The following is a 125,418-nucleotide window of genomic DNA, read 5'->3' as shown; positions in this document are numbered from 1 at the left end:
AAACAAGTGTTTAAAATTAGATCAAAGAGACAACCAGCACTAGTATTAGCTCCTCATCAGCAAGTAGCTGTGAAGTCCAAGCTGTTGATGAACTTGGAAAGAAGGAAGACTGGCTGTTTCTGAAAGGTTTGGCTGCAAACCTGAGAGGATCCCCAGCACAGCAACTGCAAAGGCAAGTGGTGGGTCAGTAGTACTGTGTAGTTTGGGAGCAGAACATATAAAATGTTGCTTTAATGCTTTAAACTTCTTATGATACAAAGCTTTTTCTCCAGCCTTTCAGAACAAAGTATTAGATGTCTTCAGTCTTTGAAAAACTTCACCTGCAGTAAACACACTGGATGTAGTACACACAGTTACTTTGCTTTAGTTGTTTACTGGGAAGATTTTATAATTAAGTAGTGCCATGATGGATGCTGACCATCAATCTTCTATTTATCCACATATCCACACAAGTGGAACAACAGTGGCAAAAAAAGGATAATTCTGTATGGAATGACAGGTTTCTGTTGGGATCTCAAGGTCTGAAGAGCAGAGAGAAATAACTCCAGAGGCTCCAGGCTGAGGTTGCTAACCCAGCATCCATCAGACTGATGAGCTGCTCCCAAAGGAAGAAGTCTCTACTTGCCTCCTGTGATTCACACTTCCTATTGGTAAAGGACCAAGCATTCCACCTGAAGTCTTCTTGACCAGGGTTTAACCCTGCACATTTTTTTCATGCACGGAGGTGGATGACATATAAGCAGTTATTTTGGGAGCACAAGTCTAACAGGACAAACATAAAACCTGCACAATAACAGCTTTTTATCGGTTTTGTGCAGCTTAGTTTTGAAAACATAGATGTTCCTGGTTTTGTTTTCCAATCAGAAGAACGTTGCTTGCTGGTAAGCAATGAAGGAAATACTGGTTTCATGCTGCTCTGCCTGGTGCACTTGTTATCCAGTATGGGCAGCACACCCATCTCTTACCCCTTCAGATCTTCAGTGGGTCAGCTCTGCCTGGTTTCAAGCAATTCTGCTCTCATGAGACCTCACCTGCAGTGCTATGTCCAGTTCTGGAACCCTCAATGCAGGATGGACATAGAGCTCTTGGAGAAAGTCCAGAGAGGGCCACAAAGATGATCTGAGGGCTGGAGCAGCTCTGCTCTGAAGAGAGTTGGGGTTGTTCATCCTGGAGAGGAGAGGGCTCTGGGTAGACCTTATAACACCTTCCAGTACCTGAAGGAGTTACAGGGAAGCTGGGAAGGGGCTTTTTATAAGGACATGGAGTGATAGGATGAGGGGAAAGGTTTCAAACTGAAAGAGGGGAAATTTAAATGAGACATGAGGAAGAAATTCTTTACTGTGAGGCTGATGAGACACTGGAACAGGTTGTGCAGGGAAGTTGTGGCTGCCCCATCCCTGGAGGTGTTCAAGGCCAGGTTGGATGGGGCTCTGAGCAACCTTGTCTAGTGGGAGGTGTCCCTGCCCATGCAGGGAGTTTGGAACTAGATGATCTTCAAGGTCCCTTCCAACCCAAACCATTCTATGATGATGATGATTCTAATGTGATCTGATTTTTTATCTGTCCAGGTGAGGTCTCTGCTTCTTCCAGATCACCCAAAGCTCAAAACAGATATTGTAGCTATGATTACTTTGCTTTTAAGAGTAGCACTCCGATAAACAATGTTCATAACTCCAGTCCTGCACTGCTGAACCACATTTTCATCTCCCTCATTCAAGTTACATAATTCAAGTACCACAGAACAGGACTGCCTAGTTCCCCAGGATGTAATTGAAATTCTTCTCACCCATAGTTCGACTTGACCTGTATATTCAGTCCCACTTATTTCAGTTTTCTCAAAACTATTTTTAAACTTCAGTGTTAACCATATTTAGATATCTTACAATAGTTTGAAAGTCCTTAAACAAGAACTGCCCATGTCAGTGTTTTCCATACAACAGAAGGACCTTGCAGTTCCTGTGTAAAACATTAACACAACTAAACAAGAGGGGGAAATGCAGAAGGTAAAGAGCCAAACCCATCTCCCTTCTCATCCGTGGCAATGCCATGGAAAAGCTTTTAAAGGCCGGAATCATAGAAAGAAGTAACATGTTTCATTAGATCTACTTGCAGGACTAGTAAAACAGAAAAGGGTTTAGATTCAGAAAACCTTCTTCAAATGTATTTGCAAAAGTGTCAAGTAAAAGTGTTCTAGATATTTATGGCTAGCTGGTTGGAACAATAACCTGGAATCTTGTGTTAAAGAGCATTAAATCTGATGTTGCTGGCAGAGGATCAACATTCCAGTAACAAAAGCTGATTAAGTCTGGTCTGTTGACACTGCTACCAAAGATCCAGGCAGACCTGGGTTGGTCTTCAAGTGCTGAGTCACAGGTCAGAGTAAACTGTTATCAAAGGATCTGCAGCGTTCAGGAATTTTCAGCTCTCACCTGGGAGAGGTGAAAGGTCTGGTTACACTTCAGCTAACTTCAGCTGTCTACAAGTTAAGCATCTAGTTTAAGGCCTACAACTATGAAGAGAGGGAGGGGGGGACACCTCCAGGGAAGGCTGGATCCCGCCCAGTTTGGAGATGTTTTTAATTCACGAAAGATCTGCCCTCTGGAGCTCTGTCTCTGGGTTGCCTCTCTGCTGTCAGAAGCACCTGGACAGCTACCTTCCAGCTGCCTGAAGTGAGATGGATCAGGCCTAACTGGTAGCTATAACCTAATGATGGAAATCATGTGGCAGCATTCCAGGAGGTATTAGCAATTCACATAGTTCCCAGATTCTTTTTTTTAAATCATTTTGTATGACTTATGGAGGTCAATTATGAAAAGCCCATCAGAACACAAGAAATGCTTGAAAATGCTGCATTAGAGATGTATTAATATTAGTCCCTTTGATGCGGTAATGGCCGTGGCCTTCCCGGCCTGCTGCTTAATGCATCCAGTTTTTCTATTTACAGATTTACAGATTCTATTTTTGGTATTAGCAAAGAATATGAGCATATGTATCAAAGACTGTTCTCACATCATTTAATTATGGTACTACTGGCAAAGTAATTCTGGAAAGTGCCACTTAATTAAATGTAAGCATTAACTTTTTGCTGATAGCTTATCAGAAACAATTAGACTTGAAATATGGGCAATACACCTAATGTTTAAAACTTTAAGTAGAAGCATTAAAAGCACAAAATAACCAATTTTCATTAGCATTCTCCAGAGTTTTTCTGCTGAGCGCAACCTCAGTTTTCATTGTTACGGAGCTTCTTAGGTAAGTCCTAGACTGGAGAGCAACTATTCTGGCAATGAAATGTAGCAATAATTTAACCATCACAGAAGAAAAGTTCATCCCTTGACAGCGTGAAATCAAGCCTCCAGGACAGCTGTCCACGCCTTTATGTACAAGTGGTCTCACTGGTGCCAGCCAGAATTCCCATGTTTCTCCTGTTTGACTGTCTGACATGCTTTGCTGATTGCACCTGGCACCAGGCTGCCCAACCTCCGTAGAAGACAGCAAAATTACAGGAGCTTGCCCAGAAAGTTGCACTTCTAGATGTTTGATGCTGTTGGTGGCGGAAGAACTGAGTACACATTTAGGTGATTTAACATTCAGCACTAGTCCTATGGTTTTTGCATCAATGTTTACTATCATACCTATAAGGTTATGAAAATAATTGACCGCAATTTTTAATGAGTCTGTTATTTTGCAGTTGACAAGATTTGCAAAAACCTTGAAAAGACAAAGCAGCACAGCAAGTTTAAACAGCATCTTAAATCCAACTTTACCTGGTGAGTGCCGTTTATTCACAACTACAGACATTTACAGGCACCTGACAAGGAAGAGAATTGGTGCATCCAAGTCACATCAAAGTCCACAAAAGGTATTTTGAAGATGCCACTATGTCCACTAACAAGCAAGACAGATTAAGGTTTTGGAGCACGTGTCATATGAGAGGAGGCTGAGAGAGATGGGATTGTTCAGCCTGGAGAAGGCTGATTTCTCTTAGACTGCCCAGAATGCAATAAATTGCATTTAAACCTTTTGTTTTACTGTAACACTGTAACACTTGAACAGGCTGCCCAGAGTTCTCCATCCAGGGAGACACTGAAAACTCCATGGGGCAAGGTCCTGAGCAACGTGCTGGAGGCGACCCTTTGAGCAGAGGGGATGGACTTAAGTGATCTCCAGACATTCCTGCTGACCTCAACCATGCTGGGGTCTTTAAAATGAAATCAACTTCATAATTTTTTGTCTTTCTACACACATCAGAAATGTTATGAGCTCTCCAGACTATCAGATACACACTGAAAAACAGGAAAGATAATCTGGGCATTTGTATTCTCTTCATGCTATGAATTATGAAGTGCCCTACAAGAAGAGTTTTCTGTAATTTTTCTGTTTACTACAGTTTTAGTGGCAGGTGAGCTGAAGAATATATGGTGCTATTCTTAAGTATTCCAAAATAAACATGCACACTACTAATTTTATAAATGCTATCGTGGACCAAAAACTGTATTTAGCAATGAAAATAATTGAAAAGTGAAGGGAAGCAGATAATTGTAATTATCAAAAGGGATAAAAAAATTAAGTTATCCCTTCAGAGGGGCCCACATATGTGCTAAAATTCTAGAAGAAACTGAATGAGACATTTCTGTAGGTGTTTGCTGACAGCACAGCATTCTTCACTTGGAATTACAGCTTCTCATATTTTTATCCAAGGAGGGAGTTCTGTTCTTTCCAAAGACTCTGAAGTAGTTTTTCCAAAGCGCATCAGTGATCTTAGCTACACTGTTTGAAAGACACACTGAAACAAACCTTAAAGCTGCAGTTTGGCTGACAGAGTGGGAACTTCACAGCTCAAAAACTGAAGTTACAAATCATCCTCAAGCACCAGAATCAGAATCATTTAAGTTGGAAAAGACCTTTAAGATCATTAAGTCCAACTTTTAACTGCCAAATCCACCACTAAACCACATCCCTCAGCATCACATCTACAAGTCTTTTAAATACCTCCATGGACTGTGACTCAATCACTTCCCTGGGCAGCCTGCTCCAACAGTAGTAACTTCCCATAAACAGTTAACATTAGCTTCCTTTTTAGAACCTGTTCTGTACTATCAGTCTTTACCAAGAGAATGCCAGATTTACTGGGGGGAAAAAAAAGGGGAAAAAAAAGAGTGTTTCTGCAAAGTTTCAAGAAAACTCAAATTATTTTATTCACAAAAGCAGAAGTCAATAAAAATATAGATATCCTGACCAGTTTTACAGACCATGTTCATTTCTTCTCTCCTTCACTGACAGGCAAAGCATCATGAAAATAAAATAGTAACAACCATTTACATCACAAACCATTATTAACACAGATTCATGTATATGAGCAAATGTTTTCAAGTTTTTGCATATCATTATAAATACAAAAAAAATTACAGCTCCAACAAAACATTCCAGGACATCCTCATTTTTCCCTTTTTGTTTCTGTGCTGTACCATTTTTCAGTGGTGAAGAGTATGTGCTGTCCCACTGGCATTTAATAAATAGTTTTTGGTTCAAACTGAAAATTAGCATGAGCTCACCGCACTCCTTAAAGTGTTTTCTTTGCATTCCAAACCCCTTTGTAGACCAAATTAGGATGTTTGTGCTAGATTACTAAAGTGATGCCAAAAAAAAGTCTACATTGCTATTAATAGCACCAGGAAGCTCTTTTTTTGTTTTTTTAATAGGGAGCACCTCACACAAAAATAACTGAAGATATCCTTGTTCAAATCAAACTTCTGTTAGCTCAGTGTTTGGGCACGAAACTGGAGCCAAATCTTTCCTCTTTTGAAGACAAATTCTCCCTAGAAATCATGAGTGAGTTTTGTGAGATTTATTCAAGTCTGGCTTTTGGGATCACGATGGAAGACAACTGAGATGAAGGAACAAGGCAAATCTTTTCTGGCTTGCTTTGGTTTGAGTTTTTCTTAATCCAACTAGTAGGGCTAAATGCATCTCTGGAAAAATTCTCATCAAGATACACAGGCCAAGCACTAATTTTATTTTTTTTATTCCACTTTTATGCCTTTTAACTTTGGAGAGATGAAGCATGCGACCTTTTTCCATCAGAAAGATAAACCTTGACAAATTTTTTTTTTTTAAACAGGTTACAAAATTATAGAACAAAAATTATTTGAAAACAAAAACCAAACAGAAAATGCTGCCATTTTTCCAAAAGCAAGTACTGAACCAGGAAGACAAAACATTGAAGTACAGAAACTGACTTTAAGATAGGTGGTCTTGCACAGAAAACAACTCCAAACCCGTAATTATTACTGCCATAATTCTGATGATCAAAACCCACAATAGTATTTCAGGTTACTTGCATACAAAGTGCTTCCTGTCTCTGCCTACCTAAACTCTGGGAGCATCACAACTGGGAGAGAGATTGCTCTTCTTTCAAAAAAGCAGAAAATCCATTTTCATACATGAACAATTGTTGCTATGCAAGAGCTAAAAGAGATCATTTAGATCACCCAGCTCCTCAGGACATGACTAACTATACTTATATTGTTTCTCATACTGCTATCTCCTGTTCCTTAAACTATCCAGCAATAGATCATTGAAAAGCAGGGACTCACGCTTCACCCTGACTATAGGAAAACAGTTGGCAGTCAGATTGGAGCAAACCCCTTGCCAAAGGAGAGCCCTACCCTCCTCTTATTGCAGTCTGGATGCTGAAGGTGGTGTAAGCTGCTGCAGCACAGCTTTTCAGCTGACTCCCTGCAGAGTGACATCTAGGTTACAATCCCACTGACAGGGTATGTCAGAATTTCATACCTAACCTACAGAATACACAAAACAAGATGACCGAGTACTACAGACTGAAGAAATCAAGTCAGAGAATGTTCAGCAAACTCACATTCCCTACTGCCCTTTTCTGCAACTGTGTGATTCTTGCAATTACATGGCTACACCCACCTGCAGCTCACACGTGCCCCCAGCCTGCCCTCTCTGTTAAACTTGCACTCATGGTAACAGACAAGAGTGAGCCCTGTCTCCTTTTACAGCAGCAGAAAGTGTACATTACCAGTCATGATTACTTGGCATGACTCCCACACCAATCTTCAAAATACAAATATTTAATAGAAAAATTTAAATCTGATTTTACAAAATACAGCTAGAGCACTACCCAATGTAGCAAAATAATGGAACTGAAAAATTATTTCAAAATATTTAAAGCATTAGGTCCTAAAATAAATAAGGCTACCTAAAAGAAGTCTTCAGGTTTTGCAATTAGGAGGAGGCAGTTCCACTATTACTGATCTCTTTTTCAACTTCTTTACAAGTTCCATAATTTATGTAGAAAAATATACAAGAAAAGAATCTTGGGATAAAGAATAGGTTGGCTATCTAACATTTAACATAAATAAAAAGCCTAAAGCAAAACCAAAAAGAAAAGGAATTGTTTTATTTCTGTACATCAAGACTACAAATAGTATTTTAACACTTCATTTATTACCCAAATTAAGAAATTATACATTTTTATATGGTTACTAGTAAACATCTTAAAATCACTGTTTCCCCATAGTTAAGAGGATATTGCTGTTTACTGCTTATTAAATATGAAATCCAACAGTTTCCAGTAACAGCACAATATTTTTTTTGCATAAGAGATGAATACAAATTTGTTTTTAAATTCTGATGATTTAAAATAGAAAACTAAAGTTCAGAGGGATGCACTTATGAAGCTTATAGTTTGAACTATAATTCCTTTCTTAAATTGACTGCAGTTTGCATATGAATACCCAACAATGTGCCTACTGCTAGAGGATTGGTTCCTTCCACATAAAAGCCATTTTTTTCCCCCAGATATTAAATTGTATTAAGCAGCATATTCCCACCTACTTTTCTTAGCAGAAATACTGCAGGCAGATGGATATAAAAGCTGTTTAGTCACAAAAAAGAATGAACTTGGCTAATGTCTATGGCATAGATGTGGTATTTAAGATGGAAAGAAATTATAGGGAAAAGGAATGTGAACACCACAGGCTTCAAATATAAAAGATAAAGCCTGATAACTTTGGTTCAAATATTTTTAATAGTTGTCACATGTTTATTTTTTCCAAAGTGATGACTTGTATGTACTGTGTATGCAATAGGAGTCTGATACATTAAAAAAAAAAATCTGTACAGGCACAAAAGACAAACAGAACAGATAAAACATGAATAATCACATCCATTCACAACAGCATTCAAGTGATCATAACACAACCAAAGGCTGAACTTAAAATAATGCGATTTCTCCAAGGTATTTCAGAAAGCACAAATGGAATATTATAAACGTTTTCTCTCAGTGCCTACCACCTTGAGGGAAGGTAGTATAAAACCAAAATCAGTTCTGCAACAACTATGATTTGTAAACAATTCTACAATGTAAGTAAAGATGTTAGGTTATCAGTAATGGGCATTTTCATCCTCTCAGTTCTGGGATATCTGCAAACATCTGCTCCACTTCCATCTAAAAGATTAATTACAGGATGTTAGCCCTGTCTCATCCCAGTGTGCTGCATGGTACACAACTTTATTGCCAGTTTCTGGAATTATTTATGTTTGAACAGCACAAAGCCAAAGCTTCATCTTTGGTTAATTTCACTGAGATGTCTCTGTTCTTTAAATGTGCTCTTTCTTTGCATAAACACAGAAAACAGCCACACTTCACACGGCATTCATTGTTTTGAATCATAAAGCAGTGTCAATGTAATATTAATTAATGAAATCTAACTAAGAAATTGTGTTCAAAAATGACACCTATTTGAGGGCATTTGATAAGACACAAGAGCTGCAGAAACCTAGACAGAATTCCCTTAAAACTGCTCAGGTAAGAGTGCTGCTTATAGAGTAGGCACTGGTTAGTTCCTCTGCAGATCATCCAAATAAGCATCCATTCGACTCAGCTTAATTCAAATCCAGCAGCACATTCAATGGCATAAAGGAGCTTGCTTCGCATAAGATTTTCATCATAAAACTCAGGAAGCTTCAGTAAGTTCATGCAGGTACTGGCAGTAGGCAGCCTGTCTAAATCAGATCCTCCATTGTGAATGCAAAATGCAGGATATAACTCCTGAAAAATGCAACAGAAAAAAAAAACTTTTAAAAAAAGACATACAAACCAAAACCCCAAACAGCTGGCACCGAGTTCTAGAAAATAAATCATTAGATTAAAACCTCTCATAATAACACACTCAAATGGCATTTTCTTTCACTCACAGTGGCCCCAAAAGCACTCTTGACTTGTGTAGTGCTTCCCCTCCCTGTACCCACCAAGATCCATTAATTTGCAAAACAAAAAGCAATTTATTTGGTTCTAAGGAAAAGAATACTCATTTGTTATTGCTCATATGCTCCATTCTGCAAATTCATGCTGCTACAACAACACTGAAACATGAAATGGAAAAAAATAAAAGAGCAGCATGCAAGAAATGTGTTGTTGTCTTTGGGAGAAACAACTGGAATTCACAACTTCAGGAGCTCCTTAAAAAGCCTCTTAAATGCCCGTGGACACTGTTTCTTCTGCAGGAACAGGAAAAGGATGGGTTCCTTCTACACTGAAGCTTTCTGACAGTGAAATACATGCTGAACACCAGCAGTGACAGAGGTAAACAGAAAGGGATGTTCTGTTGTGTTTGAATGACATACACCATTTGTTGCTGTATAATAACACGGCTTCTCCCGACAATTCTACTTTCTAGGTTTGTATTTCCAGGCAGGGAAGGCTTTTTTTTCTGTATACATAAAAATCCCAATAAAGGCAACTGCACTCAAGCTAATGACATGCTATGCTGCTTAAAACATCCCTCTGCTAAGAGTTTAAAAGTATTCCAATTTTATGAAAAAATTTTACACAAGCATTTACTTGTCATGTCATGTTCTGAGGAGAAAGAAGATGAATGAGTGACCCAATCTAATAATAAATTTGATAAAGTTATAGTACTAAATGAATTTCTGTGACAAAGGCAAAAAAATCCCATACAAATAAATGGACAATGATCAAATGTTTACTTTCAGTGTTTTCCTTCTAGAGCTTTAGTTTCTTAGCATACCCTAGATATATAATATATTTTCTGTATCAAGCCATCATTTTCCTTCTCACCACAATATACAATGATGTTTTCCTTGATAAAATCAGTTGTCTAGTACAATGTTAAAAGCATTTCTTGCCCTAAGGGTTTTCTGTCTAAACTGATCTTTCAAGAAGCCTACAATTTATGAATTTCAAGACAAACAGTACTAATTAGTTCAGGGGAACTGTTCATGTGTAAGATTAACCAAGTACTTATGCTACCGTGGCCTAGAACTCTGAATCAAGAGCTACTTTATATTGCCCAAATAAAGATCTAACTTCACTTAAAGATCTTTCTTCACTGAGTGATTATAAAGTCCCTCAGCTGTTACTGGGAGGATACTGATGTGCACAGTGAGTCTTGTAATGATTTGTCAAACCCTGAGTAGTCTTTTGATGTGGTAACTATTGATGAGGAACAGACTTTCAAGACATTTGGTACGTAATATATAATTGTTTTAATAATATCTGATATTTTTTTTCTTCTGAGAAAGAGTGTAGTAAAAAATACATTTATTTGTTACTTCTTAAGCACTGCTTTCGCTGGCAAGGAAGTGTTCATTTTATCAAATGCTTGCCTGAGGTAAAACAGTTCTGATTTTAGAAACTGGAGAAAAAATCCCAGCCCCAAAGGCAAAAGGTCAATGAGATTCTAAGCTAAATTATTGTTCAAATGGAAGCCTTAAAAATATTTCATGGCTAAAACGCTGCATTTTTTAATGTTCCTTTCAAAATGCTAATTGAATTCCCCTACTTTAGCTTTACAAATGGAAAAATGAAGTTCTAAATTGAAATGTCACGCCAAGGGCACCATTTGTTGCATAATTAAATACTGTACAGCGGGAAACTGCAATAGTTTGGAAGTGAAAAGTACCATCAATTTATTATGTGACCTGATTGGAACTTAACAATTTTCAACCACATTTTAATGATTCTTTTTGTCCGTAACAATCACATTTATTAAACTTATTAAAATTTAATTAGCTTTAGTAAATGTTATTCTGAGTCTGAATCTGGCAGTAGGAGTTCCAATTTGTAGATGATGCAAAGTCAGGCTGTGCTTTCTATAAGATATGAATGTCAAGACATTTCTTTATCTTAAATTAGCATACACTAACTTTAAGAAAACATGAAGGTTCCACATCATAAAGTCTACAGGAGGTTTCAGTGAGAACCAGAAATTGTGTTCCCCTCAGGAAAACACACATATTAAAACTGTAAACAAATTCTGAAGACAGCTTGTGTTCATGTCTACCATCAATATAAATAGAGTCAGAGTTATTTGGCTGCAGCTTCACACTCTTCACCTCCACAGCTCTGAACCCCACACTGTCACACACTACCAAGTCATTCCTGCTGATGACAATAACAGTTACCCACTTTTTTTTCTGGCAAACCCCTGGTTTGTCAGTAAATCCGTGTCAATAAGATACTACTGCACCATGGAAGTATTGATCTAACTCCTGCTCAGTGCTGCCCAGCAAAGCAGCAGTAATGCCTTTTAACTCTGCTTTCTGTTGCCAAGACTGTTGCCTGTGGCTGAGCACACAAGTCCACTGTGCAGTGAATTCATCTTTTAACTTACTGCTATCATGCTGAAAATCTGATGACTGTTTTACTTCCATTTTTTCCTAGCCAAGTATGTTAAAGTCAGGTTGTGGCCTATCTCCCAAGCACACAAACTTCAGCCTTCTACATTTGGCTTTTTCTAATGTGTCACTGACAGCCTCAGTATTTTTAGACTTTTGATTCACTTCCTCCATCTCCTCAAATGTCACACTGGCCACCATAAAGCTGTGCAGCTACATCTGCATTTCCTCCTCTCCCCTTTTAATTAAAAAGGATGACAACAAATGGAAACTTTTGTTTACTTTGTTTCCACACAACCCTTTCCTAATTCTCCTTTTCATTACATGAGTGATGTGCCCTGTTCTATCTTGGTCTCATCCCACAGTTTTCTGTTTGTTCTTCCCACTGTCCTAGAAAATCCTTTTAGTTGCTAGAGTTCTGTGCGCTGATGGACTTGGAGAGTTAAAGAGAAATGCTTAAAGGCTTTTAAACAATAAAACATGCAAATAAATCAGTGAATACTCCAGATACAATTCATGCGATTAAATGACTGTTGTCTCCAATTCTGAATCAGATCACCCCAGACACTCTCTACTGTTAAAGGGGATCTGGTGAGTATGTTTTGTGGAGTGTGAGACATAATTAATTTCATCCTGAAGTAGGCATGTGGAACAGTTGGACAAATTAGCGACTGAAAATACCAATTCCTCTCCTAGGTGTCTTTAAAAGAAGTGTAGCTGAGCTGTGGATTCTTGAGAGCGAAGATGAAGAATACGATGCCTATCCACGTGCTAACAGCCTCACACAGCACTTGCTTCAGCAGCTGAAGGGATTATGAAGGGGTGAGGGCTGCACAGGGGGTTACAAAGGGATTGTACCAAAGGAGGTTTAAATGATCACATGCTGCAATGGCAGTGCTGCATACCCAGATCAGCTTACAAGAGGAAAACAGACAAAATGACTGAAGGTGGAAGAGAACGTGAAGTTGCAGCATAAGGGGATAGATGGAAATAAAGGGCCATGCTTCCTTGCAGAATATGGCACTAGAAATAATTCTTCCACTTCAAAATCACTCTGCAGCCAGAAAAAAATAGAAGCTGTTTAAGCTACTGGGAGTATTCTTTCATCACCCCTAGCAACTGATCCCCATCCTACTGTACGACAACCCACATCTGCTTTTATATACTTTAAATCATTCAAGTATCAAAAGCCTGTGTCCGACACCACTGGAGTGTCTTGTTCGTTTTCCAACTCTACCTTTGAAAAAAGTAAATTGTCAAAAGCTTGAATGTTCTAGAATGAATTTTAATTCAATAAAAGAAAACCAGTGATAAGTACTACTAGTATCTAAGTTGTATGTGTGGAAGAGGAATACAGGGATTTTTGTTTCATCTTTTTACTTCTGACATCTTTATCATGTGTCACCCCCAAGACACGTCAAAGGAAAGGGCCCAGTTCCTAAAGCTGAAAAGAAATTCTTCTAGCAGTTGCCTTTCAAGTATTTTTTTTAAATGCTGATAAAAAACCCAACCAAAACCCTCAAAAAAACTGCAACAGAATGAACTTTCACAGTATGATTCAAGAAAAAATTGTGCAGAATTCCAAGCCTGTTGTTTCCACCTCCATGCTATTATGTGTTATCTGAATTCCTTGTTCCTGTATAAAAAGTTAGTATTTGTCCCCGAAATATTTCTATAAATGGGAAAATGTTCATTCAATACCACTTACTTTACAAAACAGCTAATGAACCTTCAGGACTTGCACAATACCTGCATTCATTTCTTATGGGCTCATCTATCTATTTTAACTAAAAAATGTAGGAAATTAGTTACTATCCACTGCTAATTAAATATTGTACCATAGTACCTTATAATACTATGCACATGCACTCAGTTTTGTTTAGCAACAAATCTTATTCTTACTTGTAAGAAAGTGGATGATCCAATGCCTGTATTTGTTCTACATAAGCTCACCTTTGCATTGATTTTACTAAATAGTACAACAGTAAACATGCTGTTGACCACACTACTGAAGGTGACAGTGCTGCTATGAAGCAAATTTTAATGTGTTTTCTTACAGAAAAGCACTGAATATTCCCAAATTTTAGAGGAAATTAAGTCCATGGTCAGTTCTTAGCCAGAATTTTGCAGTCCAGCTGCAACTCATGGGTAGAATATCCCAAGAATTCAACTTCAAAATGTCTTCAACTTGTCTTGGCCTCTCTTTATAGTTTTAAAAGCAGCAGACAAAAGGTTTTCTTCATACTTAAACTTCACTGTAAATAGCTGTCTGAAGATAGTGGGAAAGAATTTAGATATAAAGGGTAAAATGAGCTGTGACTCTATGAGCAGATAATGGTAATTAGAAGGCGACACAATACATCTCCCACCTCAAGCAGTTAATTTAAGAGGTTCAAACTCAACAGCTGCTTTTATATCCTAAATCCTCTTTTGCCCGACTTAAAAGACATTATCCTTAATTCAACTTGTTCCTTGAAACTGGTGGCAATACTGCTTCTGCAGTGAAATGGCAGCAGGAACCTTCCAGGACAAACATTCAGTTCTCTAACCAATGTGTTTTAGGCTTATCAAATTTTGCCGTTAAAATAGAAAACAACAGAACATTTAATAAAATATTTTAAAACTATACTCATTACACATGCAAATACAAACATTGAAGCTGTTTCTGCACAGACTAACACTATTCTCAAATTGTAAATTCCTACAGACAAGAGACGCTTGTCTCATAACCAGTAGTATTTACCTTAAACCCCAGAAGAGGTGGTCGAGAGCAGCTTGTTACAAATTTTAGTAGTTTGCGTTTCTCTTCATCAGTGAAGCTTTCCACAACTCTCCAAAATATTTTAATTACAGGATGGTCTGCTGTGTAGCCACCTATAATGAGATTTAAATTAATTATAGGTAAAGCTTGTCAAGCTGAATCTTAACAGTGTTGGGGAACACTCTCCCTGGGGAGATTATTCCCATGTCTGACTGTTCTCATTGTGTAAAAGTTTCTTCTCATGTCCAGTTGGGATCTGCCCAGGTGTAACTTGCACCCATCCTCATCTTTTCCATGTGACTCGTTGTAAAAAGGGAGTCTCCATCTTCTTGGTAGCCACCCTTTAAGTACTGGAACAAGCATGTAAATAAAACAGCTGTATTTTCCAGCATTTATAAAGTTATGTTGTAATTTTCCCCATCCTTCTGAAATTCAGGCCCTTCTACAGAGTTTGGCCAAAGTTAATGACCCTACAACTATTTTTTAAAAGCTAGGATAAAAAGCAAGTCAGTTTGTTCCTGAAACAGTCATCATACTTTTTTTTTATATAAGTAAAACATACTTACCTGAATAGTTTGTGAAAGATTTAAGGTCATCCAAGCTAATAGGAACCTGGGCACCAGAAATCAGAACCTGACAGTGAAGGAAATTAGACAGTTACAACAGAGGCAAAAATTAGCATTTATTTCTGTTTAAAGCAATTGTTTTCCGCAGTTTTAAGCACAAGTACCTGTATCTCCTGTTGATCAAACATTCGAAGCCATTCAAGATTCACGACATTGGCCAGTCCCTGACGGAAAGCAAGGCAATGCTGCCGAATTTGCTTGTTTAGCCTGTAGTCTGCCACCAGGTGGATGTACGCGATTCGGTTAGCGCTGGTAACAGGGATGTCTTTTCCACCTGGCTTCAGCTCAACCACCTATAAACAACAATGTTCATCATCTCGGTCAACTTTCTGTGTGCTGTAGTTGTAAAATTGAACCGCAAAACATTCTAGTAAGTGATGTATGTATTCCAAGTTTACTAGAATATGCTCAAGAACATTCACCTCAAAATGAGATTATGACAAGTTACAAAGGTAGGGGGGTTTCTGTTTACTCATAAAACAACACTCCATGGCACTCGGTTTTTAGGCCACAGACCTCCAATTGCTAATGCAGCTGAGTGCACAGCCTTGTGGTTTATCACCAGAAAGCAGATTCAGCAAAAATCAGAGTTCTTTTATGCGAAATGGTGTGTAATACTGAATTTGTCATTGTAAATCAGACAGAAACTGAGGTGAAAAACTGCCCCTTCACAAACTGGCTTCCATCTTCACTGATGCTAATAAGTGCCCTGGGGGAGGGAGTAGCCTGTATAAGCACAGAGCTCACACACAGCACTCTCCTTCCACTTGGATTAGGAAAGCTGTGCTCAACTGACTAGGCTCTTCTGTAACTGGTGATTGTGAATTCTGCAGGAACCCATTACAGTAAAGGCAGTGTCCCCTCAAATGTAATTCAGATTCTGATACAAGCCTAATTATAGAATGATAAGCATTCACAATTCCTACAGTTGAAAAGTGAAAATATACACATTCAGCTCTTTCCAGAAAAATAAAAACACAAACAAACAAGCCTAAACCTTGTCTTTTCTACAGAGAAGTTTAACTTCTGTCCTTCAAGAACACCAAGATACCTCAGCATGGAAGAACCTTTAATGAAAAACAAAACAAACTCTAAACAAATACACTGTATTAGCATTAAGATATAATCCAGGATCAACTGTAGTTGCTATTAAAATGCTAAAGACCTTTACACTGTCTACTTGCTACTAAATGAGGTTAATTTAGCTGAGTAGCAACCCAATCAGAAGGCATTATTAAGACCACTAAGAGGAGGATTTAAAAAAACCTGAAAAGCTGAAATACTGTCACCTTGTGAACCCTTCAGAAAGAAGTTTATTTTTCTACACTCTTAGGGAAGGAAATTTTATTATTATTTTTAAGTTGTGTATTTCAGTTTGTGGCAACAATTACAACTTTAGAGGTCAGAGGCTAAAACACAAGAACAGCTTATTCTGTAACATGCTACCTAATAATGTGAGCTGTTCCTGTGCTAAGCAAAATGCAAAGAGGTAAGATTAAAAATTCACAGTGCTTTTGAGCATTCAGATTTTTACTTGATTCATAGCTTTTTAAGGCCAAAAAAGAACATTAATTTGTGTGAATCTGACCTCCCAGATAACACAGCTTAGAGTTTCCTGTATTTAACTCAATAAATCCAGAGATGAGTTAGAGCACATTTTTTAGAGAGACAAGCAATCCTGTTGTAAAGACTCCATGTGATGGAGTATTTACCATTTTCCTTTATAAGGCAGGACAACCTGAATTAAAATAAGTGTTTAAAATATGTCCTACTTCCCACTTTAATCCTCCAGCTGCGAGCTTCTGGATTTTGTTACACCTACCAGAAAAAGCCTTATCAATACACCACCACCTCTGAGTGTAGGTAGTAGTGACTATGCTTAAGTCCTACCCCCTGAACAATTAAGTAAAACGAAGGTGTCAGTTTAGCTGACTCTTCCATTCCCTAAGTACATGAGCTTGCTCCTTTCTCAGTGAGTCCTCTTCAACAAGGACTGTAGACCCAAGACGCAAGACAGATTCCTCTGGGGAGAGAGTCTTCCTCGCAGAGCCTGGCATGCAATGCAGCTGATCAGTCCAGAAGGTACAAGCTCAGTACCTGGTGCCACTGGCTGGTCGGAGAGTGAGGATATTTCTCCTGGTTATAGTAGAACTGTAATAGTTTTTAATATTGTCACTGGAAAGTTAGTCGATAATTGGATTAACCTTATTTCCACTTCAAGTTCAATGGATAAAGTTTGTTCATACCTACTGTTCTTATCTCAGTATTGTCCTATAGCTTAACCAGCACTTTCCTTCCTCAGTTCTACCCATGATGTATTACTTTGGGACAGCAACTTCATTCATCTTGCCAGAGTCTTTTCCACTGAACTAAAATAATACAAGTTCCTTTAACTTCCTCCTATAAAATATCCTTTTACAAAACCTAGCAATATCAGAAAGCTCTCTCTTCAGTAATTAAATTCCTGCCCTCTTTAGTATTACAGGACCAGAGCTACCAGTGATGATCTACATGAACAGAGACTGTTCAGACCTCAACGACTAATACTTTGTTACCTGCCCACTTACAATCGACTCTGTTTTTCAGAACTGCGTAATTACCAGTTCTTTTGCCACTACGTCACAAAATACAGTTCCTCTCTTTGAGGTACAGACACACTGAATTTGGCCATATTAAAGCGTATTTGTATCACCTAACTCACCAAGCTTCCCTTAAGAATATAGACACCAACAAGAAACTCATAGTTATTATTCAATATATGCACAGTCAGTTCTGTGAGCTCTGTATTTACACCAAAGGATGCCTGAACTGATTTCCTCCCAAACACAGCAAAAGGGAACTACTGGCAGGGTGTTCTACAAAACTGCTGTGTTCTGGGATTCATCCCAGCACTAGGTAAAGTAGAACACCTAACCTTCCCTGCAGGTCAGCAAATAGAGATCAGGGCACAGATTAATTTATGCTTATGTTTGCATTATAGAGGTATTGTCTCCACAGTGGTCTAAGGATACTGAGAAAGCTGTATTCTTCATGCAATAAAAGCTATTCTCTCTCCCTATAATGTTATTGCTGCAAATTAGAAAAATAAAGCATTGTACTCTTTCTGACCACTACTTTTAGAAAATGGGGGGGGGGGAATCCTACTTTTCCTATAATTTTTATTAACAAACCTTGATTTCTGATCCAGCAACACTTACATAGCTCCCTCAAATCCTGCAATGCCACAAGAGTACAGCATTCAGTTAACTGAATTCCCTGGGGTTTTCCTGTGACCTAACTACCCATTTTCAGAGTTTGTCAATGTGAGATTAATTCTACCACCATTTTATCAAAGTACTACCACATTCTGAAACACAGGGGCTAATGTAGCAGAAATAATAAATACATTATGCCATAAAGGCCAAGAAGCCTGTAAACCAGAAGACACAAAATGGTAACACTCGTGCTGGCAGTAAAACTATAGTAAATGTAGATGCAGTTCATTTTTTACTCCTTCATTGTTTTTATGGCATTTTGAAGGGACTACTGCAGAATTCCCACTTAATACTAAGTGTCAGGAATGACTGCTGAAGAGTTACTTTTCAAAGAGGCCACAACACAACTTAATGTATCTTAAAAAATTTATCATCTTGCATTTTTATTTTATCCATCCAATTTTTGCCACTAGAGGGTGCAAGATAACAACACAGGTTACACAGCAAGGGCGAGAACAGAAAATTTGCCAAAACGTGCAGATTTGTGTCATCACCTTATTTTCTACTTTGTAGATCTAAGTTTAAAAAAAAAAACAACCTACTACATTTGAACTTGGTTCATTATCAAAGTCACATATTTAGAAGAGAATAAAGGACCTGCCGCCTAGGTATTGTTTTTGTGTCTGAAGGCGTAAGACATATAACCAGTGCAATTTCAAAAAAATACTCCTATAAAGTCAAGAACTCTAACAAACCTGTTTTTAAAACAGATTAAAATATTTTATCTTTTGCACTCTGATCACTTTTATTCACATAGCCTATAAAGTTTTTGTCTATTCTAAAAAAAAGTAGATAACTGTTTTCTTTCTTTCTTTCCCTGTCATCTGCTTTCCAGATGTTCAGGAAGGAGTTCCAGGTAGCAGATTGCATTTGAATGCCTAAGAATGCATTTACCATAAGTGTTATAAATCTGCCTGAGAAGGAACAGCCCCAAATATTTTGCTTTGAAAAATATCCAAAATCATTCATCTAAGCCACTGTATCCTAGTAAAGAAGTTGCCAAAACAGAAACTTTCAGAATTATTTTTAATGCTTCAAAAATTTCTATCAAGTAAATCTAAAAAGGCAAAAACTTTCCTTTAGTGAGTCAACGTATTTTCAGTAGCAGGAAATGCATTCATATCTGTTTAAAAAACCCAAGGTTTTCTCTCATCAAATTCTATACTACATGGAATTCACAGAAACTCCTGCCTTGTATATTAAAGTGCTGTTGTGTGGATTTGTGATTCTAGCCCTTGTTTATGGAATCTTCTGATCATATTCAACTGTTCTGATCCATTTAATCTCAAGAATCTATGTCTGAGTTTGACCATGGACCACCAGAGACTCTCTGAAGTACAGAATCTAACATTTCTGAAAAAGAATGTCTGTATGAATCTTCCTCTATTCCCTTAGGCAGCCACAAAACTCAATTCCCTCATTAAAAAAAAAAAAAAAAGACAGAAATAGATCTGAGGAGTTATTTTCTTGAATTTGTTAACCTTACACTTATTTTAAGGAGCTCATAACCATTTTATTACTTACAATCTAATCTCCAAGATAAAAGGGAAAATCAAATCAATATACACAGCTACTTGAAGACACCTGTAGCTATACACTGACTTTCTTCTGTGACTCTTACTGGCCACCCTTTAATGCAGCAGATCCAAGAGCTGAAATCTAGGCTGGTATCACTGCATTAGACAATTCTTTATCAAAAGCTAAAGCTATTTGGGGTTGGAAGATAAGGTTGATGGCATAGCTACCCTAATTAGTGGGTCTAATGTGCAAATTATTAAGTACCTTTTGCAACTTCTGGTGAATGCACTTTGACAATAGTTTAATGAGACCTAAAAGTACATTACAGGATTGGAATCAATACGCTGATAATAGAATTTCTACCTTCCACTACTACTGAGAGAGGCAATACAGCCCCTTCTGAATGTGCCTTTCATTGCAGATAATGCTTTTGTGCCACAGTTGCTGGATGGACACTGTCATGAGGACAGCTATTTACAATGATAGATTTATGATGCATTTATTGGGCACTAATTTATTAGATGCTAAAGTGGTTGTTTAGCTGAAAACTAGAGATAATGCACATTCAACATATAAAGTGCAAATTAAGCTCTTTTCCCAAAGTGAATTAGCCTTACCTTGACACAATTCATTAGCATGCAATGGTTACACAAGTCAAATACCAACAAAATGTATCTATCCATATGAGGTTTCTTAAGGTAATGAAATAAAGTATAAAAAGTAGCTTCTGGCACTAAAACACAGAAGACAAGTCATGAGAACCAATCAGTTCTGTTGAACTGCGCTGATATGCAGTCTCATTAAAAGGTGGTGAATACTTCACAGGTAGAGTGTTCTCTCTCCAAGTATAAACATAGCAAAACAACATTGGAGTATTTAAATTCTATTTTATTTAGTTACTCAGAAACTATTATATTTAATCTCCCTTTTAAAGTTATGCCAAACAATTAAAATTCAAAAGTCTTGATAATGAGCCACAGCTCTCAGAGAATTTTAAAAAACAAATTAGGCCTCTTGGCAAGAATGCAATTTTACAAGTTTTTGTTGCAGTAGGGGGAGCTGGCAAAATCCATAGCTTGGATCTCCTGTCTTATTTCTAACCTATTTCTCTTTTCTCTGCCCTTCTACTTTACTTGTTGAGGTAAATTTTAACTTGTGTCGCTAATTTTTGAGGACATACAGAGTAGATGTATAAAGTATGGAAACCACAAGCTCTCCAGAAAATATTAGCTTCTTTTCCTTTTTAATTATGAGACTGATCTGGCTTTGTATTAGCTGTGATCAGCAAAACTATGAATTTAAGTGCATTTAAATGAATAGCTTTAGAATACAAACCACAGATTTACACACACACCACCCCTTCAAAAATCCCAGGTTATATTGGAAACTGACATCTTGTGTGTTTTGCAGTGTAGTAACCAAATACATGGATAGCACAGAACTCAATTCTGGATCAGTCACCTATGGCACATACTACAACAGAGCAGGTGCTCTACAGTACAACACTGGACAACAGAGTAGGTGCTCTAAAAACCTGCTTTCTGATACATGCCTTTATTTCAAGCGTATGAGTGTTTTTCTAAAGACGGTGCATGTCAAGTTTTCGTACATGGAGCATAATCCATGGGAAAAAATGACATGTTTAATATGAAACATTACTTATATAGACAACTGTTGACTATCCCCCTCAGCATGATTCAGAAACCCCAAATCTGAAGACACCATTTTAAAATTGTGATGCAATCCAAGTTTTAGCATCTTCCAAAATTACAGGAAATGGATGACACGAGAGTAAAGACAACGTCCAGGCCTGATGCTGTTAAAGAAGAAGTCTTGGACATCAAGCTTGTTCCGATTTAAGCAGCAGTAGAGAACCCAACCTAACACCGTCCAGAACTAGCTACTGCATCACAGGGGGACTGCTGCTTCTGGGAGATTCAATGAGTCCCAGGCTTCCCTGCCCACCAGGCAAACTAAGAGCACTGCTTACTCCCTTTTATATCCCTAGTTCTTCCACAAGAAACAAGGCTGAATTCAGATGCTGCCGCATGTCAGTCTGGCCAGGTTTATTTTTCTGATCCAATTATTAACTAAGCACTATCACCAAGAGTAAACAAACCGTAAGTAATATACAGTATCCTCAAAAATGAAAGAGGAAGCATGACAAAATACTTTAACTAAGGAGGTTAATTTATTAGCACATAAAGGCACACTTTTCAAGGTCTAGTGACATTTATTTTCTACTATGAGCATAAGTGATCTCAGTACTCACAAAAGAGCAAATAAAAGCCATAATCAAATTATATAGTACAACTGCGTTAAAAACTCATACATAAGAACATAACTGGCCCTAACTAACTGCTTTTTAGTAGCACTGAACACCCATTTCTCCTGACTCACCTGATGTCTTACCCCTGTCTAACTTCAGGCTCTCTACTTTGAAAATGATGGCTGCAGGAGACAATGTATCTCACAATAACGGGTCATCACTATTGAAAACCATTTTGATTTCTAACTCTGATTACAAAGCCAGGCAGTACATGTATAGTTTACATACCATCTAACTTTTGCAATATGAAAAAACATAAAATATTTTGTTCAAGAAATTACCACAGGCAATAGAACTTTTAATGTATAATCACTGTAGTTTAGTACTTAAAATACCAGACCTTTAAGTCACCATCAAAAGTTGTTATTTTAAGTACTACATTAGTTACTGTCTACTCCAAATATCAAATCGGAATCCCTATTATGCCTTACAATACACAGCATATTTATCAGTTATTTCATATCACTTTTAAATAAAAAAAATCATTAGTAGGTGTAGCAATGATTCATCAGTCAGACAAGAAACAAACAACAAAAAAACCAAAAGCCATTCTTACCTGTGCTTCCCCAAGGTCATTATTTACCACAGTGAAGTTTAGTCCAAGTTCTTCCACATCCCCTTCATAGCTCTTGAGAAAAAGCAAATTTTTATACATTTCTGGATCTAACGAAGCTAAATGATGAATGTCAACATCAGCACTTGTTCCGAGCAATTTTGAGAGGAAAAAACTAGCAAATGGCAGCTCCACCAGCATATTTTCATAAAGAGCCTGAAAAAGCAATTAAAAGCACATTAGATTTTGCTGTTGCACATGCAGGCATTCTGAAGGCTACTGTCTATTTCTCAACTTCTTGGTAATTCTTGATTTGGTGCCTGAATAAGATCATCTGTTATGACAACAGCCCAGATTATTGCATTGATTTAAAGACATTAATTCTAAGTTTGAAATTTTAATATTCTTGTGAAAATACCAAGCTCCCAAATTTTACAAATAAATTATGTGGTGATTTAAAAAGTAAGGTCACTGCCTATCAGTGACTAAACTTCTTGTCTGAGGTATGATAGCAATCAAGAAGTGTATCAATTGCGTAGATTTACTTGCGTAGGTAAGTAAAGCAAAGTTTGCTAAACAACAATGCAACTGTAGGAAGAACATCTTCCAAAACAGTTAGCATCTCCACCGCCACTAGCACTGCCACAAACAATACTCTTCTGTTTATATCAGCTGCTACATGTAGCCCCTTTAAAATAACAGTAACATCAGTGCATTTTATCTAATCCAAATAAACTCCTTCTCTTGCATGTTACATAGATTCCTTGCTGCATACTTTTGGTGAATTATACTGCTTAATGGCATCATCAAACCTTCCTGATTTCCAAGCTGACAGCTTACTAGTTATGACTATTTTATGTCCAATCCCTCCTACATCTGACACTCTTACACCTCTCAAAGGGTGAACCAAGACTGAGCCTGACCTAGATACGCAGCACTCATGAAAAATGTAGTTTTTCTGTAAACCGAAGAGTCCTCAAGAATTTTCCAAAATGCACAGAACTCCAGCAACACCACCTTGCTAGAAAGAGCCAGGATGATACTACAGAAAGCCTACATGAATAAAGGAAATATAAAAGACCACAGCCTTTAAAAAAACATGCCTGAAAGGTGCCGTCTGTGCACAGCCTTTCCCACTGCCCAGTCTGTTTGCCACACTGGCACCCTGAACAATGAGAATCAAATCTTCACAGTATCATTAATATTACTACCAGGCTGACAAGAAAAGGCATCATCAACATCACTGTTTATTCTCTTTTAACTCTTCAAGAGGAGTGTTTTGGCATTACTTAATTCCTTCATAATCTGCTGTAAACTTAGAAGAAGAAGCACAATGAGCAAAAAAGTAAAAAGAAGAATAAATGTAGCTGTAATCATTCAATGATGTTCCAAGAAAGATATTACGAAAAACACACAATTCCTTAAACTTCTGAAAGAACATTTCTATGAGGTGAGTTAAACCTTGCAGAAAGAATTGAGAATAACGAGTTCAAAGCCAAAGGGTGCATTATATTTAGAGCTGTATGATTTATTCAAGGTGTAGAAGTCGAAATCCTCATTTGTATAGTTGACTTTAAAAGCAAACTAGAGGGATAAATCATTAATTTGCAATGTATAAGGTCAGTGTTTGCTGTTCCTGCATTAGTAACAATAAAGCCATTGTAATTCCTTAAATATATCAAAGCTACCCGAATTTAAAATGGAATTCCATCTATGACTCATAAAATGTAAATGCAGAGGTGTAATTTTTTATACAAGGCAGGTTTAAGCCTTTAGAGCATTTAATATACAAGGACTAATAAATGATAGCACTAAAAACTATGATCACATCAGCTAAATGGATTATAAATTAAATTTCCATAATGTATGCAACTGAAATACAAATGTAGACATAAATCAAGGTATTTTCTAAACACAGGTTAATTACACAAATTCAAAACCTGTCTATTTTTTATGCAAAGTAATCCACTTAGCATTTTTCAAATTGGTCTTAAGACTTAGCCACTTGCAACACTTGATCCTAGAAGCCTATCAATAATTCCTTGTCAGGAAAAAACAGCAATAGGTATATTGAAGAAACTTGTATGTTATTTTTCAAGTGTCTGTCTTTTATGAGTGTTTATTGCTAGAAATTGTGCCAAAATGATTTGAAATAGAAAGGATTAATTATAGTAGAAGCTTTTTAATATAAGTGAGTGCAGCTGCAATGCAATTAATGCAAATTGTGACGCTATCAGGAAAATAAATGTGAACAACATCACTGGCTATTTCTGTTTGCTGCCAAATAACTTCAGTAATTTACTACATTAAGAATCAATAAAAAAATAATGCATTTCAAATGCATCACTATTAATCTTCAGGTAGTTCCAAAGTGAACATTTATAACTTCATCTAAAAACTATATAAAGCATTTTTAAATAAACTAAATTGTCCAACTTGAGAATAACTTTAATTACTCATTCTTCTCTTAGCTAAGTGATTGCAATATCAAAAACAAAGTATTTTTGGAAACAAGACAAAGAGTAGTGTTTTAATTAGTTTGAAAGTCAGGCTATTCTAATAAAGTTTAATAAAAATTCACTAAAACTCTGGCAAATAAATAATTATAGACTTGGTCTTTGTTTTATTTCTCAGAGCTGCTGCGAAGTGCTGTGTGCAACTGAATAGGACTAAATAAACGGAAACTTTGTTTTTCAGTTTCTATCTAACTTCCCATTTTCTCAGTCAGCATAAACTGATCAAACTACCTGCTGCTGACCAAAGATGATTCCACGCATTCCTGTCAGAGCAGTGAAACAAATTAGCTTCCTGATTCAACTGGGTTTGTTTGCAAATAGAGTAAGTTGCATAGCAGAGGCTACATGGGCATTACAACTTGCTGAATAAGGTTCAAATTTGGTAGATTATTTATGTTGTGCATTGTCTGGGGTGTTGGGTTTTGGGATTGGGGGATGGGGTGGGTGTTGGTGGACTCGGCACAGAACCTGTTTGAAGTTGAGCTTTCTTTCAAATCAGAATCAGATTTAGCTCACAGCTATGGCTGAAACTGGGTAGGCACAGCAAGACCATTTGTGTAAATGGGAGCATAACTTTAGAGCAGGCAGCTGCCTGCGGAACCCCACCATGATAGGTATTTCTCTTACTGCATATCATCTAATGGCCAGAAGGGGAGATGATTAACTCCTTCCCTCTTTTCCATTAGTGAATTGTCTTGGGGAACTGTAAGCTACCTGATTTTAAGCTTAGTTTTCTGCCCACTGAACTCTCTGAACTGGTCTGCAACATCAACATGAAGGAAGCCAGAGCCCAGCGGCAGTGACAGGAAAGGGAATGGTGATCACTTCTTTCAGAGGTCACCAGCTGTCAGATTAATTAGCTGCAATATGAAGCTGCACCATTAGAATATATTTACAGATACTTTAATACACCTCGGTCTGCCTCCTCCAAAAGCTGGGAGTATTAGCATGTCACTGTCACAAAAGTTCTATTTGCATATGCAAGACTGTGACAAGAGGCTAGTCTGAAGCAGAGACAGGGATGTCTACATCAAGGACAATCACACAAGCACTGTAATGCTTGTAGGGTGACGCAGTAGCTTAAAGGTTTTGCCTGCTGAAAGGGCCAACGTGGATTTCCCAGCACTATTTCAAACTCATGTAGATTAGGGATGCTCATGTTAGGCAAAGTTTAGACATCTCTGGATAACCATTAAAGTAACTTAAAAGCCCCAGAAACAACTAAACAAAACAAAGCAAACAAATCTAGTTTTTGGTAACATTATTTCTGGTACTCTTCACCTCACTGATTTGCCAAGTATCTCACAATGCCTTGCTAGTCCTTTCGTTTCTTAATAAATAAATTATTAAAATAAGTTTTACTTGGTTAAAAGGCCGAGAGCAATTATTTCACTCTTCATAATTCATAGTTATTTCACTATTCATAAATGTCCCCCTTCCCGTGTGTGTGATGCCTGTAGGACACACCAGAAGAGAAAGAGAAGGCCTAGTGTGGTTAATAGCTTTGACTTTGCTCACAAAGCATGTGAGTGTGAAGTTCTGTTCTCTCTCTTTTAAAAAATATTACCTACTTGTGATTACAATATAGTTCAACTATGAACTAGCATCATGAACTAGCTACAAAAGCCTTTACTCAATTCAGCAACAAGGATCACAACTTGGTCATCTAAAGTGAAAAATGTAATGTTTGGATACTTATGAATATACTAAGCACCTGTGATGTGGAGGGACAAGTTCTTCACAGCCAGCAACTTGCAAAAAACAGGTATGCAAGTAGTAGCTTTAATATATTACAGAAGAAATAACTCATCTGGAAGGACAGTTGTTTACAGTACATAGTAAGAAACGGAGAAAGATAACAGTTCTCTAGGCAAGGAGAGCTTCTATCTTGTTTTCAACACAATGAGAATATCTGACTAGGACTATACATAGTAACTACCATACTATCATTAAGCTCAACATGGTCACACAAGGTACTCTTCAGGTACTGAGATTTGACCTCAAGATTTAGGAAACAGCTCTTCAGAAAAGACTTCCTGACATCTTTTAAAACTGGACAAAATTTAAGCTAGTCTAGTGATTTCAGACAAACTAGCTATATACAATAGAGGTTACATGAGCATTACAACATGCAAATAAAGTCCAAATTGTGTAAACAAGCTCACAGATGAAACAACTAAGCCTCCCTGACTGTGGGGCAGCTTTAGTGCCTTTACTTAACACTTTCAGGTCTACAACTAATTATCGACTTTATTATTTCTATTAAAATATTTATTAACAAAAATAATTCATCAGTCATTGCTCCTACTTTCCATTAATCCTTTGTAAACCAGAATTGTATTTTAAAACCTAAACAATGCTGAAGTCACAGCCGTAGAAAGACACATGGCTTATGGGCTGATGCAGTAAATCACTGGGCTTAAATTCAGCTATTTCCCTAATTAGCCCCCAAGACCATAACCCTTTCTATTTCAGTCATTTTAAGCAGTTACTATTAAATAATACTTAGCACTTACAGACTGTAATAGATCTTCAAAGCTGTACAGAATCATTAATAAAAATGATAGAAAAATAGCAAAACCATTAGAACTTCCTTCTACCTTATTATTTATATCCTAGAAATACCTCATCACACTTATAAAGCCGTTGGGGCCAGCAAAGCCTTTTCTACCCTAATAAAAAAGACAAAACAAAAAATATAAGTTACATTAAAATTAGCACGTAATTTTGAAGCATTTTTAAAGCTACCATTTATAAATTTTAAGATAATTTCTTACATATATACTTATTAATGTGCTTTAAAGTGAGCAAAAGCAATTTGATATTGTTTCTAATGCCACTACAGTAAAATAAAACTAGTTCTATCAGGTGTGTGCTACAATGCGACATGTCTGCTACTTGGCAGTTTTAAGTCACTATTTCTCAGTTCTCTGAGCAATACAATAGCTGAGACCTCTGGATGCATTCGTATCCCAGAATAGTCATGGTTGGAAAGGACCTCTGAGATCACAGAGTCTAACCATAAAAAAAAACACAAAACAAAACAACAATAAACCCAAGCAAAAACAAAACTACCACTGAAGAAAAACACACAGAGAACCTTGGCCACTAGAGCATGCCTTTCAGCCACTAGAGCATGCCCTGAAGTTCCTCTTCTACACATCTCTTGAATACATCAAGGATGGTGACTCCATCACTTCCCTGGGCAGACTGTTCCAGTGCCTAACCACTCTTTCAGTAAATAAATTCTTCCCAATATCCAATCTAGACCTCCCCTGCTACAGCTTGAGGTCATTTCCTCTGGTCCTGTCACTTGGAAGAAGAGGACAACATCCATCTCCCTACAACTCCTTTCAGGTAGTTGTAGAGGGCAATGAGGTCTCCCCTCAGCCTCCTCTTCTCCAAACTAAACATCCTCAGTTCCCTCAGCCGCTCCTCGTATGACTTGTTCTCTAGATCCTTCACCAGCTTGGTGGCTCTTCTCCGGACACACTCCACACAGTGTCCTTCCTGTAGTGAAAATCTGGTCAATTGTCTTCACTATATGACTGCAAAAATCTGAGCAGATACCAGATGCCTTTTCTGTCTTTTAAAAAAGGAAGAGTCCAACATTTCACCGCTACATGCCTGTTATTAGGCTTCTGAAAATGCTTTATTAACAGCACTTGCAACAGTGCTAGTATCCTCAGATTTTAATTTTTTTTTTTCAGGAAAAATAAACCCTTTTGTAAATTGGTTTCACTTCTGATTTCTCACTCCTTGGGAACTTAAAATGTCAGTAAGTTTAAGTTCATAGAAGTTCCAGAGATCTAGCGTAGCAACGACTCAGATGTGAGGGGCCTGCCTGTCACATTTGCTGCAGTCAGTAAAACACCTGGAACAGGTTGCAGGTCTGTTTTAAGCACAAAATGATCTCACGACTGACTCAGGAACACATCACCATAAAAATGTAGGGATCCATTTCCAAAGACTCCATTGGATTATATCAAGTGACCTTGAGTTAATTTTTAATTTAAAAATGCAAAGTTGTGCTAGAATTTTTCTTCTAAGAATTCAGGATGTATTTTATTACAAGAGTCTTTTTTATCAAAATAGAGTGCTTCAGAAATGTTGGTACTTGCAGAAAAGCACCATTTCATCAGCTCAGTACTTACTTCCCCTTTTGATAGGAAGTTACCTCTGTAACTTGCACCACATAGGATATAAATTTCTATCAATGTCATTTGGCTGGGACAGCAGAGGAAACGACTAGAGATACCTTTGGAGGCACTGCATAACTGATAGTTATCATTCACTTCTTAAGTTCCAGTCAAAGCTTAATAGATTTTTCTTGTGTCTAAATTTAAACATAATTTAGTAAGAACTGAAGATAAAAAGACATTTTCCTTATTTCAGTGCTAATCTTATGAAAAATTGAAACATTTACTACTATATAACTAACCTCTGGATATGCTTCTAAGAGAAATCTGTATTTTAATAGCAGTGAAACTAGCCATTTTTTAAGACAGTTAAAATACATTAAAGAATTTTAGTAAATATTCCAAACCTAATTGATTGAAATGGACATAGGTGTTACCAACTGTGAAAAAAGATCAGGATACCATTACCAAACACTCTTACTGTTTATTTATTCCCTGTCTAGGAACCTGATTTAGAGGCAATAAAATGCAATCAGTACACAAACCAGAATCAGGAATCATCTGCTAATGGAACTTTTAATTGAGGAGTGACCACTGACATGAGGTAATTCTTTCCATGCAGAACTCCTTGCAGAGACCTCTATGCACTTTATCACAGTAAACAATCACTAACATATGCATTAAAGAAAATTTCAATACATTATGACCCAATAAATATCACAATACATCAATACACACTTTTCCTTCCTAAAGATTTAGAGTAGAAAAACCATATTTCAGTAGTCTTTTAGTGCTAGACATATATTTACAAGGTTAGTACTACCGTAGCTATTTGCAATCAAAAGATAATTGGTTATGTTAAATGAACACAAAGGAATTGTCAAGCTGAATAACTGTGTCAGAAAATAGATTCAGATTCATTCTACATTCATAAATCATGAGATTGACTTCCAAAAGGTACCAATTTCACTCTCTTTTGAAGGTGCTTCTGCACTGTAAATGTATAATAAGAGCATGCCACTTTACATGGTAAATTCCTGTTTTGATTCCATTTCAGGTGATTTAGGATTTTCTGAGGCAAATGATCAACTAACTGGCTTTTAAGCAAAATGCTGAGTCTACAAAATCATGTGCAGTGTAACTGAAATTAATAAAATTTAAACAATTACCTCCTCTATGTATCAATATCACTAACCCCATACCTGCCCTTCTAGGTACTAGTAGTATCAATTGTGGTTGCATCTCAAATCAATTAAGAGTGTACTGATTTAAGCCAAGCCAAAGTGGATCTTAATTAAATGGACAACAAGAAAATGAAAGTGTAGCCAAAAAAATCAGAAGAAAAAACAAACACCAAAAACCCTTTAACAGAGAAACAGAGGAAGAGTAGAAGAGCAATGCTTGATGCACCATCCTATCAAATATTCAAATACAGGAAATCCAATTTTCCTCATTGTAGAATTGTCTTGATTTGCTCCCTCCCTACAAGCTTTTCACGTGAAAAGGGCACACAAACATTATAAGAACAATTGCTTGAAGGTTTTAACTCCGTATATGCAGCTTATTCATGTTTTAAGGGTTTAGGATCTGATCCAGATCTTCCTGTGAAAAGACTCCCACTGATTCAATCCATTTTAGATAAGGCCCCCAGGATGATAATTACTTTAGCTTTTCTGCAAAATGGAGACTGTTAACACAAGTTAGAATTGTACCTTCCATACAGGAACAGAATCTCACATAACAAATGATCTGTCACAACTTTATTCAAAGCTACAGAAAAAAAAAATATCATAAATAATTTATGGTCCCATATTTACTACTAGGGTAATAAAATTTGCATTTGATTAACACTATTGCCCTTCTAATGTTTTAAGTTTACCAAAAAAGACATATTTTATAACTTTTTCAATTATCTAAATGTTATTAAACATATATATGTGCACAGAACAGCACATTATATCTTAAATCAGCGCAATAACCCATTAAAAAGTATTGTTATGAAAATAAACAACAAACTGTCATCCACCAGGCCATGCAAATTACTGACTTCCTATATAACATTAAATATCAAAGACTAAACCTAGACTGCCTCATCTATTAATCATAAAAAATAATGCTAAAATTTAAAATAAACACATTGGTTTTGCTCAGTCCTTTCTGCTTCCCCTATCAAAGCTTTTTACTTGGATCCACAAAGGAAAGAAGCACCACATTTTGTTGGTTTTATTGTCTTCCCAACCATTTAAGATAAAAGTCTGGGCAAAACAAATCTAAATCTTCTCAGAAAATTCCAGTGTCTTCCAAGGACTGCAGATTCTACTACTTAGAAAAAGATATTTAATTTTTTTATTTCAAAGATAGTGTATATGTTCTTAGCTACATGAGTGCATGATCCACTAGTGCTCTTCAATATGCTAGAAAAGGAGAACTGATATGGAGCTGGTGGAATTCAGTATAACCAAAGATGCTGCATGTATTAGACAAAAATCTCTAGTGTCAGAGAGAGTCACTTGTTAAAGGTGCAAAGACAAGTACTGCAAAACACAATATATTCAAGAACTAGCAGGTTTATGTCAAAAAGGAGGAAGAGGAAACGATAAAAAGTTATAATTCTAATCCTTCAACGGACTTTGGCCACACTCTTAAACCAATGCTGATACTTATTAAATATAAGTAAATTATCTTATGAATTATGTACTTGCTGTCAAATAATTCCAAATGCAAATCATGTCCTTTTCCTCAACATCTGCCACATTAACATCTTTTAATAAATGTAAATCTAAGCTGAAAATTGAGAAAGATTATGTGATACATTAGGCTGAGTGTAGGTAAGAACACGGTAAAGTTCTGATCTTAATTCTGTGCCTGTCACTTTTCTACTGATCACTGCTTCTGTTGAAATGGTTAACACCAGTGTTTGCCTCTTGTCAGCTTTGCATCAGACCATCCAAGAATCCGCAGAGAGAAAAATCCTCATTTAAGATTCATAGGTCTTGCTTCCAAACTTCCCTCATCTGGCTATGCTGCTTAAAGTTTTGGCAGCCTGTCAAACTAGCAACTTTTATGTTCTCCTGAGTGAAGCCCACTATATTGCCAAAGCTGCAGCAGGGAAGTCTGCACATGGAAGATTTTTAGTGGTGCAAGAACAGCTATTGCATGCAGAAAGGAAGTTAAACTAAATCAGGTGGCTCCCCACTATCCAGTCCTACCTACCGTGAAAGCAAAAGGATTACAATGATCCGTCCATACCCCTGGGACATCACATGGGACAACAAGACTTTACTTTCCAGAGAGGACAAAAAAGAGAATCGGGGACTAGAACACCTCTGCCTGAACATCCCTGACAGCCCAGGACAACCTCAGCTCTCAAGCAAAGCCTAGGACTCAGTCACTGTGGGTGAAACTAAGAAGTTCAAGCTTCAAACCTCACTGGTGGGGGGAGACTGCTGACCTGAGGTGTGTGTGGTAAGCTCAGCTTTTACTTGTAAGGAAAAGAAAGGAAAATGCTTAAAAGGCACCAATGTTAAAATAATATTTACATTACAGTCTAAAGTCACTGAAAGGAGAGAAATGTAAACTTAGGAAGTGTTTGAGTAGCTGTTGTTTAAGCAAACTCATTTTTTTTCTTTTTTTTTAAGAATGATTTCAGACAACATATGCAATTACATGGTCACATGGTATTATTTCTACAAGACCTTTTGCTCATTCAGTGATTAGTAAAAGTTGCATGGATAGCTATGCAGAGTGTATAGTATCCAGACTACAATTTCTTCACTAACCACAAAAGTACACCTAAATAATAAAAAATTTATCTAGCAGTAAAAGAAATTTTTAGATACACCATTTTTCAAGGCAAGTTTAAATTTTCAGATGTTTGTACTTCTGAACTGACCAACTAACACTGATTATGTCAAGCTGTTAGAAACTTCCTGAGGAGAAGAAAAACTGAATTATGTGTAAACCTATGGTACTGAAAGTCAAATGCATTTGGATTTTAGTATGAAATGGTTACCAGGAGACAGAGAATTTCTATAAATTATTATATTTTAATGTATTTGTTTTCTGATAACACTGAAACTTCTTACATAAGAGTTTTTGGTAGCAGAGCTCTTTACATACTGGTTTCCACAAATAAGAAATTGCTGTGGATGCCTGATTGCTTCCTTTGCATTATATCTATTTTGTTTACAAAGGAGCTTTTAATAATCCACTATTGCTCTCAAATAGCCCTGTGCAAAGCATAAAGTGGACAGATTTTTGAAAACGGGTGAGTGAATATTCAGTAACTTAACCAAGACCACAATACTGGCAGGTTTTGAATAGTATGGTCGTGCCTTATCTTTCTGTTTAATTCATCAGCTCTTTAAACACACTACTAAAAAGGTGTCTGTGCACCTGGGTAGGGGTAATTATTAAATAACACTGTCAATTCTTACCTTATGTAAACATACTGCAAATACAAAAACAATTTATGCTTTCAAAATGTTAAATAATAGATCCTATTATTCTAAAAAATCAAAAGTAAGACTAAACTTGTAGCACTCTATGGGAGATAAAACCTATTTTGCAACTTCTGTCTTTATGCTAATACTTGAAATCCAATTACAGAAGGCAATGTGTGTTTTGACAGAAGAAATTGAAGATTCAAAATTACAATCTTATTTTGAAAAACTTCCACTTGAAAACTGAGCCCTGCCCCATTCCAAGATAAACACCAAACATTTTCAGAGTGAAGTAATTTCCTCGTAATACCACAAAAGTATTTGCTTCCCCATTCCAAAAATCTATACATGTAGAAAGAAAATGAAGCCTTGGATATGTAACATAGGTTATAATTACAAACTTTATTGTATTAGCACTGAATCCATCTCCCATTCAGAGCAGAAACATCCTTCAAAGATTATTTCATTGAAACAGCTGATTTGAAATGTTCATTCCTTAACAAGTTTGGATATTGCAATAACTAGGATGCATTAGCAGAGAATTTGCCTACAAAGTGGTAGTTTAATCTGGCAACTCTAAAGAACAGCACTCTTGTTTCAACACAAGTTGGCCAACAACATCCTCTTAAACCACTGCCAGCTACATTAAAAACACATCCAAGTGTATGTTAAGTCTCACTGCAAGTCAGCAGGATTTTAGCCTCCAAAATAATTCAGGCAGTTAAGCAAGGCTTTTACATCTTAAACACATCCAGCTTTAGATAGCTGAGTAGCAATCAATATATTTTTTTTCTGAAATGGAATCCATATTCCAAACTTGGTTTCACAATTATTAGCTTTACAGAAGTTATTTCAAGGACTCAGAAGCCAACAGCCTCAGTACTAAACCTGCCCATAAAAAAACCTCAGTGTAATAAATGTTTGCAATGGTCTATCTTTTTTCTTGTTTTTCCTTCCCCTTCATTTTATTATCTAGCTCCACAGGTGTGCGTTAGTCTTTGAATGTTCACAACACCAAAATACCAAGCACGAAAACTAAAGAAAGATGCAAAACATGAAAACCCAAGCAGAATAAGGGAAAATTAATTTGCATATGGCTCATAAGTACAGTAAACACTCATGGCAAATTTTAAATGCTAGCAAGAATTGTATCTCGTACAACTGAAAACTACTTGTTTCTGAAAATATTAATTTCATATATTCCAAATGACAAAAATGCCATTGCAGTCAAATTCCAGAAAGCCTCAGGTTAAAAACCACCATAAGTAGAGTAGTTCTGTTGGCTTCAATCAACTTCACTTAAAGCACATGCATAAATACAGAAGCAAACATATGCACACTTTGCTCAACTGGCAGTCTCAGTATCTCAAACCCTCTGTATCCCTCAAGTATGTAACCTATTAAAATTAATCAGAAATTTGGGATTATTTATGGAATTAATGTTCAGACCCAACATCTGAAAGTCACTTCTCTCAACTATGCAAAAATCATCATTTTTCCCATCTACCCCTATCTAAAAAGCAAAAAAAAAAAATCACATTACTGAATAATCTCAGTATTGCCATAGCTTTATGTTATACAACACTGGTTTTACCTTTCCAAGCATTCTTCCAAGAAAGTAGTAATGTCGGGCATAAGAATCTCCAACAAGCATCTGTGCAGCAGGGTTAGGGTAAAGAAGTCCCTCATTGGTGGTCTTAAAAAATCCCTGGTTAGGGTTAAATCCTGATTTAAGTAGTTCATTCAGAAATTCTCTGAAGATTCCACCACCATCAATACCAGCTTCATCAAGACCATGTGCATTAAGTAAGTGAACACGAATGCGCTTTTTTAGGTCAGGTTCTGTAGAGAAAGGGGAAAGAGAAACTCAAATGCAACTATCTGCTTGAAATTTGTTTGGATGAAAACACACCTGGCTGCACATACAAACATATCTACACTAACTTTGTATAAAGCAATTGAACAAGTAAATAGTACTGTAGCAAACATCTACTACTGATTTGAATTTTGGAACATTCAGTATGTGAAACTCACTTCGTACAAAGGGTCTTGCTTTAAGAGTCATCAAAAGATGGAGTGGAAAGACACTGGGCGGGGAAGAAAAAAATCCTACAAAATATTCTGAAGAGGCCCAGGATAATTTGAAAATTCTGTTTATATAAAATACTGTGAATGCAAGGTTTGACTTTCTCCCGTCTGATGGAAACATCAATAAGCACTGAGTTCCCTTAAAGGGGCTGACTGTTAAGCTATTGCACTAAACATACTCTTTGAAACTGAACTAAATATTTTTTAGAATTTGGATTCATTGCCATGTCACATAATTCCAACAAGCAAGGCATGGTAAAGACAGACAAGTTCTGAAGGCAGGTGTTCTGCTTGTTTCAGAGAATGATGCTACTTGAGAAAGCAAGAAATATTTAATCCTTGAATTATGCCTACCTAACAGGGAAGGAAGACCTTTTTACTCAGTTCACTGAAGGCTTCCTAAGATCTAACCAAATACACAGATTTTATCTGAACCCTGGTATTGACTACACTCGCATCCCAACAAATTAACCAGTAATAAACCAGTAACAATAAAATGTACTGCTTACAAGGGCTATAAATGCACACATTTAGGACAGACAGCTGATGTTCATGAAAGAATCTTAAGCATCTTTTAGCAAAAAAATTATTCCTGAACAACCAAGTGCCTGTCTCACACTAGCAAATCACAGAATTGTCAGAATTGGAAGGGACCTCTAGAAATCACCTAGTCAAACTCCCCTGCTAAAGCAGGGTTCTCCTAGAGCACATTACTCAGGACTGCATCCAGAAGGGTCTTGAACATCTTCAGAGAAGAGGACTCCACAACCCCCCTGGGCAGCCTGTCCCAGTGCTCTGTCACCCTCACCTTAAATTTTTTTTCCTCATAGTTAAATGGAACTTCCCATGCTTCCACTTGTGCCCATTGCCCCTCGTCCTGTCACTGGGAACTCCTGAAAAGAGCCTGGCTCCATCTCCCTTGCACCCACCCTTTAGATACTTATAGGCATTAATAAGGTCTCCCCTCAGCCTTGCCTTCTCCAGGATAAAGAGGCCCAGCTCTCCCAGCCCTTTCCTCATAAGGGAGATGCTCCAATCTCCCAATCATCTTCGTTGCCCTCTGCTGGACTCTCTCTAGTAGTTCCTTGTCTATCTTGAACTGGGGAGCCCAAAATCGGATGCAGTATTCCAGATGTGGCCCCACTGGGGCAGACAGAGACAAGGATTACCTCCTTTGACCTACTGGCCATGCTCGTCCTAATGCACTCCAGGATTTCACTGGCCTTCTTGGCAACGAGGGCACATTGCTGGCTCATGGGTAATTTACTATCTACTAGGACTCCCATATCCTTCTCCTTGGAACTGCTTTCCAGCAGGTCCACTGATGTCGCAAGCCAGTACTGGGGGGCTAACCTATATTGGTGCATACAGTTCTTCCTCCCCAGCTGTAGGATCTTTCATTTGCCCTTGTTGAACCTCATTAGTCTGCTCTCAGCCCAGCTCTCTAGCCTGTCCAGGTCATGCTGGATGGCAGCACAGCACTCTGATGCCAGCTACTCCTCCCAGTTTGGTATCATCAACAAACTTGCTGAGCATACACTCATGTCCCCTTGCAAGACTTTGAGTTCTATGACCACAGGCTGCTTTACAAGACACCAGGACTGCTGGCAACAGATGGGGTACATGCATCACAAATGGGGGAAAGGATTCTGGGTCAGGAGCTAGCAGCACTCATTGAAAGGTCTTTAAATTAGACTTAAAAGAGGCAGGGGTAAAGCTGGACCTTACTAGAGAGGAGCCTGGAAGTGGCATGCCAGTACCAGGGGGACAGTGTAGTAGTAAGGTCCAACAGTCAGCTGTCCTAGTGGAGATGAGGGATGCTAGGCTAGCAGCTATGGAAGCATCTTCAAACTGGTGGGAATTAGGGCTTCTTCCTTCAAAAAGGTGGCAGGACCATTAATCCAGCTGAAGTGCATTTATACCAATGTGTGCAGTATGGGGAACAAACAGGATGACCTGGAGGTCTGCATGGGGTCACAGGGCCATGATCCCATTGCAATTACTGAGACTTGGTGGGATAGCTCAGATTATTGGAATGCTGTCATGGATGGCAAAATACTGTTTAGGAAAGACAGGTCATCAAAGCAGGGTAGTGGAGTGGCTCTTTCTGTGAAAAACCATCTGGGATGCATTGAGCTCTGTCTTGGAGAGAAGGAGGAAGGTGTTGAGAGCTTATGGGTGAGAATTAAGGGGCAGACTAACGTGGAGAACACTATTGTGGGCGTTTACCACAGGCCACCAGGTCAGGATGAGGCCTTTTACAGGCAGCTGAAAGTAGCCTCATGATCACAAGCCCTTGTTCTCATGGGGGAATTCAACCACTCAGTTATTTGCTGGAAGGGCAACACAGTCAGGCACGCATGGTCCAGGAGGTTCCTGCACAGCACTGATGAAAACTTTCTGACACAGCTGGCTGAGGAACCTACAAGAAGGGGTGTGCTGCTTAACCTGGCATTAACAAACAAAGAAGGTCTTGTTGTGGGTATGAAGGTTGGAGGCAACCTTGGCTGTAGCGACTATGAAATAAATGGTGGAGTTTACTATTTTGTGTGGAAGAAGTAGTAGTTACAGCACTGGACTTGAGGAATGCGAAGTTTAGCCTCTTCAAAGACCTACTCAGTGAAATACCATGGGCCAGGGCTCTGGAAGGTATCAATGTCCATCAGAGCTGGGCAACTTTCAAACACTACTTGCTCCAAGCTCAAGACTGGTGCCTCCCTGTGAGGAAGAAATCAAGCAGATGAGGCAGGAGAACTGCATGGATGGGTCTTCTAGAAAAAAATTAATGGAAGGGTCTTCTGGAAAAAATTAAATGGAAGCAGGAAATTTACAGAATGTGGAAAACAGGGCTGGCCACTTGGGAAGAATATAGGAACATGGTCAGAGAATACAGGGATGCAACAAAAAAAGCTAAGGTCCACCTGGAATTAAATCTGGTGAGGGGTATCAAGGACAACAAGAAGAGTTTCTTCCAGTACACCAATAGAAAAAGGAAGACAAGGGAAAATGTAATGCCTGCTGATGAATGAGGTGGGCACCCTTAGTGGCAGAAGACAGAATGTGGAGCTATTGATTGTCTTCTTTGATTCAGTCTTCCCTGCAAAAGCAGACCCTCTTGAATCCCAGACCCTGGAGGTAAGAGATAAGGTCTGGAAAGACGAAGACTTGCCCTCAGTAGAGGAAGACCAGGTTAGCGGCCACCTAGCCAATCTGGATATCCATAAATCCATGGGCCATGATGGAATGCACCCACAAGTTCTGAGAAAGCTGGCAGATGTTATTGCTAAGGCCACTGAGGACTGGAAGAGAGCTAATGTCACTTCAGTCTTCAAGAAGGAGAATCCAGGGAACTACAGGCCAGTGAGTCTCACCTCCATCCTGAGTAAGGTGTTGGAAAAAATCATTCTGGACGTGATCACAAAACAAGTGAAAGCACAGAATGTCACTGGGAGAAGTCAGCATGGATTCACCAAACTGACATCATACTTGACCAATCTGATTGCATTCTACAACATTCTGTCTGCCTAGACGACGGGAGAGCTGTGGATGTTGTCTACCTTGACTTCAGGAAGGCTTTTGACACTGTCTCCCATAACACCCTTGCTAGGAAACTGAGGGAGTGTGGGCTAGATTTGTGGACAGTGAGGTGGACTGAGTCCCCTGTATCATCATGGTGGCCTTCTGCAGGACACATTTTTGTGTGTTAATGTACTGGGATGCCCAGAGCATCCCAGTACATTGGTACTGCATCTGTGAGCTGTGCTCTTGCTAATTCAGCTAATGCATTAGCTTTCCTTGCACCAGGGGGAAGATGTCCACTACGAGCCCCAGCGTTCTTTACTGAAAAGAGCTTCCTAGAGAGTCAGTGCTCAGTCTGTACTGCCACACGAGGTTATTACAGCACAGGTACAGGATCTTCCTTTACTCTTTCCTAAACTCCATGAGTACTCCAGTACCGCCTTTTCTTCAATCTGTCCAGGGCCCTCTGAGTGGCCACCTGGCCTTCCAGTACACTGACCATTCACCTCAACTTCATATTGCCTGTGACATCAGTCAGATTGTCAGACTGCAGACTAAGTTTAAGAAAAATGCATTCTAAAACTGCTTTTGTAGTTTTATTACACTGTACTAAGTAAAGTCTTCACAGAAAATAATTCTCATGTAAAGCTATCTCCTTATTAAACAAATAAATTGACTTGCCTGTTACTTGACATTGCACTAGTGCTTATACTGCAGTTTCTGAACTGTATTTTCAAACATTAGGTCCAGAGGGAGGAGGAACACAACAGAGTCAACTTTTCCCCTTTTCCAATTCCATTTTGTTTTTCTCTTTTTAAGAAACCAGTTAATAACTCACACTAAACTTAGTGCAATGGAATTACTGACACCCACTAGCAAAGAGGCTAACCAGCCAACTGCACATATAATTTCCAGATGATTATGCAGTGACATCTCCTGATCAGTCTTTAAAACTTTCCAAAATTAGGATAACTTATTTTGTAAATAATTAAAAAAAAATTTAGTCTAAATGTATTTCTTTTAGGTGATTATAGTTTTAAACACAGGTATAAATCCTATTTATAAATAGAACAGTATATTTAATACAGTCAGAGTAAAGGAAATCAAGAAAAGGTATGAACTCTAGTAATTTTATACAAACCAAGAATACCAACATCTCTTCTTCCTCTCTAAACCTAACAGCTGTCCAAGAGGTAACATGCATGCTACAGAAGGTGAGATTCACATGGCAAATTTTTAAGTATTTGGTAAATCCTCTTTTTATATGCAAAAATACCATATAACTAATAAGGACCCTTTTTCGCAAGCCTGATCTACTTTGGCATTTTGGCTTCTACAGCAGATGCTCTCACACAAATTCACACCAAGGTCTGATTTAAATCAAGGTGGTAAAATATGTACTAGTACATACTGTCACTACGAAGTGCAGTGCATTATCCCTATCAGCCACAAAGTACACAGCAAATACTGTGCAGTCTAGGTTTTCTTTTTTTACACAGGTTACCAAAGCAGATAATATCTAATGAACTACTTATATAAATATACCAAGTAGAGTTATTTGAACGACTAAAGTGTCAAGAAAAGCCTCCCAAAAGTAGGTTTGAATTAAGGAATGTTATATAAAAGAGAATGAGACTGCAGAAATTACAGTGTGGATGCGAGTGATTTTTACATAAAAACGAGGAAATTTCGCTGTATAAGGACTTTCACATCTTATACTTTTAACATCCTACTTCAGTAAGCAAATATGTAACTACATTGTAAGAACAGTTAAATGTTATAAACAAAGTGATTATAACTTATTTGTAAACCTACCATTTTCAGGAGAAAGTTTATCATAAGCATCTTCATAAATATAATTTCTTCTGATAGTGACATTAATTCCATCCAAAAATGGTCCATCTCCTTGAACTTCTTGTTTATCAGCATAGATCAATCTCTGAAAAATCTGTTAAAATGAGTTAAAAGAGAAATCATGTTGTGCAGATCTAAATATTCAATGAGAGATGGTTAATCACTATTATTACTGTCCTTTGCTCCTGGAAGTTGCTTTTAGGCACTCACTTTCAAGTGATTTGTCCTCTCCTTCATCAAGCTGCAGAAATATAATACAGAGCCACTTCCCAAGGGAGGGAAGGAGAGGGGACAGACATGCAAAAAACTTCTTCATGGTAAGATACCATCCTCAAGTCTTTCTACACATAAAGGCACATCTACAGACACTGTGCCAGTCATTCCAGTTTCCTCTCCCTAACTTTCAGAGTTCTGAAATGCAAAGTATTCAAAAACAAAGATAAAAAGTCACAAATATTTTGCACACATATTTTGTTATTTTTTGTAATGCTTAGAAACATTCTCAGTAACAAGAAACCAGGTCTCAGCTCTTCTCTCAGGAGCAGTGAGCAAATAATTGCAAATTTAATACTGGCTAGCACTGCCATATTAAACAAATGCCAGCTGAAATACAAACTGATCTTTCACACTGTGCCTTTGCAAGTCTTCACAACAAGAATCTGTTACAGTTCACCTGAAGAGTAACTGTAGCTGTGTTTCTACGTGAATATGAAGCATAGGAGGAGGCTGCCCTATGTGTAAAGTCCAATATAACCTCAGTTCAGGGAGTGCCTGTTTACTACATCATCTCCTGCATCTTTCCCATATTCAACAGTGTAGTACACTTTCTAAGAGGTGTACTCTCCCAGTAACCATAGAATCACAGAATGGTTTGGGTTGGAAGGGACCATAAAAGTCATCTTGTTCCAATAACATCACAGGTTGCTTTCTTAACTAACAATATTAAGACTCTCCATGGATGTTTAAAAACAACAAATTTACCATGAAAGAGGACAACCTGACAACATCAGACAAAGCTAGAGTAAGGTCTCACATCTACTGTTTCTATGGACAACTGAAGCTAGTGGAGAAGATGCTCTCCAACAAGGATTATAGTGTAGACAAAGCCAGATTCCTCCCTAAAGTACATAGCAGGAAAACAAGACAGTCACAAGCTGCAGAAGGAAGAAAGCTGAATGGGCAGAAGGAAAAAAAATAATCATGACAGTGATTAACTATTGGAAAAGGTTACACAAAGAGTTTGTGAAATCTACATTTGTTGAGATAGTCAAAACTCATCTGGACAAGTCCTTGCGTGTCCTGATCCAACTCTGAGGTTATTCCTGTAGGATGGGGAATTTGGAAGGATGTAGACTAGAGTACCTCTAGAGGTCCTTTACCTGAATTTGACTACAGCTCTATAGTATCATGATGTACAGCCACAGAAACCTTCTTTTTATGTACAGGACATGAGAATATGCACACCACCATATGGTCTACCTAAGCTGTCACTGTCTCTTTTGACAAATAACAATTTACTTTCCCTATGGCAATATTCTTCACTGCCTTGAAGGTGCCTGGCAACTTAATGTCTACAGACAATTCAGTTTCCAAGCAATTGATACTTTTCACAACAAAAGCAGTTCTGAGAAAAAAATCACAGGTAACAGAATAATAGCTTCTTAAAAAATTATTATTGAAGCTGAAATAGGTAATAGAACTAAAAATTATATCTTTAAAATCTAGAAAAATTCAAAAGCAAATCAAACAGTACTAGGATCTTGGAAGTTTTAAAATACATACTCTATTAAAGTTCATCAACTCAGCTATGAATACAGAAATTAATCTCTATGTCTTATTTTCCCAAAATGGACATCCACCATTTCATTCTCATTAAATCCATCCACTGCACAAGTCACCAGTCCTGACCTTGCAATCTGTTCATTACAGACACACAGCTAGTTAGTGCTCTGCTTACCACAAGAGGGTGCAATCATGTAGATCAATCACTGAATCACAACTGCAGTTAATTATAAACATATAATTGCTCTCATGTATCTTGGAATACATGTTTCTATATTTAATGCAAGTATTATAAAGGATAATATAACCAGTAAAAAAAAAAGTAATTAAATTCAAATATTCAGTTGCCACCTGATGACTTAAGAAAATCAGTATGGTCTGTCATATCTTTCTGCAGGGAAATGATCCAGTTTCTACTTAGCTAAGTGTTTAAGATTTATTGTAAACAAAAAACTACAAAAACATTTGCATATTGAATTATAAATCAGGTACCTTTACTCTTTCTTCAAATGGAACTACAAAAGGCAGCTCTGTCAGAATTGCAAGTTGTCGTTCTTCAGATACAGAAAGAGGTGCTGGTTCCAAACCCACTTAAACAGAAATAATAATTTCAAAATTTTTGGAAATAACATTTTTTAGTAGTTTATTTTGTATCAAGAGACTCAGTTTATTTGTATAAAAATACAGACATGAACAGTTTATTTACTAAACAGTCACACCAAGCTTTACCTTTCTTTAAACATTAGTTTCTCCAGAAAAATTGTAATATATGCAGTAAAAACACACTGAAAACAGAATGTGTATAAAAATTACTCCTGCATTTTTTATTGTATTCAGAAGACATTCTTTTCTTACTATTGACATTTTTTCATTAAGAAAACATACATGACAGAATACAATTTAGAAGTTATAAGTAATTACAATTTTCATCACAGGAATACACAATACTCCCATCCCAATGACAAAATAATTTAGAGCTATTGTGATTTCAGCTACAACATCTATTTTTAATTAAATAATTTTAGGCATAAAACCTGGGAGTTAAACTAAATCTAATGAAGCCACCAGAAGATAACATTTATTTCAATGCGTTTTCTCTCCCAGCAAGGTCACAGTGACCACATTAAATCCTACACCCTGCAGAGAAAGAACGTCAAGAAATTGTACAATATGCTCAAGAAAAAAACAACAAAAAGATCAGAAAAGATTTCAAGAAGCCACAGCAAGACTCAACCACATGCAGTTCCCAAGCTACCATGCAGCTCCTTTGAACCTTCTTATACCCACAGTAGGTGTTTTTAGGAAACAAATCCACTTTGGATGGTGCACAGCAGAAGTGACACTGCTGCCCTAATTTCATGGCAAGAAACTCAGTTGCTGAGCACATATCTGATAGCAAATTGATTAACTGCAGAAAAACTGCATTGTTCATTGACCAGATGCTGTGGCTAAAGGTCCACCTAGCTTCAGTCTACAGAGAAAACAAACCCCACAACTCCTTAGTTTTTTCATTTTCATATTTAATAACCACCTTATTGAAAAAAAGACTCCAGAGCCCAGACCAGTAACAGACCGTATTACCAAACTGAAGTAAATGCTTTACATTACTACCCAGTCTGGAAGTTTAGGATGATGTTTATGATACCTGTGGTGACTATCATCTTGCTGCCCTTCTGCAACTGAACATCACCTTCAATGTTCCTTTTTTTTTGTTTTAACTCCTCAAAGCACTTTCAGTAGGGACATACTAAACACTAATCTAAAGGACATGACCCAAACCATCACTATACTTGATGTATATTCATTTGGGGCAGGTTTCAAAATCGCAAGCCTCTGGAATTTCTAATAAAATGCTTATCTGTGATTACCTTTAGTTTACTTAGTAAACATTTTTAATTAAAGTCAATGTATGCAGCCTATTAAGCTAAGGGTTAAAAGCATTTTAAATAAAAAGTGCATGTACAGCAAAGGTAAATGACTACATGACTTCGACAGTTCAATTATTCCAGTCAATTAGTCAATTTTATCTGCATTTCTCCATCACAGCTTCTTTCTTTAAAGAGAAATATGGGATAGAGTCATCAATACAGAACTCACCAGTCTGGCATTTAAGTAAATGAAAAAGCACAAATAAACACGACCATATGTGATCCAGCAGTACTTTCATGCTAATTGGCTTTAACCCATATGGAGTCAGGAGGGATTAAACAAGTAATATGCACATTGTTACCTACTTGTTTTCACACGTTCATGTTGACTGCATTTTTTTTAGCCTAATTTTGTATAAAAATGAGGTTTACATGAACACACTGTATCACCTTTCCTCACAATCTTGCCTCCAGTGTGACTCTGAGCTAACCAGCCAAATTTTAGCAGAGAACAGGAGATTTAAAAATACTACGTTTTATGAAAATTTTCAACTGGATAGAGAAGAGGAATTCCTTTAGCGACCTGATTACAGAAATTGCAAGGAGAGCTCAGCTTTCTGCTCTGTTCAGTGTGTCATCTTGTCTGACAGCCACCCAGTAAAATGAGGGCATGTAGCTGCCCTGCACTAGCCACAGCACGTGCACTCCTTGTCCACCAACTGCCTGGACCAAGGCATCTACTGACATGGAGGAAACTTGTGCTATTATGGGAAGGAACACCAGGGAGAGAACTCCAGACAGAATATACAGCAGGGGAAGACTAGCACACTAGGAGCACGAGGGAGAATCTCAGTGTAATAAATGTGGAACAGGTCTGACAATGGAGAACACCAAGACAGCAGAACTCTCAAGAGCCATGAAGGTCAATGGAAGAAACAGGGATGGCTGATGTAGAGTCTACAAGGCATACAGGACACAGGCTTGCTAAAGTCTGGCTCTTTTTGCTAAAACGCCTGCTTTTAAGATTTCACCTTAGCAATCACTTAGAATAGGTCAAATCAAATAAATTAAACAAAAAAAAAATTTGATTCAAAATTCTGAGGAGTACTTACACTGGACAAATTAGGTGTTATCTGGCAACTAGACTAATAAGACAATCAAACCTATACTATCATAGCTACTCAAGTAAAAAATATCATTATACAAAATCCTTAAATTTCAAACTTGGACAAAGCCCTCAATTCTGTACAACTCTATGGCAGCATTCAAAGGCTATGGTCTTCTTTAAATTATCTACTCTATCTGGCTAAGATACTCAAGCAGATTACATCATCTTGAAAGAGAGTACAGACTCTCATAGCTTAATAATTTTTGCTGCTTAAAGGCTCAATTTTAAATTCATTACTAAATCTTCACAAGTATTAGTGACCTGAGCATAGCGAGGTAAAATTCTAGAACAGTGACACTACAAAGGTATGAAAAGCTGAAAGAAACAGACTGTTTACATGAAAAAGCACATTGGCACAACTAAACTAGTGTAAATTTACCCTGGTTGCTAAGTTGGTCCAATTTTCTCCTCTTTTGGAGTCCATATATTTTGAGTAATTCAAAGACTTAAGTTTCTGCCTCATCTGATTAGAGACACTATTTATAAGCAGTAATTAATACTTCTCATGGTACCTAAAATGTGTTTGTTACAGTTCAATATGTCATAAAGAAGTTTCTTTGTAGTATACAGTAAAAGCAAAACCTCAGTGTTTTACATCTTCTGCAACTTTATTCATTTTGTACCATATATAACTGTCTTTTGTACATATTAATACATGTATTTTTAACATATATAATTTGTCAACCTCAACGTTTCCCCTCACTAATGCCAGCAGAAGCTTGGGGAAACATCTTATACATGAAACATTCTAAAGACACATACACGTGTATACAAATATGCATTTTTTTTCAATACATGAAACAAAATTATCAGAGATTACCTCGCTTTTGGCTACCATAAAGTCTTTTATACAAAACATGCAACAGAGCTCTACAAAAGGTAGATTTTCTTTGCCTAAGACAAACTGTTATTTTGACTTAGTAAAGCAAAGATGGCACAGACAGTATCTTACCATCCAAAGTAGACTGTAGTGGTCCTATTCTTCCCATTCTTCTGACTCTCCAGACATGTCTAGCAGATGGCACATACAGCTGAGTAACCTAATAAAGTAACAGCATTTTACAGTTAAGTGTTTTTTAATTACACATTACAATTTACTATTACACAGTAAATGCATAAAATTTCCACATCCAAGAACGTGTCTGAATGCCTCAGTATCTTCGCATCTACTCACGCCTCTTTATATTTGTGCTTTAAAGCTGATCTGCAAAATTAACAATATTGTAATATACAAGTCATGTATCATTAAAAACACCATGCAATGTTACATTAAATGCTGGTATTTAAGATACTGGAGAGGCTGAGCTTGAATTTTGAGATGCCAATTAAAACTTTGTTTACTTTGTATTGAGAAGATGGTTAGCATCACAGTTTAAAACTATTAATACTTTTTCTAAGTTGTGTAGGCACTATTTCCTAAGAATTATAAAGAACGGTTGCACAGAAAAATGGAAATCTTGAACACAGAGCAAGCAAATGAACAATTGTAACAAATAATTACTTTATTGTTAACTATTCTGTGCAAAACTTTTAACTATTAAGGCATCTAATAATGCAAGGTACTCTGAGGTTTAACTAGTTTCTAAAGATCTAACTCTTCAATAACTCGAAGGATGCACTTGCACATTCATATTAGAGTTTTCTTTTGCACAAACACATACACTTTTTAATCTCAAACATCTTTTTTTCAAAAGCTCTTAGAAAAAACTGTAATTCCTAGGTAAGTACAAAAAATGCTACTGAACTTTCTTTTATTTTGGATGAGAATTTTGAGGGGATTTTCCCACTTTAGAGCAATTATTTTATTTAGCTTTTTTATTATGAGAAGCACTTTAAATAAGTAGAAAATAAATTGCAACAAAATGTTACTAGGTTTTCAATATTCTCTGCTATAAATGCAGATTACACTGCCACACTATAGAGTGTGTTCTACTTCATGGATTGGAAACGTAACAGAACATGAAAGTTTCTTAACAGATGCAAGACTTTTACATTACAGAAGAGCAGCATTACTCCAGGTTTTAATCCACACTAAATCTGTGCAACATCAACATCACTGATGCAGTCAGGAATCAAACACTTTACCATTGAAACTCTGGCACTTTTAAGGCTATGTGGAAAAAGGGTATTACTCTTACCTTATCTGCTTTAATGTTCTCTTGTTCTGAGAGCCAATGATTTGGTGGGCAGAAATTTCTCCTTGTATCTCTAGATTTCAACATTTTCACTAAGTTTGTGATGACCTAGGTGTCAGAAACACAGACATTCAATGTACATTTAGCACCGAGAATGGAACTGTATAATCCACAAGCAAAAAACTTAAAAAAAACCTTCCGGTAATGTATGAAATTGTTACTTATTTTTAACTTACAAAAACTTCCTCTTATACTTAAATGTCTTAGAATGCTTATTAATACAAATACTTAGAATGCTTATTAATACAAAAGTAATTGTGGTTCACTTTTAAGACATAAAAAAAATTGGCCTATTGAAGTCTCATTCCAAAACCTAAGAACTAGGACTAATTATGGCTAAGTAATCCAAGGACTACCCTGCACACCTAAAAAGTTGTATGCCAGTTCAGGGAAGCCTAAACAAATCGTTACCAGCATTAAATTATTTATTTAAAGAAAGTAACACATAAACAAGTAATTTATACACTGGTCTTTCATGAAGATTTTTTTTTTTTTTTTGCTTATACATGTTTTCAGAAATCAAACTTATGAATACATGTATGTTTTAGGAGAGAGAACTATATAGCTATTCTTTATGATGTCATTCCAAAACCAAGATTCTGAAAAATATGACTGATGTGTAAGTTCTCCTTGTCCACAAGGAGACAGGTTCTTAAATTTCTATACATTGCTTTTCAAGGAAAATGCTCCACAGAAGAATGGAACTTTTGCTTGACGTCTCAAGATAAAGACTACCCATGTGAAACAGCAAGTGCTGATATTTTTAAGGGTGAAGGTCTAAATCTGAAAGGACACTCCTTCTCAATTACTATCTTGTTAGCATTTTCAAAGCAAGCTAGAGGAAAAAAACTGATCATCTCCTCCAGAAGTAGCTAACAATTTATCAAATTAACTGTACCCTCAAAGTTCTTGTCACTATTAAAATCATCTGATTAGCTCAGCTGTTCATACTATACAGTAAAGTCTACTGTACAGCTGTTAGAGGATCCAACATACTAGATTTAGAAAGCAAAATGACTCCTGAGAAGGGTCTGGCCCAAACATGACTGAAAGGAGGTTACAAGAAGAACATTTCCAGAAAAAGGATGGTTGCCAAATATTCTTCGGGTGATCAACATAAGAAGCACAAAAAGCACAGAGTCCTAAAAACCTATGTGTGGCTGGGTGGTTGTAATTTTCATTTAATATCCACATAAATACTGTATTTATAATGTTATTTACTAACTAAAATGTCTTTAGTAGACAATCTTAAGTGTGTTAAGTTAGTAAGTCCTTTCCCAAGAGAAGGTGTAAGCATTGATTCTTGCCCCTTTCCTTGGTTCTCATGACACCCCACCTGGAGTACTGTGTCCAGTTCTGGAGCCCCCAACGTAAGAAGGACATGGAGCTCATGGAGAAAGTCCAGAAAAGGGCCATAAATATGATGAGAGAGCTGGAGCTCCAGTTCAGCCTAGAGAAGAGAAGGCTCCAGAGGGATCTTATAGTAGCATTCCAATACCCGAATGGGCTACAGGAAAGCTGGGGAGGGACTTTTTACAAGGGCTTGTAGTGAAAGCACAAGATGTAATAGATTAAAACTGGGAGAGGGGAGATTCAGGTTAGACATTAGGAGAAAATTCTTTAGTGTGAGGGTGGTGAGACACTGGAACTGGTTGCCCAGGGAAGTTGTGGCATTATTTAGGGAGACTGTGGATGTCCCCACCCTGGAGGTGTTTAAGGCCAGGCTGGATGAGGTTTTGTGCAACCTGGTCTAGTGGGGAGTGCCTCTGCTCACAGCAGGGAAGTTGGAACCTGATGATCTTTAAGGTCCCTCCCAATGTTAGCCATTCTGTAATTCTATTCTATGATGCATACACCCACACTTCACACAAGCACGTAAGCTTAAACTGTTATGTTTCATTCAATTTTATTCACAAGGAATTCAAATGATGAAGGGTAACTGTCATTATTGTAACACAGAAAATAGAAAACTGCATAGATAACTAGTTTCTGCACATCTTCATAATCAAACTGGAAGCCTGAAAAAAATTGTTACCATGGTCACTAGGGTGTTTTTGCAATTTTATTATTCTTTTTTGCAGTTTCCTTCAACACAGGGGAAAAAAAAAAAAGTGTCAAGATACGCTAAAAACTGCTCCATCTCAAGCACAACTGTCAGTCTTGATTGCATGCATGCTCTCCAGAGCAGAAACAACTTAGCCCAACACTACATAAAACATAAATAAGTAGAATCTAATAGCATATTAAATTACTAGCCTAAAAAGACGTTATCACTGCTACAATTAACAGCCATCTGGTTTTGCAACTCAAAACTACAGCACTTTAAAAATGAATAGAAAAAACACTGTACTAAGCTTTTCTGAAGTAATCTTGCTAAAAGACAGCCTTAATGGGCAGGTGTCAAGAGTAACAAAGAGTTTAATGGGCCTCCTAAAGGATTCTGTGTCTAGATACTATACAAAAGACCTTTTAAGATCCAGTTTGTAAAGTAGGGTCTTGAATAAAGACAGAACAAAGAATGCTATTAAGGGAACTGTCTGATTACACAGGAATTTTCATCACCCTGCCCTTATAAAACTCAGTGCAGGTTAGATGAGTCACTGAAGCTCTGTGGTCCCATTACCACTACGTGCAAGAGAAAAATTTTTTAAAAGGGGGGGGCGGAAATCAGAAAAAATTATCAAAGTGAAGACTGTGCTAATGAAATATTTTACAAGCATTTAAAGAATTCTTAAAGGAAACTGAATCTTGTTAAGTGAGACGGGAGTTTCTTCTACAGAACAAGTGGGTATTGAGAGCATTAGCAATCTAAACTCAGGACTCCTTTGTAACATTTTTTAACACACAGTTTACTGAAAGACTCACTTTAATAAGTAATAATAAAATTGCTATTTCTCTCCAATAAAGTGTCAAGTGCAAGTAACATTCAAAACTAAAAATCAGTAAAATTGGCAACTTCATTTCATAGGTTTAATTCAGGATAGCAAATAATTATTTTGTTTTACAAAATCCATTTTCATGTACTCATAACTTAAGTCCTTCTATGGAATCCCTAACAGTTGACTACACTATTCAATACTGTATCAAGCCAAAAGAGGGGGAATTTGCTCTGTAAGGACGTTTTCACATGTAAATCTTACCAAAGATCTCCAATCTGGTAGCAAATAAGTACATTCTGGTCGGCAATCTCATTGTTTTCAGATTTACCATTACCTTGCAGAAGTAAAGACTGTATTTGTGTGTGTGTATATATACAGGAATGCAATTAATTAGACATCAGTGGCATAGAAAATATGCAAAACAAGTGAGAAATTAAAAGAAAAATAAGAAATTACAAGCACAGATAGCAGGGGAGAAACGTGCCTTCTCTGCATGCTGCTTGCAAATTTGACGTAGAAGAAAAGTATGTACTACTTAAACTTACAATGCCAACTAGTAGTGTTCTAATGACTTGGAAGAAGACACTGCTGCCTGCTTACTAGCAAGAAACTATTTTGAAGCTGCCTGCAGGAAAGACTCAGTGTTCTGTACTTGACGACATAAAATTTTAGCTCTGTTAAATTCTCATCTTTAACAATATGTTTCTGAAGGAGTAAACAAGAAAAGCTTTGTTATTAGCAACTTTCCTGGGTAGAACAAGACCCTTCAAGATACCCTCAAGATTTACATTTGTAATTCAGGTAATGGAAGACAACCTTGGCTCCTGAAAATACAAAAAGTACACTGAGTTTAGACAGTCCCAATATGAGTTCAATTCCTGACTGCCAAACTGGGGCAGAGTAACTCGGGATTTTACAGCTTTCTGAATGACAGCAAAACATGATCAAATTCACCTGGAATGTAAGCAGCTTATGAAAAGATTTATAAAATATGACAAACTAAAGAGAATAAAAGACAGCATGATAAAAAGTGCATACATAAAAATACCTCTAGCATGCCATCCTTCTTTGAAAAATAGACATACTGGGGTTTTCACTTGTGACCTTTAAATCGAAAGTTTATTTGGCAATTTAAAGACAAGTGATTAAATTAAATTGTGCAAACATATATTAGATCAACCCGTGCAAATTACAAATTCAGTGGTGCATTAGGACTGTATTCAATGCAATCAAAACATTATCACTTACTCTCACTGCTATTAATGCTTATGCTCATAAGTGAAATGTGTTGTAAAATCAGGCAGAATAGGCTGGATAGAGGCTATCTTAGACTTGTAGAATGAATAAGCATTCCTTAATTAGCCCATCAGGTTAAGTGCAAGCCTTAATGGGCCTTTCCTAAAGTCTAGCATGACATCTTTCTCCAAACATGGCCAAGAAGAAAGTTCCATTAGCAATATTAATACAAGCTTAGTTGATCATTTTCATTCAATTAACTTCTTTCAATTAAATAGATAGCTTGACAAAAGCAGTGATAAAAGACCTGAAGGGACAGTTGATGACTCGAACTGAACATTAGTGTGCGAGAGGTCGCCAGTATTAAACAGACTGTAAATCTAGCATTCAATTTGGAAAATGCATTTCTTCTGCTCCCACTTCTTTAATGAGCAATTTTAGCTGACTAGATGTGTTTGCTGCAGAATTTTCATGACAAGTCAAGCACTCCTTTTTTTTCGGCAACCAGTATATTACGATTTTTCCTGCCAACATTTTCAGCCTCTCTTAACTCCTATCTTAGGTAAGATGCCGTGGATAAAACTAGCAGAAATACACTGGTAGATATCCAGAAAGAACATAGATTAAGTTTACATTTGCTAAACTGGGTTCACCATTCTGTGAGTATTCCAGCAAACCCAAAAGGAGAACCAATAAATTGTAGTAGAACAACAGTACGACTGATACAGCATGGTACCAATTTAGTGAAGCCTCCAATAGAGAAGTACTTGAGTAATCACTCAATTCAGTTAGAATTTCACACCAACATAAAGTTATAATGATATGCTGAAGTATCTTGCTGAATAGGAGACCAAGTTAAACCTATATTCTGTACAGTAACTTTTTAACAAACAAGATAAACAAGAAAATTAAATTCAGAGTTGCCAAAAGCAAAAAGAAATTGTTCCAGTTATCAGAATTTAACTGATCAAAGCTTAGCTATATATACTAAAACACAACCTTCTCAAATCCACATGCCTTGTAACAACTGTGTTAAGGGTATAGTTAGAGAAAAAAACCACAACCCTAACCTCCTATCTTCAGCAGAAGCATGTAAATTTTACTTAAATATGTTCTGAAAATTGACACAATTTACCTTGAATAACTGAATCCACCTTTTTTGTTCCGTCTGTATACATTGTTGCATTTCAGTATTTTTTGTTACTCCAACACTTCTAAATGCTGCAATATATTCCTCACGAACCTCTGGTTTTGTTTCTGGATAAGCCAACTTTATGATTCCTAAACATGCATCTCGAAGGCAGCGTGATAATATTACTAGCTCTTCTAGTGTAAAAGGCATCATCGATGATTGTCTTTGACCTACAACTACATAAAACACAAGTTTAAGTTTCTCTTGCATATTTAGAAAACTCTTATTTCACTGGAACTTTAACAAACAAAATCTAAAGGCAGAGAAAAGAAACATCACACAAAAAAAGGAGTATACATTTATGAAAGTGATCAAGCCTTGTTTGAAGTCACAATTATCTTAATTACAATATTCTTTTATTCTCTTTTTATATTCCTGCTATGCTACGTTTTTACATTAGACCACAGGTCCAGTCCTGAAGAACTTCACTCTATTCACTAACTCATAAAAAATTATCATGATTAAGAATTTCCACATCAGACCCTGTAAAACTAGGGTTCCCAAGGTGCAGGCCATTACTTTTTTCCTCTTTTTTCTAAATGCAATCACAATGAAAGAGCCAGCTGACAGCTGAGTGCTCCAGGGACTAACAGCAAGTCAGCCCAGAAGAGCCTTCCCCACAGATGTCAGCAAATCATTGTCTTAGGAGCGCAGTAGCCTTAGACAAAAACATTTTGCATGGCACTGCTATTTAATGTTTGAAACTCACCTTCTATTGGATCACCAAAGAATTCATTATCATGAATAGAAATAAGTGAATGACTAAACAAAGAACTAAAAAGGTAGAAGAGAGGGATGATTCGACTAGAGTCTTCTAAAGACATAGGAGAGCCTCTTGAAATCACTTGAAGAAGTGGCACCATAGACCTTAAAATATAAAATGCAAAATGAAAGAGATGGTTAATTAAATTCAGCATTATGAACTTCAGCATTCTAGTAAAAATATTTAGTAGTTGCTACAGCAAAATAAGGACAGCGCTCTCAGTTAAATAACTGCTATAAGGAAACTCTCTGTAAGTGCTTGCCACTATAGTATCTCAGTGTTTTGATGATATATAAACTTTGGTGTTAAAATATTGAAGACTGCAGACACACACTGGTTTAGAACAGAGACATGAAGCAAAGAGAATAATTAACATTAGCACAGAACAAATCTGTAGGTTCAATGCCTCAGTTCCTGGGAACATGCCTGCCACCATCAATTTCTGGATGGATTGAAGTATATGAGATAAAACTCACATACGTTGAATGAAGTACTTAGGGCTTCAGTGTTTGTTATATTGATGGTAGTAAGCACTCAAAAAAACTACAAAACATCCACCTGATTTTAAATAAAGATTTTATTCATTTACAGTTGTCCAATTCCAAGATTTTGCTCAGTTTTATGAAATCATAGGAGTAAGTAACCATTACTGTTTTGTTTTCAACCATCTTCCATGAGCACTGTCAAACCATTGCCTCATTTTTTCACTAGACAGGCCCTATTTTAACAAAGATTCAGTTTCAGAAATGTATAATACATACCCTGTAATCATTCGTGTAGTCATTGAAGATATCAAATACCAAAGATGCCTCAGGAATCTGGCATTAAAGGCTAAACTATAAAGAAGCCTGCAAGAGGAAGTTCAAATAAATTGTATCTTCCAAAATACTGTATTCACAAAACAATGCTTCTGTAAAAACTTTTTGTTAAGCATTTCTCAAACATTAACAATTCAAAAATATTTTTTTCAAGATGGAGGCTGATATTGTAATCAAATCTTGTGAAGCCTCCAAGCTGAAAAACAAGTAAAAAATCCCTGTATCTAAAATAGAGTCTTAATTAACTCAGCAGCAAACCACACTATACAGACCCAAGTTTGCAATATTCCACACAATTAAATACATTTATGTGGGATTTTTTTCCATTCCAATACAGGAAACCACATCAACTTGTTAGAAAGTCACTTCTGTGGCTCTTCTGACACTAACAATGCAATTTTTTTAAAAAAAGTGGATTAAAATACCTTAATTTATGCTAGAAGCAACTACTGATTTCAAATTCTGAAGCAATTTTACTGGTATATTCTGCATGGCAAATAGAAATGTAGCAACAGCAATGGAACACTGTCTGTCAGGAGAGCTACCCATACACATATGCTAACCCATCTGTAGACAGAAAATGACTTACACATCTGTAAAATAAATGTGTATGTTCACAAGTTAGTCAAACACAGGACCAACTTCAACTATATAGTTTCAGACATGACTACAGCATGATTAACTTTTTAAAGAAATGAGAAATAAAAAGCTTCCTGGAACTAAAGGTCTCCCTCAGCCTAATTTTTCCCCTGCAGGAAGGAACATACGTGACAAACTTCATTTAAAACAATTAATTATTCTAGGAAACAAGATAGGATTTGACTGACTAAACTGTTGAATTTTTGGCTATTGAAGAATTACATGCAGTTAGCTATGCTATATGCAACTTTCCTAGGTCTTCTAATTACTATTAGAATAAAAAAAGGCAACAGATACCCAAGTCCACATCTCCTTTCAGAGGTCAATAGCCTCATAATATCAAAATTCCCTGTGGCCATGCATACAAGAGGTAGGAACCTGGGAAACAGGAGCAGGGAGGGTAGATTAGCTGCTGCCTAAAAAAACCAATATTTATTACAGACCATATGGATGAATTAAAATTTGCCAGATGGCAGAAGGAAAGGAAGCACATATTTCATTTAAAAAAAAAAAATAGAATATCTGTAAACATTTAAAAATATTTGATAATAGCTTAAGTAGCAATTAATTTAAAGACAGTAAAACAAAAAAAAACCACCTGCAGGAAAGCCTACTTGCCCACTCACAAATACTGCCTTGTGTCATATGCCTCTGAGTCCTTGATTACCAGCTGCTGAAGCCCCACCGACTCTTTTTGCTGCCTTCACTAAGCACAGCCCCTCTCGTGCATCCACACAAGAGACTCCCTTCAGGCTCTCAATTCACATGCACACACCAAAAGCCACTGCACAGACAAGGAACTTTGCAAGGATGAAGTAGCATTAGGAAGGGCAGACCTCTTCGCCAAGTAGAAAGGACAGAACAGAGTTTCACAGGTGCAGGGAGTTTTGGAAACAGAATTGGGTCATACAGAAGAAGGGAAGATGAAGTAAAAGCACCCTCTGGTTTGCTTTGCATCTTTGCTGAAATATCACCCTCTTGTTTCAAAACCTTAAAAATACATAGATCAGTATCTTTAAAAAGAGTTGAGAGCTTCACAAATTCCAGAGGAGCTAGATGTTTGGGATCACTACTAAGTTTGAGTTAAATGTGAAGCAACAGCAGCTAATGCCAGTTTAAGATAAGATTTATTGTAAAATTAAATTCTACTTCAAATATCTGGAATTCTGGAAAAAAAATCAAACTTAATTTGATACATGGTAATTTTACTTCCTTCTCAAGTCACACTATTTTGTCTTTTGAGTGGAAATTATGATTATCCTGTAAGGAAGGACTTATAGTATCTAGCTAATTTAGAATACGGATTTGTGTTTTAATGTTTAAAAATTAGAATGATAGCTCAGATGTCTTGGTTTCTGAAATGAGAAATTTCCTCAGTGACCTCCAGTTTTTAGCCTCATATTTGAAATGAAAAGTAATTTGGCACACTGCCATGAGGTCTCATAGGGTTCCCAACTAAAAATTTGTTAATTTTACAATCATCCCTGGAAATTATGTAATAGTTTTAGCAGAAATGAACAAACATTATGGATGCTGAAACTATCATATTTCATTCTTTCATTCTAGCAATGTACAGCAATATTGAGGGGAAACAAAGGACAGAGCTTATAATAATAACCTTTGTCTAAGTTTTAGCCATTTTTATTTCCATATCCATGATTCAGACACTCAATTGTAGCAACTGCTTATTTCATGGCCCAATTCCAGAAATTCTGAATGTATTCAACTTTCACATTTCCCTTCCCTGAAAATCCAGTTAAATACAAAAATGCAAATTTGGTAGAAGATGTTACCATATAGCCTATTTTTTCAATATAAAAAATATAGAAATATAGAAATATAGAAATAGAAATATGAAGCAGATTAATTAATCAATTCTAAATTTTCCAAATTGTTACTGGAAAATAAAGACAAAACTGCAAACTAAACACAGAAGGGTGAATTAGGGCTCATGTTACCAAAATTTTACATCACTGTAATATATAACCCACTGTGAAAGGAATGACTGCAGACAACCTACTAGCCTCATGTAAAAGTTGGCTTTCAAAGCAGAATATAGCAACTGTAACAAATCAAAAAAAACCCCACAGTGCAATGATGGCCTTTTAAAGTCGTACCTCTGCAAAAGCTGAAGGAATTTCCTGTGTTAACAAGTGTCAAAAAAATTTCAAAAAATTATGAGACAGGCTAAAAAATGTAAATTAAGAAATAAGACCTTGAGAATTAGGTAAAAAGTCTAACTCATTTGGCCTTTTTCTTTGGCAGAGAAAAAACCCCAGTATTTCTAGATAGAACTACTTTAAAATAACATAGCACAAGACAACAATTCCTGATAAACTGCAGAACATTACAGGGATATACCATGCAATCTTGATCACTTTTTCCTTTAGAGAACACACACACGAGAAGCAGAAATCAAGATTAGACACTATGTTTTTAATGTAAATTTTTATAATCACACTCAGGGGGTTAATTTTCAATACTTGTACTATTCTAAAAGCAAAACAAGCATCTAAAGTTTAAACCCTGTTTTTTTTTTATCCCTCCCATCTGCTGATTCTGCATTTTTTTTAAATCTCACTGCATACCACCAACATCTTTACTCTGAGATCATTATACATAGTTTTATATAATGGATTCATTAACAGATGTTCTGCAAAGCTCATATTCTGATTTAACACTGTAGTTTGGGAGAAGAACCACTTTTCAAATACCAGAAAGGATAAGCTCCTTTCAAGTCTCAGCCACAGGCTATGACAGAGTTAAATCAACTGCAGTGATTTCTGTTAAGTATCTATTTTAATCATACCAAATTAAATTATCTGCTCCCAAAAGTAAGTACATAACGATCATTTATTTAGAACCTTGTTTCTCTCAGTAGGTATCTAATTGTCCACAAAGGCCACATGATTTATGTGTACTTGCCACATCAGTATTTTGGGCACCTCTGGTTTAAAAAAAGTGTCAAATTCCTCCTTCGCAATGGGACAGATTAAATGACCCATTAAGCTTAATTTAGCTGAGGCACCACTACAAGTTAATTAGTTAAAGGAAAGATTTTCAGTAGAGGTCATAAATTGGGCCCAGTTTCCCACTGAGACCATTTAAGTTAATGAAGAGAATACACTAGAATGAGAGGAGCTCATACAGTCTGTGAAAGGTCAGTGCTGCTGGGGCAGGGGATTCTGACACTTCAGAGCTTCAAGGTGTCTCAGGTACCAGAGAGCATGCAGAGCCAGCCTTACATGAGCTGTACTGCTCTGCAGGCAGCTTTCTGCTTCTGCCTCTCTTTCTATTGCACCAAGAATGTAAAACAAAACTTAAGAAGTTAAAATTTCATACACTATTAATCTAGTTTTAAGAAAAACACAACAGTGGTGGAAGAACATGCCCTAAAGAATTACTGAAATAGCCTCATGTAAAGCCTAAGTACCTCTGTCACATGTATGGAGACAGAGCCTGCTCAAACTACACCAGAATGTCAGTTTCCTAAACAATTCTCAACCACAGGTTAAGATTAGGAGTGTTATGTTAATTATACAGTAGTAATGAATGGTCAATACGAAACTGTCAAACCAAGATTAGCCATCACTCCAGCTAAATCAAACAGCTGATATCAACTCAGGACCCAGAACAAGCACAGTTCTCACCACTGTTTAATATTAAGCAGTAGTGATGACCTGAACTCTATTATTACACTTAATTAATCATGCCCCAAAATATTTTGCAGAAACAGAATTTGCTAATTACTTATAGTTTTGATAAACAAGCCTTGCAAAAATCTTTTTTTTTTTCAATGAGAACTACACTCCAAGACTCTTCTTTTTATTTTTAAATAACTGTAGTCAACAATAAATACCAACTTTACAGTGAAAAGACAAAGCCCTGCCCCTCTGAAAACAAGTGTGTAACTCCCAGTCACTTCACTACAAACAAGATTTTTTTCTACATCTGCCATCTGGCTCACTAAACACCAGCTACAGCTAGGTTTTTCCAGTCTTGTGGCCTTTTTCTTTAACTGGGCTTGACTGCATCTTTCCAGAACATATTCAGAGTGTCTCAAAATTCCTAACAACTAATCCAAACAATCTGTTTTTACAGTAATCCACCTATGGATCCCACCACTCTCTGCAGAGAATCAGAAAGGAACTTTTGAGCCTTGCTTATTCTGTTCGAAACTACATTATACTTCTGGGTATCTTGTTCTGTTCTCCCTTGGTCTCTGTTGCAAAACCAGAGAAACTATTGAGCTAGTGCAGTGACACTGACGTTCTTAACAACATATAATACCATCACCTGTCAAATCAAAGATTTACTGAGGAGCCACAAGATGAAAAAGCATTCAGCTTGAATGGAGTGACATAAGTCTATACCATGAGTTTCTTACCCCTTTTCAAGAAGGAAAAAAGCCTCAAAACTATTAAAACAATACAGAGATATTTGTTATTACCTTTCTTCAAAGCCTGTGTTCTTAGCCTTTATTTTCTTTACAGCTACTGAAAAGTCATTTTCAGTTATTACTTTCCTTATTTAGCATCCCACTTTGCACACTTGCAGCCTTTCAGTTTTTCATTATCAATGTTTTCTATTACAGTTGTAAATGCTGGTAAATAAGCAAAGCTTTTCTAAGACCCTTTTCTGTCTTTTAAACCATCTGACCCAGTATATTTCCAAACAGAAAATAAAAGAGCATTTTTGAGCTCTAAGAATATATTTAAAGTAATTTAAATTGCACTTAAAACAAGTGAAGCATCTTTCTAATTAAATTTGGAAATTCATTTCATCATTAAATTTGACATAATCATTTGGGCAACTAAAAAATCATTGGAAAATTTAAAAGTGGAAAATAATGACAAAAACATTTTACTTGTCTTATGAAATGACACAATGTTTATAACCTTTAAAACAACATCAAATGTCCTTTGAAAAACACCCAAAAAGAATGTTTAGAATAGCTGCTTGGTAATTTAGGCCAAGTCTAAAATGTGCTGAGAATGGGACAAAAGATTGACACCTCTTGTCACAATGATGCCCAGCAAACCCAACAATTATTACTGACTTGAAAGGCAGAATTATAGGTCTATGTTAATTAACAAATACCTGTATGAATTAACCTTATTTTGACCATAAAAGTAATTCCAATGGTGTTACTGACACAAACCTTAGTATCTCTACTACTTATTTAAATTGGTAAATTCAACTATTTTGGAGCTATTCAGAAGTTAAAACTTGTAAATTGCTTTCCCTTACAAGATGCTGAGTAGAGCTCTCATAATTCCTGAATTTACCCAGTGTGTAACAAGTCTGTTAGCACAAACAATTGCCAAGACCCAGTACAGTATCTCAGAGGAAACAGATGCCATACTCTTACAATTAAAGTTCTGTGTGACTTTATTCTTTAAACACCCTGTTCCAGACAGCTCACCAGCAAACCTGAAGTCAAAGCAGTGATGCATTTAACTCAGTAATTACTATCCAAGGCAGTGTACTGTTTGCAACAATAAAGAAGGCATACTAATTCAACTGCTGCTATGATCTTCAGGTCTCACATCCTGCTCTAATGCAATTACTCTACAAAGAACTAATTACCCTAATCGAGCAATCACAGTTTCACTGACATCTTACTTCCTCTAACAGCTATAAACACCATTGGGCTAAGATAGCACCTAATTAGTTTTCTGTATCACTGTTTACAATGCAGTTTGAATTGATTATGTTTACAACATTCCCTAAATACTTACTTTACTGCCAGCAACTACATTCTTATTTAAAACTACTTGCACCAGAACAGTGTTAATACTTAGGGAGGGGTCTTAGTTTGATGATAAAAAGGTAAAAAATCTTCCTCCATTGTTACTGACATTTGTGGTTTGCAGTCTTTGTAAAGGAATGCTGTACAAATGAACAAGTCTCATATCTCCATCTCAGGTGCTTAAGTTCTCCTCAAACAATAGTGGTTTTCAATAGTAAGGAATTATTTTAATTTGCAGCAAGAGATATTTTGACTATACATCAGAGGAGGTAAGACAAGAAGTTGGTTTCAGTGCTCAGCAAACTAGAGAGACTGTGGAATCCCTATCACTGAAAGTTTTAAAAGCAACCTAGACAAACTTGTGCTAGAATGACACTTAACGCTGCCTCTGAGCATGTGGAAAGATAAACTCCTTTCAAGAATTTATTATTTTTTCTGATTACAAACACTACCTGTTCCATAGTCCTCCATGTGGTGATAGAATACTAACACACTTGCAACTCACTTTTGGATTCAGTGATTACTCCAAAAGAGAGCACAAGGAACAAGAAGAAAAAAATTAAACAGAATTAATTCCCCCCTAAATTTGTTAGCAATTATTATAGAAATTCTGAAATTCTTACTTATTTCAGCTAATCAGAAACTAAAACATAGGAAAAAACCCAAAGGATATTTTAACAAGTCTATCTAATAAACCAAATTTTAGAAGTGCTACAAGTTCAACATCACTATTACTTGTACTTGCCTGACTTTTGGCACCATCATTCGGTGCTGCACCATCAGTGTGTGGCAGATTGATGCCATCAAGGTAAAGACCTCTTCACTAGCTGAATCTCTCCAAACCATATTCAGTAGAGTGTTTGTCTGCTGCTTTGTATCCAATTTCTTTAGACACTCCTCAGTTATGTACTGAACCGATATTCTCCCATCACCCTACAAACATATAAAAGAAAAATTTAAGTCTTTTTAATGATCAAGTATCCCTTTAAAATAAAAATTAAAAAGCCCTTCAGAATCTTACTGGAACCTAACAGTTTCCTATACAATAAATAAAGCATAAGCACATATGTATATACCAGTAGCATTCCTACAAGTATCAGACCCAAAAAACAACTGAAATCTTCAGGTCACAACCATTGGTTTGTGGCACAAATCTTTTCATTTAGTGGGAAAGACTCCCTTTAAAGTAAGCATGTTCTGTAACAGTTGGACACAATAAGGCAAGATCATTTACTAGCATGAAATACAGAAGCAGTAATTCTCTTCTCCACTGACATCAGTCAGCACAAGACATGAAATCCGAAAATTCATATCTACTGAGAGTTCCTTCACAAACAGTATTTTCAACCCGTGGGTTAAGAAGCAACAAAAACACTTCAGCGTGACTAATACTCCTTTCAGTAGTATCAGAAGTATACAAAAAATGTTTTCTCTTGGTACAGAAATGAGGGAGTGGAGCTCAACTTTTTCTTTTCCTTATTTCCTCTTTATCTTGCCCCCAACAGAGCAAAGCAGTCTGGCCCATTGAAGGATACAAGTTATCCAATTATAAATTTGGGTTTTTTGTAGGACAGCCATGCAGGAAAATATGGAATACACAAAAAAGTCATAGGACAAACACACAAAAAATGTATCGCAATAAATACTATTCTGCATTAAAGCCTCCTCAGAGCAGATTTTCTCTAATTTAGAAATTACTGTAAGTTACCTCTGAACAGAAATCACTTTGTTTTTACCTAATCACCTCTTAAACATTACCAACAGCATGGCTCTTTTTAAGAGGTTGCTCTTAATATCTAGTCTTTAAAAAAGCTGCATCTTTCAGAAATGCCCAATATCTTACATGAAATGTAAGTAGGCATTACAGGAAAACCACCTTTAAATATGGTGAAACCTCACATATTCCACAAGGAAAGAGTGCAGTCTGCCAAAGTCCACTGAACGGTTGTGTCTTTTGAGTGTTTTTATAAAGGCCAGGAAGAAACTGCTGCATTTATGCCTCTCCAACTGTGGCTGTTCAAAGCCTCAATTCAAGTGTTAGGAGGTTAAAAGTTAGCATGGATTCCTTTTACTGACAGAAGTTTAAACTATAGTGAAAAGTTCTATTTACACTACAGACTCCACACATTATTATAGAAAGCAGGTGTTCTCTTTTTGAGGGCTTTCAAGGTAGTCGATATATTTAAAAACAGAGGTAATTCTGTAGGATTAAGACAGTAGTTGAACTTGTAATACTTTTGTGAGGGAAAAAACCAGACCAATGTGATCTTCGAACACAGTATGTTTCATAGTATCTTAGCATCATCACAGACTTAGTAATACAGAAAGTAATACAGTCTCGTAAAATACAAATTTAAAGCAGCGAAGCTTTAACTTGTTTTGTTTAATAGAAGCTCTGTCCTTCAGAAGACATTTTAAGATCTCTTACTATAGAAAGGGGTTTGTTGATTTTTTTTGTTGTTTTGTTTCTAATGTAAGCAACCAATTCCATTTGCTTACAGTGAAGTAAATATGCTCCCTTATACATATAGCCAGAAAAATATTAGACCTATGGTGATCCTGTTTTTGCCTGTATTTGCTGTTGCTATAATACAAATTCATTCAAAGAAATTTTGTACTGCTTACTGGTGTAGTTGTCATTTTACTGATCTCTTCATCTTCATCTTCAGAATCACTGTTTGCATCTTGACAATTTGCACCAGCAGTAGACACAGGCAGCTGAGACAGGAAAGTCTGGAGTACCCTCAAATACACAAGAAGTCCTTCCTCTGAAAGGGATCCTGTAGCACAGACATTGAAATAAAAGATCATCAGTCAGATCACACTGTACTACAAAGCATCTTTTACCAGAAACACCTGACCAGAACATAATATGTCAGGTTTTCCCAAATTAAATGTGTTTTTTACTGAAAAGGATAAGAATAGTTAATAAAACGTATCTCTCCAATACTTGTATGCACACTCTGTCCTTTTTGCTTGGCACTGAACCACACTGTGGAAATGCATATTAACTTAAATATGAAAAAACAATGAACTGGCCATTTAGCTTTCTCACCCAAATACGTTTCGCCGACTGTTAATACAAAGTAAAACAGCCATGGGGCTTGATCACTTCTTCTTGAACATCCACTTTCTGCTAATAATAGTGCATTCAGAAACAGTTCATAAGGGAAAATGGTCTGCACATCAGCAAGCGCTGGAATGATGAAATGGAATATCTGATCTGTAAAAGGTGCTGCCAGAAACTCCTCTGTGAAGGCTGCAAAAATCTGCTGCCTGAAATGAAGAAAAAACTGTCTTTGTATAAAATACAATCAAAATTTCCCACCATTATATCCATGGAATAATCGATTTGCAAGTTTAAGCACATCCACCAAGAAGACTGCAAAGACACACTCCGTCAGTCCTGTGCTAATAAACCACACTTCTCAGATTTCTCCAAATTTAACTTCTTACACTACATTCTTTTCCTGATTATCTCAAATGTAATCGTATCCTTTAAACTCTTCATGAACTCACATTAAACTACCATCAAGTTAAATTTCTTGTTTATCATCTTAAAATTAATTTTAAAAGCACCGTTTTTTCCCCAAAACCACTATCACATGTGACACAACCACAGTTTGATTTTTTTGTTCCATCTTTCTACATCCCTCTGTCTTCTTCTCAGCTATGACTTTGTTATTTCTTTTCATAAACCTCGTGTCCTCTGATTTAACTCTAAATGTTTTTCAGCCCTTAGCTGCATCTCTGGTCTGTTTATTACAGTCTTCAGCATTTTATTGCCTTTTTCTTAAAACACACCTGAAACTACACTGTTTCATCCATGTCCATACAGCATTACAAAAAATTCTTTACTACAGCAAATGAATCAAACTGCACTGTAGCTAGACATTCATCAACAACAAACTGCATGCCTCCAGCAATAACAAGTATACAGATATTTAATATTATCTTTATTTACCTTGCACCTTCTGGACAGGAGCTATATGTAAAGTGCAATGGTTTCAGAACATTCTCCAGAAGTATTTTTGCAATAGGGACTCGAGAAACATCAGAATACTCAATACTCGAGGGAAGCTTATTGTTAATTAACAAATAAAGCGACTTGTAGTAGCCTGTAAATAATAAATATAATATTTTAAAATACAGTATGACTTTTCTTCTTTTCCTCATTAAACAACTTACATACCTAACATTTTTAATTTGAAAAAAAAAATTTTACCATTCATTGCATGAAGCTTTTATTTACTTCACAGAATCACAGAATTGTCAGAGTTGGAAGGGACCTCCAGAGATCATCCAGTCCAACTCTCCTGCTAAAGCAGGATCCCCTAGAGCACGTTACTCAGGACTGCATCCAGGAGGGTCTTGACTATCTCCAGAGGAGGGGACTCCACACCTCCCTGGGCAGCCTGTCCCAGGGCTCTGTCACCCTCACCTACTTAGGAAGACATTTTTCAATAGTCTAAGTCACATTCACAGAACTACCAGAATATATCAGCAACTTCTTTATAAAAACCACTTTATAAAATCAGACAGATAACTGCATTCAGAGTCAGTCTGATTTTCAAAAATACACCGCTCATGTTGATGAAGTGAGTTGGGTTTTTTTAAACAACAAAGATATTCCCTTCTCCTGTTTTTGACAGTTGTCTTTCCATGCTTTCAGAAACTATGGATTTCCCTCTCTACTTCAAAACATGACTGTGTCATACAATTAAGAGTCCCACTGTCCAAATGTCTCAATTCTATAAACATCTTGCTTTAGAAAGCTAAAGAATTAAATTACTGTTCCCAAAACAGGGATCTCTCAGTAGTAAAATGGATTACCACCCAACCCATAGAGACATGTAGAGGGTAATCCGCTTTTCTCTCTCTGAAGTACAAATGGAATAATCTGATTTCATTCTTCTTAAACCAACTTCCCCTTGCTCGATGAACTCCTAAACTAAGGCTGAAGTTCCACTGGTGTGGGAACCACTGCAAACATATCAATAGTGTTACAATACTGAGAAGTCCAAGACCCTTTGCTGGGGACTACTTAACTGACAGAGTTCCACATACAAGTGGAAGTCACCATAAAGGGATAACCTAGCACTGCTAACAAGATGCATGTGAAGACAAATTAAAAGCAAAAACATGTAATAATAAAGCTGATTACAGGGTCTTTACAACTTAACCATCATAAATTACTCGGGAGACAAAACATTTGAAGTTGCACACAACTGCTTATTTTTGGTTGGATTTTAAGTGATCAGAAAGCCTAATTTTTTTACTAGAATTTATGATCTAACATCTTAATAAACTTATATATCAGTTGTGAAGACTGAATATTAAACCATATGAACAATATGAAAGCATTTTGGAAGATACAGTTATACATTAAGCAATGAGACAAACAACTATTTCTATAGCTTTAGTTATGCCTCAGCAATTAAAATAAATCTGCTATAATAACAGCCTTTTTTTTTCCTCATAGTGACTTCAAAATATTGCAGCTAAAACCAAATCCTTAGTAACAGCATAAAATAGTCTGGTCCACTGAGTGTACTTTAAAACACGGAATTATTCCAACAATTAACTAACAAATTGGAAGGTGCTCTTTTTATATTTTACATCAAGGAGGCTGGATCCATGTCTGTTTCATAATGGCTTTGTTTTTTTCTTCCATCCACAAATCTTGCAAACTCAAGCTACAGTATCAGAAAGTCAAATTCCTTTTTGGTGCATTCCCAGAGTAATAAAGCTTCTTCAAAACAAAACATAATTTTGTTGATAACTACACAATTCATTAACTTCCAGTGTATTTGCACAGTATATTTACACAGGTGTAAGTGATTGCAGTTGAGCAAACAGTTTTGCTGAAGACAGTACGAGGGAAATAAAAGCCAGGTCACCATCTCTTTGCTAAGGTCTCCCTAGTGTTAGCAGGATGAAAAGATAATGCCAATTTACAATAATAATGAACATCAGCAGTTATAGAGAACTGTACTGCAAATCAATGCCCAACTTCAAAACAACTAAAGCTTAGACCTGGCACAGTACTCACCTTTTTGAATCATGTAGTGCAAAATTTGTTCAATTAATGATGTCACATAGCTGACATCTTGTAAAACTGGCAAATACGTATTCTCAGATGAAAATACCTCAAGCATTCTCATAGGAAGTGCAACATTCAGACTGTCGTCATTGCAATTTTGCAATAGCCTATAAATAAAATGAAATCAAAATTATTTAACAAGACATTTTTCTTATTTTACCACTTCTTAATTTACATTAATCTTAAAATAATTTATTTCTACTTGTTTTCCAAGTGTTCTCAGTAGTTTAGCTACATATTTTTATAATAATAATTTCTGATTTTAGGGTTTCTATGAATATGGCACTCTCCCTGGAACATCAGTCTAACTTGGACAGTATCTTCTAATTACTATCAGTTCCCAAGAAAACCTTACAGTTTCCACAAATACTGCTAATGCCATTGCCATATGCAAACAGTTAAGAACACACATAAACATATTCCTAGCTGTGGCATTTCTTTAAACACATGTTAAACTTGAAAGTCAATTCCATTGTTCTTACATAGGAACAAGTACCATCTCTCATGGCCTACATATATATTTAATGTAGACAGTCCTCTCCCTAAGATAAATTTACATTCAATATTTCACCTGCTGTAGAAATAAAAAAAAGTGTCCAACAGAATTTTAGACAATATTTTTTAGACAATAGCATATAGAAAAAAAGAGTTTACCTGCAACACAGCCCCAACAGTCTTTTTATTTGGAATAAGCAAGTAAGTCTGTCTGGACCATCCAATTGCTTAACAAACTGAGAACTCTGTTTAATTAAATTCTGACACAACCACACCTAGGAAAAGATATGCATAGGTTTACTGTTTATAACAAGTTATCTTCTGCAATATAGATGGTAATATTTCAATCCTGTTTTGGATACCTTTGAAGGACTTACCAAATACAATCATGTTCAGCTGAGAAAAGAAAAATGTTTACACAACGTAAACTACACAACTGCTGGTACTAAACTTTCAAATTAAGACTAATTACACTCACAAATAACTCTGGCATCAAATTTATCTTTTTGTTTGTTTGTTTTTAAATAGCCATAATTCTGTAATGTCCATTATTAATACCCATTATGAAGCATACTTACTTGTACACTTGAAAGTTTGGAGTGACTTTGCAATTGATATGCCAGCATTACTGACCAGCGAGGGGAAAAAAAAAATAAATCAAACAAACCCAAACACCCCAGGAATAAACAGAGGGCTAAGTTTATTCTATATTATTATATGTATATTGTTTAAAAATTAAATTAAAATACAAGTATATTATTTGTAATAAATTACTGTAAATAATACACACAATTTTTAAAGGCTTCATTTCCCATATTTTGTGTGTGCACATGTACACAAACTTATTTTAAGTTGTTCTGTCTAAACAAAAAACAGCAAAGTGCACACCAGCAAAAGCCAGAACTCTTACATTAATTTACTGAACTGGTCAAAGACTTTTTTGTATTCCCTTCAGAATTTTTTAAGTGAAAGAGTACTTTAAAAATGCATGCAAGAGTACTCACCAAACGCTTAGAATCCTCATTCTGTCTATAGAAAAAGAGTAACTGACGAACTAAAAGAGTTAAATTAGCTCCATTAGCAGTGGAAAAGGTTCCTCCAGATTGGGCCAAATTTGCACAGCGATCAAATTCACTTCTTTGGATAGAGTACTTAAAAACAAGACATGCATCAATATATCAGTAAAGGTCGTAATTTAACATGGAGACGCAAAACTTTAAAAACTTTCAGTTTCACTGAGTGGCAGCAAAATAATAAAATGGGTACAACACATATTTGTTATCAAAACATAACACACAATATCATAGTTAGGGCCATTCCTGCATTCTGTAATTCAGAAAGTACACATTGAAACAAATTTGTTGGTTTTCAAGCAAAGAATATCACATAACACATTTTCATCTAGTTTGCTCAAAAAATTCTAGTGAATTTAAACAGACACCACACTTCATTAGAATAAGGTACCCATGAGCAGTTTAGAAAGAACATCCTTCTGACTCAAACTACCACCTCAGACATATCAGGGGAAAGAAGCTCCACTGGCGTATGAAAGCTGCTAATACCTTCCTGCTTTCATATGCTTTGTCATCTTAAAAAAACAAATGTGTAATCCCACTGAAGGCCACTGTCACATACATGCTTGCACAACAAATGTCCATCTACCAAAATATTGAGGTTCATATGAAAATCTCCAGAGGGAAAAAGAACTTGAACTTTGTGGGCACACACAAAACTCAAAAACATGGAGATTCTTCAGTGGATTTACTTATTACTGGAAAGTAATTTTCAGCAAAACCATTTTGCAACTTTGCAAATAAATAATAAAGTACTTACTTGGTGTTTTCTGTCTCTGTACCCTCTTACAAATGACTGGATTATTATTGCATTTTTAAGCCTCCGTCTTTCTTCCTGTAAAACAAAACAAGAAAATTAAAATAAATCTTGTGGAACCAACTCTAATTTCTACAATGTTATCAAATATATTTGCATTCAAAAGGAATTTTTTTATTAAAATTAAGCAGTAATAACTAGTAAAATGAAATGTTCCAAGGTTTTTATCCAATAAACATTAATCAGTGAGAAAGCTTTTTTTTTTTTAAGTGGAAATTTACCACTAAGATATTGCAAAAGCATTTTTAACACTCAGTAAATACTTAATACTAAAGAAGTCAAACACACTTGTATTTTATTAGACAAAGTAATTAACATTAATTCTAAATTAACGAACATTAACCAATTAACATTAAAACTAAAATTATGAATAATTCATCAAATTCAATTACACCATTCCTTTATCTGCTTAGATCAGCTAACACTGAATACTTGCTTATTTTTTTCTGTTCAAATCATGTAATAGTATTATGGGGTTGATGCAGTTTAGATGGGAAGGGGGGGCAGGAAACAAACAAAAATCAGATAACTGGGAGACAATACTGCTGTCAAAAAGGAAACGAGGACTAATAATTTAAGCCCAGGAATACAATACGGAAATTTATAAAAATTCCTGCTCTCTGCTTCAAGCCAGGCATAGAGAAGTGAGTCATTTTATGATATCTTCCTCAGTAGCTAGAAAGAGTAGGTAAAAGCATCCCTTTACAATGCTTGTTTCTGAGGAACTGCAAGCCAGCTTCTTTCAGCTACTACAGCAAGAGCAGTCTGTGAGTCCCCTGACAGCATCCCCAGAATGTCCCATAAGTATAAATGACAGACCCAAAAGCAGAGTCTGTCACTCAGTATGCAATGCAATAAGCCAAACCACACACAGACCCAAGGTATTTGATTTAATATCCAGTTCTGCACAGAAGAGGCAGCTAGGTGGCATTCAGAAAGCTAGCTCAGCTTCCCAAAACCTAAGTGCTACTCTTATACACAGAAATATGTACAATTACTTGACCTCTAATTATATTCTACCACTCTTATATATGATTGGTTAACTAGTTCTTCACTTCCATTTGAAGTGACAGTGTTAAAAATTGTACTACACATGCCCAAGAGTAGGGGGCTTTCTGTTAAAAGGGGTCCCCTCTAGCCTATGGGTGAGTATTTCAATATGCTAATAGGACATTAATGTACTGATGAGACGCTAATAAGCGAGTCCATATTCAGTGTTTTTTACCTAGTGCTCAAGGCTATAATCAAGATAAGTTATGGGGAATAGTCCTTTCCATCCCTTTTTCTATCCGATTGCAGGTTTATGTCTCGAGGATAGGCTGTTGACTACCTGGGACATGTCTTTCTCTAATTCTTGCTGTTCTTGAGTTATGTAAGCTCTGTTTTTATTCTGTCTCATTGTTCTCTTTAAGTGATTTTCCCCCAAAATTTTACTTATTTGAATTAATAACCAACATCACAAGTGGCTACTGTAATTGGGTTTCTAATGTCTGTACAGTTCTTCAGGGGATGAAAGAGGGAAGTAAATAAAATGAGCCTAGAGCCACAAAGAAGTGGTTAAGGAATGGAAAGCAGAAGTCTGAGAGTAAAAATCAGAGAAGCCTGCTTCGAGAAATTTTAACTTCATCAATCCTTGGACTATAATAAGCTTATAATTCTGAGGGCCACCAAGCAAAACAGAACACTATGATGTTTTTATAAATGTCATTAAAATACATTTGCTCACATAAACTTTAAAATCACAAAAACTTGATTTCTCGTTTAAGACACATCCAACTTAAGAACTTAACCTGAACTGACCAGAGAAACACCAGATGAATTTGCTATTCAATGCCTATTTTCTTTTTCTTGGAAACCACCATTCCTGAAGCCATTTCTCAGAATAAGCATATACTTGAAAGACTCTTAATTACTTCTAGAATGTGGACCAAAATCAAAACTTTGATAGGCCAAAGGGTATTTTTCTCTCCAAAGCATCTAACAGTGAAAGTGCAAAGTATGGGGGCAAGCAGGAGACAGTTTCAATTATAAAGAGGCACTGTCTCTTCATAATCATAATGTAACACTTGACTAAAAAGTAGGTATGTTCTCCTTATCTCTAGATACAGGTTTTATCCTAGAATACATAATTGTCAATTAGCGACCCATAATTGCAAGGGTTTTAAGTCTGAGGTCACTGCTAAGATTCTGCTATAGGCAGTTTTTTAAAAGCCATAACTGATTTTATTCTCAAAGGAGTCTTTCATTTTGTAAGAATCCAATATATGCCACAGAAAATCATTGTATGTATGTGTGTACATTTATAGATATGAATATATTACTCTGCACCAGGTTTGCAGCAGACAGAACTAAACAAGTGAACGGGTGATTGTCACATATGGCAAAAAGTTTGTGAAGCGCAAGAAAGTCTTTCTGTGTATCCTGATAAGGACTCTTTTTTGCATATGATGATAAGGATTCACTGATCATAAATTTCATCCATAACACAGCAGTCTGAACTAAATGGTGAAATCCCAACAACTTGATACTTAAAATTGGTCCATAATTACGCACCCACGCTGGAGAGAAAAAACAGCAGTAACTGTCCTCAGAACCAGAGAAGTCACTGCAGAACCAGTATTTAGTCCAACAAGGGTCAAACATATCTTCAAGGGGCAAAGAGCTCTGTATTCTTGATCAGCATGAAAACTACATGATTAAACTTTTTAAATAATTTTTGAGACAAAAACAGTTTCAGTGGGGAAAAAAATTATAGAATAAACATAATCATCCTAATTTTGTTTTCATGCATATTAATGTTTATAAACTAGTATTTTTTTCCTTTCAGTAACTATTCCTCCTTCACATGATTCCAGACTGAATTATCCATGGCAGTAAGCTTCCATCTCAAACTAGTGTTATCAATTCCTAACGCTCACATATCAACCTCACAACTACTTCTCATTGCTCCTCAATTATCAGGTATTTCAAAACACTTTAGGATACATTCAAGTATCATTGTTCTGTGTCTGCCTCCACATAACTGAGGCACACACTGGGGAAGTGAACTGCTGAAGGTCATCCAAGGAACCATAGCAGAACCAGAAGGAGACAGCTTGCTAAGACCAAACCACAGTAACAAATTATGGATAAGGCAAGAAATGCAGTTTACTATTCAAATACCTGTCTTTTCTCAAAAACTACTAGATCAAAGGAGCACCAATATAAATTGAAAAATTCCCTTTGCAACCAATTCACACTTAACTGCTCTTTTCAGATGACCATGACTTCTAGGAAGCATCTTAGAAGAAAACAGTTTGTCACTTCTAGTATAGAATCATAGAATGGTTTGGGTTGGAAAGGACCAAGATCATCTAGTTCCAACCCTCTGCATGGGCAGGGACACCTCCCATTAGACCAGGTTGCTCCAAGCCCCATCCAACTTGAAAACTTCCAGGGATGTGGCATTCACAACTTTTCTGGGTATAGGGCAAGACTTGCAAACTGAAACAAAACGTTCCTGAACAAAGTACAACTTGAGCAGAATAAAGCACTTTGGACCGTAAATGTTACTACGTCAATGAAAAATCCAGTGTGCATGCAAATGATCACAGTCTACTTTACCTCTCGTTTTCTCCTTTCTTCCTGAGTACGATGCAGAAGAGAAGCCTTTTCTTCCTATAAAGCACAAATAAAGATACAATTGCGTTTTCATTCAAACACATCATGCGAATGTGTTCATGATATTTAATCTAGACTTCACTTCAGGGATTGTTCATAACACGTAATCCGTAAAACACCAAAGAAAAGTAATTGTTCATAATTTTCTGCTGTTACAAAAGCACACAACACAGCCTGCTCCAAAGCACAGTGAAGCTACATAAGAAGAGAAGGGACAGGCAAACAGCAGCAGCGTACTTGATCCCCATCCAGGTTTGTGCTCTCAGCATCCCAATCACCTAGGCAAACATCATCCATTTACAAATGGAGGAGCTGAAACAGACTACGGTCCCAATCCTACCAGGTAGTACCAAATATTTATTGAGTGTTTTCTTTGCGTAGGTAAGTCATTGGCCTAGGTGTGCACTGCAAGTTGTGGCACGTTCAAAGTAACCCTGTGCTGTTCCAAAGCCCCATGCTTTTGTCTAACTTGCAAAAAAGCATTAAGCTTTTATATTTACTTATCCTTTTCCTCAAAGTTTGTCCAGAAAAGATGTCAAAACAGACCTACATAACATGAATAGTAGGAATTTTTTCCTTTTAAATTTTGAACTCTTCACCCACATTAAGGCTACAAACTGAAACATTCAGGACAGTGATCTCTCCAATAGGGAAAAAGTAAAGAATACTCAAGTATTCAGGAGGCCTCTAAAGCAAAATACCATTACAATAGAAAACTTGTATATTAGCTGTTAAACCACAATCTTATATAAGTACAGATAGATTACAAAATAGAAACAAAGCTTTATTTACTGGATGATTCTGTGTAGTTTCCAAGGAAATACAAAATAATTCCTTTTTGATGCAGAGTATTCAGCTCCTACTGCAGACAGTTTCGAGTTAAAGTACCCTCACAGCTTCCCAAATCCAGTCTAAGGTAGGTAACTGATTTAAGGAAATTATTCTTTTTTTGCATTTACGACCAATGTGACTACTTGCATTTTCTGCCTATGTCCTTATTAGTCTGAAGAAGTTAAGAAATAAAGGACACTCAAGCTGAAAATGTATCTGAATACAAAAAATAAATTTGAAGTTGGCAAACAAATATTTATAAAATATTTAACCACACCTAAAACAATTGTAGTGGAATATTTTTGAAGTCTATATGCAGATACAAAAACTCTCTTGCATTTCTTTACTGATGATACAGAGGAAGCAAAGTCATTATTCCCCTTGTTTCTTTAGAACAGAAAAAGCTTCAATGCAGACCACCAATAAAGAAAGAAAAAAGAAAAACACAGCCGGAAAAAAATGAATTTAAAATTTGGTTTGTATTTCAGATCATTTACTGGAGCAAGCATAAAGTAAAAGAATCCCACAAGAAGGTTAACCACCTTTTCCTCTAAAGACAGTATTTGTGGCCAAAGACACCACTAACTACAGCCATTGCCCTCTAAAGACAGTTTTTTTCCATGTGTTAAACACAGTATAAACAAATCAAAACAAAATCCATACATAAGATGATGTATCCCCACTCAAGCAATAGGAATCGCTCCAGGTCTGCTTGGTAAAGTGAGGCAAGAGATTCTGACCTCATGCACACAAGTAAGAAAAATTAATGTACTAAACCAAGATATAACCAACAGATGGATTAAAGTTTCAGGACTTTTTTTAATAGATTACTTCTATTTTTTTTACTCTAAAGAGTGAAAGTCAGTAAAATGTTCCTATTTAGAAGTGATCACATGGTTGGAGAGCTTCATTCTGCAGGCAGCATCTTGTAGAGGGCATTTCTGCTTAGAAGCAACGTTGCTGAATTGTCCTCACACTTCAGAGTAGACTGAAAGCAAAAAACCACACAGAAAATGGAAGACAAATTGCTACATGTGAGTGGGCAAGGGAATGGTACAGAGAAAAAAGCACAAGCACAGTAAATGCAACAGTTAGCAGATTAATGAAAATTAACGGCAAAAGGGCTTATCAGAAGCAAATAATTTTAAGTATTTGAAGGAGGGAAGATCTAAGAGGGTAGTGTATCACTTAGTGTATCACCAGCCTTGCACTGATCAGGAAGTGAGTCTCTGAAGAAATACGCTTTCAAATCAATTTTTTTCTATAAAATAATATAGTATTAAGCTTTTAGTCAATGTCACACAATTGCTTTGAGTATCTGTACTCAAAAAAACCCACCAACTTGTTAAAGTATAAATTAAATACAATACAGGAACTGTCTTAGGATAAAGGATAAAATTTTCAGGTAAGTACATCCCACCTTTACAAAAATTATTACAGCTCAAAATGGTGTTGTTCTTGTTCACAAAACACACACAGATCAGAAATACAAATGAATGGAATCGTAATTATGATTAAAGAAAATATCTAAACTAAATGTAAGAGTTATTCATCCCAACTAGAACACCTTGAATTTTTTCAGAAACGAAAAAAGTATGAGTAAATACGTAATAGAAAAACCTGCTGTGGGAAAGAGATAAAAATAACTATTAAATCATCATCTTTGGTTACAAAGGGTATTCTAACAAAACAATTTCTTAAAGCCAGCTAATTGCACAGTCATCTCTGAAATCCTCCCTGCCTCGCCTCTTAATAAACGTAACAGTGTGAAAGAGCTTGCTCAGTGGCTGGTTGTGAGTGACAACAGCACTCGGGGAGTGACACGGTCACATGGCTGCTGCCAGCTGCAGCCGCGTTCACCACCTCTGCCTGCCACCTGCACCCAGAGCTACTCACACTGTGTGAGGACACCTGGCAGCAACTGCCAATGATCATACCTGGCTCATTCCTACTCCCCATCTTTCTCGCCTCACTTCTGTGATGGTCATGCTATCTTCTCTGTTCACCTGCCAGACAAGCAGATGTCGGGTATCAAGTCTACCTAGCAGGGCACGCAGGCAGGCAGACATTTTAGGGGGAATGAATTGTCTTGATTCCTTCTACTCTAACTCAGAAAGAGTGAAAAGCCATTTAGTGAGTCAAACTCCCAACACCTTCTGCAGTGTAATATTCTTTCTTCAGGAGCTTGAACTCCAAAGAGCAGAAGGAGGAGCACACTGCATGTTCCATGCAACATTTAGTGTTTCACTAGTAGTCCTTTTCCTGTCTGCTCCTTCCTCCAACGGAAGACATTGGCAAAGACAACCAACTTCAGGCTTTAGCATGCAATCTATGGGACCACAAAAGCCCCACCTGAGAGAAAATTTCTTCACCAAATATGTGAGGGATGACACACAGAAATAAGATAGCAAAGAAAAAGTATGTGACAGCAAAACGCAATGTGACAAAGATGATGACATGAGAGAAGGGGAAAGAGGTGAAAAAAAGCAAAGCAGGTGGAGAACAGTATGCAGAAAGGAAAGCTTGTGATTACCATCAAATAAACTTTAAGCAATATTTGAAATGTTAATTTATTCACCATGATAAAACTGCTATACACAGTATTATTCATCACAGGAAAGTTCAAAGCCACGCCACTGCTGAACAGACAGGCTGACGACAGCAGCTGCATCAGGCACTGTAACAACGTCAGTGCTTCAAAAACTCCAGTCAAATGCACAAAGAACAAAAAATTAAATTAAAACTGCTTTCTTGTCCACATTTTGCTGAAATACACAATTTTGTTCCAAAGATATGTTCGCACAACTCCTAACCAAAGACTGAATAACATAAATGAACACATGGATTACAACTATTTTTGTCCTGCATTTTAACACTTTGAACTGAGAATGGTAATAAACTTTCAGCCTTCTTAGCTCAAAATTCAGGTTTAGAAAAAAAAAAAAGGTATATACATAATTAAAATATTTTTTTAAATCCTAGTATTTGTTAACTCCTTTAAAATCTGAAATTGAATACTCCTGGACAGCCATGTTAATCAAGCCATCTTAGCTCCAGGCAAGTAAATTTAAAACCTAAATATGGTAGATGCAAAGGTGAGACTGAGGAACTAGTTTCAGGTATTGTCTGAACAGTGAGGACATTTTTTTTTTAATAACATTCATGCAAAAAAAAATTATAATAATAAATGTTTGAGATTTATTTATTAATCACAGCTTTATTTTGCTTTTTTTAGATGAGACTGCTATTGTCTTTAACACTACAATAGATCACGCAAAGCAGAAGGCATGGGTTTTAACAAATTTTCATGAAAAAAAATAAGCACTTGACCTTTTAACTTTTGGGGACAATTATAAAGCTTTGTATGGTTTTCATCTACAAAACCCAGGAAGTTGCATCTTTTTTCTTTCCTTAAAATGAGGAACATGACTTTTCAGCCGAATTTAGTATGAACCACCTAAACATCAAGAAGAACCCCCAAAGCAAATGAAGTGACCTAAGCAATTTATAGAATAAAATTACTTCAACACAATTATTTAATAAATCCGACAACTAAATGGAAGATTTTTAGCATCTATTTGTAGAGAACAATGTGGACATTTGAGAGATGTCCTCTCCAAAGCAGTCCTCTATGGTTTTAGTTCCCAACATTATTTTGGATTACATAATATCCACTTCAATTTGCTTTTCTGAATATTAAAATAAATTCACAATGTCTTTAACTGAACCTTGACAACTTAAAATTCTCTTGGACATGGAGCTCAGCCAGCCTGAGTGAAACATGTTCAGAAGCATGAACAATCTTACTTTAAAGCAGCTTGAATAACTCTGTTTTAAAAGAGTTGGTGACTCTTCGTAACTTTGATTATTTACATCATGATTAAGTTTATACGCAGAGAAGACCACCTTCCAGGAGAAGGTATTTAAAAGTACTTAAGTATATGCCCAGTAAGAGGCAAAGGAAAGCCTGGCCTCACTGAAACCATGACCATGTCATTGTGCTTGCTAGAAAACAATACAGCATTTTAGCTTGAATTTTACTGTAGGATGTAGAAAGTATCTGGAACCACTTTTATCCCAGTAGCTACAAAGCCACACACAGTGGAACCAGGACTTGACTGGAGACTCTAGAGGCGAAATGAAATGCAAACAAGTTGCTCTTATATTTACTCTCAGTTTGCCTGTATTATGATTTTAAGATATACGTTGTACACAACACCGCAGTTGAGTGACTTAATTTTTTCAGAAACAAGCAAGAAAAAAACAACTACAAAAGTAGAAATTTTGGGTTTGAGTTTGAGAAAACAGCTCATAACTGAAAATAACTGCGTAATTACTGCTGTCAGCTAACTGCAACTCCATCACTCATAGTTTCCTTTCAAAAGAGGAGAATTTAAAAATGTTACCAAGAGGGAAAAAAATCCAAAAGAATCTAGTATGCATTAAGTGTATCATTTCCTAATCACAGTCATTATTTTAGAAGATGGTGGTCTCATCATATTTCCACACCACAGATCTGAAATCCAAAGAGTATTTCAAGATTTAGGCTTTGACATTCCAGCATTCTGGACAAAACACAGTTCTGACCCAGAATGAGGCATGTATTTGTGTAAGAATCTATGCCATGTGCCTTATGGGACAAAGGTCCCACAGCAAAGCAGTGCAATGCTTTTGCACCATTCAAACATAAATTGTGAATTTGTACTTGTAATCCAAAAATCCTGTACTACAATTCCCTAGCATAATTTCATTTCCATTGTGACCTGGTGTAGGTTCAAATAAGATACACTACAACAGTAATTCTTCCTTCCTCAATATTGACAGCTTTCCTCAGTAAAACAGTAAGAAAGAAACAAAACCAATTTTTAAATCTGCACCATCATTGCTTAAATCCTACAGACATCTACCACCAAAAGGAGTCCCAGACTGTGCAGATCTTTCCATACACTGGCCATTTTGCAGCCTACTGCTCATTGCACAAGAAGTTACTTAATAAGTAAAATACAGACAACAAAGAGTAAAAAGGTGCTTCTGAAGTCCTGCCTCTACACTTCAGCTGAGAGCAAGGGGAAAAACTATAAAGGAATTTAATGCTTAATGTTATGCTATCAATCTAAAAAAGCATATCCATTCCTACTGAAATAAAATATAAGCAAACTTTTTAAATTGAAGATTTTTTATTATTAAGAACATCCATATTAAAATAAATCAAAGCAGCTTTTCAAAATACAGACTCAGTCATCATGATGTTTTCATTAGTCATTTTCCATGTCTTCCACAGAAACAAAACAAAACTCAGTGAAATTGGTTTCACTTTCATTTTCACCACAGTGCTAACTTGTGTATTACAAATTCCTGAAAAGGAAGATATTTTAAAAAAACACAAAACAAACCAAACCTTTGAATTGTATTATATGTTTAAACTATTGAATTTTAAATAGTCTTGGGACTTATAAAAGCCTGGTTTAGATATCTCAAGCAGTACTGTAAATTTGACTTAATATTACTCTTTTAACCATTTTTCCTGTTAAAGACTTACAAGATATCATTAATACATTTTATAATCTCAGTGAACAACATGGAGCTACAAAGCCCCTTGTACACCTCAGTAAAGGAAGGGGGATCCCCCTGCATGGCTGGTACCTTGTATTTTTCTTAACACTAGTAAAATTCATAAAGGAACGCTGAGCCTGATCTTACTAAATCAAACTGATGTGGTTAAACAGATTGTGCACTATGCCAAACAAGCATCCAACTTCATAATAAAATTAGTGAAACCTGCCAGATACCACCAGAAGGCATGGTGACACTCCATCCTGAAGAAATATGCTCACTACACAGGACACAAAGGATAAGGTGGGTACCACTCGGTTGAAAAAACACCTGTTTCATTCTATTGCACAGTTAGGTTTGCCCCAGCTCTTCAGATGCAACACAGAAATTCTGCAGCCTTTTGGGTAACAATTGCTGTCCTGTACACAGAGTCCATGAGTAATTCAAGATGTTCCTGCACTGAACTCCAATAACAGTATCCATTTTTTGATGCTATTTGACCTCAGAATTAAAAAGTATGTTTTGCCAGTTATACTTAAAACTAAATCTGAAAATAACTTTTGAAGAACCTCATAAAGCAAGGAATCATGTTTTAAAGGTGACAATAAGCACCTCCAAAAAAAAATTTAAAAAACCACAAAAATTAACTTCATCATATTGAAAATAAAACACAGCATCTTTACCCTCAAACAAATATACAACTAATGCAAATAGTCCAAATTAATCAGCAGATTTTTTGAAAGTAGATATATAAAGTCTGAACACTGACAATACCACCTATACTTTCACACTTACATACAATGCAATATTAAAATGTTCCAATCATGTTCTGAAAGAATCAGTCACCAAGGATAGTCATTTTGAGAACACTACGTTTGTGACCCAGGATTTTAACAAAAATAAGTGATACTCAGAGACTATTTTTTGGCAAAACTTTTTATTGGACTGAAGTGCCTCTAAAGCATGTGCAATTCAGACCACCGTAACACGCATGAACCTAAGATGCAAACAGTGTAAAAAACAAACCTGAAGATCTCTGATTCTATCATTCAAAACCACCATAAGAGCATACTAGACTCAATGCCTAAGCGCCACAATGCCACAAGTCACCAGCTATATTTCTGTCATTGTACCTGCACTGAGAGGACCCCTCAAGAGGCCTAAGGAAACACTACAGACACACGTGGCCATGTCAGCCATGACATCAACACCTGCCCCATGATCAGCACAGCAGTTACATTAGCAAAATCATAGACGGTTTTCATGATCATTTATTTTGGTGCAACTGTATCCACATCAGGAAGATTCTCTGCTGGCGTCTCTAGAACCGCTTCTGTACAGTGAGGGTTTTGCTAACATAGCTATACAGGTTCAACAGCATTTGGAAAACTTCCCCCAAATGGATCAAGAGTTATTCTCAGCATTAAGCAGCCTGCATACAGATTCTACCACTCTTTCTGAGTTGTGCTTTATTCCATCGAAGAAATCAGAACAGGCAGTACTAAACATCCAGTTAACTAACAGAGCATGGTAGAGGTGCAGAGTTGTAACTTACACAGTCTTTCTAAAATTATACACGTTTGGAAGAGCAAGATGGTTTGTCAAAGAGCAACTTTTTTTTTAATTCCACGTGCACTAAAAGCTGAAAGGCAATGTTTTACAATGCAGCCTTCTGTCATTCTGAAGCCTACAGGTATGAGAAACACCACAAGGAGCCTGTGACATGAGACAAGGAGAAGCTCATGGAACCCACGTAGACACTTGCCACACCAATCTCTACCATAGGATGTATACATAAAAGTTCAGGTAAAGTGTGTTTTTAGAAGTAATTCTTAGTACTGTTTAAGTAAATTATTTGACTAATACTGGACACAGCTTCTACAAATAAGCTGCTACTTCAAGGACATTCTTCAATATCTACACAACCATGATGTCCAAAGCTGCAACCAACTTGCACTGATGCAGCACAAGCACTTCAGAGTACAGATGTAAAACCATGACATCTGTAGACCAGTCAGTATCAATCTGTCAATTAAATTCAACCTCTGTACTGGACAGAGTGAAGGTTATGCATCAATTTCGGGTTCCATTTCCTGTATCTTTTAATACTTGCCATCAGAAATGTACACCTGTATAACACTAAGAAATTTTTCCCATGCAACTAAAATACATAGAATTCTGCTAAATCTTCATGAAGAAATCAGTAGGTGGAAAAGAGGTATTCTGACAGCTGCTCACTTCTGCAGAAGAAACGTTTTGCAAGTAACACTATGAGCAAGCCAGTGCCAAAAGTTGAGAAGTACCTAAAGTGTACAGCTGAGGACAAGGGCATGTTCTACTAATTCCTGCTTCAGCTGGGGAATATTTATAGTATTTTTGGCTCGTGTAATCCCATTGCACGTAGTCGAATGAACAGAAACGTCTTAAGATACTGTTTAGTAGATTATTTTGATTAAAAGTTTAAAAGTTACTACCCTGTCCACTCAGTAAGATCTAAATAAACCACCTCGCTTCTTTTCCATCAATAAATACAAGGAGATTCAACAGTCTGGCGCAGCAGACAACTAACTGCTACACACCCTGCGCTCGACAAATATCCTGAACGTAAACTTGACAGCGAAAAGCTAAACCAGTGACCCGGCAACCCTCACTCACGTGGATGAAGCCTCCCCCAGCGATTCGCACTGATCTCGAGTCGTGCAAAGCTGCTCCTCCCCCGCCCCCTTCCTTCCACCACCGAGGAGAGGGCCCAGACAAGGCTTCCCCCTTGGGAGAGAAATGACAAGAGGTCTCCGAGCCCTTCCTTCCCTCCGGGAGCCCTGGAGACGAACAGCTCGGGAGGTGCGACCGGCCACAACAAACCGGATTGCTCGCAGGGGGGACGAGCCAAGGAGACATTTCCTCGCTTCCCACAATTCTCACTACAAGCCTGAGAGGGGGTGTGTGGCCTGGTTAAATAAATAAATAAATAATAATAAAAAAAAAACCAACAAAACAACAGAGAGACCAGAGGAAAAAAAACACATCATCAGGAGCGATTTTTTTTTTTTTTTTTTTTTGCCGCCGCTATTAAACCTTAGTCATAGCTGCTCCCATTTTCGAAGGCCCACGGTAAAAATAACAATATTAAGCCAAAGCAGGCGGGGGCCGAGGGAAACCCGACAGACACCGGCGCTGAGACAGACAGACAGACAGACAGACAGACAGACAGGCGGCATTCCTTACCTTCCTACTCGCTCCTCCAAGAGACACCTTGGGCCTTGTTTTGAAATCCCCTTCAAAGCTAAACATCTTTACAGCTTATCCCATCTAGAGCGGGGCCCGGCCCCCCGAGCTGACCCCGCCGAGGGGGAGCCGGCCGGTCCGCAGGGGCGAGCGGAGGGGCCCGGCCCCGGGGAGGAGGCACAAACCCCCCCCGGGCTGGCAGCGCGCCTGGCCCGCCCGCCACCGCCTGCCCCCGCGGGGCTGCTCCCCTCACGCCGGCCCGGCTGCCCCCCTCCTCTCCGCCTTCCCCGCCCCGCGGCCTTCCCTTCCCCGGTCGCCCTCTTTCTGACCGGCGGCGACGGCTGAGTGTAGTGGCTGGGAGGGAGGGAGGGAAGAGAAGGAGGAGGAGGAGGGAGGGAGCGGAGGAGGAGCGGGCTGGCGGGGCCGCTTCCCTCGCGCTGGGGCAGCAGCCGCCGGCGGAAGGAAAATGGCCGCCGCCCGCAGCCTCCCCGGCGCGCTCCCGACGAGCTGCAGCCGCCGGGGCCGCGCGGCCCGTGCGCGCCGCCCCCCGGGCCCGGCCCTTCCCCGCCCACGGGGACCGGCCGCCTCGCAGCCCTGCCTGGGGGGTGTCCCGGGTTGTCCCCGCCGCTTCAGCTGGAACGTGTTTCCTGGTTGAAGTAGGAGCTTTGTGCGGGAGCGCTTGGAGCAGGGCTTGGAGCTGCGGTGCCTCTGGCCTGAGGATGCGGCCCGGTCCCGCCTGGCTTCGTGTGGCCTACCTCGGTGTCAGTGTGCTGAGACAGCAGGCTTAACGCATAAAAACACATAGATCATGTAGTCCTTTTTGTAGGAGAAGGTAGACGTCACCATATGGCAAAGACTTTTACGACCAGTCTGAAGACCAGACACCAAATGTCCAAGTACCTGTAACACAGGTGTGAAACTCCTCAGGGAAGTTCTTGGCCTGAGTGGGTTCCGCATGGGATCAGGGCCTCGGTGGAGAATGGAAAGAGAAAAGGGCTGTAATACTAAAAGAGCACACCTGTGCGGTGAAACTACACCTGCTCGCTTATTTTGTATCACTTGGTCTGTTACCCGTTTTTCAGTGCTGTGGTTGCATCCTTCCAGAGGCAGAGGTGATACAGGTGACAGCAACAACAAAAAGCAGTTGTTCAGTGTGCAGCTGCGAGGGGCCAAATAGATAGAGATGGCCAAATCCACCCTTCATTTCCTTCAGTGGGAGCGTGATCGAGCCCTAACTCATGAATCCTCACATTGGCATATCACAAAAGGCAAGGATCCGTGTCATACTGAGAGCACAATGCCATTTAACTATTGCCAAGCTGACAGACAAATATTTGTTGAGATTTATTTGAATCTGAATTTGAATTTGGATTATTCAGAAGAGTCTAAATTTTAACATTTCAGACTTTTCATGAGGAAACAAGTCCTTGGCACGAGTGAAAGTTAGCCCTGCATTTCCCAAGATAACATAGTTTCAGTATAAGCAAGCCTGGCCTCCTATAAATACTGTTTACGACTGCAGCTGAGGTTTAGTGCATTGTGAAATAGCATGTGAAACGTTTGTTCAGAGTTTCAGCACGTTGCATTGCTGATGTCATATTACACTGCTGTATATGGGAGTGGTAGCAAGGTTTTTATCCAAGCATGACATCGTTCTTTTCAAGTAAACTTAAGTCTTTATAATCTTTGTAAGTCTTCTTCAGAAAAGGACTAATCGAGGTGTCTCTAGCAGTTAGTGCATCCATTTTCATTAGCACAGAAGCAAACTGTTAGGTCATGAGTTTGTGACAAATTCTTGTTAGTAGCAAAACCGACGTAGGGATTCAATCCCTCCTCATCTAAGAAGCCAAACAAAGTGAATCTGCAGAGAGTAGGGTTTCTAAGAAGTGGGTTTTGAACCAATACATGTTTGACAAGTTCCAGCTCCAATGTCAGAAGGACAGAAGATCCTCTGTTGACCCTGGCAGTTACCTTGTGGAGAAATAGTTGGTAAATTACATGGGCCCAGCTGGTGAGTGTCTGAGAAGTCTTGGTGATTTGCATATGCCCCTAGAGGCCACTCTAGGTGTAACTTTATTAAATGAAAGCTTATATAACAGAATATACTGAGTGTTTTTATCTTGAATACGGTGAAAAGCATAAAAGAAACTGTAAATGTGTTTTACTTCTATGTATATCTATTTTAGGACAAAATACACATTTCTATCACAGTAAACAAAATATGCAGAAGTCAGAAAACTCCGTCATTTAATCAAAAAGTCAGAGCAGAGACTGGCTTGGTATTCTCAGAGGCAGCAAGAGCAGGGCTGCTCCGTGAAGGAAGATGAGTGGGCATCCCAGCAGCACAGGATGCAATCCCACAGGATCCAGACACATAGAGCCCAGCATTGCTTACAGGGTCCACCAGCAGCCCCAGGCAGGGCAAAGGGATGAGTCCGGAGGGGGCAGCCACAAGGAAAAGAGTGCTAGGATGCAGGTCCAAGGTCCATCCAGGAGGCAGGGCTGCAGACAGGAACAGCTGAGCTTAGACTGATGAGCAGTGGGATAAGTGAGCAGGAGCCATTCAGGGGAATTAAGCCCTGTCATTGTATTCAGGGCCCTGGCAAACTCAAGGATACCAGAATGTTGCTGTTGTATGTGTGCTGTGTGAGTACCCACCTGCCTTGTCTGCTGCTATGACATTAGCTCCATACACAGTTTCCCATCTTTCTCATCTCCTTATTGCACATTCCACAAGAGTTTTTGCTTTCTCCTAATCACAGTTCTTTGCCATTTGATTATTCTTTCTTTCCTCTGCAGGCGTATGTACACATTGCTTCCAGGTACACCTGAACTGCAGAAGTCCAATTGCTCATCAGACTGCAGTCAGTTAAAAACGTGTCATTACTCAACATTTCCTTCACTCCTCAAAATGAATATCAGTCTTTTCTACTTTTGATTTGAAATCAGTTATGTAGGGCCATTATTTTTGTGTATGTGAGAGTCACCAATGACAGGTATTCCATTTCCAAGAAAATTATTTTATTTTCAGTATTTTTGTTAATGAACAATATTAATGTCCTGGGGAATTAAAAGCAAAGAATCCTAGAAAGACAGATGTAGGACTGACCTCTAGTCCATTCCCATGCTCTAAGAAAAGAATCAATAGTATATGTAAAATATCTCTAAATACATATCTCTCTAAGTACACCTTGCTCTTAAGCACTTTTCACACATCACTACTGAGTATAGTTGAAGTAAACCACTGTAAAACAGGAAGTTCCACAACGTGTCTAGCTGCTCAGAACAGAATGTTGTGGATTTTCTCCTAGCATCCAATTTATATTTCCATCCTTCTGTTGTGCAAGTGAAATGTGACATGTGACATAAATGTAGAGTGACCCAGTCTCAATGTGTTTATCGTCTCCTCTGAGATGTCCTGTAGGTTGGAGACTCTCTGTTGTTTTTTGCTTGCAAATGTGGGACAGAGCAGAAGACATCAGAGGAGAAGAAGTACATTTAAGTTCTGGCATTGACATAGAGTGGGGGTAAAGTCTCTGAGGGTGTGCAAATACCTTATTTTTCTCTTGGAAATGCAGGCCATAGAAATTAAAACAGTAACACAGTCTCTTGTGTCAAAAATATGGGCAGAGTGTGATTCAATCCACATTACAGAGAAAGGTATTTATAGATGCTCTCTTGGGCCTGCTTTTTGGTACCAAAGAACAGGAAATATTTTGTGGTTCATATCTTGCTGTAATAAGATACTGCTTCTTGATCTTCTTTTACCTTTTTCACTAGAAGTAACTCAGAGCAAAACCACCTTCTAAATGTAGCTTGCTGACACCTTGGTACTGACCAGAAGAAAAAGAATGAAGATTTGTCGGGGAGCTATAATGAAAAGAGAAAATCCTTCCCAACAGTTATTAAAAATCTTGAGATCATTGTGTGCTGAGTGCTAAAGGTAACATTACTGAGGTGAACTATAAATATTTAAAATTATGCAGTTCTTGATACCTAACTGTAAGTAGACTAAAACACTGCCTCTGTCAGGGACAGATTTTATTGTTTTTGTAAACACTCTTTCTACAGATTAAAAAATTCAATGCTATTTAAAAAGAAAAGAAATATTATACACGCTGGTTTTACTCTTTGAATGAGCACCATTTTACATCTACAATCTTTTCTATTGTCAAACTAATCCCCAAACAATTTAACTTGTGATCCATTGGCCTTCTGGCCCCACTCTGTGCATATGTTCCTTATTTAGATTGGGTAAGCAATCAAAAGTGTATTTGGCAGTTGCTCAGTTCTGTGGGGTACGATGGCCCAATTGTCACCATCTTACCATTACTTTCCATTCCCTGTGCAATTATAATAAGATGGTCTAAACTTTTATGCTGAGTTGCTGAACTCAGATGAAAATGTAAGATGCACTGACAGCACCACATTATTTGCTACATTACTTCCCAAGATGCAGAAACATTTTTTACAAGAACGCATAATAAATGAACAGTAAATAAGTTAGAAATATAATTTACAGGAGATGAGGCTTGAGATTAGTCCAAATGCTGTGATAGGCCAATATCTGATTTCTAGTAATGCTTTAGTAAGGTTTACTGTATGGTGGGAGTGATAGTGGAGGTAATTTATTTTTTTTAAATCTATTTACCCTGGGTAAAACACTGAAAATTAAATCTATTCTATCAGAGAAGATACTGGCAAGACTCTAATATAAAAAGCACTTCACTTAAGCACTTCCTTTAGTTAAACCTGAGTGCCAACAGACACTGCCAAGGAATGAAGACATTTTATTTAAAATTACACTGGCAAGAGACCATCAAATTATCCTTAACATTTTCATTAAATTGAGATACAGATATAGTTAGGGTAGTAAATCTTCCCAATACAAGGAGTTTATTCCTGAGCCAAGGCCAGATTCAGCAGTAATTGTAGGAACTACTAAGACCTAAAGCCTCATCTACATTTCCAAAACAACTGTTCAAGGCTTTAGCCCAGTTTTGAGAAATGGAAGGACTCCATCCACAGAGCTAATCAGATCAGCAAGCTACAGTGATGCATTTGGGTTCCAGTCTGGAGTGATCATTCCATGTTTTGTTGGTTTGGTTTAATCAGCTTTGAGGGTTTCCATTAGAAAACTATGGGTATCTATAGATCATCCACAGTCTGTGCTCTCAAGGCTGTGAAATGATCAAACAAGTAGCACCTTTCTTAATATTGGCACCTTATTCCTCTTTAGGAATGTCAAGCTGAGGAGACTAAGTAGACTAAGGAGCCTTACATCCACCATTTCTAAGATGAAAAAGTTATTACCCTATGGTCTCAGATCCTTTATAAGATCTACAGATATCCCCAGAGATTCCTACATTTCATTTGCAGCTTCTCATTGAAGAAGATAATTTATTTTAGGCACCCAGTCTTTGAGGAGTGTGAGCTTATTATAGTTTTATAGCTATAATTGCGAGACATTATTATGTTACTTGGCAAAAAATGTTAGTTAACCATAAATCCTAGTTTGTTTTCTGGGGCTAAAGATTATAAACATATTACGTTTTGATACTAGGGATGCAAAGATGTTCACCTAAATAATAAAGATTTGAATGCTCTTTCCCCAGTCTGCCTAAAAAACTGGGGTATCAATTTATTTTAATAGGAGTGGAGCATTCAGGATCTTTAGATGTCTTTGAAAGCCCAATTGGAAATAATAATTGGCCTCAAGTGAGCACAAATGTAACTTCATATTTACCTTGTTATCTTTGGCTCACCTTTAATATACCTGGAAGCTTTCCCTGTACATAAGCATTACAAAAATTGCCATTCCAGGCAAATTCCAACATGCTGATTTTATGCTGACAGAAACATGTGGGCTATGGGCCAGTACACATCTAGCTGTTGTTAAAACATGTTCCACTTCATTTCCTATTGAAATTGCTTGGAGTATTTTTGCCTTCCCTTGGTGCCCATGTAAACAAGAGCCTTAACAAAGTCAAATCTTTCATGTGGTTTGAGGAAAACCAGACCAGCGTATTTCTTTTGTTTAGGTCACCTGAACTTCCTTGTCATCCAGAAAAACACGTGCACATGCACATTTAAATGTGTTTGTGTAGGTATTGATATATCACGGAACTGTCAGAGTTGGAAGGGACCTCCAGAGATCATCCAGTCCAACTCCCCTGCTAAAGCAGGATCCCCTAGAGCACGTTACTCGGGACTGCATCCAGGAGGGTCTTGAATATCTCCAGAGAAGGGGACTCCACAACCCCCCTGGGCAGCCTGTCCCAGTGCTCTGTCATCCTCACCATACACAATTTTTTCCTCATATTTAAATGGAACTTCCGATGTTTCTGCTTGTGCCCATTGCCCTTCATCCTGTCACTGGGAACTCCTGAAAAGAGCCTGGCTCCATCCTCCCTGTGCCCACCCTTTAGATACTTGTAGGCATTAATAAGATCTCCCCTCAGCCTTCTCTTCTCCAGGCTAAAGAGTCCCAGCTCTCTCAGCCTTTCCCCATAAGGGAGATGCTCCAATCCCCCAGTCATCTTTGTTGCCCTCTGCTGGATTCTCTCCAGTAGTTTCCTGTCTCTCTTGAACTGGGGAACCCAGAACTGGACACAGTATTCCAAATGTGGCCTCACCAGGGCAGAGTAGAGGGGGAGAATGATCTCTCTTGACCTACTGGCCACACTTTTCCTTAGGCAACCCAGGATTCCATTGGCAACAAGGGCACATTGCTGGCTCATGGATAGTTTACTATCTACCAGGACTCCCAGATCCTTCTCCTTGGAACTGCTTTCCAGCAGGTCCACCCTTAACCTATATTGGTGCATGGGGTTCTTCCTCCCCAGGTGCAGAACCCTACACTTCCCCTTGTTGAACCTCATGTATGGATATATGGAAGTGTTTTCTTGCAGAAATTCTCAGAATAATTTAAGGAGGGCCTTCATAACAGATAACTCATAATTAAAAATGTTAAAAGCTTTGAATGGCTGAAGAAGAAGATCCCAGTACATCTCAACCTATGTTCATTAAGTATGAACACACAGAGGGGTTGTTTGGTGTACAGGGCTTTGACTCTTGTAACAGTGGGGAAAAAAATGAAAACACATGCCAATACCATGCCCACTTAGAAGGTAAGTTTTCACTGACCAGCTCTTAGGAGGTGGAAGTGACCTTAAAAACCTATTAGAAACTATGGAAGTTAAAAGCAGCTGCTAAGCTTGTATTCTGAAGCCTAGACCTAAATGAGATGTATAGGTTCTTCTATAAACTTATATTTTGCAGTGCTCAGATCCATTTCTGTAGCTTTGCAGTAGATAAAAATCAGCATGGTTACACAGAGCTCAGTAGGGGTGAGACAGTTTATGCTGCCTTAGAATAAAGTTCCTACCTACTCTTATATTTCTTTATGAGTGAGATCAGTGTAATCTAATTTCAGCTGTCTAAATATTAGGTATGTAGTCCAACCTCTTCATCTAGACCTCTGAGCACAGAGAATCTCCTCTTTCCTCTTCTAACTTCTCTCCTCTAATGGGTTCAGCTCACTGGATGTATTTATTGACTGAAAGTTGATGATGAGATTAGGCACTTGCCATGTACATGGCTGTAATTAGCTGGGCTGGGTTCACCGTCCGTGTGTCTAAAGATAAACCACAGAATAAAGAAGGAATGTATCCTTCATCCATGAAGAAGCAGCAATGATGCTTAGACACTTCTAAACAGACTTTAAGACCTAAATGCCAAATGAGCAATAAAATTGTTCAGGATTAGTATTAGTGTCACAGAAGGATGTTGAAAAAAGTGCCAGAGATCGTTGAATTATTCCCATTTTACTTTGGTACTGATTCTGAAGGCTGTCATTAATATCTCTTGCTGTGCAAAAACATAAAAATAACATTTGTCTTTTAATCTCTCCAGTAATTTACTGGATTTTCAAAATATCATTAGGAAGGTACGAGGATGCCACAACCAGGATTCAGGAGATGTAGTTTAAGTGCACAGCACTTCCACTAACCTTCAGTGTAAGTAAGCTAACTGGAAAGCATCTTTGCAGAAAAGGACCTGGGGGCCTCCTAGGCAAGAAGTTGGACATGGGTCAGCAGTGTGCCCATGTAGCAAAGAAAGCCAACCATGTGGCAGACTGTATGAACTAGAGCTTAGAGTGCAGGTTGATGAAAGTGAGTCTTCCCATTGTTTGGTACTCATGAGAGTGCATCTGGGGAGCTGCATGCCATTTGGAGTTCCTCAGGAAAGAAAGCCATTGAAATACTGGAGCAAAACCATCAGAGGACCAACAAGATGATGAGGGGCTGGATCAGCCTTGAGACAAGAACCTGAAGGAAAGATCTAATTGCTGTTTATAACTGTCTAATGAGATGTTACAGAGAAGGTGGAGCCAGACTCCTCCTTGGAGTCTCTTGCACAGAGAGAAGATATGAGGTAACAAACACAAGTTGAAATGAAGGAAATTAGGATATTTTCAACTGGATATTAGGAAGAAAGTTTTCATGGTGGACACAGTCAAACACTGGAATGGAATCCAGATAGACACCTTGTGAAACCTCCATCCTTGGGGATATTCAAACCTTCACAAGGCGCTCAGCAATCTTTTGCCCTGCTTTATGCAGAGGGTTCAGAGTAAGTACACAGGTCCCTTCCAACCTCAACTGTTCTCTGATTCTGTGATTCAGTTCACCTAACTACTAGCCACAGTGTGGTCATTTACATCTGAGCTGGTTGCTCTGGATCCCAGTGCTGTGACTCATCCAACATTGACTTCAAGATGAGACCTATCAGTCCATGCTCAGCCCATGCTCGGTGCAGTTGCTCAGTTGCTGAGAAGCGTCCCTTCTAAGCCACGGTGACTTAGTCAAATCAGTCCCCCAGCATTTAACTCTCGTTGTCATTTGTAAAGCAGAGATACTGAGACTTTTTTTGGAGGAACACATTTGTTAATATTGAGCTTCACTCAGCGGCTGAGATGTTGGCTGCTGTATGTGGAAAGGGAAAAAAGAAATAAAGTCTTCCAGATTCTGACAGCGCTGTGGCTCCCTCCTCTCCCACGCAATGCCAACAATAATTTTTAAAAAGCCTTTTATCTTCAAACGTATTTCAGAGCCACTTTAGAGTGAGAAGAGCTTCTTAACATATGAACTTTCAAATGGCTGGGTGGAGGAAAATATGGAGCTTTCCCTTCAACAATTAGAGCCCATTTTGCTAATCAATTTTTGTCAGGAGCCTAGAAACATTTTTCATTATCAGATTCCAAGTTATCATGAACAGAATGAACTAATGACCTTTTATCAGTCCAGTTTGGGCCACTATGATACATCCCTGCTCAAATTAAATAAATCACAAACCTTAATTAACGAAGACTGGCATGACTGCAAAAGCAATGAATTAGTTTGTATGCTGAGAGATCACAAACGTAGAGTAGTTACAATTAATGGATTTAATTTTAAATGCTGGGGCTCCTGCATGAAAGTGCCTGAGAAGTCCATCTTGGCATTCTTATTACTCTTTAATTATAATTGATGTACCTGGGAAAGATACAGATGCTAGTCTCCCTTAAGAGCTCATAGTCCTGGCTTGAAACAGTCAATGACATGCAACAAGGTTTTGATGAAATCCAAATTTATTAGGGTTATTAAAAGTCATTATTATTTGGCACTGTGGAGATGTAATCTGGTACTATTTTATTAAGAGACAGCTTTATATATTCAAGTTTGAGACCCAAGGTTTATTTTTAGTTTAAAATACTTCTGTTCCTTTTGGTCGCCTCCTGCCATTCCTGTTTCTTGCAGATTTCTCTCTTTTTTTCTCTCCTCTGTCTGAGCTTGTATCTTCCAAGCACATATTTCCAGCTATTTTCCTTGTGCTTTTTCCAGTCTCAATAGGGGTCTTCACTATCACTGTTTTTATGTGAAGCAGCTCCCAGGAATTTCAACCAACAATGAACAGTTAGTCAAGTCTCAAAAATTAAGTCAGATAACATAAGCAGAAGATAAATCCATCTTCTGTAAAATGACATCAAGTACTCTGGCACTGTTGGAGGTGTCAAGCGTAAGTGAACATAAATGGCCTGAAAATTAGTTGTGGGTCATCCTTTGCTTCCCTACATCCCATGTTCAGCCCAGCAAGCAGGGTGGACATCAGGCAGAGATGAAGTCAGCAGCTGCCTAGGGCAACCAGCTGCCAAGGGCAGGACAACAGCTCTGCCCTCACTACACACCTGTCTGTGCCACTTGGAGAACAAAGCCAGCAACTCCAGCCTCTGCAGGAAGAAGTGGGCTATAAAAAACGGGCAGCAACAAGGAATAGGGTGGAGAATCCCAAAAGCAGACAGCTTTGCCCAGCTCATCTGTTCCCTGAGGAGCGGTGGCAAGGTCAGCTCAGCTGGGATCTGCATCCCACTCTCTTTTCCAGCTTGATCCTTTCACCCTGTCAGATCTGGCTGGACAACACTCCCAGCCTTTCATCTCAAGGGCTTTTCTGCCCAATTCATCCAATCTCCTCATGAGGCACCAAGCCCTCTTCTTGCAGGATGAGTTTAAAAGAAATACTTGCTCTCCAGCTGACTCTCATAATTACAGCACAAACCTTATGAGAACTTGGCCTTCTCTTATTGCCTCAACTTCTGGAGTTATTAGACTATAGGAAAGCTCCAGGAGACAATTAAAAAGGAAAATTAATTTTCTGGTTACAGAGACTGGAAATGGCAAGTAGGTGAGTCCTGAAGGCTAATAAAAAAACAAAAGACAATTAAAATTAATCCCATATGGATTTCATCATTGACTTTACAAAAGGTTTGTCATTGACTTCAATGCAGCCAGAATTTTCTTGATTCCTTTAAAAAATGTGTATTTTTAAAAGATGTATCATGATTATTGGGGTCTGATTCATCATTTTTTAATACTTAGGGTCGGCAGTAAGATATTTTATGGAACTCTGCACCACACTGGTATGACCATTTGCTAAATTTTGTGTATTATGTATCTCTGGAGCACAAACCTATAATTAAAAAATTAAATAATGTAAATTGAATAACAGAAATAGCATCTAAACTGTGTTTTGTGTTATTTATATACTAACTTTCATCAGTTCCATTTTCTGTGCTTAGCAATTAGTCCCTACAGAAACTGAAGTGAATGACAGTGATTAATGGTAGAGATTCAGAACAAAATACTTTTAACTGAGAAATGGAAACTTGCCTACAAGCTTTGCTTGCTTTACACTATCTGGTACCCTAGTCTTAAGCAAATAAATATTTTGGCCAGGTAGGAACACTAGTTTGGTCTTTTGGGGAATACAGGACATGCAATTTGATCCATTTGCCTCTGCAGTGATCCATACACTTTGGATGTAGAACTTGAAAAGGCATCCTGCATTGTGCATTCTGGTCCCCTGCTACCACAGGCTCCATATATAAAATCCTTTGCACAGATGTATGAAGCTCCATCCTAGGAACACTTGGGCTTTTTGAAGTAGAAACAGATGGGTTTCCCCTTCAGGAATTTGGCCATTCCCTGTTAGAGTCCATGTATCCTTTTGGCCTCTGTAACATCCTCCAAGAGCAGAATCTTGTTGCTGCATACCTATAAGTGTTCAATGTGTGAAAAAGTAACCCCCTCTGGTTTTTAAAAGTTTTTTACTAGAGTATTTATTGGTTGTCCTTTAGTGTTTATGCCTTTCCTGTTTTCCTGACCAACCCCTTGTGGGAAACTGTTCTTTTCTTCCCTACATAAGTCTAAACAAAATGCCTTTAATTTAGCCCCCCAGTACCAGCTTGCGACACCCCTTTAGAACCTGTTGCAGAATCTGACTGATACGGAACTTAAACCCCTTCCAATTTCTAGCCCAGCTCTGTTCATGGTCAGTTTATATTCATTTGTTCTTGCAACAGCATTGGCCTCTGTCTTATCTGATTGAGTGTTGATAGACAAAATCATCTTTCTGCCCTGTCAGGTTCTGCTAGGCTGAGCAAGCCTTGCTCTGCTCTGTTGGGTGAGGTTGCCAGATACAGGCTGAGTCAATCCGTCAGCCTCTTGCCATTGAAAGGGATGATCCCTGATTATCTTCTCCTCCTCTCTCTCCTGGTCATGCATAGATTTCCTGTGCAATCGATTCTGACTCGTCTGACAGTTCAATTTAGCTGATTAACCTGGCAGAAAAATAACCCAGCAGAAAACATGAAGAGTTTTCTGCTGGTTTAGTAAGCAGGATCAGTTACAAGGGTGGTCAAAGCTAGTTCAGGCCACCTCCAGAACCACATTAACAGTGTCTTTTTTGTAAGACTGACTGCCCACTCCCTTCATCATCCTATTAGCCCCTCTTCACACTTCTTGTCAAGTGTGAAGACCACCAAGTGTGAACGCTGGCCAGAGCTGGGTGCTGTGGTGCCGAGCAGGCCTCCCATGTCATAGTGAAGCTTTCGCTCTTTGAAATACTTCTGTAAACACATTGTTTTCATTTACTTTTCTCATTTCTGCATAACTTCATTGTCTCCTAACAGTCCTGGTGTTCACTGGTACATCCTGACCTTTCTTTTCCTCAGACATTTTTAGTTGATGAGCTCAAGTCACAGTAAAAGTTCCTCTTACGGTTCCCATAAAGCAGGATACTTTTTGAAGAAATTTTGTCTCAGTTTTGGATCCCAGTATTTTCAGTTATTCAGTACTTTCTTTCTGATGAATATTCAGATTCATTCAGTATTCACAGTGCCTCAGCTTTTTACTATTGTCAAATTCCACATCTGTGCGTCACAGTCACTAATAAAAATATTGTACGATACAAGCCCAAGGCCAGATGGGCGCTAGAGAACTTCTCTGGTGACCCTTCATCTTAGATGGCATCTGCTTGACTGAGGTTTTTCTTCACTAAACTGAGTTTACATTCATTTTAAGGAAAATTATTTTTTTAATTTTTAAATTTTTTTTCCACCAAAGTGGAGAAATTCAAAGTACTGTAAAGCCTAAATAAGAAGAAAGTAAAAAGAGAAAAGAGTAAAGGATATACAAGTTAAATATAATAACTTGCTGTATTCCTCTTGTTATTTTCACTTATTCATATGAAGCTTTTTGAACAGGATCTGTTTCTATGGAAGACGATCTGTAGAAGGCTTCCTCAAAGTAGTATGTTTTAAAACTGACTTTCAGTGAATAGAAGGTCATGAATTTGTTTCAGGAGACTGACTCCTGCATCTGATCTCCTTACTGCTTACAATTATTGTTCATCATTTCCATGTGACTATACTAAAGGATTTTTGAAAGAGTCCAGCACAGAGCCACAAAGATGATTAAGGGAGTGGAACATCTCCCTTATGAGGAAAGGCTGAGGGAGCTGGGTCTCTTTAGTTTGGAGAAAAGGAGACTGAGGGGTGACCTCATCAGTGTTTACAAATACGTAAAGGGTGAGTGTCAAGAAGATGGAGTTAAGCTTTTTTCAGTGGTGACCAGTGATAGGACAAGGAGTAATGGATACAAATTGGAGCATAGGAGGTTTAAGGTCAATATCAGAAATTTTTTTTTTACTGTGAGAGTGACAGAGCACTGGAACAGGCTGCCCAGAGAGGTTGTGGAGTCTCCTTCACTGGAGACATTCAAAACTCACCTGGACGCATTCCTGTGTGATGTACTCTAGGTGATCCTGCTCTGGCAGGGGGGTTGGACTAGATGATCTTTCAAGGTCCCTTCCAACCCCTGTGATTCTATGATTCTATGATTATAAAATCACAGAATCATAGAATCATTAAGGTTGGAACGGACCTTAAAGATCATCAAGTTCCAACCCCCCTGCCATGAGCAGAGAACCCTACCTCTAGACCAGGTTGCACAAAACCTCATCCAACCTGGCCTTAAAAATCTCCAGGGATAGGGCATCAACAACCTCCCTGGGCAACCCATTCCAGTTCCTCACCACCCCTATAGTGAAGAATTTCTTCCTAATATCTAACCTAAATCTTCCCTCTCTCAGTTTAAAACCATCACCCCTTGTCCTATCACTACCTTCTCTGATGAAAAGCCCCTCTCCAGCTTTCCTGTGGGCCCCTTTCAAGTACTGGAAGGTGCTATAAGGTCTCCCTGGACCCTTCTCTTCTCTAGGCTGAACAAATCCATCTGTCAAATCCATGTCTTGTCACTTTGGAGATCAGGATGTCATGTGGGACAGTGTCAAAAGCCTTGCACTCATCCAGGTAGATGATGTCAGTTGCTCTGCCGTTTAATTATTTTGCAGATAACTAAATTCCCTGCCTCCACTTTAATTATTTTAAAATTACAGTCATGTGGCATGTTTAATGTGGCTGGGACTCACCAGGTAGGATATCACAGATAATCTTCAGGTAGTTATTTACCTGACTGCAGAGACAGAACAATGGGATCTTGAATATTAGCTTGTTGTTAGTTGCAATTTATTTACTTTTAGAAGATGTTGTGGTAAAGTTCCATCTTTCTTCCTGACTCTATACTGAACTGACATGTTTCCTAGTTAAAGCTCCTGTCCTCAGGAGCCTCACCAGCAAACAAAACACTCCGTGTTGCAAGAAAATAGACAGCCTATAATACATATCTTTTGGCTTCATACTGTCCACTGTCTGCTGAGTTCACAAGACTGAAAAGGGAACCAGATTTTACAGATAAGTTCAACCTTTGAACTGAAGAACTGTTTATTTAGTTTCAGAGCACTGATGTCTGTCTTGCTGAGCAGCCTCATGCTGTATTTAATATGCTTGCACTGCTCATCGTTAATTTACCAAATAAAGTATCTCTGGTAACAACTTCCCATGTTATGACACCTTTCATAGACTGTATTTTGTTTCTGAGAACATTAATCTCAAGAAGTCAAATAACAAGTAACATTTTCCAGAGCTTAACCTTGGTATCTAGAAAAAAACATGATAGCTGAGTGAATACAGAAAAAGTATAATTGTATTCAAAGAGCAGTTATTGCTGGACTTGCATTAACCTTGCGAGTCTCATGCCTAAAATGTCTGTATAATGTATTTAACCTTGCATTTGATAGTGAAATATGATGAGCAGATCACTGTAGCAAGTGTAGAAGATGCTCAGGAAACACCAACCAGCACTTCTAAGAGCACTAGTGATCGAATGCTGCAATATGAAAAAAAAACATGGCTGTAAAAACATACAACATAACAGATAAGGAAGATAAGGAAGAACAAAGAGAGAGAAATGGCAAGAATTCAAGATATTTTGATCATTGTAGATTATCCAGACACTTCCTGAAATTGGAGTTTCATTGTTTTTGAAAAAGTGGTTAAAGGTAACCATTACTTTCGAGAGTTTAGGTCTAATAGACATGAGAGTGAGGGAAGGATGAAAGTACTCACTGCCCTGATGAGATGAGGCAGAGCCTTCATGGCTTGCCCAAGATCAAGTAGGAGAGAACTAGCAGAGATCATCAGAATTTGGCATGGATCTCTTTTTCTCCTCTTTCCTGTAAGCAGGCTGGGCTGCAAAAGTTTCTTTTAGCATGGAACCTATAAAGCAGAAAATGCTGTCAGTACTTTTGCAGTGAGCTTATCTGTTGTTCATGCTCAAAGTTATTGAATCCCACACTGATTCTGTTTTTTAATATTTTACTTTCTTTGTTAATCCATAACCCTTCAAAAACTCACACGTTACTGGTGTTCAGGCAACCAAATGACAAATAATTTTGGAATGAAAATAAAATAGACATATGGCTGCTTTGCAGCAAAGTTAGCTGATGTCATCTTTGAAAAGTAGTTTTTAGTTATAGTCCAGCCCACACTGAGGAGCTTTGAAGTGAGATAATGTGTTGAGCTTAAGTCGGATAAGCACCAGGGGTAGAGATGCTGAAGCAGCTTGATCCATCCTTGGTACTCACACAGCCACTAGACAGTGTGAACCCAAAGCAGTTCTATTTATCCAGGGCCTTCTCACAGTTTCTCTGTGGGCCCAAAAATAAATGTTCTGTGTTTCCTGAGAATGAAGCTGCTGATCAGGTCAGCTTTTACCAGTGCCATGAATTATAAAACTTGGCTTTGTCAGATAAATGAGTAAATGCACAATAATGTGGGCATGACTTGAAAGTTACTTTGCAGTGTAATTCAAGATAGTTCAGAAAAAGAAACCTGAGGGAAAATAAGTTGTGTTGCCTCTCTAGTGATGACACTACTAAGGCTAGATTAATTCATAGCAGTTGTGGACATTGACCCCTCCTAATATCAGATTGTAGTTGGCAAATGGTGCAGTTTTCCATCACCCAAAAAACTAGAACATTCATGCTTAATATTTGATCATTAAAAGTGCATGAGGTCATTTAGCTAATTTTGCATCATTACTTTACAGTTAGTAGTCATCTTACACAGAAAAAAAATCCAAGACTTGACACGTTACTTGTCTTGTGCATTTAATTTCTATGACAAGATGACAGACACAGTTTTGGAGGTGCCATTTGATATGAAACCACCCAAATGTCTCCTTATTGAAGGTTTCATTGAGATATGCCCTTAACACAGGAATTTAGATGACTTTGTGCTACAAAAAGTTGCAGTTGACTACTGTAAGTTTTCTGAAAATTTACAAGTGCATTTGTTGAACAGCTTAAACAATATAAGAAAATCAACATCATTCTTTTTTTGGGGGTTCATTGTTTTCTATTTTTTAATATCAGTATTATGAAGTTTTGGTCCTGTTCACCCTCTACAGAGACCTTTGTGAAAAGCAGTGTTAAAGGTAAAAAAAATAGAACATTTTACTGATGTCAAGTCTGGCCACTAGACAAGACAGAAGGTACATTTCTGCTGTATGAATCTGCTAATGTAGCATCTCTTATTCCATGGATTTGCTGTTTCTTTTTCTATTTAATTATGTTCATGGCAAAGTACAATTTTTATCTTTTGGCAGTTTAAAAATCATATACAATTGGGGAAAGATGGGAAGTTGTTTCAGTAACACTTTTTTGTGCCTTGCCTCTGCAACCTGTAGATCATCAAGTGAGTGTTGTCACCTAATGTTCCACTGATGGTTATTTTGGAAGAAATATTGTCTACTGCAACAAATGGATCTGATGCAAATGGACTTAAAATTTTGGAGAATTAATTAATTTGGTGACAAATACTTAAAAGGCAGCCCAGGACTTCGGTTTGCATGGACATTTGCATTTAAAATAGGAATTAAATTATTTCCTAATATAGGAATAATTACATGTCTCTATCCCAAACTCTTACTCATAGGAAACTAAATCTATCAGCTGAAAATGTTAGATAAAGTTGTTACATTATGTTCTAACCATCTTTAAAGCAATGCTTTTGGATATTGGCAAATAAAATTATTCTTTGGATCTATCTAACAATAGTTTCTCAAGTCTTACCAGTTGAAAAATGACCAATTTGTAGATTATTCTAAAATCTAGGACATGGACTATTTTAAGGTTCACTAATGTCTAAATCTTGGCTCTAATAAGAGTCACCGCAGTTTTATATTCCAGAGCTTGCCATGTAACACTCTTCCCAAAATGTGTCTCTTGTAAATTACTTTCCAAATTAGTTTGTCGCAAGGGTTTTTGTCCATGGCAAATATTGCGTCATACAATTGATTTTGTATTTATTACTTCTGATGAAGAATAAGCTCTGCACTGTATTTCTCCAGGACAAGTCACACAGAGAACAGCAGAGAGATCATATTTTACCAGAGGAGTAGCTTCAGCTTTGCCAGTTGAGTGATTCAGCATTTTGCTGAGTTACAAACTCATTTCCTGCAGTGTGAGAGCCTCTTGGCAAAACAAGCCTCTTACTAAGGCCCCATCACTACAGCCTGAGCCCCAAACTTCCCTTTTTTCTGTCTCTCTGCTGCTCTGCCAGCTCCTAGAGCAAGTGGCTCTGTGGGAGTCCCAGCTTTCAAAGCAACAGCTCCCACAGCTCTAGAGAAAAGATTGACATGCAGATCAACCAAGGATAATAATAAGATAGCAACCAGAAGCACTCGGTTACTTATGGGTTTTATTATAATTTTAAAGCCATACAAAGTCTTGAAAGAGATTTTTCAGACATTCAGTTTGATGTCTTCCTCTGTTCCCATGTGAGGAGGATTGTCCCACAGCACTTAAACCCAAGGAAATCCACCAGCAATCCCACAGCAGTCCCACACCTTCCCATGAAGGATCACTTACTCCATGGTACTGGGAGTCTGATGCCAAAGGTTCACACTGTCACACAGTGGCTTCCTCCAGTGAAACCGTTTCAGATGTATATGATCTCTGACTATCACACAAATCATTCAGTGGATGCAGGCATTACAATAATGTTCATTACCATGCACACATAGACAGGAAAAAGAGGAAATAGGATGGGATAGCCTGAATATTGGCCAGGAATTGCCCCTTTACATTCCCAAAATGAGCTGAAAAATTTTATCTTAAACCAAGGTTATGTCCATTTTCTTCATTACATTCAAGGAAGGCCTGAAATCTGTTGCTTTAATGAAGTCTGGGCTTCAGGAGCAATTTTTGTAGGTTATGCTTTTATTTATTTATTCAGACTTCTTCAGCCAGCTCCTGGCTGATCCAGAAATCTGTGGTGCCTTGCAGCTAGTGAGTCAGGACATCCCTAAAGACAAGAGACTGACAATGGTGGAGATGATCAGTCAGATGGCACCCACAGGACTTCTGAGTTGGTGTTGGTTTTAATGGTTGTTCCATTCCAATTGCTGACAGTTGGGATACAAGACATCAGCTCTCTCTTTCGGAGACCAAATACTTGCACCCTGACACCTGTGATCAGAAAAATTTTAACACTCACCTTCTAACTTATCCAACCCCACCTAGGAAAACCAGAAATGCCACAGAGATGACAACCTATTTTAAGAGTAATTTTCATGCTGCTTTTATAGCACAAGATGGAGCACTTGGGTGTTCTGAAAGAAGAAAAAACCCTAAAGAAATTACAGAGGTCAATTTAACAACCAAATCACTTATGATTAATACTCCACACTTTTATACTTCCTAATCCTCATAGAGGAAACTTCAAATGACACAAATGTCAGATGAAAGATAGCCATCAGCTGGCATTTCCTCCTCCTCACCTGCAAGATTTTACATGGAGAAGATTAAATTGGCTGGCTTCACAGGGCTATTTCCTCTTAAGCTCATTGCTCCATTCACTCAGTCACTGCCCCCCCCCCTCCCCGTTAATGTTGCAGCTAGGAAATTCCCCTCAAAAGCAGAAAAGAATGACATATGAGAAATCCCACAAAACACTTGCCTCAAAAAAAAACCCAAACACCTTATTAAGATACCTTTTTTAAGTTACAGATGTATTCCTCACTGATTGAAAGATGCAAAGACCCAACAGTGTGGTACCAGGATTGGTCCATAGGCCTCTGCCACCCTAGTGCTCACCCGCAGGAGCAGGTTCACACTGCACCAGGGCACTTGCTTTCCAGTTGATGTCCCCACCCACAACACTTACATCATGAAGCAGCAAAATGTGGGGCTTTTCCCAGACTGAGGAGGAGATGTTCTGGCCTTCCAGTCCCTCAGAGGTCCATGAGATGAGAAACCCTCTGTCCTTCAAGGGATGTATTCACTCTGCAAGATGACAACACATATTTTAAAACACATACAGCACCCAAAAGGGTTTGACCTGTATTTTGCTGAGATAAATGTGTGCTGTTTCCCTTATTATAAACTCCTTCTTTCCTTCTGCCTTGCCAGTACCTTTCACCACATTCCTACAGAACTCCACTGCTCCAAGTATTATCCTTGAAATCATGGGAAGATACAGAGAGGCAAAAGGAATGATGTTGCTCATGCTGCTTTCTGATCTCTGTGACAGTTTTTTAGATCATTTGGAATCCTTTAACCAATTTTGTACTGGAATGCAGGTTTTCATCTTTGAAGACTCTTAATCTAAGACAAGAGAGCCACTTACAATATAAAAAATATTTGCAATATCTAAAATAATGGTTACAGTGTCATGGTGGTCTGGATTTGTTTATTTATTTCTGTTTCTTTCAGATCACATCTGGTACAGTTTCAGTATTTTTTCATCTGAAAACTACATGTGGAATAGAAATGATAATAAAGTTGTAGCTGTAGAACTTGGGCTGGTAATGAATAAACCAGAACAGAATCCAAGGGTCTGGGATGGAAAGCATTGTGACTTTGTTAGCTGAGTTTTTATCCTGACTTAGTTCCCAGAAGCTTCAAAGTTGGGCCTCAGCTTAATCCAGCAGGATTTGGGTTTTCTATTATTTTTATTTCATTTTTAAAAGTTTTTTACAACATGAAGCTGCCACTCAAATTTCTCAGCAGAAAAGATGAGCTGTATTTTGTCTGCAGAAAACATCCCCAGTTCCCCTGACTTCAAAGAAGACAGGGCTGATGGTCTGCTGTGCTTCTTTGTCAGGAAACTGTTTTTCACAAAGTTAAAGTATAATTTTACAAATCCTCTTTGTATATGATGATAGTAAAAGAGCATTGGGTTCACCAGTCAGCCTGAGCTGTGTTCAGCCTGGAGAAAATAAGACAAAGGAAATCTGGACATGGCCATCCTAATCCTGGGACCACTAGGCTGCTCTTCATTAATGCCAGCTGCCCATGGCCTCCAGGATTTATGGTTCACCTTAACGGTGGGATTTGGGCTGTATCCCTTTCCCTAGGAAAGCATGCAAGGTTCAAGGTAAAGCTGACTTCCAGGGTCTTTGCAATGTTGAATTGCTAGAAAATAGTTAGATAAAGTATAAAATAAAATTAAACATCTCCACTCCTTGCAACTCCTATTCACTTTGACTCCTGATGAAAACTTGCCAGTAGTTCTGATGCTCTGGAACTGGTGTCTGTTGTGATGTTTCATCATTGGTTTGTGCTCTCCTTCCTATCCTTGTTCTTCTTCAATTTTTGGGCTTAAAATTGTTCTGTCTTGGGTTTGTATCAGAGCGAGCACATTGGGACTCAACACAGACAATAAATAGCATTGCAACAGCTATTAAAATTCAAAGCCACTGTCCAGTACTGCCAGGGAAAAACATCAGGTTTTCCCATGCCAGGCATTCCTGAGAGAAAGCAAAAAGCAAGATGCCTTTCCTGTCCTGGCACTGAGTCACTGATGTGACTGTCAATTGGACGTTTTAGGAGCAACAAAGATTATGATATGAATGCAGTTTAATCAGGCATTTTACAGCAGCAACAGGGGCAATTAAAAGTGTTTTAATACTTTCAGGTCAAGATTTAAAAATATATAATTTATTGCTGCTGATTTAGAGATTAACATTGTGCCAATTAATCAATTACTCAATATAAAGAATTGACAGTCCATGGACATTCTTTTTCCAGGCTGGCAAACTACAATCTAATGGCTGAGGCTTTCTTTAAATATATATATAGAGAGAGCTAGAACAACAGCTATTTCAGAAGAAAGGCAGCTGGGAAAGTGTAGGCAAAATAAGCCCTACACTGAGAACCCTGGCAATTTTTATAAACTTCTGTAGCCACAGGGAGCACTGGAACAGGCTGCCCAGGGAGGCTGTGGAGTCTCCATCACTGGAGACATTCAACACCTGCCTGGATACAGTCCTGTGTAAAGTGCTCTAGGTTATCCTACTTCAGTGGGAGAGTTGGACTAGATGATCTCTAGAGGTCCCTTCCAGCTCCAGCAATTCTGTGATTCTGTGATTTCAGAATAAAGAAGCAGATACAGCATTTGATTTTTGTGCAATACATAACAATACTTCAAAGCAAGCATCCTAGGCTGTAGTACACAGGCAGCCTAAGAATCACCTCCTCTCACCCCTAGTTCAGCTGCTGCCTTTCTTAATGAGTTATCTGAAAGCATTCAGGGAAAGTGGAATGAATTAATAATGTAACAGGCAATTTTTGTAATAGGCTTTCCTCTTGGGTTTGACCATACCTACATTTCTTGTCTTAAAATAATCTGACCTGCACATTAAATCTAGGCTCCAGAAATAGCCATTCCCACCTGGTGCCCTGTTTTGATCCCAACAGTCAGAATACCCGGAGAGCTATTTCTGATTTGTACCAGAGCAGAGTCAAGCTTTGAACGTGCCTCCAGAGTAGTGTTTGTGCTGGTGCTAGAAGAGCTAGCTCTGAAGGGCTTACATGGTCATGAAATCTGTGTGAGAGAGGAATCTGTCCTGAATTTCCAGTGTGATTCCCACGTAGCCCAGGAGGGAGACAGATTATTGTTTCCAAGGTGCTGAGAAATTACTGTGCTGTGGACTGGTGGACTCACTCTGGTTCCTCTACTCAGAGTGGCTCAGTAGATAAATCATCTACATCAGAGTGATGTGGCTAGTATGGCTACGTAGTACTGTGCTCCTCAACCAGAAGAGTGTACACCAATATCTATAAGATAGATTTATATCTGTGCATATTTGCAGGAAAAAGAAACAAAGGTAGAAAGTCAAAGGTCCAGATTCATAGAAGCATTCATGGGCAGGGACACCTCTCACTAGATCAGGTTGCTCAGAGCCCCATCCAACCTGGCCTTGGACACATCCAGGGATAGGGGTTCCACAGCCTCCCTGGGCAACCTGTTCCAGTGTCTCACCACCCTCATACTAAAGGATTTCCTCCTAATGTCTAACTTAAATCTCCCCTCTTCCAGTTTTAATATATAAGTCCTTGTCCTATAGCTCCATGCCCTCATAAAAAGTCCCTCCCCAGATTTTCTGTAGCCCCTTTATGTACTGGAAGGCCACTATGAGGTCTCCTTGGAGCCTTCTCTTCTCCAGGCTGAACAACCCCAACTATCTCAGCCTGTCTTCATAGGAGAGGTGCTCCAGCCTTCTGATCATCTTTGTAGCTCTCATCTGGACTCTCTCCAGAAGCTCCATGTCCTTTTTATGTTGGGGGCTCCAGATCTGGACACAGTACTGCAGGTACAAATTCCTTTTGATATGACTAGTCGTACAGACACAGAAACTGTATAAATGCAGCATACCAACTTTTTTTTTTTCTTATTTCCATCAAACCTACCAGTAGAAAATGGAAGAGCAAAAGAAGGCTTTTGCATTTAAATAACTTGTTAACGTCTGGAAACCAAAACAGTCACAGAACAGCAATAAAGACGCTCTTCAATTGTTGCTGGAGGATGTCCATAAAGAGGATATAATGAAAAGGACTGCCTAAATGTGCAAGGATAATATAGTTAATGTATTACTTCTTTTATTATTTTATCATCTTTCATTAATTGCTGGCAACTTTCCTGCAGGAGCTGGTTCCATGAAAAGGGCTTTTAGTCAAATGTCCTAAATGAAACGACCATTTAGAACCCAAGAACAAGGTTGAAACAAGGTTCACATGACTTCTCTAAATCACACTGGAAGGAGGAGGGCAAAATACTACATTGGTTTCATTTTGTGGCATCCTAATATCAGGATTGAACCAGACTTCACAGAACAATGTCCCCAGGAGTACAGCTACATCTGTACTCTGGAGTAAAGACCACGTCTGAGAGCACTAAAAGGTATTTCTCTCCACCTTGCTGCCTGTCAGTTCACCTGGGCTTGGGCTTTAACTGCCTACTGAATTCAGAAACAATCAAGCCCAGGATGCATTCTGGCCAGGTAGACTGTAGCATCCTTTGCTTTTCTTAGCCAAATGGCCAGGCCAGTGCTAAGACACTGAGCAAGCTTGGACTCCCTTGGACTCCAGGGAGTCTTGGGCTCAATTTTGAACAAACAAGAATGAGGGTTGGCCAGCGCAAGTATTTCCCCTCAGTTTTGGCTATTGAAAGTCAAACAGTTTTTCCAGAGACCCTGTGAGTGCTTACACAGACAGGAGAAGCAGCAGTGAGGCAATGTTCTTGTGCACAGACTGTTACAGTAACAGGTAAATGGATCTCCTGGCGAAACAACTGGGAGCAAAGGCTGGTACCCACAATAGAGTGTGTCCATCAGGGTCACTCCTCTACATCTCCCACTCTCACCCAAGCCAACACAAGTCTACTGTGTAGGCATGTCCACAATGATCACAGGGCCTGACTCGAAGGAGTGAGAGGGACAGGCAACATTTGGAAAAGCCTATTTCAGTTCTGTAATGAAGTTCCCATGTACAGGCACTTCAGAAGCTTAGTCCAAGCAAGGGAACATATACCCTGTTCTGAGTACTGGGCCAAGTCCAGTGAAGTCCACAGAAATGTTTTTATTCCATCTCAGTGGGCTTTGAATCGAGTCCTTCATGTGGGAGGGCTTGGATAACTTCTCTTCAGTAGCAGCAGTGACCGCAATTATACCCCATCCTACCACCCACTTGGGAATATCCCCACCTCTTCTCCTTGAAGGACCCACAAATACATTCCTAAGGGCAGTGGTTGCCCTGATCTGTACTAGAGAAAGGTAATTAGACTGCATCAGGGATATGCAAGTCACCAACCACATGCAGATGTCACCACTTTTGACTGACTGATTTTTATTAAAAGTCAGTGAGAATCAGATTTAATAGCCTTTGACACAGGTACTTCCTTAATCACAAGGTTATCATTTTTATGTTCCCACTGCAGCCATTTGCTATTCTTCTGCAGAGGAGACTTGCACTTGTCCCTTTTCCTGCTACCAAACATTTAGTTCACATTAAAAATATAAAACAGCAAGGTTGTTCTGAAATTCTGCTAGTGGAATAGGCACCCCAGAGACAACCCAGCAAATCAGAAGCAGCCAGAAATGAAGGCAGATTTTCTCTGTCACAAGAAATTTTACAAAAATCCTGTGCTTTTGACCTCTAGACCATAACAACTGGTTTTAGTGAGATTGCTCCCAGGTTGCTTGATAATAGTTGGGAGGAGAATGAATCCATATGTCTTCACTTTATATTAATTCCTAACATTGTAACTAGGCTTAAGGCTGCTTTACTCTAGGCAGTGTGCTCAAAACAAAAAGAACAACCCCTACCTCTTGCACAGGGTATGCTGCTGCTTTTGCCTAATAACTAATTGAACTATATTTAGTTAACTGGATTGAACTATATCTAGTTAAACTGATCTAACATATAAGGGAAATACATGGAAGTCTTGGTTATGTTGATTGGGACTGCACCAGTTTGTATCGTCCTGGTTTGGGGCTGTTTGGATGGCACTGTGCCTTCTGGGAGTTTGGTGTCAGGATAGACCAGAGCTGAACAGAAGCTTTTCAACAAAATCCTTTCCAATTAACAAAGTGTTTGGTGGCAGGGGGGGAAAGGAAAAGAAAAAAAATAGTTTAGATTAAATTGTTTCCAACTCCTGGTTGGAATTTCTGGCCAGAGAGAGGAACAAAAAAAAATGGATTTCAGGACTCACCTGCCTCAAGGGGAAAAGGACCATGGCTCTTACACAAGCAAGTGGTGACAGCTACCAGGTTTGGTATGTTAAAAGGTTTGTGGGGAAGACTCAGTGCTTTCCACTCACAGAGCCTGCTCCCTTCTGTTCATGTCCATGTGAGGACTTTCTGACAGTGTCCAGTCCTGGCGCATCCATTCTCCTTGTTCTTGTAAAAAGGACCTGTGTCCCAGCAACCCAGAGCTATGGATATGGGAAACCATAATTGCTTGCAGCCTCAAATGTCGCTCTTTCCCACTCATCCTCCCCCAGAACATACCTGGGCTGTCTGATGCCTTGTATCAGAGGCAACTGCTGCTCATAAATAAATACTAAGGTAATTGATGTGTCACCTGAGGTAGCATTAGAACCATCAGGTATGTTAAGATCATGGGATCCCATCCAAACTCACTGAAACCTAAGAATGTTTTCTTGATCAAAGTAACTTAAAAACATGAAGTTATTGTTGATCTACAGAGAGTGAAAGTGAGACACAGAGGATCCATGAGGTTTGCCTGTTACAGACCCAGTCACAAGTGGCATCCATCCATCTCCATGAGTGAATTAAGAACTGGGAGGCAGTGCCTTGCTGAACAAATTGAACTCTTCTGGTTTATTCTTTTGCAAGATCATTCAGAAATTACCTGGGAGCTACAAGCAGTCACTAGACAGTGGGATGAGCATTTCCAACATGTTCACAAATTATGAAGTTATTTTTCATGGGGAATTTGCTCTCTCTGAGATGTGCCACATGGTGATCTTGCTGATGATTGATTGGCAAAGTGAAAACTTTGACATGAGAAGTGTGGTGATTCACAGTGAAGGCCATTCTAACTAAAGAAAATGAGCTTTCCCCTTGGCAAACATTGACCATCATTTGGTGACTCGGAACAAGTGGAAAAGAGACTCTCACTCCACAGGCACAAACCATACACCATCGAGCAAATTAAAAGAGACAAGGACAGACCTGAATCAAACAGATTCTGGGAATCTGTGTGATAGTTCCCATACACTGGTGAGTGCACGTAGCTCCAGGGCTTCTGTGCTGGTTTTTAGTTTTGCTTTTTAATTGGAGACAGTAGTGAAGGGAGTCTCTGTATTTCACATAAGACTCAGAAGTCTGTGTCAGCTCCTGTGAGATGGCCTGTTCACACCTCAGACTGGACATTTCTACACTGCCTGTAGAAGACCACCCAAAGGCAGCCATCCTGGCCAGGTTGTCTCCATGTAAAGAGAAGATCTTCAAGCACTGATTGTGTTAGGGCTCACTAGGAGTATGAGAGATCCTTCATACCCAGGACTTGGTCATTTAGCATCTCACAACAGGAGCTCTCAGCCAGACCAGGTGAACTATCCACAGGCATCTTGTCTGCATGGGAGTCACCTGGGTGAAAGATGCAAAGAAGGGCAGAGTGGAAGTTTATGAATGAATTTGCAAGCCACTGTGTGTTGGGTTAATCCATCTATGAGCTGAAAAACTCATCCTAAACAAAAAAATATTTAGTCTGCCATGGATGGCAATCTGAAGATTGCTAGAGCTGACACAAGGCAGAAGCCCCTGTCTGAGAATGAGGAGAGGCCACTTGTTCAGCAGCATCAGAACCTAATACTGCCTGAAGTTCACCAGCAAACCACAGTTTTTTCCACTGAGCAGATTCAAGGAGGATTTGTGGTTCCATTACAGCCAGACGTGGGGTTGTTGAGAGGCTCTGATCTGGGCCTGGGACAGGATCGAACAAACCTAAACTGTCCCTGGATGCTCTAAATCCTGACTGGTTTTCAGGTTTCCATAGCATTTGTTTCGCCTACATCTGTGCTCCAGAAACACTTTCTATTAAGGAAACCAGTAGATTTTTGTATGTTTGCATGTCATTTTCTTGTTGAGGGTGATGATATAGGGAGGTGGCTATGAAAAGGTCTGTATTTAGGAAGGATTTTCTAAACATGTAAAGAATAGAAATTCTCCATCCAGGAAAAAAAATATATATTTTTTTATATATATATATGTATGTATATGTGTATCCCTTAGGTTGTTGACGTCAGAGACCCAGAGAGTTGGACTCTGGTTCCCTATTCTCATCCACTGCAGCACCTTTCACTGTTAATCAGACTGACCTGGAGCTTTTCCTCTTTTTCCTCTAGACTTGGTAACTTGGAGTGTGCAAACATCCTCATTCAGTGATTTGATTTCAAAGCTCTTGCAATTTTTTTCTTTTATGCATACTTTCATTCACTACCAATTATTTCCTTCTTTTTTCATTCTGCCCTTCCCATTTCAAAACCTGGTGGGACTTCAGAGCTTCTTCAGCTTCTGCCTTCTTAAGGGGTTGACAGTCAGCATCTTCATCCTGGTGGTCCCAGAGGTTAATTCAGTGATCCCTCTTCTGCCACGGCTTCTCCTCAGTAAGAAAGTCTCCTTTTTCACTGCAGCTTTTTGCTGACTTTGTTGTTTCTTTCTCAAGAGCTTAATAATTGTAGAGTTTGATGATTTTGTGCCCTACTTCCCAAAACCCAAAACATTCAAATGCTCCCCTTGCCTCTCACAATGGAAAGAACCCACCATGCTAAAACCTGGGTTTGGGAGTTCAAAATCCAGGCAAGAGGAGCTTGCCAATATTTTAAAGTCATTCAGTTCTGAAACAGAAGGCAAAGCAATTCTGTCACAATCTGAATTTTATTATCCATCTTATGATTTGTACACCAGCAGGAAAGAAGGGACATTTTCTCCCTCTTGGATTGGCCAGAATAACTCAGAGCACTTTTAAAAATCAATTATATTATATAGCAGCTTTTCAGCAGTTCAGCCTGGAACAGTCAGGTCTTAGAAAATAGGTTGTCGGAGACCTTGAGAAGCCCTTGATCCAGCCCCAGGGTGTGGTCAAAAGTATCTACATGATCTCTGATCTCTGTAAAATAATAACAATTATTTTTCTGCATTGGACTTCAAGCCTCTCCTGCTTCTGTATATATTCCTTCACGCTTTACAGGCTGCTCATGCAGTAGGACTGACCTCCCTGATATGACCCAATCCATTATCAGATTTTTATTCCATCCACCACCTTCTAAAACTCCAACGTTACTGCATACCTGGAGTAAGAAGTTTATCCTTAAGACTTTGGTTTCCTTTAAAGAAAGTGAAATACCCTAAAATACAGATATTTGATGCAACGTAGCTGTGTTCCCCCTATGGTTCTGTTTTGGTACAGGAGGATTCTGGAGGTATAAAGACTAGAGATGCTTTAAAACTTTTTTAGTTGTTTCGTTGTTTGTTTGTTTTTACCAGAACAGCTGGGTTTGTAGAATCTGAAAGTCTGCACAGATAACAAAGTAAAAAAGTTTTAAAAGACATAATTTCTGAATTTCTGGGTAAACCTGCAAACTGGCAGATGGAAAATGAGGCTTGCTTTGCCCCAGGTCTGCATGCCACAAGCAGATCCACTTCTTAGGGGCCAGGTACAAAAGCTCTGACTGTGGGTTTAAGAAAAGGGCTGACTTTAGTAATTCCTACCTTACTTGACCCCTTTTTTCTGATGGGTGGGATGGAAAGAGATAACATACTAGACACTGGAGACTCTGGTGTTAGCTGGAAGGCCTGTCAGTCCCAACTAAGCGAAGAAGTTTGTTCAGAGTGAACAGTGCAGCCCTAGAAAGTGAGCCTGAAAACAGGTATGTAGAAAGGAGGAAGTACTTCTATGGGAGTGGGACAGGTGATCTCTAACATCTACTCACTGAACACCTCCCCTCACCAGAAGCTTTGGATGGCCATCCTTTTTTCCTGCTCCTTGTGCAAGGTTTCAAAGTCCTGTGTTTAGCTGAACAGGTTGGTTTTGTTCCAGTGCTGAATGGCAGCAAAAGTGAAAATCTCAGCAATGCCACTAAGTGAAAACCTGTCCTGCTCTAGCAAAGTTGTTCCCTTCAGCAGCCCCATCTCTCACTGTCCTGCAGAGGCAGCTGCTCACAACACAATGGGGCATTTTGCAGTAGAAGGCTCTTCAGCATTATCCACCTGCACAACAGATAATTTACTCAAGAGTAGACTTGATCAGGAAGCCCAAAGTACCTCCAGATAATCACCAGTTTCTATTTGTGTCTAAAATCATCATTGCATTGCAGCCAGCAGCTCTGATAAAGGTTAATTACTTAGATAAATTGAAAAATCTATGTTCATTTGCAAATGGACATAAAATGAAGTCTCAATTATTATAATTTATTTACACTGTCCACATAGATGAAAGCATATTCAAAAATATTGCTGAAAGCTGGGCCCTTGGGGCCTGATTCTTCAAAGCCTGATCAGTACTAGTAGCTCCTGCCCTCCGGGTGGCAGCATTTGGGTCAAGTGGGTGAAGAGAGAATAGAGCTTTTGGACTGCAGAGAAACAGAATGGAGCTCTTTTTGAGAAAAAAGTGCTTAAAGAATTCCTTCCTTGCCCAAAAGTCATGCATATTTGATTTGGATAGTCTAGAGCATTTTTGTCCTACAGTAAATTCATAGCAAATATAAATAGACACTTCCACATATTTATTACTCCAGAGAGACTTGTAGATGGATTTTACCCCACTTACCATACCACAAACAAATTACATTGAAATCCTTCCAAGATCTGAAATGATATGTTTATAAATTCTCCTTATTGAACTCTTGGCCCCGAGTAACTTTATTATAATAAAACATTTAGGTGTGTTTATTTATTTATTTACGTATTGAAATGCATTCCGCTCAGAGCAAGAGAAGTGGCAGCAGTTTGTAATTTCACATTCATCAGCTGAATCTTATGCTGCAAAACAACCATAAAACATAAATGCACAGAATAATAAAATAACACCCCAGTGTATCAGATATGCAATGAATTTCTGTGTATGCTGGTGTTTTAATTATGCTGATTTACAGCCACTTTAATGTACACAGTCTTCTCAAACAACTTAGAGCTGATTGTTCTGGAACTAGACTGTGATTCAAGATAAGGTGCTGGCTCTTTGCCATCTTTGAGGAAAGTTATCTAAACTACTCAGGGGACAAACGATCTTGGATTAAAGAGTTTAGGTTATTCAACATACAAATGATGCTCTAGCCACTAAAACAAATTACTCCAATGTGGTGGAAGCAAAGTCAACACCACTCGAGCTGGAGACAAGCAAGCAGTGACAGACCAGGGTTTTCATAGGGTTTCTGTCAGTATCTTGCAAATTGCATCTCAGTCCTGAAACTTTCACTCAAGAATTCCTGGTGCATTCAAGGTAACTTTGCTTGAGGATTTGCCTTTAATTACATGATGCAATTCTAGCAATACTGTGTATTATTTGTATTCACATGCAATACCCTGGCAGAGTCCTTTTTGACAGTGGCACTCTGGTTGGAATGCGCAGGCACAAAATGATGCAGCATGAAAGCATCACCAGAGGAGGATAGAGGCTTCCAGCAAGGCTGGGATTTCAACTAGTACCCCAGATCTCCAGAGCCTGGAGGAAGGAGACTTTCTTTGGAATAGAGCCAATACCAACGTACCTGCTGTGCTCCCAGGAGATGTTTGTGTCATTCAAATAGCAGAGAAAAAAAAAAAGTCAAGTTTATATGTTTCAGAAACAAACCAACGTCACTAGAAATCCCCAGGCCCTGTTAGTAAAGTGTTACCCCAAGCTTTCACTTGCTGTTTACTCCCAGAGATTTAGCGCAAGGATGGGTTTTAATACTGGTTTTCCAGAAGAGTTCCCTGTTCACCACACCACAATGCTCTAGCAGGTTGGCACATCCCCAGTATTGCTGCTCTGGGGGGTGGGCACTGCCACAGCTCCCCCTGCCCACCCTGTGGCTGGATTGGCACAGCTGGACACATCCTGTCCATGCCAAGTTGCCCATGCCCAAGAATGTCAGGGAGCAAGACCAGTTCCCAAGTTTCAGAGATGCTCCTCAGAGTGTTATTCAGGGATTTGTCTCCCTGACCAGCATGAGGCTAAGCCAACAACTATTTGCTCTGATTGTCATTAAAGCAAATTTGCTGGTTAAGGGGTCTGGGAAACCAGGTATGAAAATTAGGACCTCACAAAAACTTGTGAACCTCGCAGCAGCCACAGGCCATGCCAGGAAGGAACTCTGCTTTCTCCTCCTTGAGCATCTCCCTGGATCATTGCCACAGGCACAAGCCATCATTATATTCCTCTCCATCTCCCCTTGTTTTGTCACGACGGCTCTGAGCAGCAGCCGCTAATGTTGCACTGCACAAAACAGGGTGACCAAATCTCTCTGATTCATTCTCAAATCTGCCTTTTTCCTGCTCAACACCCCCTGCTCCCCTCTACAGCCCAGCACTCAGTATCCTCGCAGGAGCAACCCCTGAAGCTACAAAGCAATATAAGCCAGCAATTACTGTAGCAGAGTTAAAGCAAGTGCTGTGCTGGAGTTTGCTGCCAGAAATGTGGCTGGAATTACTACAACTGTTATCTCTTTTAATCTTATCTCTTTTACAGGCTCTCTCACCAGCTTCTCAGTAAGACGTAAGTATTGTAATAACATCAATTAGGTGTCCATTAGTACTGCAGATATCACTTTTCATGCAGCATTATGGAGCTAAGGATATATATAAAATGTCAATATTTTCTTTCCCTGCATTATGTTAATCATGCTGTAAGTTGCTACACTAACAGTCTTGGTGGAGGCTGTGATATTTATGCTGATTTACCATTTACAAGCCGCCAGTCTGCCTGGGCGCTGCGCTCCACACAAACACGTGTGAAAGGCTAATGGGCTGAACTGAAAAATGTGTCTGACTTAAGTAATTTTATAAACACTTTAAACACATTAGGACACTTACTCTGCCCCACAGACACAAGGCCTGGTCCTATTTGCTGTCAAACTGGTGGCAAAATTCCCTTGTCTAAATAAATATAGAGTAAATGCGGAATCGAGGTGGAAAATGCAGAACTTCTTCCCACCCGTAGTTGAGAACTCCCTGAGTGCAAGATACACAGGCTACGTGCTGGGAGCCTGGACCATACCTGGGCTGGGCTGAGAGCCTGCAATGTTGAGGAGATGTTTGCAGAACCACGACGTTTGGAGCAGGATTTATTCCTCCTCTGTTCTCAGGTAAGTCCCTGTGCTACCTGTGCCATGTGCGAGCTGCCTTGTTAGATACTTAAAATTAGGTGAGATGAGTCCTGCCATCCAGTTGTACATACTGTGATGACCTTCTAGGCTTAAGGCTGGACTAAAGGGACAGCTGACAATGCTACTCAGCTGTGCTGCATGGGCAGTGTTGGAAGAACAGGAGGATCAGGGCACAAGCAAGAACATTTCTTTAACTTCACACTGCATGGAGATAAGAGGATGGGATGAATCAGCTCAGCCCCCTCAAATGTATTAGTCATCTTAAACAAGGGGTTAGTTAGAAAAGGTGTTAAGTGACTTCCCCATCAGGTTTTCCTTGCCATCAGCATCATCTTGCCAACTCCCACCCCAGTTGTCCAGCCATCCTTCCCTTCTGCTGCATGTCCCCGCACAGTCCCCAGAGCATCACCGTCCTCATTCTTCACCTCTCTCCTTTGTCTACAGGAAATTCAGGAAAGCAGAGGCAGCTGTCCCCATGCTGACCATATGTTTTGTCTCTTCAGATGCTGCTGCAAACATCTTCACAAACATCTGCTGTTCCAAACCTTTTGCAGATTTCTGGGCCAGGAGCAATTGTGTGGATGTGTGCTCAGCACCAAACACTGTGGGATTTGTTCCACCATGAGAACTTCAAGGTCTAATGGAGGCCAGTAACTTCTCCTGAGTTAGTAACAGAGAAGCCTAGAAGTTTCTTTTAACGAGAGAGTAATTTCTGTTGACATTGGTTAGTCTAAATGTTGGTACCACAGTATCATCCTCATTTTGCAGCACTTATTTCACAGTCTTGACATGATAACAATGTCCACTTAATCTTGCATGGAAATTTCCTTTCAGTGTCCATTGGTCTCCACTGATTTATGCAGACATTGCTTTCTCATGTCACTGTGAACTGTTTGCCATAGATTTTCTATGTCATTGATTTGCCATCATCTCCACAATCCAAAACAGTTTTCCTCCACTTGCATTTGATATTCTCGTGTTGACACCAAAGACCTGCATCGCTAATATTGTATTAACCATCATCCTGACATGACAACAAATCCTCACACTAATAACATTCACTGATGATAACTCACCATAATGCACTTACCAGTAATTTGCTTCCAGAGGACTCCCTCTTTGGACTTCACATCCAGACATCCTCTCTGAAGCATTTCTGTTCATCTTACCCTGCAATGCAACTTCCTCTCTAAACAAGTAACAATAACTGCAATACCAATAATTTGATTGGTTGGATTTTCAAAGATCTTTACAAATACATAATTCTCACAACACCCTGAGCAGAAAATAAACTTTCCATTCCGTACAAAAATAGGATGGAGAGGTTTTTTATGTTTGCTGTATGAAAGAAAAAGAGTAGAGGATCCTTGGAGTAGGCAACAGCCCAAGGGCAGTGTCAGTGATGTGGGAGACTCAAAATCCATCCGCTCCTCTACCTGAGCCAGACATGCTCCAGATGGCTGCCCTGACCTATTGGCTGTTCATCATTCAAAGATCTCACTTTTTGTTACAGCCAGAAATTCTGGCTCAGACCCTAGCAATTTCTCTCAACAAAATTTAATCAGTACTGATATGTCCCCATGAAAAGTTTCCGTTTCAATAAATCAGCATTTTCCAAGGAAAAAACATCTGGTTGGAAAACTCCCAGCCCACTCACATCTCTGCTATCAGCTACAGAAAGTCAATATTACTCTCCATCTTCAGGACTGCCTCTACACTCCAATTTTTAAGAAAGAGAAACTAAGGTCCCAATAAAGGATATGATTTTTTTCAGAAGTGCCCAAATGATTGAAGATCCCAGCGATTTCCTAGGATGCCTGTTCCAAACTCACTTGTAAGCTTTTGAAAATCCCACCCCAAATCTAACATTTTGAAGGCTGTTTGATTTTTAAATTCTGGAGTTAAAAAACAGAACAAATGCTAAACAAAAGCTTATTCAAGACAACACAGCAAGATCATACTGTCCACACTGTGATGAGAAGAGAAAGTTTTCAATGCTCTTCTAGCCAATCTGTGGGTAGGGCAGCAAATCCAGGCTCTTTGCAATCCATGCTGGTGGAAGTAGCTCTTTTTTCCCCTTAAGAGCCACATGTGTCACCCCACCACAGTTCTACTCATTTACAAAAATAATCTGAACTGCCCAAAGCCACAGCAGGGACCCTGCCAAAATTACATGTTGGGGCCATTACCCACAGGTGCATTTTAGCAAACTTCATTGAGAAGGTTCCTCCAAGCTCAGCCAGCAGAAGCTATGGATGAAACCACTCCCCTGGATACTGCTCGTTAGCAGAAGACCAAAAGTAGCCGAGTCCTAACTTTGAGTAGCAAACTTGATGTACTCATAAACAACTGAGAAATTCTGGGGAAAATAAAAGGGTTTCCTGAGCTGCCCACACCCCCTGTTTGACTTGCTGAACCAACCTATTCAGCAGAAAGCTTTAGACTGTCATTTTGTCAATAAAATATCATTTCATCAATAGTATATCCCGATGGCCAAATGTTTCTGCATAGTTAATTCAACTGATGCATTAAGGAATGTTATACACAACATTAATCAAAAAGTACTGTCAATATAAGGATGATCTACAAACTTAAGAAAACTACAGACCTGTTTGAAAGCTAAGCTCTTTTTTCCAAGATGATCCTTCAATCTAGGGAGATGTAGATTCTGCTATTGAAAATGCCATTAAGAAAGTAGCATGATGGCCTGTGGAAATACATTCTTTAATTCCCTAAATCACTTCCTTCTCAGCAGGGCCTTGCTGGGACCTGAACTTAAATTGTACTATTTGATTCACTGGGATCAGAGCCTTAAGGAAGCGGGATTTGTGATCCTTGGGAAATTCCACAATGTTGGCATTTGGGTTTGTTCTGAATAAATTGCAAAATGTTGTCAAACTTTTGGAGAAACTAGGGCTTTGAAAAGAAGCTGTCAAGTGAAGTACAAGCACTTCCCTGCAGCGTGGATTGAAATGATTCACCTTGTAGCGTTTTTTAAAAGTCAATTCTGCAATGAAAATGAGAGTATTTAACCCCAAGACTGTCAGAAATTCCTTTCTGAGTCATCGCTGGGTGCAGCAGCAGCTGATCACACAGGTTGTTGAGCACTGCTGACCTCTCCCTTCAACACTGATGTCCCCTTGCGCTGTGCTCTCCACATGCTGCCTCTGGCTTCCCTGCTACCCTTCCCCCAAGGCAGACCCCGCCTGGCCAGACCCCTCACCCACCCTCATCCTCCCCATTCCTCCTGACCGCCCACCACCCTCTCCTCCCAGTTTTCACATCTCTGTGGTCCCCCCACCTGCCTCCATCACGCCTGTCTTCGTATTTCCCCTGAAGGGCTCGTTGCGGGGGCGGTACCCGCGATGCTGGGTGAGCATCACTCACCCGGCTCCGGGCCACCATCCGCTCCTTCCTCAGCCCGTTTCCCTCACTGTGGTCAGGTCTGACACCTCGCTCCTCCAGCACTGCCTGCTGCAGCCCGTGGGAGGCAGAAAAAGCAAAGACAGGGAGGGAAATCCTGCTGAGATCCTGACCAGGGTTATCCCGGAGCAGAGGCAGCCCCTGGGAAACGCGGCCGAGGAGGCTGCGCAGCTCCCGGGGGAGCCGCTTTCAAAAGCTTTATGGTTTGGCCAAAAGCTGGGTTGGTGGGATCGATGACAGGAGGTGTGCCCCATGCCAGGGGGCCTGATCCGCACCAGCTGGAGCCGTAAATCACGGCTCAGTTGGGATGCGAACGCCCGCACTGGGAGGACTTTGAGCCGGGCAGAACAATGACATTATTTAACCTCAGTCTTGGAAGTGGCTGGGCTGGTTTTGCTCACTTACAGAAATGGAAAGCTCGCTCGAGAATTTCAGCCCACATTGATGAGATGTGGTGAAATCAAAAGCAAGTAAAAACAGGTCTTAGAGGGGGTATTTTAGGCATATCTATTTGCAGACAAAACCCGCAGCTCTACCAGCAGCAGCAGTAATTCAGACAGGGTGAACCCAGTATTGCTCTCACTCCTTAGGGAAATACCACAGTACCAGGCTGAAGGGAGCAATCCAGCAGCATCTACAGGAACTATGATGACATTTGTTTTGACAATATATCTGAACCTTTTCAGAAACTGTTCAACCCTTTTATTTGCATGAATCGTTCTACCGCCGTATCTCCACTGCAATCCGCAGGGATGCAGGAGCAAAGCAAACTAGTCCTGCTCTTAAAACTAAGCATTTTATTCTGAAGTTCATAATGTCGGTAATATGAAGGTTAATTTATTTTCTAGCCTTCTATAAACAAGGTCATATTCTAGAAATTTTCATCAGAGATGTTATTCATTCCATTACCTTCCTGTAATTATTTGCCATCCTTAACATGGGAAATTTCATGCTACAAAGTGTTATCTGTCCCCAGAAAATACTATCTGCCACAGTAAGTTGCCATGTTCTGCACAAATAAGCCAGTAAAGCAAATAAGATGTATCTGTTTTATTTGTGTTTGATATTTTCAGTGTGTCTGCATTTTAAATGTATTTTAATGTAAAGGTTAATGGAGTTTTAATAAAGGGCAGATGGCTACTCTAATTGCAGAACACCCAGCATACTCTTTTAAAAACCTCTTTAGCTGGCTAGACAGATATTATTAATTCTGAAAGCCATTAGAAAAAGCAGAGGTTTGAATAAAATGATTCTTCAAAGTTAAATTTATTATTAAACCAAAACTGCAATCATTGCATGCATTTTTCAAAGAAAAATTGTATTATCAATATATTTCCCATCAAGTGATCCTGTGAACTCTCTATTATCTATTATCTATAGCTAGATTATATATACTACAGCATCAAATGTTGAACTTCCTGTTATATATTGTTTTTTACCCAGATGTCAACTTTTAGCCTTTTTTTAACATTTCTTTTCTAAACATTTTGATAGTCACACAATCTCCTCCTTGCTTCACTAATTTGATCTTTCTTTGCAAGAGTGTGATTCCTGGGTCACATAACATTACGCAAGCACATCACAATCCCTGGTATGTGTCTTAAAAAAAAAGAAGAAAAAAGGAAATAAAAAGTGTGAGGTATTTTGTACCTGTGCCAAACAGAGCCTCCTGCCTCCAGAAAATACTGTGAAAACAAACTGTATCTATGAATATCTTCAGAGCAGCCAGTTCACTGGAAGTGGAAGGTGGCCAAATGCTACAAGGGAATGAAGAAGCCACAGGTACAAATCCTGTGGGTTTTGCCACCAAAATAATTTGATGCCTCTAGCATTTAGGCTCAGGCACTTCAAAGTCCTGCTTAAACCCTGAGGAGCTCTGATGTGAATTTGAAGTCACAGCAGAATAACTGTGTAACACCTGAAATAATTGAAACTGGACAGCAGTTTTCTCCTTTGGAAATAATTTCTATAACCCCTTCCTGCCCCCACTGCAGACCCCTCTGCACAAGCCCATGTACACCATAACCATCACCATCACCCTCTGAAAATTAGCAGTTACATTAACAAGGTTTTGAAATATTGGCTGGAATGTGGTTTGAGGCTCTACAATGGAAGAGAAGTAAGTTTTATATCATTTTATGAATGGACATTAATCAATGTTAAATCACAATGAGAGTCTTATGGAATCACATATTACAATCTCCTAAATCTCACGAGGAACTTGCTGTGATTAATGTTACTACAATGACATTTGATACAATTAATAGTGGGAGCAGTTCACGTTTAGGTTTTACCACGTTAGCTGTTTTTTTCTCAGGCCACCATGGATGGGAGGGACCTTTGGAGCCCAGGCCAGGAAACAATAGTATTTGTCACATTATTAATCTGAGTTTATGATTAATCTTTTATCCTTCCTGACATTTATGTTATTCCTCTGACATGCACACCAGGGGCCCAAACAGTCCCAGAGCAGAAGAAGCGGCAGATATCCCATTCTCCATCCATATGGATCTCTTATTTCTCCCATTATTTTCTCTAAAATCAATGGCAAGAACCCTTGTCTGGTTGGAGAGGTGGTCCTAGAGAGGCAGGGCTGGAGACTGAGGCTGGGGCCACCTGAATCTCAAGAGCTCAAGGCAGCCTCCAAGACCTACAGAGCAGAGGTCCTCCTGGAGCCCTCCCATTTGGAGGAGCCAGTGACACAAGGTGAGTTGGGGAAGCAAAGAGCAACTTGGCCTGCTACAGGGATGACTGTGAGCCCAGCTATTCCCTGCCACAGCACTCAGGTAGAGATTCAGCATCACCCTGGATGTGAGTGGGAGGTGACTTCTCTGTCCCAGGTGTTTAAGTACAAATTAGTTGCAGGGCCACCCAGAAAGCCCATCAGAATTAAGGATGTCCCAGGTACTTGTGTGCAGGCATGTTATCTGAAGCAGTGACCCTCAAGCCTTCATGCACTGTGGGGCAGGATAGACTAGGCTGGACCAGGCAGGAGTCACAGGCTAAGAGATGAAGAACAAGGAGACCTGGGGTGTTTGTGTCCATCTGCATCAAGAAGGAGCCCTGTGTAGAAGAGGAAACAGGCAGCATAACATGTCCCCCCAAGCCCCACACTGTCACAGCCTAGCTACACTCACCTGTCCTCCTCCGTGCTTCTGATACCCCCCTACTCCTGGAGGGCTGCTCCCTCATCCCTGTGCATGTTCAAGTTCCCCCCTCCATGGGGTCCCCCACCCCTGACAGCCTGGAAACAGAGCCAGCCCAGCTCACAGAGCCTGAAGGTGAGACTGTCTTTGGCTGCACTTAGGGGGGGTGCAACACCAGGGGCAGGATGACCCTGGAGAGGAGTTAAGGAAGATGACCCAAGCTGCCCACCTTGTCTTTTAGGGCAGTTCTCAGGGGCCTTCCCCACAGTGGAGAGAGGAGCAGGGAAGGTGAAAGAGCACCAGGTCCCCATCTGCTTATGATACAGGAAGGACCATGTTTCAGACACTCTACATCAAGATCCCTGATACAGGTGTCTCTCCGTCCGTCCTCAGCACATCCCTGGAACAGCACTTGGGGAGGCCCGCAGACCACACCAGCCAGGAGGGGACTGATTATTTAATACCTCGTTATATATAGTAAATATGTCTTTAATATCCTGTTATTCCCTCTCCTTGCCCTAGCACATGCTCCTGCCCGGGAAAGGCAGCAGAGGGGTTGGGGAGAGGGATGTGTCCCTGTGCAGCCCCTCTCCCTCTTCCCTGCGGTGCTGCCCGCCTACACTGCGGGAGGCTGCGCGGGGAAGGGTTTGCGGGAGGATCCCCAAAGGCGTTTCGCAACCCTCGAAGCACCTCAGGGATGTACTGGAGAAAAAACCCGGAGCTGTTCCCCGAAACCGCAGGGCTGGTCCTCAGCCGTCTGTTTCCTCGCAGCGCCGACAGAAGGAGAAGCGCAAGATGTTTTCAGCAACCTGCGCTGCGCGCAGCTACCGCGGCCGGGTTTGCGCGGAGGGGCGGAGGGGCAGCCGGTCCCAAGAGCGTAAAATACCCGCCATGTTTGCAAATGATGCGTTTAGCCAGATGTTTAAGACGTATGAGAGAAGAGTAGTTAAAACCCACATTATATAGTTCTGCCTAGTCTGAAATTGCACGCGCTGACCCATATATTTTAAACTGTAAACGGACTCCAGTCATTTAAAATATTGCAACGTCGATAGGACTAATTAATTGGAAATAAGAAACGAAAGAATACAATTAAACGAGGAGAGAATCATTTTCTAATTTAATAGCGGGACATTTATAAAGATCACAAGCTAAAAGGCATCGAATGATCCTATCGACGAAGTGTTAAATCAGCGCAGCCGGAGGGGGGGGCACGGCCCTGGCCCCGACCCTCCTCCTCCGGGATGCCATTTCCACCTCGTCTCCCGCGGAGAGCCGCGCCCGCGGAAGTTCCGCACGGGGCAGCGGCAGCTCCCCTTCTGCCTGGTGCCCTCAGATATTGCGATATTGTATTAGCCCCCATTTCCTAACAATAATTTATTGCGATAAAACAGACACCCGAGGTCCTCTTAAATTGTCTTTTCATAATGAATAAATTTAAACTGGCTAATTAATATATAAACTAACGTAATTTGTCAGGTTGATTTGTATTTTACTTAATTGTGAAAGTAATTACCACACGGTCAAATTAACAGCTTTCTGGAAATGACCAAGGCAGGGTTTTTATTTCCTTCCTGGGTGAAGAAAATTCATTTTTCCCAGCTCTTGATGTGATGAATAAAAGTCATAAATCTGGGTGATTGGTGCAGGCAGAGTCTAAATGGCTTCATATTTCATTTTAGGTTTAATAGAAATATTCATGCTCTGTTTTAATGAAATTAAATTGAAGGGGGGTGGACTGAGAGGCTGTCGGTCGGGGCTTAAAGGGGCAGCGCACATTTGGTGGGCTTTTTTTGTTGTTGTTTTCTTCTGGATGAGCAAAAACTGCCCAGCTTTCGTTATTTCAGACAAACCGCAGGGATCGCAGTAGTAGGAGGAAGAAACGTTAATTTTTTTCTCTTGACGTTATCTGAAGAGAAAGCCCTGAGAGAGCCAGCAAAAGTTTGAAAGATGATTGGGGGGATAAAAAAATTAATAGTAGTAATAATAATAAAAAAGTAAACAAATCGCATCCCAGCCTCCTAAGACAGGGACAACTTTTGTCCCCAGATGCAGGGCTTCAGGGTGAAAAAAGGTTTTTGGCAGTCCGTCTGCAGATCGGCCCTTCTCTCCGCGGCTGGCATCGTAGAGAACATTAAATGCCCTTTTCCTGGGAGGGGACGTGCAGCGGCGGCCCCCGCCCCGAGCACCCAGCCAGGACAGGGTGCTGGTGGGAGCTGCCCACAGGCCTCCCGGGATCTCTTTCTCCTTTCCCCGGCGATAGAATAAAGTTTGACAACGCCTAGGCATTTGCCAACTACCTGAGGCTGGTTATGCCTGCCCGAGTACCAGGAGGGGCTCGTTTTTTCTGCCGAAGAACCGGCACCACCCCCCCGGGGATCAGCCCCCCAGGCCCGGGAGCGGCCCCGCTCGGGACCCTCTGCAGTCGGATCCGCTCCGTAATGGATCTGATCTGTGACTTGTTGATTTCCCCTGAGCAAATAACGCTTTGATGCAGTCCCGGCGAGAGTGGTTAGCTGATGAATTGACAAAAACTAATCAGCTTTATTGGGAAACAGGTTAAGGGCAGCAGAGTGTCAATAATTCTCCGCCTGACCCCCTCATCCATTAAGAGAGGCAGGCTGATTAGACCGAGAAGACCCTGTGCTTTTTGCTCTGAAATTGCTTTCATAAACTCACCATTATTAGCAGTCAATGCAAGCGGCTAATTTAGAGGAGACAACCCGAGGATGTCACATTTATCAGAGAGGTTTATGTATCATTATCTCATTTACAGAATGTCGCAGTGTAATATGTGTTTTTGGCAATAACGCTGGCCCCGCGCCTGAGGTTTGTAACGGCTTTGGAGAGACCGGCCGGCTTGGGGAAACCGGGGTGGGGGGGTTTAATTCAGAGGACTGAGACACCCCCGTCCATAGCAGGACTTGGGGGGGGCTCCACCTTTCCCACCGAGCAGCGCCGCGGCTGCCCGGGGTGGGTTTGCCCCGCAGCACCCCCTGCGTGCACCGCCCCGGCTTTTCAAAAGGCGAGATAGGCATCTGTTTGCCCACGGCCGGGGGAGTGGGGGCTCTGCTGAAAGGGGACCACCCGGAGGTGTCGGGGGAGCGCGCTCCTTGCGCTATCTCCGCCGAGATAACCGCGCATT

The 125,418-nt window shown here is 38.7% G+C and overlaps 1 protein-coding gene across 3 annotated transcripts; it reads right to left on the bottom strand.

Moving 5' to 3' along the window:
* Positions 1-5,173: 5,173 nt before the first annotated feature.
* UBE3C (ubiquitin protein ligase E3C) lies at positions 5,174-83,816 on the bottom strand. Of its 3 annotated transcripts, XM_051609354.1 has the most exons (23): positions 83,316-83,816; positions 73,650-73,703; positions 69,990-70,064; positions 69,161-69,307; positions 68,316-68,431; positions 67,611-67,768; positions 65,523-65,676; positions 64,614-64,834; positions 64,184-64,338; positions 62,304-62,491; positions 55,111-55,197; positions 54,296-54,453; positions 53,530-53,762; positions 48,223-48,327; positions 47,037-47,124; positions 43,541-43,638; positions 41,228-41,360; positions 35,400-35,647; positions 22,712-22,924; positions 15,159-15,347; positions 14,995-15,061; positions 14,411-14,541; positions 5,174-9,079 (listed from the first exon to the last, which is right to left on the bottom strand). In XM_051609354.1, the coding sequence occupies exons 1-23, from the start codon at positions 83,379-83,381 to the stop codon at positions 8,909-8,911; spliced, it is 3,255 nt and encodes a 1,084-aa protein (XP_051465314.1). In that variant the 5' UTR covers positions 83,382-83,816; the 3' UTR covers positions 5,174-8,908. The 3 variants fall into 3 exon arrangements, with proteins under 3 accessions (XP_051465314.1, XP_051465315.1, XP_051465316.1); XM_051609355.1 differs by lacking the exon at positions 55,111-55,197; XM_051609356.1 differs by lacking the exons at positions 69,161-69,307; positions 69,990-70,064; positions 73,650-73,703; positions 83,316-83,816 and adding an exon at positions 68,735-69,151.
* Positions 83,817-125,418: the final 41,602 nt, after the last annotated feature.

This window comes from Apus apus, chromosome 2 (assembly GCF_020740795.1).
Source record: "Apus apus isolate bApuApu2 chromosome 2, bApuApu2.pri.cur, whole genome shotgun sequence".
NCBI lineage: Eukaryota > Metazoa > Chordata > Aves > Apodiformes > Apodidae > Apus > Apus apus.
Note: the sequence above shows the minus strand (reverse complement) of the source record. Positions and strands in the feature narration are given on the sequence as shown.

Coding starts and splice junctions, on each gene's coding strand:
- UBE3C (XM_051609354.1), bottom strand. CDS start 83,381: ATGTTTAGCTTTGAAGGGGATTTCAAAACAAGGCCCAAGGTGTCTCTT. Junction 65,677..67,610: donor GCACTACATGATTCAAAAAG/GTGAGTACTGTG, acceptor TATTATTTACAG/GCTACTACAAGTCGCTTTAT. Junction 64,339..64,613: donor AGTCGGCGAAACGTATTTGG/GTGAGAAAGCTA, acceptor TCTGTGCTACAG/GATCCCTTTCAGAGGAAGGA.